Source organism: Megalops cyprinoides, chromosome 12 (genome assembly GCF_013368585.1).
Source record: "Megalops cyprinoides isolate fMegCyp1 chromosome 12, fMegCyp1.pri, whole genome shotgun sequence".
In the NCBI taxonomy this organism is placed as follows: domain Eukaryota; kingdom Metazoa; phylum Chordata; class Actinopteri; order Elopiformes; family Megalopidae; genus Megalops; species Megalops cyprinoides.
The window spans coordinates 30,152,804-30,296,982 of record NC_050594.1 but is presented as its reverse complement, the minus strand read 5'-3'; the positions used below and the strand labels follow the sequence as shown (position 1 = coordinate 30,296,982).

Here is a 144,179-nt window from a genome sequence, read left to right as displayed (position 1 = left end):
GCAATTAAATTTAGTGCTAACAATGTGTAAACATCTCAGCAGATTGGACAGAATAAATAATTCATGTTAAAGGAAGAGTTTTTATCATGTCCCTGGTGCAGTCATTTTCAGACACTAACAGTGGTGTCAGCACAATGCCTACTGTGGCCTCCTGGAGAACACCCACTGGTCAAAAATCATTGCTAAGGGCTTGATTTGAAAGCAAACAAATTCTTGCACGTTCAGAGGAAAAACAACATGAATTTATTCTGCCCCTCCTGTGCACTTCACAAAATAACAGTGATTGTGAATTAGATAAATGTGTATGTTCCTCTGTTTGCAGGCAACCTATGAATAAATGTACTGTATCTGAAAAGAAGCAAAATCTGTTCGGGCTTTTTCAATGGCCTCATTTCTACATATCGGCAGTGCACAGCTTTGAGGCTGCCCTAAAAAAGTGCTCTCTTCCTCTGTGGTTTTGCATCAGTGAACTTGAGCTCGCTCACAGTACTCCAGATGGTGACTCATTTAGACACATCTTCATTCTGAAGTGTGAACAAACACATGATGCATCGCACACTGCAGAAAGCTAAAGCTAAAGCTAAAGGGGGGGGGGGGGGGGAGAGCCGCGGTGTAACACTGTGCAGGGCCACAGAGGGATTGTAACACTTCACATGACCACAGCGTAACAGCGCGCTGGAACAGAAGGGGGTGTAACGCGACACTCAGGGAGGGAAGCGAAATAACACGCCACACAGGGACAGAGGAGGCGTAACGTGGCATGCGAGCACAGGAGGGCATATGCACAGCACTGGCCAAGCGATTTCAAAATGTCAAGCAGAGGCAGTCGACCGGAACAAATGAGCCGTCTGCATTTTTAACAACGGTGGCTTTTCCTTATATGAATTTGAAATGTACTCTTTATTCCTGTATTCTATGTGCAACAGATCTTGTTTTATGAAAAGAAATCCCTTAACATAACGCCTCTCCTTTGATTCTCTTCTGCACTATAGTCTCTAAATCTGAAACTTAACAGTAATCATCACTGTGGCAGGGTGAGCATTAGCTCTAGCAGCTGAATTAATTGGTGGTGGTACCACTTTGATTTAGTCTAAAGCATGATCAGTATGTTGACTGTGTTTTCTGAAGAACTAAAAACATATGCATGTATATGCACATATAAAAAGAGACCTATTCTGGACCTATTCAGCAGAGCCCTATCCAATCAAATTAGGAATTTCTTAAGTTAGCAAATTCATTTTCAACAACCTCTTCAAAATTACATTCCAATATTGTGCATTTTCCTGGAATGCATTCCACTTGGCATCAGAAGGTATGAAAGTTCTCCTGCTGTCTAAATGCAGGAAAATCGTCTGGCTTGATCCCAGCGATCCCTACCCATAAGCTGTGGAGCACTACTCTACTTTTCTTCCCTTGGTTAAGACTAATCTCCACTATAGGCCAATGGGTCTCAGCTCAAGTACTGTTTGCATGTAAGCGTCTGGCAGAAATGGACAAGAAACAAACTGGCAGATTAGAGCCATCAAAGGATTAGTGAGGGAATAATTATCTTTTGCACTTTTAAAAGAAGTTTGGTTATTCTTTGCTTTCCTGGAGCCTCCTGGTTCATGCTGTGTGGCTTTTCATAAACAGGGTGGGCCCCCCTGGCACTAACCCATAATGGCAGCAGCTCATTGGTTGAAATATTCCATTCTCAGCTGTTCTGTAGACTAAGTGTAGTCCCCAGCCTCTCAGAAGGGTGTGTCAATTGACCACAGCTCTTTCCTAATCAATATGCATCATTGACAGAGAGACATAAGTACCAAGTCTTTGGTCATGTGCAGCATCCTCTGCAGTTAGGGCCATCTATGGTGATTTCCAAAGATTTTCAAAATGTTATTTTACCTAGCAAATGAGTCATGTTTTGGGTTTCTGATTGAGAGGGAGAAAACTATTTTGAAGACATTATTCTGCTAGCCTTTTAAAAGAAAAAAAGTGTATTGTGATGATAACCCTCAGCTGTTTAATAGTAGTTATTATGTTGAAAAAACCTTTACCTATACTGCCTCTATGTAATGTGTACACTGCAGTAAACAACCACCTATTTAGACAAGTGTATTCCTGGGTAATCTTGTAAAAGGTTCCATTCCTCTAAAAACACCTCTTTCTGACTCTCTTGTGCGGTTCTGCTATCATCCGACACCAGGGCGTCGTTCTCACCTCCCCTGCACTTTCATGCCCTCTTGCCATTCCACAGAATTCACGCCTGCTAGGCGCCCTGGCGCTGTCACTACGATAATCCCCATTTAATTCCTCTGCTGCCACCAGTGCTGCACAATAAAGTGCCTTGTTACCTGGGTCATCCGGGGACTCCCTGCCTCAGAGGGATGGAGCAGGATTTTCACCTCCTTGGGATTTTTGTTTCAAAGAAAAGGGCAAAGCTCTGCTTAGTCAATCTGGTAACACTTAAAGTGGGTTTTACGAACCATTCAAAATGCCTTTAACAGCTCTAAATTATTATTATGGCCGAGATGGACATTATAACATTATAACAACCATCTTGTTACAGTTGGTATAAGGTTGTGAAGCACTCAAATAGAAAGGAAATATATTATAATATATATTGTTCAGTTCAAGACTATTACAAATGCAATCAACATTTGTTTACTGTAATTGTAATTGCAACATTTAGTTGCAATTACAATTACAGTAAATTAATACAGTATAATAAAGCAGAAATATATGCAATAAACCAAAATTAAATAATTTACATTTTAAATACATTTTTAATTTTTATTTTAAATATATTGATTGAGCTAAAAATAAAAATATTCTCTAAAATATATTCTCATGATGTAATTTTTTGTAAGGGCAAGTAGCTGACGTATCATCACTTCACATGTGCTATAAAAACAAGTTTTAATTACCTGGTTTGTCCCCTCTTATGACTGGTTATGCAAGACATAGATGCATTATGTAACACTTAAGGTGTTATGAATGCTGCATAAACCCTACTATAAGTGAATGCTGCTGTTAATCCTTTATCTCCAGATTTTTTTGCTTTTTAATGTAAAATGAGGCTTCATTCAGTCATCCCTACATAATCCATTGCATGCACATTTTATTGCCATGGATACCTTGATTCCAAAGAACCTGGCACCTGCTCATCTATACCAAGATGTGTTGAGACACAAAGAGAAACATACACGCTAATCCAAAAAAAACCTGACCTTGATGGAAGTACAATGAGAAGAGCAGATGTCCCAGTGGTGACCTTTCATAATTTTTGAAGTCTGAATCGCTGTAAGTCATTAAAATGCCAGCTCATACCCTCCACGCATTTTCTTTTCCCTCAGATGCATCTCTCCAGCCGTCCTTGAGAAGCTTCCACAGCCCTCTCCACCCCGAGGATCAGCGAGCCGCGGTGATTAACATTTCAGCCCGGTGATTCACCCAGACTCACCCACAGAGACAGCTTTCAGGTACAAAAATGTGTTTATGTCTACTCCTGGTCTTGCTATAGCCGACACTGACAATTCTGCCACTGAGGATGGTACCAGCCTACAATCAATCAATGGAAGAGGTCTGTCTCTTCATCTCACAACACCTCACACCAGTAAAAGCTGTGTAGTCTCACCAGAAAATGCCATTTGATGAAAACAAAGACACTTTGGTCCACCTGGGGATGAATAAAATATCAGATCACAGTAGGCCAGCGTCATTTGTTTTGACCTGGTTGCTGACACACTCAAGATATTGCTCAGCTTAGTGGCTGGTGAACAACACACACAATAATAGAGAGGAGCAGTCGTATTTATATTGAGAATGTCTCCTCCTTCAGGCAGAGGCCTTTGGAATTAAAGAGGAAAAGAACGGCCTGTACTTTTCAGTACCGAGAGATGCCAGAGAAGCTGTTCTCCCTCCAACCAAATAAACCAAAACCAAATTTTAAGATCCACTTTGGGTCTTAGTGGAAAAACAGGATTTTGCCGCAGGTTTCTCCAGCACTCAGAGTTCAAGGAGCATGGAGAAGCAAAGGGCCACCATGAAGCACTGGAAACAGTGGATAATATATTCTGTTCAGAATTGTTTGACCACATTTTTTGACAAATTCAGTCCGGCATCACCATTTTTTCTGTTGCACTTATATTTATCAATAGAAAAAGATCTGATATGTACTTCCCTACAGGGGCACAATGTCTCTTAAAATCATTAAAAACCTTCTGCCAGAATGTCAGATTAGATTTTGAGAGGAATCCGTCCCCGGCATTTTCACATGAGTTAGATAGGAATTTGTCCCTGGTCTAAGTGAAGGAAGGCATGAACCCAGGGAGTTCACAGATGTAAGTAGAGCCATCTTCTCCTTTGAATTACGCTGACCTGAGTCACCTGTCACAGCCAGTCAGATCTCACGAGGCAGCAACCAGGCAGAAGACCAGCACGCAAAGGGGAGGTTTGGGGACAGGCGCTCCGCCACGCGGCCAGGTTTCTGCCACGTAGAATGGAGGTCAAGGAGCGTGCTCCGCCGCGAAACACTGTCCTCACACGACGCCTTCCCGTCCCGACGCAAGCGCGGCCATCCAGGGCACGCTTTTCTAGCCGGCCGCTCTCTCCCCACCATCTGCGTCATCATCATCATCGCCGTTAATGAGCGCTCTGTCTGTCCCCGAGACATCTCTGCTCCTCATAATGCCAGCTAATCCATCCATTCCTACCTCAATTATTCATAAACCCCACCCCCCCCCCCCTTCCCTCCACCCCCCACCAAGTTTCTCCGGCCTGTCCCCGAAATGCCGAGTACCCGCGTGCTCTCGTAGCTCCCAGTGCTGTCATGTTAAATCTCATGGCGAGAGGCAGAGGGGCAGGACGGATCCGCAGTGCAGGCTACTCCACCAGAAACGCAGGATGCAGAGAGAGTAAACCTGGAGTAAAAAGCACCATGGTAAACAAGCTAAATCCATTTGAGCATTTCAAGAGATGCCACTGAAGCATTTCCCTAAGTTCGATGTGATGTCCTCTGTCTCCTACATACAAAGCAAACAATTTAATGGTAATATATTCAGATACAGATATGCATGCATTTGGAGATTGTTTCTCTAAAAAAAAGAAACATCAAAATGGACTGATTTTGTTACTGTTGTGAGCGCCGCCATAGTACTTTAAAGGAAAGGGCTGTAATCTGTTTCTTTGTTCTGCAATAGCCTGATTTGAAATGAATGACTTGAAATGAATAACTGGGAAACTGAAATGTTGAATTTCCACCCAAATTTCTGATTCTGGAATGCCTCTTTCTGGGTTTATTATAAATAATATAACTATGAATTCTAATTTAATAAGAAGAATTATAATGTAATAATATAATTGAATAAAATAAATGATAAATAATAAATAAGGAAAATATTTCTTGATCTCACTTCCGTAACACATATGTGCATGGTGTGTGTGCATTTTTCTATGTACATTCTTGCCTCTGCTGTGAATACGCACAACAGCACTTGAGTGAAGTTTACCAGGATGCACTGCAGCGTATAATTTATTTTCAGATTTTCCACCATTTCTGACACGCTAGACACAGTCCATCTTCTCACCTCTCCACACTCTGATGCCCCTGTGTGAGAGAAGCTTCGACCTCAGAAGGCGTGCAGCTGAGCAGAGTGTAAAGGAAATGACACTACAGTCAGGACTAGAGATAAGCGATGGCCACTTACAGGTGAATGGCAGTAGCATAAGTGACACACACACAGGCTTGGTATTGACATGAGAGGGATGGCTGGAGTTGATTGGTGGAGAACGCAACGCCCGTTCCCGGCAATTTGTGCAAGGAGCCAGATAGGATTATGACGAGCTTATCAAGGCCACTGATGTGTTCGATGCGACGTAGTCCGTGCTCAGATTCGCTCCCGTAGTCCGTGAAATAAACTTTCAATTATACGTGAGGGAACGTGAGCTTCGGGGGAAAAGCTCCTGCCATGTATATTTCACCGAGGACAAACATATTCTTGCTTCTTGTGATTTAGGCACAAATCAAGCAACAGGTCTTTGTAGGCTGGGAGTTTTAAACCTTCAACAGGCATTTTTTCAGTATTACAGAAGTCGCAACCGCCAGCAGAGCAGACTGAGCATGGATGGGGGAATTGCTTGTCGAATTCAAGGGAAAATTAGAACGATGATTTTTTGTCAAAACACATTTACCTTCAAGTGCCACTTTATTTGAGTTTATTAGCCATCATTAAAGGACTGAAAGAGGAATGAGCAGTCGGAACTGGGGTGCTACAAATTCCAAAGCTGTTGTGCCCAGAAAATGTTTGTTTTTGTGAAACTTCATATTTTTATTCAAAACATTCTGACAAACCAACCACAAAAAAGTACACATCTCAAACCGATTATTAAAATCTGCCAGAAGTTTAAATGAAGTTACAAATGAGAGAGGCAGAAAAGGGTTCATTTCGACGAGTCAGTTCTTCATCTCAGGTCTTTTTGAGGAGAGTGGTGGAGGGAGCTCAGAAGTGGAAGTTAATCTTCAATTAATATTCAGCTTCAAAGAAGTGAAATCTAGTATTCTCCCCAAGATTAAGTTACCTGTAGGAGATAATGCAGCTGCACTAAGAGGGGCAGGTGTGTCTCGGAGTGTTTACCTTGGATTTGCCCTGAGCCGACCTGTATCCTGATTGGTCGACCTTGGAGGGGATCTTACTGCTGCATTTATGAGGTCTGGGGTGTGAAGCGGCATGCACCTCATGGAAATGAGAGCGAGACCCTTTGTGTGAATCATGCCCACAGCCACAGTGAGCAAACCTGAAAGGACGACAGAAGGGGAACCTTGCGGAGTTATGTAAGCAAACAGATTTCCAGACCGCGTCTGGGTAAAGTTCACATTCATTAATCATCGCAGGATAAATCACATTACAGCCTTGCTGCCTCTCTATCCTAGGGTTGCTATAGAGAGGCGTTGACCTAGTGCTGCCTAAAGGGATCTCCATGACGTTTGCTTGTGCAGCGCAGTCGGTGTGGCGGATCGATTTATATGGCCAAGGTTCATTTCAGAACTTCTACTGCTGCACATGAAATCGTGCCCTTCTGATACGAGCATGCAGTCAACAGCACAGAATCTGGGCAACGGAATAGCTTAAGAGAATATGATAAAATGATGACAGTGCACTGTTAAGAGGCTTAAATCATTTATTTGATCAGCAGACACATTTATCCAAGGTGAGGTATTGACGTTACACTTAATATAATTATACAGCTGGATCATTACTGAAGCAATCGAGGTTATGTACTTTTCTCCAGCTGTGCCTCAAAGCTGAAGAACCAGCAACCGACATGTAAATATTCCCTTACCACCACCCCACATTGCTGCTGGATGATGGTTAACTGTTCAGACGACAGTGATGCAATATGATTAGCATTACTAATACAGCAATCACAGATAATCTCAGATGTATACCAGGGGAAAGCAGCATAAACAATAATAAATAAGTAATAATAATCTTCACATCAAAACCCTTCACCAAGGCCTCACTGGTTAACTACTCAACAGCAAACATTCATGAGAACAACTTGGATTATTCTGTTAGCACTGCTCAGGTTTGACTGTTTTATATTGGATTTTAGTTAAAGTGGTGTGAATAAATCCTTTGAAGCGTAAGGCTTTGTAATTTCTGCCAGGTCTGGTGGCCAGCGGACATCACAGCTTTTCCCTGTCAGTGTAACTGGGCAGCATTGTTGTTTCATTATTGCACAGAGGTGCTGATCATTCCAGCACGCTGCTGTAACATGCATAATACAATGGCGTCGTCTGAAAAAACATGCATATCTCTGCGAATCTATCTGCATCACACGCTGCAAGCCGATAAATATGAGAAGATGCCTTTGAGCCTCTTTAGATTTGATTAGATACATCTCGCGTCGTGTTTCATTTCTCGCACAAAAGCTTCTGAGAGAGCGCTGGAGATCCTCTCCTCTTGGGACACCACTTCAGAAGCACTCCCTCTGTATATATTCTGATCCGGCGATGCCAGCCTCAACACTGCGAGTTCAACTGAGCGGCTCTTATTTTGATCCTTGCATAGGCACGCTCTCTTAAAATGGGATTGCGTTTAATAAACTGGCACCCACATGGAACTGGAGCCCTGTCTGTCACATTCCTGAAAAAGTATCTGGTATCTACAAATATATGTCTGCTATTCAATGGGTATTCATTCACCCACAGAAAACTCAGTCCTGCATGAGTTTTGACTGGCCTGCATGAGTTTTACGGTCAAATTCTGATGTAGTAGCCCTGCCATGGAGATCCTTCTCAGTCTGTGGGAGCGGGGCAGTTATTCAGAGGTGGACAGAATCTGTAATTATTTAATTAGTCTCAGGATTCTTTCTTCCAAGACCAGTAACACAGACCTAAGGCCCCTCTCCCAATGTCCCTCTCAAGACCCCCATTTCCACATTTCCACAAAACCCTCCCCATACTTTCTCCAACACAAGAATTCTGTAGTGAAGAACATACAGCATTCCAGGGCATTGAAGGCCCAAGCGTGCTGTAACTTGAGGTCTCACGGGAAAGTATGTTGTCTACGCTTATTAATTTCTGCTGTGTGTAAAAGAAAGTGCCCTTTTCTTTTTCACTTGTGCTCTGCACCTATAGTACGTTGAAAGATGTCACCACAGACACTACATCTCTGGGCCAGGAGATTGTACGTAGACTCTGCAAAGACAGAGCCCTAATAGGAGCTCTTCAAACAAAATCAATGGCACAAGCAAGTAGCAGTAGTTGTAGCAGTAGTTGTGGCAGGCTTTGCTGTAGTTTTCATGAAAAAAAAAACAAATTATACTGGCGATGCATCCACGCCTTGATTACACATCACAAACAAGCGGAAAATACGCTGGGGTTCTGCCAGCTTGGAGAGGAACAGCCTGGCCATCTTACACCGCTAATGTTTACGGCGCATCCCTCCTGGGACCCTCCGAGTGCTTCCGCTGCCGACGAGCAGCTTGACTTCATCCATATTCAGCTCATCAGAGAGAAGCACGTGCGGGCCGTGTGATTTACGGTCACTGGTCCCGTCTCTGAGGCGAGGTGTTGATCACGGCAGAACAGGCTGCTCCGCTCGGCACGGTCCCCAAGTGCCTGTCCGTTTATCTGAGGCTATCTCTGAATTAACGACCGACAAAGACCCATAACGAAATGAACGGACGATCCGACCATCAAAATAATGGAAAACGAAAAATATAAATGAGTAATGGAAATTATCTCCTTTCCTAAGTTGCGCTGTGGGCAGACCGTATCGGCAAAGCGATCCAGTTAAATATTCCCGCCGACGCTCCGCCCCCCAGCACTGGCTCCCTTTCACCCCTTCATATACAGACGGGAAGCTTTGATCTGGTGCCATCGTAGTATTCCCCCTACTTGGATCCGTTTGATATTAATTTCAAACAGTTGCCTGGAGCCAGGACACTAATCCCAAATGGGCAATAATGTCAGACTCCATCCTCCCGTCTCCTGGTGGGGGAAAATCTTATCTGCGAGCATTGACATGTGCACCATAGTACATACCACATTTATCCAGCTGTACACATGTGCAATGTTACACACCACAGTGTTGCATGTAATTCTATAATGGTGATCTTCACACATGGACCATATCAAAGTGTCTAGCGAACTGCCTCAGTAGAAACATTGTCCGTTGTATTGTCCTTTAAGTAAGCCTTAAAAAAAAAGATGCGAATCACAAAGAATCACAGAGCTGGGGAGGGAGAGGAGTTTTTCTGGGGAGGGAAACACATGCAGGTGGTGGTGGGCGGTGCAGCAGCAGCTGTGTGGTCATTGAAAATCACGGAAGCGTCCCTGGGACCCCGCCCACGGTTACAGACCTCCGACTTTAAGGAGTACAGGGGTTGAGTCTCTTGACCGCCTTTTCCTAGGGTCAGGGAACAATGGTCCATTTCTTCCAATTGGACCTGCATTTTATGTTTTTTTTTTTTTTTTTTTTTAATTTCCTCTAGGAAATGCACTATGCTCCATGTTCAATGCTCTGTGAAAATTTCAATTGTACAAATGCAATCAATCAAATGATTAATTGATTGATTGATTGATTGATTGATTGACTGATACGAAGAAGTTCATAGGAGAAGCCACATGGGCCTCATACATTTCCATCTATGTGAAATAAAAGCAATACCACATCAGTATTGTTATAAAGCTGTCACGCTATTTCAGAATCACGGCAAATTTCTGAGAGCCTTTGGTATTGCCATGGCCCAACGATGGACTCTTCATAACCCCACCCTCAGTCAGGGTGCTTCCTGTGACTGACATACTGACATCATTTCCTGTGATTTTTTTGTCACATGACCCTAACTAGGTAAGTACAGTGTAAGCCTTTATCTACTCAGGCATTAAAAACGCTTACATTGTGCAGCAGGATGAATATTTTAAAATCATGTTGTCGTGGGGGATGTGGAGAGGTGAGAAAGCTTGGATTTCTCCAGCTGTAACTCTCCAAACTGGGACCCAGAGTGGCAGCGTTCTGGAGTGCTTCAAACACGCCCGTGGCACCATCAGTGCCAAGCAAATTGGATAGTGGAATTACAAACACTTCTGTTAAAGCATTTCAGTATCTCAAGCTGGTTATCTGGTTATCTGAATACCTACTAAAAACATTTCACAGCGCACCCTAATTTTCACCCTAAGTGATCTTTTTTATGATCTATTTAAAATGATTGAGTTTTAATAATGATGCATAATTAATAATTAATGAATAAATGAAAGACAAAGAATGATGATAACAGTATTATCATCATCATCTTTATCATCATCATTACAATAAATAAATATAAGAACCACGAATAAGTTAAAATCTACCTTGACAACAAACAAATCATAGTGTAATATGTCAGGCATTGACATTTATTACAGACTTGCTAAAAAATTCCAGTGGCTATGTACACATAGAATGTACTTACCCTACTAACCTTGTGTTGCAGGCTCAGCACATTGAAAATAAGCAGATAATGAAACCATTTAATACAAAAATAATACCTGAACAGGCGCTGTCTAGGGACTGTGATTAATTTCCTCTTCATTGTGTACTGGTAAAATGTGGCATGGCGTTTTGTTTTGTTTTGTTTTTTTTCTAGGAAGTGCTCAGTCAGTAAGCTCATCAGTAAATTGGGATTGCTATCATGTCTAGAGCTGCTTCCTCCAGTCGGAGGCAAAAGGAGAGAATAAGAGGAGGATGAGTTTATGTCTGAGCAGAGAAGATGGTGAAGTCGATCAGCACCAAGTCAGCAGGCTAGAGAACAGAGGCTTTTGAGTTTTAACTCAGAGTGCCTTATTGCACTTACTCAGCCATTAGCTCTATCACAGTCTTCGTCCCCTTTGAACTGTTTCCTTTTAAACACCCAAGGATATTACCACATAGCAAATCAGGGCTGCTTGTGATTGCTGTACATCTGAAGGTCAGCTGGAACATGCTTTTCGGGTACAGCTTCTTGCACTCAGTGGGTCGACTTTTCCTTATTTCACACCTGTGTGCGTTGCTTGACAGATGCGCCAATAGGAGCTGATCTCTTACTTATGTGCAGATGCATTGAAAGGTCACTTTCCTGCAGCCTGCGAAGGCGGGCGCTGTGCGGACACCATGGCGGACGCTGAGCCTCTCCATCAGGCGGATGCGAAACGGCATGGCCGGCCCGGCGCAGCGCGGCGAGCTGGGTGACGGCTAGCATGCTTACAAGAATCCTGAGCGAGGATAACACAGAGGCTGAATCGCCATAAGATATCATTTCACAAACCTCTCGCAGAATAAGGAAAGTTCAGAGGTTATAGGTAAAGATATTTTATAATTAGACTATACATGTTGAGACTGGTGCATGCCCTGTAATGCTACAGCTAGGCCACCCCAGAGATGAACATGCTGTAAATACTTATTCTCACTGAAATATTTATTTTCCCTTTGATGTATCAAAGGTTCAAAAAAAGGAGGAGAGCGTCGAATAAGAAATGAATCATATACTATCACTGTCGATTCTGGCAACTCTCAAAGCGTCTCACAAAAGGGCAATGGGAGGGAGAAATGTGTCAATAACTGACAAACAACTTAAGCATCACCCCCTCTGTTGACAGCCGTCCCCTCCCCCCTTACCTCTCACTCTTGCCTGTCCAGGCCTTCATTAGTCCCCAGATACCAGAACATCTTCTTCCTGTCAATGCTCTACTTCTCTCACAAGATCTATCAAATAAGACACTCAGGGATCCTGTAACTCTTTGTAAACCTTATCCCTGAATGTCTCGGGATTGGAACCCTTGACCTTCGGGTTTCTAGACTAGTCCTCCGTCTGTTATACCATGCACCCTCACACGCTCCAGTCTAGCCAAGATAATGTGTGTATGGTTTTAGAACAGAGGAGGCTTGCAGAGGTGGGTTATGGTGTTCCTGGTGGATGCCAGCACCTGTCTGTTTTTGGTCTGGTTCATTGGCACAGGTGAACGCTGTCCAAGTCAAGTCCTTGGGCTTTTTCATTCTTATACCCTCCCATTTCACTCCAAACTGAACCCTATGGCAGCTAATTGGAACATCGAAGGAGAGATGAATTGTTGACATTCCCTCAGCCCTTTGTACACAAGGGCTAATGCACAGAGAGAGGTGCCAAAGGAGCTCGGAGCCACATGGCAACACCTCCGTGGCCGATCTTTCAAATCCACAAGACAATTTGCCCTTAGCCATTAAAGCGAGCGTCGTGCCATTCCCTGACAGCTCTTAAATGAAGGGGTAAGAAGGATGAACATGCCCACGCCGCAATCCAATGGATGGTGTCTCCCCTCTTCAGGGAGGCTTTTGATTTGTTCTGTCATCAGGGCTGCTGTCAGCGGCAGATGCAGTCCCCATCAGTCACGGCCGTGACATTCATCCTGGAGTCAGCTGGGGTCACGGCGTCGTCACTGTTTTACCAGCCCCCTCATGACGAACGGCAAGAACCACTCATCCCCAGCCTTGAATTGAAATACACAATGCTGATGTCACACAAAGCAAATAAGACCTTGGTATTGGCAATATTTCCAAGGGCTAAGTTGGGAAAAAGCAAAACTACAGTACATAACCTGCTTCATTCAGTTAGCAGACATTCCCTTATGACAGTGCTAAGGATTTCATTGGATTTGCACTGAGGGAGCTCGAGAGTGGCCTCAGAAAAAAGCCACAGAAATCAGAGCCCTTAATATTTATTGTTCACAGCATTACATTGTTTTTTACAACAAAAACAGAAACAGATTTCACTCAAACTGTAGACAAATTATACCAGAATATGTCATTGCTGCGTCATGGCTGTGTCATTGCTGCTGTGCAAGCACATTAACGTAACTCACATGACCTTTACATGAGAATATGCCTGTAACCAGCTATGAGGTCACTGAGGTCCAGACCCCTGTCATTTTTTTAGAGCTAAAAATAAAAATTGAAGTTAAATACAACTGGATAAAAAAAAATCAGCGGTTGAGAACTTCTGCTCCGAGACGAGTTCATGCTTAATGCAGTTTAGAATTATTTAGTGTTCTCTGTGTGAGAGTTGTGAGAGAGGGTGCGAGCGCAGCCCCTTGCATCATCAGCACTTCCACTGACAGCAGCAATTGGAATTTACGCACGTTGGCAGCAGCAGGCGGCTTGTGTGTGAACTGGCAGCATACCATTCGGTAAGACAAAGCAATGATCGCTATGCCATTATCTGTAAGAAATGTTCAAAAACAGTAACCTGGTACAGCATCTGGAGTAAAGGCAATTGTATGAAACATGTTAAATATGCGTACTCTGGCCATGATGAAGGCTAAGGTAGTTCTTTCATATTAGTAGGCTAGCTAACGTTTCACACAACGCCATTGATTAAAAAACAGCTTATGTAGGTGACAGTATCAATAATAGTAGGCCTACAAAATATTTCAAAGCCAAATTTTAAATGAATATAAGTGTTACTCTCAAGCATTTTTCTTTTATTTTTATAGTAAGCTAAGGTTACAAATAACCTTAGCTTAATTATCATGCTTCATACCATAGACCTATGTATTTTGATGCTCTAAATAATGTTCTTCCAATTTGTTATTCATTCAGCAATATGTACCTTACAATTAAAACACAAATAAAATTTGTTTCTTGTAAATAGCAACAGGTCTCTCTCTATGTATGTAATGTTTATATGTGTAATTTTGGCAAAACCTAAAGCCCCCCAGACAACAACATTGACAAAACCTAAACATCAACTTGCCCCCACAACTCCCCCCCCCGGACCTCACTATTTTTCAAACCCTGGTTACGGCCATGCATGATAATTGCAGAATTAGCTGGGTTTCAGTGGCGCTGATCCTGTGTCCACTGATTAACAAACACCTGCTTAATACAATATGTGTGACTTCATCAGAATCACAAACCTCTGCGCATCTCATTCACAGCTGCTGGCCCATTAAACATCAAATAGTCAGAGTTTTTTTTTTTTAATCTCGCAGATTTAAAGAAAAAGAAATCTCCTGTTGAAACTGTTGAAAATCCAGAAGGGGGCCATCGCAGCAGGACTCCCTCCTCCGACTGCCAGGCTCCCAGCAGGGCACTACCAGAGAACCGGAGCTGCCATATGCAGGCTTTGCATCCCCGGTACAGTGCAGCATATGGGGAAAATGCAGAGGCCTTGCATTATTTAGAAGGCCTCCATAAGACACAGAGCACGGATGATGAGTAGTGCTGGAGAGAGACAGCCCCAGAACCTACACAGGAGCGTGCAGCACACAGCCTTGCTGAAACGCGGTTATCATTACCATGACAGCTCTCCGCCACAAAGTGCTAGTCAATATCCAACGAGAGAGCTGCAAGCGATCCATTAAGGGAACAACCTGCCAACCCTTCCCCCATTCCCTAATTTTCCACATGCAATAGACTCTTCCCTCGCATCGCAAACAACCTGCAACTCCTGAGACATGGAAATTGGAGGAAAGAGGGTAAAACACAGGTATTGTGGAAAGGAGAATCACAAAAGCCACATTGCAATACCGAATTCAATTTCAGGGTGCTTCAGGGTGCTGCTGCTAAATTAATTCTTGACATTGTGGAATTCTTGACATTGTGACATTGTGGAATGTTCCAAATGGTCCTGTTTTCATGAGGTAAGACACAGTTACAGTACCTGGCATCGCATTGAAACCGGGGGTATTACCTCACTGCGAAGATACAATGATTTGATTCAGATATCAGATTATATGACTTACTGTGTGTTGTTAGCCTGTCATACAGTAACATGGCCTGATCAGGCTCAATGGTTGTTCATAGTGTTTAAATATGTGAAATCAGTTTTATTACTCAATCATCAAGTATGCCCAATATGGCTGACAAACACATTTTCCTTCAACCAATAACATTGTACTCACTCAATGCTCTCACATGTTGATCAGGCATGGACTGTAGAGGTGAATAAGCTGCTGGTTATGGCTCTGGGACCCTAGGTAGGCCCATAGGGACAGTATGACAAGCCACCACTGTTGTCTCTAGATGTGCATAATTTGATTTTCTTGATAGGATTATTGCAAATCGTACTGGCATTCACTCCAACTAATATTTGCCTCATTTCTCAGACCGACCTCTTGACAATAACTAATAAGTCTCCAGCCATTCATCTTACACGCCTGCAGGTTGCCTGCAAGCTCTTGTTTATCAGAATTATGTTGGAACACTTTAAGTTAAGTTGCAATACCATTGAGAGTCTGAATCAGACACTTACCAAACTACAGATGTGCAGCAGTCTCCAAACACACTCTCACACACACACACACACACAAAACCTTCGATTATCTAAAAACTGTGTACTTAATGAGACTTTAACGTTAGCGGAGCTCCGCTGGGATGTTGACTCAGCGCCTGTGGATGAATTGTAAAACAATGCAGGCACGATATGGTGGGCGGCTGCTTTGTGGCTAACGCAGCGGAGAGGGATCAGCAGCGCATCCTCTGCAGATGCACCATCGAAAGAGCATGCGGGAACACAGAGGAGCCCGCTCCTGCGCCTGCCCAGATGGGCAGCCTCACCTTTTCCTGTGGCGTTCCGGCACCACTGGACTCGGAGTGCTGAATGAGTCATTACTCGCGGTCGGCAGGCCGCAAAACTCTCCGATCGAGATGAATTTGGAGCTCAGAGGAAATGCTCCTCGGTTCTCCGCTGTTCCCATACGTTGGGAGGTGGGATATAAATTTTCGCAGAAGCAGAGGTCAGTGTTTCTCGACAGGGAGATAATGCAGGCTGGTGAGCGGGCTGTCATCTGTGTGATTTACAGTCAGATTACACAGGTGATAGGTCTGTTTTTGGAGAGAGCAGACAGTGATCTCTTCAGTTCACCTGCAGTCTGGATGCAGGGCTATAGTGTTGCATTGACCCTTTCACGGAGGGTGTTGTGTGTATGCCCGGTTGCATAAAGCAAAATTGCTTGTCCTCTCCACAGTGGTGCTGGGGTGCCTCTGTGTGCTGTTCGCCCCTGAGGGCAGGTGATGAGTGGGATCTCTGTCACGTTCCTCTACCGTAATGTGTCTCTGTGAGGTCCAACGCTTTTTTTGCTGCTGAATTAACTGATGCCCAGCGGCTCAAAGAGGACTCACTGTATGTGTGTGTGTGTGTGTGTGTTTCTGCACATGTGCGTGTTCATGAGTAATAATGTTCCCATCGTTCAAAACACAATGCACAGATGTATCTCACACAACATCAGATGTTCGCTGTAGGCCTTTCATCCATTGGCGCGCAGTATATGAAAACATTCTGAGCACCCATAAATAGTGCTCTTTTAATAATACACTTCCAAGAGAGAAAAAGAACAGTCCAATTTTTTTAAACCCTTGTCCAGGACCAAATCGAAGAATCTAGATGAAACCAAGCTGTAAGCTAAAAGGAAAATCGATGGAGCAGACAATTTATAAATATGAATGAGCATCTGTGTTCAGCACAAGTCACGTCATGGGGGTCATATTGTACACAGACCAATTCTTCTCTGGTGCACAAATCACTCTGAACAACACCAAGAGGTTCTCTCTCTTGGCTTCTCTGAAATCCCTAACCCAACATTCATTTCTTTCAAGCACCACAGAAGTAAATTGCTTCACTCACGTGAAATTCCACCAATAAACATCACTGATGCCTTTTATATGTCACATTGAATTACATTATCCATTTACTTAGCAGTCATGCTCGTCCAAGGCAACTTACATCACTTACATTTTCAAATATTTCATCCATTTATGCAGCTGGATATTTGCTGAGGCACTTCAGGGCACATAGCACACTCAGAGTCACAACAGTGCTGCCTCTCTTGGAATTCAAACTGGCAACGCTCTGGCTACAAGACAGGTTTCCTAAGAGCTATTCAATTCTTCCAGCCCTCTCCCATTGGCCCATGTGTCTGTATCCAGGGCAGAAGTATTGATAGGGCCAATGGGTAATTCGAGCAAAGGCAGAGGTGGGAAAAAGGCTCCTCGGGGATTTTAAAGCTCGAGTTAAAGAATGGAAATTCATTGTGATTGCCATCGCCCCTTTCTTGTGCCGACGCTCATTCCCATTCTAAGATTCAGCGGAGGTGTCGCTGTGTCAGCACGGTGCGTCGTCCCGCACTGACATTCCATGCACAGTGTACACAATGCTGCAGCCGAGCCGAGCAGGTCTGCAGGGCTTTTCACGAGAATGAAAGGGCACATAACTTGTTCTCAACGCTACAGATGTCATGCATTTCCAACACAGGATCCCACCATCCTAACCTAGGCGTGTCAGGACATTCAGGTCTCCCGGCAGTCACTCTGAAGTATAATAGATGTTGGGAAGCTAAGTACAGCAATAAAAGTTGCTGGAAACTCACAGCTATTAAACTCTTCATCCCACTCCCATTGCAGCCAAGGTACATGTGGAGTTTATCCTAAGATTGTAGAAGTTGCAGCTTTTAAGATCATGCCATTCAAATGTATTTGGTAATTTCTCGTATTTGATTCATTTCCTGTCTATTTTTCTCTCTCTGTAAAACATAAAAGGGTGCAGATGCAGAGTATCTGTTCTTAACTCTGTTGTACATAGTGAGAATACATGTGTGAGGCACAGAGAGAAAGCATGGGGAACATGCACATTCCCAGGTAAGGCTGGCATTAACCACTCCAGTGTGGAGCAGGTACCATGTTGGACAATGGACATAAAAAAATAACACCAAAAACATATGTATATACTGTAACTGAATGCAGTTCAAAGCTTGAACATAATTTGAAATGTGAAAAAAGAAAAAACATATTTACTAATAATCAGATATGTTGTACATCTAGTACTACTTTTGATTCATCAGACTGCTAAACACCATACTTTTATATAAAAGTATTATCTTTCTAGTCATCTATGTTGGCACATTCTGTTAGCATCTTCTAATTAAGATACATGTAGCCATTGCAGGCTCTGCAGCCTCTGACAGAAACAAGATCTTTACGGTACACTCTGTTCTTACCCTGCAGAGTTCCTTTTCAACAGCTTCGAAAGAGACTTCTAAGAGAGACAGATTAGTCACTTGTGTTACAAGTAAAATGAATAACGTTAGAAGTCTGAGGAAGTGTAATTTTCGTTAAGTGTTGCGGACGGCAATTTTTTAGAGCACTGAAGAGGATTATGCGGTGTTAATTTTTTCTTTTAATTTGACTTTTCATTTTTTTTATACATGTCATTCAAAGATAATGACTTCAGGTGCATATTGTGCTTTTGTTTTTGTTCTTTTTCTTCACTTCACTTTCTTCAGAATGACTTAGGGATACATCGCCGTTGAATGTCCTCGTTGGTTATGATTTTTTATGTATTTTAAAAGTTAGATCTGTCTCTGTCTTCCTTGTCGCCGTCCTCTCTCTGTCTCTCTCAGCGCACCACATTAACAGCTGAGCAGGGGGATAAAAATAACGGGTGATGAGAATGAATGTGCTCGCCATGAATAAAAGACTAGCAAGGAGGGACAGTCCCGGTGGATGCCGGATTCTTCCTAGAGTGGCAGCCTGAAAATGAGCTTTAATTTTTAAAGTGCAATAAGCGTGGGGGGGGTGGGAAGTTGCGCAGTAGTGGGGCGGGGGGGATGATGAGGCCCATGTGCATGGGCAGGACACTGTGTACATCCTGCTAAAATGTACTCCCGCAAGGGCGAACCATGAGCCCTGCAAAATCCGCATCTCCTGCAACTCCACCCTCACGGTGTGCTTTCTTTTCCCTTACTGAAAACTAAGCGAGTTCCACTTTTAGAGAGGAGTAAAGGCCTGTCATGTTTTAAAACAGACACTCGGATGCCTAATTAGCCATGATGAACCGCAGGCCTCGGTTAAGGTTGCGTGAAATCCCGGTGCCTCAGCGGTGCTCCCCAGTGTACTAAGCAGCCTCGCCCCGACAGTCTTGTCTCATAACTTCCTGGAGATTCACAGCCAGCCAAGGTCAGGGCCGATAATCACGTACCGAGTCACAGGTTTGGCAGACCTCCAGAGTTTGGCTATTCATTATGGAGTGGCAAACTTTAGGGAATGATGCAGGGAATCTATGCAATGCTGAAGTGCCTTACAGTATTCTGTGTTTGGGCCTCTCGACTGGGCTAATTACACCCCTCATCCATTGGCAGGCCATAGCATTGCCAGGCAATTTCAAGGTGAACGGGAACTAAAAGGAACCGACATGTCTCTACCGTAGGACTAAAGACAGCAGACCTGGGAGGAGAAAGCACTTCTTACTACGTAAGGAAATTACATCACAGAAATGTCTGTATTCCTAAAAAAAGCAGTCATTTAGTATGGTGTCACAGATATGGAAGGCAGAGAATCGTTTGCCACAATTCACACTTTTGTTAAAAAAAACATTGCTTCTGCATATTAGCGCAGGGATTGCCATAGAGTTGCATGGGAAAATAAGTAGAAATGCCTCCGTACACTCAGTTTTATCTTGTGATGGCTGTCAAAAGGAAAGCAGAGAAAAAACACACAATCCTTTTTTTCTGGCGAGAGTGTGAATGCAGGGTTTGTTTTCTTTTCTTTTGTTTTTCTTATCTTCCTATTAGCAGGAGAAATTCACAGCAATTACACTATGCATTTGTGTCATTGAATTGCATCTCATGCAGAGTACACCCTTTGCTAAGTGCAGCCAGGGTCTCAGTTCTGGTGAAGCAGTACCAGATGGATCATGGTTCTGGTGAAGCAGTACCAGATGGGTCACGGGGCGAGAAAATTCATAGTTTGTTCCCGTTGAGCAGGATAGCAGTATAGTGAAAACACAAAGAGACCTTTCTGTGAATTTTATGGTACGGCATTCTGGTGGAAAAAGGATATTCAACTGCAGACCATTTTACAGACTCAGTCATTTGACCCCCTCACTCTCCATTTGGGAGTATTATGTTTCATACATGATTCTGGTTATTGGCCATTTGTGAAGCTCCCAAAGAAATGCAGGTGCACTCCAGCATGTTTGTCACAGTGCTTATACAGCTTATACTGTGCTTATACGCACTCATATATCTGAAACGTGGTTTCAGTTGCTGGAACGACACTGCAGCAATATTGCGAGACTTTCAGCTGGGGATGGGTGTCATCTTCTGCCATGATCACAAGTCACTCGCTAATACTCAAAACTGACCTTTCTCAAAGCTGGATTTCCTGCTGTAATGGCTAGGAACTGGATGGCTGAGTAAATGTATGCTTTTACTGAAACCGACCATTATAAACCCATTGACCCACGCTCAGCATATTCTCTGATTCCCCTCCACGCAGGCCTCCTTCAGCTTCAAAGCAGAGGGGGGAACAAAAAGACTTCAGTCAAACAATAAAGATATAAGAGTGAGCAAAAAAGGGAGACGATGGCTTAGGTGTGTCTGTCTTCCTCCCACTTCCTGAGAGGGAGGAAAGGCATATTGCCTGCGAGCAAGCAGAACATCTCCAGGCAACAACTTTGTGTCTGTTCAAAGGAAAAGCGCAACAACTAAGAGCAAAGAATCGACGTTTACACGCGAGAGAAAATAAAAAAACACACACACACACTTCCATTTGTCTCCAGGACCCAACTTGTCGATTAATAGTTCATGAGTTTTATCCTGTTAGAGTTGTTGCTCCTCTCCGTGGCATAATTGCACTTTTCAGTGCAGCTCAGCTGCAGAGTTTCACAGCTTCTGTCAGCTGGTTTAATCCATCCTCCATGTTAAAAACGCAAAGACCGACAAAAACAACATCCAGGGCCTTCTAAGCGTGCCTCCAAATAGGAGGAATGGCTGTGTTTAGCCAAATTATGGCCCAGTGCATTCTGGGATGCAGCCTAATGTTGGGATAAGGACCTCAAGAAAATCAGAGGGGAGAGATGGGCTGAGCTGGAAATGGGTGGAATAAAGGTTTTAAGGCAATATGGTGCCACAGCCAATGCATCGCTTTGGTACCCTTACACCACACGGATGGGACAGCTTGCTTTATCAGGGGTGGCTAGAGAGCAGTGGATTGTGAAGACAAAAGCGTGACACTATTTAGCTACAGAAGGAGACAGAATGAAGGCAAGCAAGACTTCTTTGTGGGGCGCTTTCATGCTCCCTGTAATGAGTGAATTTATCAAAGTCAGTTTTGTCTTACTGCACATCCAGGTTAATTGCGTTATTTTTTTTTCTTTTATCCCAGTGAGATGAAAGAGCAGAGAAATGTGATGCATGCACGCACTCTCTCTCTCTCTCTCTCTCTCACACACACACACACGCACACATGCCTGCCTGCACACAAGCATCAACTAGGTTAAAGAAGGTGCAAACATGCCACGCCAGAATTCTCTGCCCCATCCCCCCAACCCCCTGCAAACTGACTCAGGATAATGCCATTTCTTCCAGCTCGTGTGTAGGCCCCCAGAGGCCGTCCCAGCATCACTCGCGGGCGACAGGCATATTGTCGGCCATCTGGTCCTCCCTCAGGACCCTCACGCTGTCTCACGTCGCCCGCCTGCGGGGCTGACCACACGCTAGGCAGTCTCCCCTCCGTCACACTCGCTGTCCTCAACGACCTCCAATCAGCTCTGTCAGGCCGCCCCAACCCCCCCCCCTTTGTTTCAGGCACCTTAATTCTCTCCCTGCCTCCCCCTCGCATTTAAAGTATTTAAGGTGCTATTTCCCATTTTAGAGCCCGCCTGCAGTCTCCTGCAGCGGGAACGGACCACGGAGGGAACAGGGTGTCCATCAATCAAACATCTCGTCCCCGCAGAACCCTCAGCAGGCTTGTGTGCACAAATCCGGTAGAGCAACCGCGGTATTAAAAACAACAGCGGGACTCCTCAACACCAGAGAGAGGGCTTATACGGGTCCACCCAAGCAGAAATGACGAGGCATCCTCGGGTCAGGCTACTCAGTGACTTAATTGCCAATTTGCATATCAAATTTGTACAGTGTGTTGCGCAGTTGCATCCAGTGACAAGTCTGCGGGTGGAGGCAGGAACGGTCGAGATGGGACATTAGTGTAGCACAGCCAGGCGAGATCTCTGCAATTTCAGACTCCGCATTTCCAGCTCAACATGGGAATAGTGTCATGTGCTGCATTACAAATGTTTCCTTTTAAGCCACCCCGCCGAGCTGTCAGTCTTTGCAGCAAAGCGGTGATCAGTCATGTGTAACTGAGCAGCATCCCTGTCTGATGACATGACTGTGGGTTACAAAAAAAAGGTTGTGTCCATTTAAAAGTCATTCCTTTACCGGTTTTAACATAAAGGTCCTTGAATAACAGAAAATGTCCTTGAGATTAAAATGTTATTTCGCATAAATCAGCCATTCCTTATTTCCATCTATTGCATCGCTCTAGTTTCGCATGGCTGTTGTCTGTAGACCACATTTAAAAACTGAACAATCGTGAACAATCCCAGTGGCAATATAGTACCGTTACTTTTCTGTTTTTTCAATGAACCATTCCTTCTTTTATAGTTCATTTTCTGTTTCCTTATCTTTCCATTCATCATTTTTTAACCACAATCACCCATCTAACAACATAAGATTGTATTTAAATAGGATAACTTTACAAACCCATCACAAAGATGCAATTTTTGTAATAAATGCAATACTGAAGACATAAATTCCACTTTGGCATAATATTGAATAGTATTTAATATACTTTCATGGATTAATGATAGTTCTCTCACAGACACAGACTGCAAGGTTTTTTAGGCAGTGGCACCATCTCCAATATCTGCCTAGCCATTTCCCATTTATGTCAAGCTATTAGCCAATTGGAAGTCAAGCAAATCTGTAGCATGTGTGTGAGACAGTGCAGCAAATGTACTGAGAAGTGATCACACAAGTCAACCTTAGTTGCACAGCTAATTAATTTAGTTGCTATATCCAATTATTCCAATTTAGTTGGAATAATACATTTGTGATTCCTTTATAGTGTAGATATTCGTCAACCAATATTCAACCACCCACTCATTTATTGAAATGACTATTGTGTACTAAATTAGCACTGCAAGCCAATCGCTGCTATTATCAAAAGACTGATTCCATTTAAAAAAAAAAAAACAGAAATTCCATTTCCAAAGGTTAATTCCACAATGAGTCTGAGATTCCACAAGAGTGGAAAAGCAGGGGCCCCAGCAACAGCCCACCCCATCCAACCCCCACGGTTACAATTACGAAAAAGTAAAAGCACAGCCTTCGAGGGCCCGCAGAGGCGTGCAAATTCACCACTAGTATAATCAATCCCACAGACAGAGGCTTGCCTGCAGCGTGATAAACATTCTAACCAGACCCTCAGTCACCTGGAATTGAATGCATTCTAAAACATGTTTTTTCCAAGCTGAAAACACATTCAGAATACCTCACCTGTCAGAGCCTGCTTGTGTTATGGGTAGAGATGATGCACTGCCTCTCGGGCCTTGAAATAACTGCTCTCAGCTCGTGGTGAATTCAATACAGACAGGCAAAAACATCTTTCTAATGTGAGGTCAACGCGTTTCATCCTGAGATATTGGCTTTGTGTGTACCGGGACCTGGGGTGAAGTGAAACATCCCCATCAAATCCTGAAATTTTCTTGTCAGGAAAAAAAACTTGCATGTTATCAAGGCTGACATGCTGACTGAGATAAAGGGGGGTTTAATATTTATGCCCCACGTGTCTCTGATCAGCGCCAAGGCTGATGCGAATGCCGATGCTGATGCCGTCCTGTGATCACGTTTACATACGCGTGGAGTTTTGATTTGATTGCCTTGTGTCGTACACACTGCAATGCCAGCCCAGCGCCTCCGCTGGCCGGTAACCAAATTAAACCAGATTTTCCTCTCGCTGCCTGCTCAAGGAGCAGGCAGTGCACTTAAGCTTATGAGGTCTGAAATCGAGCAGTGGCCAGAACACTGGAATTTTACCCTCGTAGCCTTGTGCTGCCCGACGGCCTGCTGAGAGGTTTAATAGAATTGTTCACATTTCATATCTACTTTTAAATCTGATGCACTTAATCGGATGGATTTGAAAGTAGAATTATTCACATTTACTGCAGGTTGCAGGTCTGAGGTAAAAGGACAGCAGTGATCTAAGGGTTTCAGTGGTAGAGACCTGAAGCTCAATGTACACACGCTCCAAAACAGGAAGTCAGACTCTTCATTGCGTTTTATAATCATTTGCGTTTACTATACATTGAGTCATAAATAGATAGACATCTTGATGCCACTGGGTAAAAGAAACACATTAATAAAAAAAATCTGTAACTCAATCCGCATAAATTTCAACAAGTTTGCCTTTCGTTGCAAATGCGTGTCCACCAGCATATGGTCAGTAATATGCTAATTAGCAGTGTCCAAAAGGAAAATGAACAAAAGTGAATCTGAAAGGGGGGGGGGGGGGTTGGGGGTCATGGTTGGCTGTCAGCTCAGACAGTGCCATTTGCCAGTGTTTCCCTTTATTTTCTCTTTCATCAGCAGAGTGAAATAAAGTTGAGCAAAATGGTCGCTGCACATCAAAACCAGACTCTGAAGTGGCCGTGTGCTGCTCCGAACGAGAGCTAACGAGCTCTTTATCCCCAGTTCTGTAGGAGCCCCGGCGTTGGAGGACCGGCCCACTTCCTGTGAGCCTGGCCCGATAATTACCGTCCACTCCGGCTCATAGCGTGGCGCACCCTCTCCAATCAAAGGGCAGGCATTGAAATCAAAGTGGAACATGGATTGTGTAATTACCCTTGACGCACAATAGACTCTCTTTTTTTCCCACAAACCCACACTAATAGTGAGCTTATTAAAACTTAAGAGCATCTGCCATGGCACCGGAAGGCTGCGAGTCCCATATCTGACCCATTCAGACAAAAAAAACTACACTGATTTACACGGCCGATCAGACCAAAGCAATCGTGTGTAAATAAAGGATCTGGTCTCCCGTGGATAGTTATCCTGACACTGTAGACAGACCATCTTTTGCAAGCTCAGACAGGGCCTCATGATGAGTGGGAAGAAGGTCCAAATATGTACCACAGCCATGGCGGCAGGCGTGACCCCAGCACACAATGAGGCAGCAAAGTCCAGCGCGGCCCTACCTTCCTGTAGACAATCATATTGGGGGAGTCCTCTTCTGGGTTGGCTGTCCCCATGGCCCCCTGGTCCTGGGACCCCTGTGCCATGGCTGCTGACTCCTGTCCCTGGGACAGACAGGAAAGAGAGAGAGAGAATCAGACCCAAGACCCATCTCACATGGAAGCACACAGATATTCATGCAGGCATCCCCTAATGGCCTCTCAATGGATCAGCCACTGTTACTTTTTTATGAGCTCTAGTTGTGACACGGTGCCTAGTTGTCAAGTGTCATCAAGCTGTCAGACAAGGCATGAGAAAACATACCTCACACACTGGCCCTGCTAAAAACCACACTCATCGTGGTGGGCCATTTCTTTGGGTGTTTTTAACATGGAAAAATGGAAAAACATGGAAAAACATGGATATGACAATATTAACTGACTGTTTATGTAATCTTTCACTGGGTTTTAGAAAAAAATCTTGTAATTCAACTGCTCTGTGTGTCAAAAATAAAAAAATAATAACAATAATAATATTCCCAATGTGGGTAAAACATTTGGGTTTCACATAAATCCTATTGACTAATGATTTATCAGCAAGCCACTCATAGCACAAGGTAAGGCACCTGCCAATAACTAAATAGCAGCACCTCTTACTTAATGTGTTACACACCAATGCATCGCTCCACAAAGAAACATTTGCAACAATCTGGATAGCACTCGCTCTCCATTTAGCCATATCAGTTGACATTTCAGAATTATGTATTTGTGGACTGCATTTCCACTTTCAAGGGCTGACACCTGTCACAACACTGATAACAAAACCATGGTGGTGTAATGTGCAGGAAGCGAGGTGAATACCAACCAGTTAAATAGGCTGAGAAAAAATGTCAGCGCTGCAAATCAAACTGATCTCCATTCGCTCAAGCATGCAAATGGGAAGCAGGTCCGGGACTAAAGCCTTCCACTGCTCGCACAATGCAGAGAGATTTCTTCCCTCTCAGTTCTTGGACTGAGCCCCTTTCTCCCCTTTGCGCTGGCCAGGGCCTGCTGTGAATTCACTTGTGCCTTGTTAGCAGAAAGAAAAATCTGAGAGCAACAACCAAGGCACCACTGATAAGTAAAGTCCCGCCCTGGGCAGCAGCCAGGAGAGCTCTTATGTTTCAAACCACGCTCTGCTCTGATCCCTGTTCTGATGGCGCATTGGTTTTAAATGACAGTTACATACACTAGCCAAGCAATTCTGATATGGTTCGACCCATACTGTAAAGTCATGTTAGAACACGCGTCAGTAAAATAGGTTTCTAACAAATCCGCAAGGTACCTCCTGAAATTATTTCCATGTATTTTCAAGAGCAAGACAGCTGTGCTGATACTGCAAGAATCAACTGCTAAGTTGCAATATTTCCTTATAAGCCGCCCTTATTTGTTGTGGGAAACTTCTAAACTGCAGCTTAAACTTGATTCATTATCCATTTGTACCAACTGATACTTTTCTGAAGCTTCTGAGGTTATGTACTGTACCTTACACAAGGGTAAAACAGCAGTGCCCCACCAGGGACCCAACAAACACCTGAGTACTGCTTCTCATCCACTATACCACACTGCCATGACATGTGGCAGGGATCATCCATTTATTGGAAAGCTGAATTAAAAGCATATCCGTAAGCACAACAGATTTCACAATGTCTTATTATGATGTACCAGTCTGAGTACACAGCAATCAAAACAGTGAACTGGCTGGTTCTCAAAACAATGGTGACATCACCTTGGGGTTTTTAAGTTATTTTAATGCTAATCTGTATCCTATTCTAATAAATGACAAAATTGTTTTGTAAAAACAAAGGCCTCCATTATTGAACTGTTTCACAAAAGACATAAAACATTCTCCAGCAATGGAGAAAGACCTCCTGCCACAAGGTGGCAGAGTTGTTACGTTGCTCATCACATTCCTGTGAAGTCCAATTGTCCAAAAAATAAGTGTATGAACCAACAAAGATGAGTAAGAAGGAAAAGCAGTTAGTTCACATACAGCCCCAAAGAAGACTTTCTGCAGTTACTGCCTGCCTCATCACCCTCATTTGAGCTATAGTTTCCCTGGGAACACAACCAAGGCTTCACTCCATTGAGATGCTCCTGGTCAATAAAACAACTCCTCAAGCTCAGGTGCACCATTGATCTCTGGATCTCAGCTGCTGGTTGTCACCTGAAGGTGATATTGGTGATATCCACCTGAAGCAGGATTGCTGAAACATGACTAAATTCTGAGCCCCATCTCACCATGTGACAGAGAGAGAGAGGCCTCACTGCACACAAACAGGGAGGTATAAATGGATTGCATGAACAGAGTATGTGTGATGCTAGCTGCATTACATAAATGTTGTGGGGATGTTAGCTGCACTTATGGCTGCTGGAGTCAATAATTGACCCTGACTGCTACCATGCATTCTCCTGCTTCATTTCCATACAGGTCAACCAGCCCTGTTTCTCTGCCAAGCTGTAGTTCAAAGTGGTGCCTTTGAGTGAGGTTCATCCAATTCCTCCAAAGACACAAAACCTCTCTCTCTCTCTCTCTCTCTCTCTCTCTCTCTCTCTCTCCTTGCATGCTACATTAAGACCAGGATTTGCATAACTTATAGTTTCAGGTAGCTCTCTGGTCATGAGGAGAGCAAACAGGAATCTGTTTGACCTGTTTCCAAGGAAATTAACAAGCCGTAGAACTGATTTTGCAGTGCTTAAACTGTAGTTGCATTGCAATACTTTAACTGTAGTTACATTTAGATGGCTGATAAGAAAGTCACCTTTTAAAACCCAATACCACTAAGGCCAATTTCCTTAGCTTGAGGAATACACTACTGCATGAGTGTGTGTATGTGGTTATCCATATAAACCAGGGTGAAATCTTATGGCTAACAGTCTAAAGCTAACAAACAGAACAGCAAAGTGTACACAACTGGGATTCCTTCACAGATATTTTTTTTGTCCTAATGGCTGCAGCCTGTCAAACGCAGTGAGATTAATAGCTACCAAACAGATGGTCTGAAGTAATGCGGGATGTATGAGGCATTATAGACCTGGAGGCATTTATTAAGAGTTAATGATGGGTTTATAACTGCTTTGGTGATGCTGCACAGGCAGAGGCTGTCTCTGAGACTGTGAAAGTGGAGCAAGGCTGGATCCCAGCGGCAGCGCTGCCCATTCTCCGTGCAGGCTTCACCGTCATCCATCACCGCGCGTCTGTCCCCATGCAACGCTACGGGGGAGAGAGTTTGTGTGAATGCGTGTGTGTGTCTGTGCGTGTGCCTGCATGCATTCATGCCGGTGTGTGTGTGTATATGTGTGTGTGTGTGTGTGTGTGTGTGTGTGTGTGTGTCAACACCTCCAGCAGGCACCAGAGGAGATACAGGAAGTCCAGTCTTAAGGTGCTCCTATTCATACAAACTCAGTGGCATGCATGGTCACTGGCTGTTTCATTAGTCTCAGAGCTGCAGCCTGGGTATGCTTATTCCCACACCCAGTACCTGTTATACAGCAATTCTGCAAGTACAGTATCTGTAAGAGCAGGCGCATAAAAAAATGGCACAAAAGTCTTCATGGCATTTATATTCACCTGAGGCACGCTGTGCTGTCAGGACAGAAAAGAATTTTATCCTGGGCGAGTTTGCCAAAGCACGCAAACCTCTCTTTACAGGCTGATATTAAGAATATTGCCAAGTATAGACAGGCTGTCTATCTGTACGAGAGTAGGCTACTATCTAACTGAAACACACGCTTGCAGCACTACGCACAGTTAAAGAATCAGCAATTTTTCTCTGACATCCTCATTAAAACGTCACTTTTGGCTCTGCGCGAAAGCCAACAGCCGGCAGCTTACAGTAAACAGCTAAATCCATCACTTTAACCAAAGTGTCCAGAAGCTTTGAAAAGAGATGAGAACCCATGCAGCGCAGCCAGAAAAATAAGCATGCAATTCAGCACACACACACACACACACATCCTCACTCTCCAACCCAGCTTTGTAATTCAATATTTTTTGACACATCCAAGAACTGCTTAATGAAGCATTCATTACCTTAGCAACAAAAATAACGTCTTGTCCACTCCTCTCTATTTGACTTCCCTTAGCAACAAGCAAAAGGCAGGTTCATGATATAATTGGCTTGAGGAAAAAAAAAAAGAAAGCGAGAGGAAAGCTGTGAAGGCAAGAGAGCCGGAGCAGCGCCTGGGTCTCTGCAGTACTCCTCTTCTCCAGTCCGGCTCGCCCAGGGTGGGTGGGTGGCGTGGAGTGAAGTGGCCGGGTAGGAAGATCCTTGCATGTGCGTGCCTCTGTGTGTGCGTGTGTGTGTGTGTTTTTGTGTGTGCATGCGTGTGAGTGTGTGTCAGGCAGAGAGAGAGAGAGAGAGAGAGAGAGAGAGGTGGTTGGAATATGTCTCCCTCACTGTCTCTGTGCAGCCACAAAGCTCTCTCAGAGAGCCGAGCAGGGGTTTTATATGGGCAGAGAGAGAGGGAGAGAGAGAGATAGAGGGGGAGAGAGAGACACAGAGAGAGAGAGAGAGTAGGAGAGAGCAGGAGAGAGTGGGAGCGAGCAGGAGAGAGAGGGAGAGAGAAATGCCGGGATGCTCTGGGAGAAAGAAAGGAGGGCAGGGGTTTCTGAACATATTACAGCAGCGCCCACTGATGCTGAAAAAAAGAATTTTTTCCTTTTTTTCAGAGGAAATTAAAATGACGACTCAGGCCAAGTTTTAAACGCAAGGAATCAGTACAGAGGGGAAAAAAATGAGGCAAAGAAAAAAGAAACATGATGATGAAAGTCTGTATGATTGCCTGGAGGGAAAATAAAAACAGACAAAATTAAGATGCCGAAAAAAAATCCTGTAATACTCCAACATCGCTGCTCACACGTGGCATGGGTGGACTCAGCCAGAACACGCTGTAAAAATAGAATCAGATCTGTGTGCAGCATTAGCAGGCGGCTCATCAGTAAAAAACATCAGCACTAGTAGTAACAGTACTGACATCAGACCTCCCTGTCTGCTCTTTAATATGCCTACGTGTACAATCACAACACTAAAATGAATACTTCACCAATGTTGTGAACAAATGCAGGAGTTGAACCTCATAAGCAGCATCAAGCTCATTTTGCTCAGATAGTGTAGATGTGCTGTACAGTAATGAAATGTGCTCTCTCTCTCTCTCTCCCTCCCTCAGCTGATAAGGAGTTACTCCAGGATCAGTGAAGCTGAAATGGCAAACCAAAATGGCTGAAGTAATTTGTTATTTTCGTATTACTCTAAAAAAGAGTTCCCAAATCCCTTGGGAAATGTTCAAGCTGGCACGTGCATGCATGCACAGCTACACAGACTTATTCTGAGGTTTTATTCAATATGCTTTTTGCGGCAAAGTAGATCCCACCTACAAATATACAAAGACAAAATTAAGAAGCAAACCAGTGTATAACCGGTGTATCCGCTACAAGTACTCTGTCCTTTCAGCACCCTGGACAGCACACGCTCCGCTTGAGCTTAAGTGTAGTTCTTGTGCATTCCTGTGTAATTCCTGAGAACGGTGTTTGCAGATGCACCCATTTATCAAGTCCAGCAACACTGCACTTCTGAAGCCTGTTTTTTTCCTAGAGGGAACATGAAACTGAGAACTCATGATGCAATGCAAGCTGCAGTCAGGAAACCATATTCATCGGGGGAAAAGTGGTATTGCTGGTAGCAAAACTCTGATAACAGTTAAAGTTAACGTAATAAATGTTACGCTTAGTCACTGTGACACAAAGCTGCGAACACATAACTTTGTAAGCAGTCAATCTCAGGGGAGTGGCTCTCTCGACGCTGGCCACCGCCAACGTGTGACAGCTGTTCTCACGCATCCGGCGGGCACCCAACTGGATATGGCTCCTGTGGTGAGTCTCATTACTGGCCAATGGGGGGCAGCGACGGACCGTCACAGGTGCAGGGTGGGGTGGGGTGAACACGGCAGCCTGTCTGAATCGAGCCACACTACCATTCTGGTGAGGGAAGCCAAACATTAATGTTAAACTTTTAGGAAATCAAATTTAATCAAATTTAATTGAACTTTAGCAGTTGTCCAACATGGAAATAGACAATCCTATGTATGAAATATCAAAAATGACATAAAAATTGTAATGACGTCTGCCTGCTTGCCCAGTTCTAGACGTTGTTATTGTGTATAAACAAAGCTTAACATGGGGGAACTTATCTATTGAACTATTTCAAAAAACTTTTTCAAAAAACACATAGAATTAAATCAGATATACACAAAAGAAAATTTCCAATTGAAATTAAATAAATAAATAAATAAATACATTTGTGTTTAATGTGTTATTTTCAATCGTTTTCACATCCCAGCAGTGGGCCGACACTGACCCATAGGGAATCAGTGCTGTAGAAAATCATAAGGGCTGGTATTAGTGAGTAAGATCTGTGTGCCAAACCTACTGGGTGACCATGCCTCTGTGTTTTCTCCATTGCTCTTCAATCAGGGCACGCTGCCTTGGCAAAATCGATGCCCGTCTTCGCTAGAGTTTGCCTAATTAGCAGCTTTTGAACATTGGACTTCAATCCTTGAAATACCAGGTGGGAGCTTGCCATTTTCATACAGTCATTCTCCTCTCCTTTCTCCTGTGAGCTCAATTTATGTTCAAGTAGAATATGGTGTACTGTGAAATTATCAGATAACAACTGTCAAATATCATCATGAAATCTGAGACAAGGAGAGCATGACTTAGGAGGTGTTTCAGCTGGGAGTAATATGGATTCATTTCATCAAGTTAAGTGTCTTCACTGTCATAAAGATTTAATATATATATATATATATAATATCTATATATTCTTATATTCTTAGTGAACAATATGTCAGTGGATCATAAAACACGAAAGTAAATTATTTACATGGTTGAAGCTATCAAAGGCTGTATGCATTTAGGTAACTGTGCATATTATTTTCATAGATTGTTATATAATATAGTTTCAGAGTTATGGTGCTGTAATTTTAAATTCAGTGTCAGATAAGAAGCACTTCCATATTCAATGTAAGAGGCAATTAGTGCACTTGACAACCTCATAAAAACTTCAGTAAACAATGAAATGTAAAAACAATGGCAGTTGTTCAACGGCCCAAGGTGCAGCCTACAGTCAGTTACCTGTGGCAGTTACCCACACACCTTCCCAAAACTGGACACAGTTACGCCGTATCTTATTAAATATTTCATTTCACGCTCTGTTGTGCTCTTGCTAATTTCAGCCATCTGCAGTCACATAGAACATATGCAATCTATTGATCAGAATGACAGAATCTCATTTCATATAAAAGAATCCTTTCCTTTGAAAGTCAGAGGATAGCTGAGTGCCAGAAGAGATCAAAACGACTGAATTGATTAGCTGAGATCTGATGAACACGATTAATTGATTTCAGCCCTCAGAGAGTAGTCGTTTCATTGATTAAAATTCCACAGAGACACTTGCAAATCAACACAGGGGAAAAAACCCAAGACAAAAGGCAAGAGGCTGCCCATGAAACTGAGGCATGAATTTTCCAGCTCTTAAGAGGCCATGCAAGTCTGGCGATAAAATGTCACTGGTTTAATGCAAGTCACAGTGCCATGTTGCTATTCACAGCCATGTTTTGCTGCAATAGCACTGTTACACCTTAAAGCCCTACTGAAAACCAAACACAAATTTGCTTTGCTCTATGAACTTAAAGGTCTCTTAATTGTGTCTGCACACTATGGGGCCGGGGAGGCGGACCATTTGTCTTTTATTTAACTGTAAAATCACTGTAGTGCACGCCTGACAGTGCTGGCTCAGAGGAAAACAGCTCAGGCAAATCTGAAATGCACCATACCAGCCACTTCCCCAAAGGAAAAAAGAACGGCTTCGTTCTGCCTCCGCTAATCCTCTGAAAAACACACAAATAAGAAAAGCAATGCTGCAGCCTTTTGGAAGTGATTAATGAAAATTGTAATAGGTTTTTCTGGTGTCATCGAAGCCGTTATGCTTTAATAACCGACATTTTAGCAATGGACTGAAAATGTTCATTTTCTTGGGCAAGCTACCAGATCCTCTGCCTGTATAAAAGGTTTTATTTTCTTTAAAAAGTATTTAAACCAAAATATAATCAAATAGAGAAATTTTGATACCCTTGGTAAAATTAATAAAAATCATGACACTGGTACTTATATGTTGCAATAGGTAAATGCTATTAAAACAAACAGCACATCTGTACCATGATGTATTACATGCGACAGGGAGGACAGTGTGGAAATAGAGAAAGCAAAAGCATTTACCAGGTCACTAGATGCCATTAATAACACTTGGACCTCTGCATCCAGCTGAATTTTTGTAATGGACTCTAATATAAAAGCACACTGATATCCCCCTGGGCAGAATAAAGATAAATCCACAGCAAAGGGACTTGTCTGACAAGGTGATTTATCATAAACAAAAGTGTTGCGCTGCAGTCGCTGAAACACATTAGCAGAGGGAGGTTCACGAGAATCCCAGCTCCCCAAACAGATACAAGGCCCCTTTTTTCCCTAAAATAAAACACACTCATTAAACAAAGCTCCCCCCCCACCCCATCATACATCTTCCAGCTCCTTTAAACAAGCCGCCGGCGTTCCGAAAGTGCCTCCGTCCATGATGTCATCAGACGATTCTACCAGGAGCCAATTGGAGAGCAGTGAGAGAGGGCATCCTTCTCTCTTTGGCATTGCAGTGCCCGAGGCAACGCTCACACTCACCCAATGGAGCATGGAGCCCGAGAGCCTGAAGACTGCACAGTCTGAGGGGAGAATTCGTAAGGACAGAGTCTTATTCTGGTTTACTACAAATAGGCCAGGTTTTAACCTTGTCCATTGTGTTTTTGTGACACACGTGATCCAAGCCCAGAAGGCTCCCCGGCTCTTCGTCCAGCCCCCACGGCCCCCTTGTTCGTGATCTCATCTTTTCTCTTGCCCATTAGTCATCTTCATGCATCACTTAGTCATCCCAATTGCTTTTCACTTATCCATTGAAAGCGATGAACTGTTCTCCTTGCAAGCCCTGGAAGACGAGGTAGAGTGGTAGCTTTATAACTAGCAGGGACTGATTGTTTCAGCCAGTGACACCTCCATTTATATTGCATTTTGTAATTTAGCAGAAACTCTTATCTGGAGCAACTAACAAAGAATGAGTATAAAGAGTGTCTAATAAAGCAGTCTGAAAGCTGATACATACAGGACACAGCTGATTCTGTTTTAACGTGCATTAGCCCCTTACACAGCGTTCACTGGTGTGCATGTGCTTTGATACTGTACGCGAGTGGGTATACACTACCTTAAAGCGAGACTGCTACATAACCTACAATAAAACTACACAAGTAAGTGAAGGTGACTTATGATTGGGTAGGGGAGCCAGGGCACAGTTTGAGAAGATGGGTCCTCAGTCTGTGACAGAAGATGGCCAATAACTGTGATGACCTGACCGCTATGGGAATCTCATTCAACCTCACTGAGGCTGGAACAGACAGAGGACACAGCCAGGAGATGTGGTTATGAAAGGGGAGGGACATCCAGGTGTCCTGAAGTTGCAGAGCTGAGTTACCCTGACTTCATAAGGGCTGAGCCTTGATTGCAGCTGTTCTTCTCATTGCCTGATGGACTACTGCCAGCATTTTAAAATGGGTGTGAGCTGTTAGCAGTAGCCAGCAAAGGGAGACCAGGGGGAGTGAGATGTGGCAGTGTTTGGGAGGAATGTAGACCAGCAGAGTGGTGGCATTCTGGGTAAGCTGCAGGGGTCTGATCACACATGTGCGGAGACCAGGACCTCTACTAGGAGCTGAGGTGAGTACATGATGAAGCAGCAAGGAAGCAGTAAATTCTTCTGTTGTTCTGTAGGAAGCATCCGTAGGCCCTGCCAAACATCGCTGTGCGGTCCGTGAAGGTTCATCTGGTGTGCAGTATCTCCCTGATACTCTTAGCAGTCTGGGAGACTGACACCTCCCTCAAGTTTTCTAGGGAGACAGTGAAAATGTCCAGATCAATATTTCACACTGCTGATAGCACTGCCGTATTATTACACAATTTAAAACTGAACAGCCCTTAATCACTCTGGTCACCTCCCATCATTGCCCCTGCATTATATTATACCACTGCCAACTAACTGTGCATCATCTCCTCTGACAGTCGCTCAAATCATTAATTTATCCCCTCTCAGTTGCCATTTGCTTCTCACTGCCAGTAGCCTTCTCAAACAGAATCCTCAGTGCTTGACAGACTGACAGATCCACAATGTATTCCACGTCAAAATCGACACCTCTTTCACTACATTCCTGGCAGGTCTGTTTTCAGCCAACACACACAATGGAGGAACCACTGGGGCACAAAGGTCGAAAGCCATCAAATCTGTCATAATCCTAATAAGGCAGTCCAGGCCTGGGACCATGCACCACCCCTGTTAGATTTTCATACACACTATTTAATATATTATTATATATGAAACCAGAGAAGAATTGACCATTTTGTTATAATAAGTGCTGAGCACACAGCTTTATCCAGTACAATAGCAGTGTATCCCACAACGTCCTCTGGGTTCCACCACAAGGTCCCAGTTCAAATTAAAGCCCCTGCTCCCTTCTAACGCTCCATCATCTACAATATACTTGTGCGTGATGTTGGCTCTCATACGTCTCACATTGACTGGAACCATATCCCCATGCTGCTTGATGGACCTTTATGTGTTCCTCTGTATTATAGCTGTTGCTTTGCTGGATGTCTTCTAATACCTGGGACCAGGAAAAATACCGCCTCCTGCACAAAAGGAGGGCTGTTTCAAGAATCCCTTTCATTTTGAACTGCCTGTTGTGCCCTTAAATTGATACTGGGACAAAAAAAGTTGAGAAGAGAAATCCCCACAACCCCCACCCCCTGAATCCTGAGGCGCTTGACATCTGGCGAATGCACCACCACAGCCTACCGTACATCACTTAGCGGAGAGGCAAATCTAATCAGCTTTAAACAAGACAGGCTTAATATGCGCTAATGCTAAATTATTTAGAGGACCCATTCGCCATGGCTCTTCTGGAGGCGAGATATTAATCCGTCATGAGGTCACCGCGTTTGACACGACATCCTGTCCGGTCACGGGCCGGCCCCTCGTCTCCACATTCGACAACTTATTCATGAGCTCCCATCGCTTCCCGTCAATTTCCCCTCCGTCATTATCCACTAAATGGGTTTGAATCAGGTGTATGTGTGTGTGTGTGTGTGTGTGTGTGTGTGTGTGTGTGTGTGTGTCAGGGGGTTGCTAAACCAGGACTGACTGCCTGTGTTCTATTCTGTTTCACAGCAGCACTGAGCCTCCCTTCCCCATCTGAAGGTGGTGAATTTCAGCGACACCCCAGCTCCTCTGTCCCTTGCATACGCATGTGGGCATGAGATCAGCTGAGATGTGGAAAGTTTACTATGAAGCAGAGAACCAGCTGAGAGAGAGAAGGCCACGGCTCTGTCTGCACAGACATTCATCTGCAGATGGCTCATGTCATTTTCATTAAACAAAGCCATGTTCTTTCCTGTTTTAAAGGGAGATCACATTATACAGAATTATGCACTTGTAATGTAAACACCTTGTTCAGGGGTGGCCCACAGCCCAGGCTATGCTGGAGGATCTGGCAGTCCTGTTGCATTTGAAATTATATTAAATCACTTCGAACATTTTGAATTCCAAATGGAATCCAACATCCTACTACTGCGCTACTGTGATATTATCACAGTCCCAGATCTAGTGGATGTAAATCACAGACAATTCCCCCAAGATGACTCCAGTTTCCTGAATGTTTCCTGGCTTTCATTTACATCAAATGTTTCAATTCCACTGTTTGCTCTTTGCTTTTGTTTCTCTTGACTACCTTTTCCTGGTGTCAGGGAATAATTTTACAGTTTCAACAAAATGGCCTTGTTTTTCCATTTTTGCAATTTCCCCTGAGAAAAATATACTCGGTCCAGTGTTTTGTGACGATACAGCTGTAAAAATATTACTCCCTATAGTCCACCCCTGGCCATCAAATGTGTACAAATAGAACTTCCCCTGGTCTCTTGTTACCCAGTCACACAACAATGGCCCACATCTGAGCCCCTTTTTCACCCCAACAAAACGCGCAGTTGAAGTTTAGAGTGAGTGTCGGCTTAGAGAAATACAATGCAGTCCCATTGCACAAAGTCTGTCAAGCCTAACATGCTGGCTGTCAGGACCGTTGTAAAAACAGAGTGTTGGATGAGATTTTATTCATCGCTTCCCCCTGCAGGACATCAATGGTACATACCCACTTCCACCTGTGGCTCCCTCTGAGTCCTTGTGCTGTTGTGAAATTCGTACAAAGAAGACCGATCCCTACGTGTGACTTTTCTTCATGGATCTGCTGAACAGTGGAAGCAAGGATTAAGACTGCCTCCACCAAATCATACCAGGGGTATAGATGTCCTTGTGTAATTTTATGCTGCAGAGTGTCATGTGACGTAATAAAACATGAGGTACAGTAATGTATGTACAAATCCGCTGAGAGTTATTTACCATGCCACAACCATCATGCCTGACTCTCTGATCAATGCACAGAGCAGAGGAAAAATCCACCCTTCAGAAAGGAAACTCAAGTCTGGACAAAGTACCCACACAGAAAGAGCAAACATGCCCCAAACGCACCAGTTGTGTAGTCCCATTTTCACATGACACTTCCTTCACAGTATCTCTCCATCTCTCCATATATCCTCCCCCACAGTTACATTACCTTCACGAGCCATCAGCGTGATGACGAACATGCACATTAGCTTAACAAGAGTTCATTGGAGCTGAATGAGTTGGAAATAAGAATGAGAATAGCACTCGCATTGTATTTCAGTTAAAAAGAAAGGGATGAATAAATTGAAGGATGCCATGGCATTCCTCAGACAGCAAAGGAATAAGCACTGCAAATTACCATCTGGAGTATAAGAACGTCTTACAAAGCAGCTCACTCTGATAATGTCACTGCTGATAATGATGATGATGATGATGATTATAACCATTACTGTTATTACTGCTATTGTTGTTATTTAATCTTATTGGATATCATTATGAAAGTGAATTTTTTAAAACAGGAGTAAATCAAACTTCACACCAGCAAGTGACAGTTTTTCCATCAAACAGCTACAATGAAACCAGAATTCTGAGAGTGTGGAAGAGACAATTTTGATTATAATGCAGATTGTCTCTCCATACAGTTCCATCAGTAAAAGCCATCAGAATGTTAATGTGATTGAAGCTGCAAAGCACTGTGGGGGTGATGGCAGGTGAGAGGCATTCAAGGCATTTCCTAGGATTTAAGGTGTGTGTGTGTGTGTGTGTGTGTGTGTGTGTGAGTGATTGTGTGTGTGTTTGTGTGTGTGTGTGTGTATGTGTGTGAGTGTGTGTTAGTGAGTGGGCAGGCAGCGGGTGATACAACATTAAGTGTTGAATATGAGAGCATCAAATAATCTATTTTCCGTTTCAACCAAAAAGTACCAAAAAGCATGCATCTGAAACTATTACATTAAAGCAATGCTCCCTCATTACAATATTGGTTCTTAAAATTACAATTCCCCCAAAAACTGCAACCTTGGTTTCTGTCCAAAAAGAGTGCTTAGTGTTTTGTCATTCATCTTCTAAAGCTGGAGTCTAGCATTTTAAAGCTACTGCAGGTGTGCTGCAATTAGTAATGACAAATAGTTCCAGAGGGCCAGGTGCATTCTCGCCCTCTAGAGAGAGACAGCGGATGGCCATTACACATTCCTTCTAGTTTGAACATTTACAGCACTAGGAATATAGAGAAATAAGCATTTGCAAGACCAGTGGTTGATCTCTATGACCAGACACATGGAACAGACCAAAAACCAATGTCTGTGTGTATACATCAGGCAAAGGGATAGAGACTGGAAATCTTTAATTCCTCATTCCCATGACATCAAATGCTCATGTTCACATGAGCACTTTTCAAGCCCTTTGAATGTATCACTTACACCACAGATCTATCACAATAAAGAGACAATTATAAATGTGGGTATTTTTCCATTGATGAAGTAATACAAGAGATAATGACACAAAGTAAACAAGACCCAATTCAAACAAGTCCATTTGTCCCAGTGACTTCTGACAGAACTCAACAGAAAAACACACTCAAGACTGAGCATCGATACAAGTATAAGTGTATTATATCCATGTATGCGTCTCTGGCCAAATCAAGAGATTTACTTCCTGTGTATAAAACAAATGGTACCAATTGAAATGAATGAATGATGATTCAAATCTCCCATCTAAGTACAGATCGACCACTTAGAAAGCAGTACTTGGATCTTGTCGCCACAATAAGTGTGCAACACGGACTCTACGCTGCCTGTGCCGTCTGATGTGTTTATTTTTGCTACAATAAGTGCACGTTCAGCAGAATGCGTTATGGAGTTAGGGGAGTCAGGCCAACAGATTAACTGCCTTGTAATCCACTGAGGCTGCACTGCTGCTGTTTGGGGGGGAAGAGCCACACAGGGTCATTTCAGGAGAGTGAAAAGGAGGGGGAAGTGTATACGCATAGTTTTTGTGGGTGCACACACAGCTGTGTTATTATAGCATGACAGCAAAGGGAGGACAAGGGGACCTGTCTGCCAACATCCAATAAGGTGCCAAAAACTGATCAATATCCTAAAACATATCCGTTGTCCTTTTGAGGTTTGCTGCATGGTGCTGGGTTTGGCCTCCGGTCAGGTGGTGATTGGATACAAGTGTGCACACAGAAGGCCCATAGCCTGGAGTTTCCTTTAGAGGGTGAGGCGAAAACAAGTTTTCAGTTGCTTTGTCTACAAAGAGTAGTGTTCTGAAGAGCTCAAACACGCATCAGCTGCTTCTCTCTCTTTCAGATGCCTCAGCTGCGCATGCCTCTTGGTGTCTTGAGTCTTGAGTATCTCCTAGGCTCTGGGAAATGCCTGGAATGTTCCACATTGCAGAAGTTAAAATTGCAGAAGCAGCACCTTTTACTACCCCACCCCAATATCAGAGTGCTACAACGCGAGTTGTTGCCTCCTTATGCCAAAGGTGACGGTATGGACATTTGAACCTAATTCTGATGAAATCTTGCATATTTTACTTGTGAGCTTTCTTGGAAAGTTCACCAAAGCCCATTGCGTGACACTAAAGAGAGAGCAATGCTACAACACTGACTCTTCTCAGGACTGAAGCTGTCCATCACATCCAATGAAGACAGGCAGATGCATAGAAGAGAACAGACAGGCTGGGTTTCAGACCTTCGCCCCTTACTCAGTGATGAGCTCGGCTCTCAAAAGTGCTCTTTCCCTGTAGCTAGGGTGGCCCTGTTGGTACTGTTGAATATAAAAGCTGACGCGACCATTTTATATTCAACAGGAAAATGCTCGGCAGTCAAAATGCACCTCTGTGGGTCTGTGGGTAGGAATATAAAGGCTGGGCGGCAGCTTTGGCTGAGCATGAAGACACCTTGCAAGGAGAAAGTGAGTGAATTCCCCTGGGCAAAAGCAGGATTCTCAGGGGACAAACAAGCTGGTTGAACCCCCCCCCCCCCCATCACTTCCTCTAGACTTACTGAAGTGAGTCGGAGAGGGCTCAGGCTTAGTAGACAGATGACAGAGAGAGAGACAGAGACTTTCAGCTCTACCCTGGCAACAGAAAAGCAATGGCTGCTGGGATCAAAAAACTTCAATTAACATGGTGCCACCTATTTATCTTCTATGGAAACAGCACTGTTGACATGTTTAAATTATTACAGAATTGAACAAAATTATTACAGAATTGAATTACTTTCAAAAGTATGAAATTGTGAACAATATAAAATGAGGTAAAACATTTTAAGTAATGTTTACACATTCTTGTTTGCAGATATTAACTACACAAACGTCACTAATGGCCTCAGACATGATGCTTGGACAAAGTATAAAAGTGATGCACATATTTTTAATACGTTTCTCAATATCTGTGCAACCGCTAACAACCTCTGCACTTGTACAGGAGCACTTCATATTGGCACACTGCCAACAGTTTTTTTTTTCTTCTGTTTCACACTACAATTCACATGACAAACTACAGCAGAGTGGGCATTGATTAGAGGATAGATGCTATTGCACTGATACCATCCAAGAAATGTATAGCCAGGTGATGAATCACTGGGATGCCTTAGAGTGGTGTGGTGAGGAATCCCTGTCTGACCTCTGATCCCCAACACAACAAAGCCAATTATTTTCTACCACTGCAGGATCCCAGTCACTGTCAGAGAATGACACAGCCAGTTTCAACCACAGGCCATAGGACTTAGCCTGCACTCAAGACGAGCGTTGTGCTGACCGAGCCACTCTGGAACATCTTAGTTTCGAAGTTTGGAAACACTATAAATAGCATTGGAACACTTCTGGGGGGACCCTGATATCTCCCAGTTAGTTTTAATCCATGAGCGGCACTGCTACCAAAACCAACATCGTATTATAATTGAAAATGTTACACTTTAACCTGTGATCATTCATACCAGTATGACATTCTTCATACATTTTCATTCCAAACGAGTAATACATAAGAGTAATGCATGCCCTGGTCTCATTGAACAATACACACTGCTTAATCCAGTGAGGGAGAGTGTGTTAATACAGTGATATCCTGATGATTAAACACTCTGGGACATTAGCCATTTTGTATGTGACTGTAACACTGTTTAAATATTCCACTTGAAAGAATAATTATGGGCTCACTCACAGCACTTAATATGAGGCTGAATCAAGCGCCTTGGTGCAAAAAAAGCTGTTAAGAATTTTACTAAAGTGACACGTGTTTCTTGTCACCATTACTGTAGCACCTACCACTTCAGATGTAGTACGTTTTCCTGTAATGCTGTTTTATCCCTTTTCACACTTTCAAATCACCAGCTGTAGGCTCCCCTCACCTCAGAATCCTTTCCATTCATTGAAACACCATGAATGCAGTCCTCCGATACGCTTGCCTGGGGTTTTTCATGCTGAAAGCCTCATGGTGCACTATGGAATGGCAAACGTCAAACTGAGGGCAGGCACATCACCTGACATCATGAGTAGCTCATAAATGCCATTCAGAGGTGCAGTGACCAGCACCCTGGTCAATATAACCCCACTCCATTCTACCAAAGGCCAATTATGCTGTACCACGACTGACTCTTGGTCATTGTCAACTGATTACATAGGCCAAACATGAACTTGTGATGTCTTAGGGCAGTGTTTCTCAACCCTCTCCTGGAGTACCCCCTGCCCTGCATGTTTTAGATCTCTCCCTGCTCCAACACTGCTGATTCAAATTATCAACTCGTTATGAACTCCTGAAGCTGCTTAATAACAAACTGATCATTTGAATCAGCTGTGTTGGAGCAGGGAGAGATCTAAAACATGCAGGGCAGGGGGTACTCCAGGAGAGGGTTGAGAAACACTGTCTTAGGGTGTGGGGCACAGACAAAACATTTTGATCAACAGTTGTGCAGTTCAGCGCTAAAAAGGTGCACATTGCCAGCAAGATCACATACGTCAGTTAGTAGATGCTCATATTCAGAGCAACTTACAATTTAATCCATTTACACAGCTGGATATTTACTGAGGCAGTTGTGGGTTAAGTACTTTGCAAAAGGGTACAACCGCAGCACCCTTTTGATTACCAGCCCCGCTCCTTACTACAACCCCACACTGCTGCCAACTGAAAATACTGCCTTCCTGAGGCTATCAAGGCCAAGTAAGGAGATGCAGCTGAGAAATTTGGCATTCCACAGAGTGCACATCAACATAGCAGACAGACACGACCATCAGCTCATGCATTGCTGGAAGACAGCATCCACATTTCTGCCAGGTGTACCTTAATATTAAACCACCCATGTATGTCAGCAAATCAATACATTTTCACTCGTTTTCCAGCCAGTTTTCCCATGACATAAATTCTCATAAATACGTTATATTGTTAGGATATATATCATTGCTATAGACCTGCTATATATCTGGACTGAAAACCCATTTGAAGACTGTTGATGCACTCTTGAGCAAATCATTTGACCTCAACCGCCCTCTTGGAAACCTATGCCTATTTGGCATCGCTTTTGATGTTGAAGCAATTTTGATGTTTTTTTTTCTATGACCCAAAAGGCCAGTCGTTGAATGACAATCAAACACCAAGCCTTATCTGAAGAGAGCGTGTCAACCTGCTGCTGGAGGGGCCACAGGAGGAAGACCCAGATTGCATGTTTGCAACGGTGAGATGAGAGGCGTTCAGGCCGACGCAGAGATTACCTCAGATTCAGCAAGCACTCAGACCCTCCTCACGGCTCTCTGCATAAGAGGGAATGTCTCATCCGCGGCTGCCAAGTGCCAATCACCCAACTTTCAAATTTTGTTGGCTCTGCTGGATGCCCTCACTCGATCCGCGGGGATTAAATGGATTTTAAATTCCGAGATGTTCCGCCTAATAGCTGCGAGCGAGGGCCCGCGGCTCCGTCACCTTCTCAATGGAGGAACCGAGAAAGGGCTGCCAGGGGCCTTTTCATCTGACACACCAGCGGCAGAATTGATTAGCGATAGCGACCGCCGGGTCATTGTCCTTGCAGGTCCAACAGCTGCTGATGGTAATTAGAAAAAGTGTCACAGAGGCACCTCCGTCGGGGGGAAGGTGTTGCTATGGAATCGCATCCGGCTGCGTTCAGGGTGGACTTGAGAGCTCGGCCATGCTGCCACCCTGTTCGCCGAGCCCCTCCCCCCTCACCCTGGAGATATGTGGGGCATTCTTTCTGACATCACACATGACCCTGTGACCCCAGACTCACATGGAAGGACTAATGCTATACATATGCAGAGAGAAAAAGAGTGAAAGGCTAAAGTCACACCTACTCCCCAGCTTTATTAAGTCAAATCAAAAAGAGCTTCTGCGGAGGAAAGGAAGTCTTTTCTGTATAGTAACTGGCAGAAGCTTGTCTAAGCCTGCAGGACAGTTATTTTGCTGTGGTTAAAATCTTGGATTTTACTTCCGCCAAGTTTACCATGAGGTGGAAAGTGTCCCCAGGCCTAATGAAATAAAAATGTTAAACAGAAAATATATTTTTCTTGGATTTGTTTTAGCATGAGCCATTTCAGAGGATCATTTTGCACATGCACACTATTGCGACTGTTTTTTCCTCTTAAAAGAAACAGTCTCCATGCATTAAAGTTGCTAAAGGGTTATGAAAATAATTTAAGAACCTTGAAACTGAATCACAAACTGGGCTGACTCATTGGCAGATAAGGTTTAACATTTCCACATTTACAGATCTACACAGGAGCAATAAAAGGTTTAACATTTCCACATTTACAGATCTACATAGGAGCAATGACCATCTAATGCATGTTTATCTCATAGGAGGAAATGTAAAAAGATATGTAGCAGTGTACTCAAGTCTATCTGGAACAAGAAATTATCCCAAAGTGGTAAACGGCAAACAGGATGTTGGAATATTGTAAAAAAAAATATACAGTGGGTTACAGAATCCATTTAAGCAGAGTTCTGTCAGCAGGTGCAGAGGGATATTTTTGTAAAATTCACACCGAAACTGGTAAGCACTCATTTCCAAGAGGGTCATTAACAAATGGAATAGCTTACCTTACCAGAGCTCACAGAGGAAAGCGGCGACCCTTGGTGTGTTCAATACACTCTACACTCTAGACTACTGTCGGAAAATTACAAGTGTAGATGGGCTAACCTGGGTCTAAAGTGTGTGAACATGTCTGGTTTGGTGGTGAATGTGTTAACATTGCAATCAAGACATCTCTGGTGGAGAACATCAGGAGCCTTCGGCAACAGCAGATCTTTGCTGAGCTCCACTGATTACACACTGCAAGGTGCCATTATCTGACCGTTACCTTGGAGAAATTGCCCAAGGACAAAAAGGACTAAAAGTCCTAAAACACGCAGGAAAACAAATGCTGTGTTTGTGTGTGGCCTTGTGGATGAAGAAAGGAGACACCTCGTCAGGATTTCCTAATGGCATATAAATTAATTTATTGGCCTAGTCAGCAACTGCAGGAAAAACACATCTCATCGCAGGTGGCAAGCAAGACCTTGTCAATCACATGTCAAAAAAAATTTCAGCACATCCATTTGTTTTTTTAAATTTTTTTTAAGAAACTTTAATACTGTGATCACTGCAAATTTACTCTCTTTTTAATCTCTACATTATACAAAAGAAAAAAAAATCATAGAATATGTAAACAGTACTTTGTTAATTATATTCTTTTAAATGTGCATATAATTCAAAAGATTTTTCCATAAGACATTTTCACTTGGGAGAAAAATAGAGAAAAATACCAAAAGTAGCATTTTCAAAGGCAACACAGACAGGAGACAAGAGCAGAGATCCAGTCTACAGAGTCCAAGGAGAAGATGGAAGATCAGAAGCCACAACATGGCTAAGATGTCTCTTCCAGGAAAAAGGAAAACGAACTAAAACGGCGCAAGTGGTTCTGCACAAGGTTTTGTTCTCAGAATAATCTTCTCAATAATTAGTACAAAAAACAGACAATGTGCAAAGAAAACAGAAGCAATTAAACATTCACATTTCAAAAGTCATCTTTTCCCATTCGTTGCCTTCGAGAAACAAACCAAAGAAGGAAGGGCTCTCACGAACCAACTGGAACAGCAGGAATATGGTGAAACGGGTGTCAAACAGTTTGTTCTCTAACAGTGAACCAAACTGGGTCTCCCTATGAGATGAAGGTCTTCACTGAATGCACCAACGCCTATAGGGATGGAACAGGCGTTGCGCTCCTGATTCCCCCCACTCCTTCCAAAGGAGAATGTGGGGAAAAAGGAGAAGTCACCGAATGTGAACATTTTTGAGGGCTGTTAGCCAGGGATGTGAGGGAGAATGAGTCCTGGAATGTTTACAGGGCCCAATGATGTGATTTGTCAGGGGAATCAGAAGCCCGTAAGAGGCCTGCAGCTTCCCAACAATTCCTATAATAAAACCAACGATCACCCCTCTTAAAACAACTTGGCCCTTTCTCTCCTGCATAGGATTCATTCAGATTGCCATATGGGAAACTATATCAGTGTGAGTATTTCTGGAGCTGCCGCACACCTTGTGGGGCTTACAGCAGCGCGTTCCCTTTCCAATAAGCTCATCTGTGAAGCACTCTGCAAAACCTCGACTGTTACAGCCAATTGAAAATCAATGGTCAACTGACTACGGTATTTCACCTCTCAACTGGGCAGAAATAATTACATGATTACATGAGGCAGAGAGTTGGATTTGGACCACTGACTTACTGCAAAAAGGGTCTTATTTTGTAAGTAAAGGTCAGGCGGGAGGTGCATATTGGCTTAGCAGAAAAAAATCGCCGATGTCTGTAAGATTGATGGAAGGATGGAGAGCTGTTGAGCTGTATTAATAACCTTCCTTAGCCCACCTGCCTCCTGAATGAACAGCCTCTCCCTCTCTCGCTCGCTCCTCTCCCGCTCTCCTTCCCTCCGCCTCTCCCTGCGGCTGCTCTTCCTCAGCATGGTTGGGTAACGGCCGTTTGATGGACAAGCGGCAGAAGTCCTCTTGCTAACCCAGGCCCAGCCGCCATCTCAGAGGAACAGGGTATTTGACAATGTTGGTTTGACACATATAATGCACTGCTTCTTGTAGAGTACATTTACCGAGGCAGGAGGGGAGGGCTCAGCTTTCAAAAGCACAGTGGCTTTCCTATTCATTTTAGAAAGTCATGATGACTCTTCACTGCTGGCTACATGCCATTTGTATGTCGAACCCCCTTGAACTAAATCTCCCTAATGCGTGACAAACGTACACGTTATTCCCTCTCTATCAGAAAACAGAGTGCCAAGCAAAGGCAAGCCATAAAGATGTATGGCCATCTGAGAGTCATCAGAAACTGGTGAGTATACAGCGGATTCCTTTCATCAGTTGTTATACCTGTTAATATCAATAGGTGGCACTGTAGCTACATTAAATAATGCTCGGGAAAAACTGCAATCTTTTAAGACATCAAAAATATAGCAGATGTATTTATGTGATTAATGAACTATAATGGCTAGCTAAATCATGGAAATGACCACTCTAAATGAACTATACACTATGACTTTAGACATCAGTTATGCAGTGCGCATATAGGACCAGGCTGTTTCTATTATAGAAAGAAATAAATTAATCTGAACTCAAATTTCACAAATCATTTCCCCATAAATTTGAAATGCACATTCCTAAAGATGGCAAGACTCTTCAGTTACAGTATGCTACCCTCTTCAGTACATGGCACCACAAAATGCAGGTGTAAAATTGCTTTATTAGAAGCAGCCAACCGTTGTAATCAAAACTAATGCAACTATGTAAGTGTTTAGCAAAGAACTCCAAGTTTCCCCTTTGAGAAAAATAAAAACTAGAAGCTCTTTCCTATTGCTTTTAAAGAGGTACATTTTAAATACCTACATACACTTGATTAATAACATGTTATGGCACCCCAAACAATGTCATCTGTTTTTTTTTTCCAACCGACAAACTGAAATGAGCTGACTGGAATGTTGTCACGCCACTTGAGAAGCCACGGCCCACGATGCACTCTGGGACAGACGTTGCGTCCGCTAACGCTAGCAGCTGTGGTAGTGTCGCATTGGCGTCGTCACCCCACAGAAGCACAAAGGGTGCTGGGGTTTAAACCCCAAAATCTCTCCCCTATTCAGCCCTCTTTGAGTCACAGAAGCAGATTTGTGCTGGTATCTCATGAATGTGCATCTTTTACCCCCCAAAAAACCAACAAAAAAGAAACAACCCATGTTAAATTGTAAGTCAGATATTTGCCGACCAGTGTAGCATCTTGTATCCCTTAAGAGAATGACATGGACCCCTGGAAAGCAGAGTGGTTGCTTCCCATTCCCCATAGTCTGGAGTGATGGCGAGTCGCAGTGAGGAAACCACTGCTTTCACTTCTGATCCGCGGTCAGGTATTCCCAACATCTGTCTGCACTGACTGAGGGCTTGAGTAGCTTATGGCATCCATAGCAATGTGGTGTTGAAAGTTACGATGGCAGATCACTTCAACTGAAGACGGTATAAGCTGAGTGAAGGAAAGAGCACTGTCCATCTTGCAAGGACAGGGGGAGAATCACAGGCCCAAACACACTGCCAAATGCCAACGCATCGCAACAGAGCTGGCACCGTGTTCACGCTCTTGACAGGATCCATTTCTGAACGGACTAAAGGCGGTTGAGAGGACTGTGCAAGAAGAGAGGAGATCGCCCATACGACAGTCCTTCAGCAACAACAGAAAATTAAAAGGGTTAAAACGGTCAAATCCTCACAAAAAATAAAACTGACTGGCTCCGAAGACTGGCACTCTGGAGCTGACTTCTCCTTGAAAGGGTGGGGGAGGGGGTAGTAACTGGAGGGAGACGGGGGATTGGATAAGCTCTGCAGTGGCCAGGTAAGGCTGGAATGTCTTCAGGCATGCACTGGTCCCTACAGGGCTGTGGGGGAGGGGGGGTCTCTCCCGCTCTGGCTCAGTTCATGTCGATGGTGTTGAAGACCCACTCGGTGAACTTCTTCAGCTTGGCCGAAGCGTTCTGGGACTCCTCCATCAGGCGCTGGTTGTCCTCTCGCAGGTTCTGGATCTGGGCCTGCAGGGTGGCCTTGTCCTCCTTCTCCTGGGAGAGGAAGCAGAAAAAAAATCAGTCAGAAAACTCCACTTCCACAATATCACATTTCAAAGTGTACCCCCTGTGTTAGCAATGTTGGACATGTTCCCCAACCGAGTGTGTGCACGCGCGAGCATATGTGTGTGTGTGTGTGTGTGTGTGTGAGTGTATGTGTGAGTGTATGTGTTTGTGTGGCAGTGAGGGGGGAATATCTGAGCTACTGATCAGTGAAAGTCCTCCATGGGACACTGCTGCTGGCATTCCAGAAAAATCCCAGCATGCTTTGGGATGATGTCTGCCAGCAACAAAAGCACCTTCTTCTACTCAGCCTGCTCCAGCTGCGAGCGGGCACCGTTTCCAGACTGTGAGGATTAAACTGGTGGTCTCCGCTGTTCCCAACAGTGCTAAGATAAGAGTGCCAGGGCTACTGAGGTGAAACGCTGACAGAGGCGAGAGGGAGTGAGGCTTTGGGCCTCGGAGCAGATGTGAGGAGGGGCTGCTGTGACTACAGCGACACATCAGCGGGGAGCGGCCCCCTTCCGCACCTTCTTCAGGTCCTCCTGCAGCAGCCGGACCATGGACTCCAGCTGGCTGACCTTCCCCATTAAGCCTGCAGGGATCTCACTGCGGGAGACACACACACACACAACGGGGATGAGGGCAACTGCTGAGCATGTAAATAATGAAGGCTGCCCTCTTAATAAATAATAAAAGCAGCCCTATGCATAAATAATAAACACTGCCCTCTGAATTATCAGCCATGCAGGCGATGGGAGGCCTTTCTCTATACAGCCCTGAAAGAAATTATTTCATTCCTGAACGAACAACACACACATACTTAACCAATCATGGAGCACTCTCACTTTTTACTGACTTGCACACGTTCTCCGTGTGATTTCTTTGAAATTATGGGCTAATAGCAAAGGGTCAGACAGGGACTGAACCTCAGCAGGAGTCCCAAGTAGGACCTGCAGAGAAAAGGTGGGAGGTGCAAACCTGGGGGAGGGGCGGGGCTGCGGGGCAGCCTGCGGCTCGGCATGCTGGGAGCTGGAGTCCTTCTTCTCCACTCTGTGATTCACGTCTTTAGCAGCGAGAAGGGAGGCTCTCTGGACTGCAGGAAGAAAGACAGAGAGAGTTAGAGAGGGACACAGGGTCACTCAGGTGGTACGTGTGGGTCACAGAAGCCCGCGGCTGAGTAATGACCCCTAGTCTGCGACTGACCCTCGAAGGCCTTGGCGGCGTCCACCAGGTGAGACCAGTCCAGGCCGCTGTCGGCGTCGGCGTCTGGGAGGGGCATGAGACCCGGGTCCTGCAGTGGCTGCCTCTGCCGGTCCTGCAGCTCTGACAGGGAGGTGTCAGAGGCCGAGAGGTCACCTGGAGGGGGCGGCAAGAGGGGGGTGAGTCCCTGAGGCTGTCGGCAATCTCTTTCCTTAATGCAGCATGTCCAAACCAAAGAGACACTGAAAATGAGCTTGCCAGCTGGAAAGAATTTTCTCATAAACACAAAAATGGACACCTCTTATGATGCTGAGCCACTTGCAGAACAGCATATCATATACAGGCCTGACGGAATGTGCGAATAATACAACTGGGCAGCAGTGTGGTCTTGTGGTAAGGGGCAGGGCTAATAACTGAAAGGCTGCTGATTCAACTCCCCGCTGGTACTCAGCTGTTGTAACTTTGGGCAAGGTAATTAACCAACAGTTGCCTCAGTAAATACCCAGCAGTACAAACTGATAAAATCATTTTGTAAATTACTCTGGATAAGAGCATCTGTTAAATGGCATTAATGTAATGAAAATGTAATGTAACTGCTGTGCATTTTTCTCAGTCTGTTACAGGTCAGCAGAGCTGAGCTCTGGGGCTCCACTGCCGTTCCCAGCGGTGGCCAGCCCTGGGCCTCATTAGGGGTTTTTACCATCATTATCTACATGTAATTCATTTGATCCCTGAAACATGCTGACCAGCAAGAGTCAAGGATGCTGACCTTTAACATAGCCCGAAAAGCACACAAGGCTGAAACAAACTGAGGATCACACAAGCTGATGCAGGAGAACTGCAACTGCGGTCATTTGCAGTCCGCCTGCAGAGGGCAGCAGTGGTCTACTGGTAATGACTGTGCTGACAGGCATGATGAATGAGCTTAAGCGTGGAAAAATGCTTTATCTCAAAAAATTTGCTTCACATTCAGAGATGCCCCACCCCCAAACGCCACATATGGTACAATAAGGTGGATATGAACGATATTGCTCTTTAATGCTGTTGCATGTATGTTAAAAGGGATCTTCACATTGCTAGGCACACTTGTCTATCAGTCTTGTTACTGTGCGTTCTCTGTAGCCGGGGATTTGACCCTATGACGTACCGTGCAGCTTGACGCCGAGCATGTAGGAGGGCCGGCGCAGGGGTACGGCGCGGGTGGTGGGCGAGCGCGGCACGGTGGAGCAGCTGAACAGCATGTCGCCGGGCAGGGCCGGCTCCACCCTGAAAGAGGGGTCGCGCTGCCCGCTGTAGATGCTCTCGTCCGACAGGGTGCGGTGCAGCGAGCGGCGGTTCGGGGCGGAGCCGGAGAAGGAGGGCTGGCGGAGCGGGGACAACGCAACGTGAGATCAGACTCGGTGCCTGCGCCACATCGCAAGCTAACGTAACGTCAAAGACTCGAGTCCTCAGGAAAGTCTGCACCCTTCCTGTTTCTAATCAAAACTGTGGGACTTCAGCAGTTTTTTAATGCTTTATGAATCTTCTTGATTACTCATACAGTTCATTTATGATGCAAAAGAAAAGCAATCAAGCCAATCTCTTGAGCAGGGGTACTGTGTCTATTGTAGAAATAATAAATAGATACAGAGCTTTAGTATGTTCAAACCTAGAAGTTTCAATATCATAAACTTACAGTAAATCAAGCAGCAGACTCCTCACCTGTTTCCACACTTAAAAATGACAGTAGCGGCACATTTTAGGAACCAAGACTGATGGCTGAAAGTTACCGCAGTAAGCTGTAGAACACTACTCACTACCGCAGCAGTGTAGCGAGCGGACAGTGATCGGCACCGGGTTCGGAGGAGTGTACCTTGCGCTCGTGGCTGACGGGCGGGGGGCTGTCCAGGGCGATGAGCTTCTTCAGGTCCTCCTCCACCGTGGACTTGGTGAGGCGCTGAGGGGACTGCAGCTCCCTCATCACAGCTCTGAGCTGCGGCTGCCTGCCCTCTAGGCCTTCGCTCTGGTGCCTCCTGCAGGAGAGAGCGTGTCACTTCCTGCTCCACGCTAAAGACAGCATGTCACTTCCTGTTCCACACTAACGACATTCGTCACTTCCTGTTCCACACTAAAGCACAGGCACAGCCCATACACCACAGCACACCTCATGCAACTGACTTTACTAGCAATGCATGCTGGGACCATCCTGCAGAGACAGGTTTTTGAAGTTTCCCAGAAGAGTGAAACTTTGTGCTTGGTCAGAATGTTTGGAAAGACCACTCTGTTGCTTCAGGTGAAAATGCAGTGTTACAGTGCTATATACATGAGTAAAAAACATTAAATAAAGCAAAATGCTTGTAAACGTTTTGTAAATACATAAAATACAAAAATTCATAAATGCTTTTACTGTACATTCCCATGAGGTAACAACCAAATTAATAATGAAGAAGCAAGAAGCAGCAGATCCTGAATCATTGCCATCAATGTTTTCCACATATCTGGTTTGCAGCCACTGATCTAGGTACAGCGTTTGAAGGGAGGAATTCAGCTGCTGTGCTACGTTTGGCCACAGTGTGGAGAAGTTACAAGCCTTCATTCCATCTCTTCTGAAGGGGACCCTTTTAAAACCCAGCAAGCTTTAGAGCTCAGCTGTGATGCATGTTGACGTATCACCCCCCCCCCCGCTTACTTGCGTGCCTCTCCGAAGCCCACAGAGTTGATAGTGCCCCCCGGCTTCCTCCAGCCAATCAGGTACTTGCTGGTGGCGCCCTGGCGGGGGTAGAAGCTCTTGGGCCCCGGCGAGAGGGAAGTCTGGGAGGTGGGCGAGGTGGGCGGGGCCGGCTCGTCTCGGGGCGAGCTGCGGCTGGATCCCAGCACCACCGGGCTGCCGGAGTGCCTGGAGCTCAGCGTGCTAGGAGAGGGAGAGAACAGGCCACCGTCAATGCACAGACCCCAGATCAGCATGCGACTCGCACACACATACAGCTTCTATGCAGAACATGATTCAGTTCACTGAGCCAAGGTCAAAACAGAGAACATGGATCCCAAGCATGGATCCCAGGACCCACGTCAGCATACGCAGCTCAGATCAGTGTAGAGTATAGAGATAAATGAAGGCCACAATAAGCACTGGTCACAGTCTGAAACAGTAAACAGGACAGTGATATTTTTCTGTCCTTTCGGTCGTGTTCTGAAAGTACATACAGAATGCATCTGTTAATGTTGTGGTAAAATCTTGCAAAATGTGACACTGCAAGGGCAATATGCATTGGTGCATCACTGCATATCCTGACGCTATTTATGTGTTTAACAGGCAAGACATAACCAGAATGTAGAAAAATCCTCAGAATGTACGCTTATGTAGCATGTACAACCAATTCTTTATGGCCCTCTTGCATATCGACCCACGTGCTTAGAGAGATAACAACACATTCCACAGTGGCAATGTTCCTTAAAACGGGACACGGTGCACCAGGCCTGCCCCACAGCAGCGCTGTCTGCCTCTGCTCAGCACAGATCACCGCAGACAGCCGCTGAGTGACAGGAAGAGGCACTCGGTACATTGGGATAGACCCCTGTATTTGTCCCCCAGGCTGGGGTCCCCATAGCTGTGAGGCAGGCTACCAGCAGCTCTTAGGACCTGCAAGCCCCAGCAGTGACTCGTGCACCAATCAGCTCCCAGGACATATCGCCCCCCAATCACGCATCCTTTGAAATCACCCTGCTGTAATCACACACCTCCCCGTGTGCATCACACTCCACGACGCAAAGTGCGGCCAGCTTCAGGAGGCAGCCTCCTTACCGTCACACAGAGGCCGGAAGAGCTCTGAAGGTCTCCAGCGATGATGGTGTGTACGTGTGCGTGTACGCGTGGTAGAGTGTTTGGTGTCTCTGAGCTGGAGTGTAGGCCGTGTGTGGTATAGAGAGCTGTGTGAGTGTGTGTATATGTGTGTAGCAGTGAATAAATGCATGCATTTATCCCAGACACTAAAGGGGCATGGAGGATGTCGGAGAGCCTGGCCGGAGAATTGGGCTGATCGTATGACCTCACCAACCAGGGCCTCCCTCTCCTCCCGCAGAGTCAGAAGTAGCCAGCACCTCCCTGTCAGAGTCTTTGATGCGGTGAGTTGCAGAAAGTCTACATTTACTGCAGCTTCTTCGGAGAGACATCAGCATATCAAACACCAGCGGCTTCTCTCAGCTGAGCTCCGCTTCAAGGGAGATGCCCTCCTCTTTTTTCTGAGGGCTTCACACTTCAAATGGAATTATTCTCAAGTTCCCACAGTCCAGGCAGAGACGGTGCTGCTTTCAGGAAGTTTTCAAGCAGTTTTAGGCCAAAGTGCACCTGGGCACTTGCCCTGAGGCATGGCATGTTGTGCAGGAAAAAAAATTAGTTTTCTGTTTTATGTGCACAAGTAACAATGAAGGAAAACTCAAAACTGCAGTACTAGTTCTCAGAGAGTCTGAGAGAATTACTACTATACTGTATATTTTAAAAATATATTTTAAGGAAACAATATGAACTAAGGGTGAGGGATTCGTATCCTGTAGAATTCCATACAGGGTTTATTAGTTTTCTGTTTTATGTAAATACCGCAACAAGGGTCAGAGTTTTTGGTGTGAGGCTAATAATTGGTGAGAAAACTTATTTATAAAAAAATTTCAGTTTTCAGGTACGCTGGATTAAACAGTTTGATGTTTGATAGTAACTTTCAAAATCAAACATCTTATAAAACCTCTCTGTTGGAGTGTGATGCTCCATAGGAAAAAATGTGACTCACAACAGAATATCAAAGCAAAAATAACAAGGGGAAATTGTTAAGGGCGCTGCATCCTTGAACCTTTTTTTCAACCGTTTCATGAGCTTCTTCATTCGACATAAAAGCCTGGCTCTTTTCATGCCATCTTCCTGAGTACTCAGACTAACTCCTGTGGTGCGTGAGTTATTTTAAAACCAGATAAGACGAGGAGAAAACTTCAGATGCAAAGGTAGCGTTGTGAAAGGGGGGGAGGGGGGGGGGGGTCTGCAGCTAATGTTTGCGAGTGCTTCCATCTCCTCTTTTTCCCCCAGGAGAGTGAAGCAGTGACACTGCCGAATGAGAACGCGGCTTCCAGGTCAGAGCAGACCGCCAGCGCTTTTCTCGTCTGCTCCCCCCTGACTGAAGGCTACATTTCCAAACCACGAGGACGAGCAGAATGGACCGCAGTGCGTGTTAACGGCTGTGGAGTTAATGAAAGGTAAGAGTGCTATGGGATGCTGTTCCTACATCACCCTGTGTGTGATGAGTGGAGGTCTTGTGTGAAAGAGCGGCGGCCCAGTACCTGGAGTGGGACGCCACGTCGCTGAGGCTGAAGGAGCTGCCGTCCCGCACCAGGGGGTACGTGGAGGGGCTCTTGGCGGGGCCCTCTGAGCTCGCCAGTGGGACGGGGGACTCCGCGGGCAGGGGGGACCTCTCCGCTCCCGCGCCTCCGCCCCCCTCCTTGGGGCTGGGCCAGGGGGAGGCGGCCTTGTCGCGGGGCCCGGGCGCGCCGGCGGCCAGCAGAGAGCCGGAGCTGCCGTGCGCGGCCCCGTATGAGGCGGCATCGATACCGCTGTCCGCCGACGCCCCCTGCAGGTAGCCGCCGCCGAAGCCGTTGGTCTCCGAGTCGGGCCGCTCGGCCGTGCCGCCCCCGATCTCGTACCACTTCTCGTCGCTGTGCGCGCCGCTGGAGGCGTTGCTCGACAGCGTGTTGCTGCTGGAGTGGCTGGAATAGGGCGCCTCCGTCTGTGAACACGGGAGAGGAAGCAGGCAGCGTGTCATTTCCTGTTTAGCTGACAGCCCCATCCTTTTCCTGTATGCTTTCAAGGCCTCTCTAAAAGCTGGGCGAGGGGAAGGTAGCGAGTAGCTGTCTGCCAAATGAGCTTTCTTTTTTATCCTGGATGTCTGCTGTGTTGTGAGGCTTCTCACCTGGTTGCTCTTGTTGGGGGACAGGTGGATGACCTGCTCCTGCCGCTGGATGCGGGGCACCCCAGAGATGGGCGGGCCAGACTTGGTGACTGACAGCTCTGAAATGCAAAGGGAAGCCAGTCAGAGTCACAGTACACATAACCTGAACTACACTTCCTTCACCGTCTCATTCACACAGCAGACACACTGGGGTACACTCACATATGCTCACAGTGACACATAAACTGAAGAAAATGCGGGCACTGAGAACAGGAGAAAGGCCAGCTTTTCCATCTGCTTCAGCACCGGTTATCAAAAATATACATATTAACCAAAATTCACCTGGCTCTAACGAGCTCTAATCTTTAATCGTTTCTCTTCACAGATATGAATTCCAAGCTGAAGATTTGGGTGCCGCACCCTCTCCCATCTTTTCAAAACCAGTGCCAGTGTCTCTGCACTCCCTGGCGCCCCTCCATAACAACTGTCAAGCTGGGCGATTTCCCAGCCCGTAGCAGCACTGTCTCTCCAGGGTTTTAAAAGGATGTTGGATTTAGCGGGGCGCACCTGTCCCGCGCAGACGGGCGCATGGCGGAGGCCTTGATTAAATGTCCGCGGGAGGCGAATTTACAGCCTACTGGTCACAAATTTCACCACCTGTCGTCTGGCGTACACAGGAGGAATTCCAATCAGGTCAGAATGACCACTGCGACATACAGCACCGACAGAGCCGTACACTGTGTTCTGAGTTCAGAGTCATACAATACAGGTTTAGGACAGTTTGTTTTATTCGCCCCTCTGAAGGCCTCTGAAGAAAGGCAGCAGCCAGCGTACCCGCGGTTTTTACTCCGGGAAAACTGCGGACCACCCACACAGGACAGTGTGACGCTGCAATGTTGTGCAGGATATGTGATAGGGGCAGGTTCCAGCCTAACCAGCAGTGTGGAGTCAGTAGTGTGGTGTTATGGAAAAGGGCTCATAACTGAAAAGTTGCTGGTTCAATTCCCACTAGGGCAATGCTGTTGTACCCTTGGGCATCACATTACATTACATTATTGGCAGTTAGCAGACATTCTTATCCAGTGCAACTTACATTGGTTACTTTTTTTTTTTACCACCCTTTTAAACAGCTGGATATGTACTGAGGTAATTCTGGGTTAAGTACCTTGCCCAAGGGTACGACAAGCAGTGCTCCAGTGGGAAACTGAACCAGCAACCTTTGAGTTACAAGTCCTGATCCTTTCCACTATGTTACACTGCTGCCCTGGGCAAGTTACTTAATCCAAACTCGCCTCGACATCCAGCCGTATGAATGTACAAAACTGTAACCTCTGTTAGTTGCTCTGGATAAAAGCCTCTGCTAAACGACAGCAATGTAATGCAATTTAATGTATCCAGAGAGTCACACAGTCCACCGACTCCAACTAGGCCTCACTTAGGAATCATCTGTCCCACAAATGTTTCAGTTCAACTGAGTAAAACAGAGAAAAAAAAAAAGAACTCAAGACACTACAAAACAAAGACATGCCATTCAGGCTGCCACCATGACACGTGAAAGCTTTGACATCAAATGCACTGTGACACAGTGTTCGGCTGTATGTGTCTTAAAATATCTATCTGAAAATGAAATGATATACCACTTCTTCTATTGTGATGTAACTGGGTCAGACTGAAGAAGTGGTCAAACGGAAGGAACAGAGGAGCAATAGGTGGCCAGCAAAGGACCCAGGCAGGAAAAAAAATAACCCAGAGGGAGCATGATAAAAGGGGGCCTTCCGCTGCACAGGGCCGTCGTGGGCAGACGACCACATAAAAGAGCGGGAAAAGGGAACGCAGACGGGCGGATGTGGTCAGGCCAATGGAAATGGTGGAAAGCAGCGGGGGAAAACACAGCGGAGAATGAGACGGCGTCTTTAAGGCCGGACAGGCGCTCCGCTGCCAGCGGCCGCGCAGCGGCTTTGGAAAGAGCGGCCCGACGAGTGTGGGAAAGCAGTGGGCGGGACAGCGGAAGGGAGAGAAGGGAGCTCTGCGCCTGAAGGGAGAGAAGAGACCAGCACAAACACCTGTCCCCACACCGGCTACACGCAGGAAGAATGGCCTCTCTCTGCATTTACATTTAGTCATTTAGCAGACGCTCTCGTGCAGAGCGACTTACAATAGCGCGTACGAAAGAGCAGAGACAATCCCCAATCCCGTGTCGCAACCAGGAGTAGGAGTCATCACGCCGCATTACACAGCAATCTGCTAAGTGCTACAGTAGGTGTGGCAGGGTGAGTCTGAGCCATTCTGGTGCTGATCTACAAAGACCGAGAGAGTGAAAGAAAAGAGGACCCTTCAGATGGCGCTGTGCCTCTCCGCCGTTGCTCAGGGCGGGAGGCGTGTTCCTGGCGTGTTTGCGTGATGCGCGGCTGAGGTCGCGCCGATGCTCTTGTGACGAGTGATGTAATAATCAGACTCCCGGTGCAATGCCACTCCGTCTGAGCCACCGCGGCGACGCTAACGCTGAGTGACAGGGACCGCCGCTGACGTAGAGGGGCCCCCGCCGAGGCCCTCGGGAGAGGCTGATTTCCAATCAGACCCCTCCGGAGGGGGAGCTCAGAGGCGACCACAGACAGCCCCGGCTGCTCAGCTGAAAACAGGGGCAGCATGCGGCTTCCCTTCGTCTCATAATTATCCCAAACCCGCTTCGTGAGTTTAATTAGCGTTCCAATTTAAAAAGGGATCTCCTGTCTGCAGCTGATTACTTCCTAACTTCAATGCACCTGTGATAGAAAGTCTTAGTGCAGTTCACCAATAATAATTTCAGTTACAATGGAAAAAAAGAGAATTAAATAAGAAAGTGGTCTTGAGATCAAAATGATCTTTGCTCATTTTTTTTAATAATCAAAAATGACTAAATGTAACCAGAGGTAGAAAGACTTGTACACCGCAAACAGGTTTTGTAGTGCTCCAACATTTACACACCACTGTATGAAAAGGACCGTGGGTAGCGTGTAAGACCCCACAGATCACATGCGTTTACAGAGAGGCTTATCTGATTCCAACAGCTGCGTTGCCGTGGTCCTCCTCTGCTTGGCAACCGCTTATCCTTGGAGAGGATTCATGATGTTTACACTGCCTTGGAATGGATGCTTTTAATCTCCGGCAGATTCCAGAGCCTCTTTGAAAAGTACAGCTGTGTTTTCACTCCAATGATCTGGTGTATGCGCCTGAGCGGCAGGGGTTGGGACCTGAACCTTGAACTTGCCGTCCTGCGTGTGTTACTGACTCCCTGTCCAGTCCTGGAGCATCACGTTCCAGCCTCATCTTTCACACATAAGAGCCCAGTGTTGCACAGCCACGCCCCCCTTCGTTTCCACTCCTCTCACCTGCAGAGGATCTGTCGGCCCCGCCCCCAGCCCCGCCTCCTTCCTCCGACCTCGGCCAGCTGGGCGTGGACTTGCCGCTGCCCCCGCCCCCTTCCCCGACGCTCTGCCTGTCAACAGGCAGCGGGGAGTTCCTGCTGGCCCCGAACCTAGAAAAAGAGAAGCGGGCGGGCGCCATGATTCCCTCTCCAGCATTCAGTCACGTTGCTGCATTCACAGGGCATTTGTGTTCTGCCCCCTGTCTTCTTTGCATTCAGATGTTCCCATCTCACTGTAATCCCCTTGCTGAATGTCATTAGAGATTTCATTAGAGAGGCAGATTTAATTAGACAATGTTCCTCCGCTAATAAAAGCTGGATTAATGTATAAATCTATGGAGTAAAGTGTCTCATGAATAGCAATTTTGTTCAAACCACTGTAAACGAACAACTGCCCTGCTGTGTGTGACTGGGGATCCAAGATCACACAATCATAGGCGAGGCAATGGTACATATTTAATGAGACTGTAAATGAAATAGCCTAATAAACTGGGTCGTTCATTTTCAAGATAAATACTCACGTATTCAACGCAATGCATTTAAGTGCGCCACTTTCTAGTGTGTTAAAACTTTTTAAAATAAAAAACCTACTACTAAACTGCATTTTCAAAACAAAAAAAAACTTTTCTAACATTTTGCCCCAAGATTAAAACATTCTCCCCTGAGATGACTTCAAATCCTACTTTCATTTTGAATACCACTGAAGTAAACACTTGCACAAACTATTTGAAAACAGCAGAGGAAAACTGACATACTGTTCACATGGTTCTGTTTGTCAGCAATCAATCAAAACCGCTACTAAAAAACATTATTAAAAGCCCTGCGAAGCATTCAGTGCCTGCACCCTGTAAAAAAAAAAAAAAAAAACCCACGTACAAAAGAAATAAACGCAATAAAAAATAAAACCTTTGACATGTGAACAAGTTGGATTTAAAAAGATTAGAAAAAGCAGGTCACAGAAGTCGCGACCCTGGTGCATTACATCAGCTAAGAGGAAGAGAAGAAAGCATTAGCGGCTGTGTGGATTATCCCTCTGTTCGACCGGGTCTGAGCGGGTCTTACCCCTCCGGCATGGACTTCTGCCGCCAGTGCGCCGAGCCGCCGTCGCTGGAGTAGGAGAGCATGCTGGGAGAGTTGCGGTTGTGCGGCGAGCGGCCCATCACGATGGAGGAGGCCAGGGCGTAGTTGTCCGAGCCCGGGGAGAACCTGAGAGGAGCAGGGAAGAGAGGGCAGGAACAGGAAAAGAGAAAACAGGAAAACCGGTGAGGGGAAAAAAAAGGAGAGGTTGGTGGCCATTTTAAGTGAGACCGTCATCCTCTCAGTTTGTTCCCGTGGTTGTCCCGGAGTACCGCACCTCTTGGGGTCGAGGGGGCGCCCGTCGCTTGACACGCTGCGGGGGATGACAGTGGTCCGCTCGGCGGGCAGTGCCTTGCCGATGCTGCCCCCCAGGCTGACGGCGCGGCTGGGCGTGGCCCCGTGGGCCTGGGAGGAGGCCGACAGGGACTGCTGGGGGCTGGGGGACGGCCGCTGCCACTTGTTGTTGTTGTTGCGGAAGGGGAACTTGTACTCGTAGGAGACACCCTCCGTGTTGGTCTTGTACTCCACCATGGGCAGACGGGCAAACAGCTCCGAACAACCCCTGCGGGGAGAAGGGTCACACACTGATCATTCCCAAGCAGGGAAATACAGGAACAATACAGGAAAAGGGCTCTCCATATAAATGGCTGTGAAACTCCCTCAGTTTTAAAATACATTACTGTCATTTAGCAGACACTCTTATCCAGAGCAACTTACATTGTTTATTTTAATCATTTATACAGCTGGATATTGAGGAAATCGTGGGTGCCTTGTACTTTGCCCAAGTTTCAACAACAGTGCCCCAGCAGGGATTCAAACCAATAAACTTTTGGTTACAAGCTCCTTACCGCTGTGCCACACTTTTAATGCACCTTTCAATCTTTTAATAAGATGGGGACACACAGATACAGTTGGTACGACTGATTAAGTGACGCATCTAAGCAGCAGTGTGGTGTAGAGATAAGGAGCAGCGCTTGTAACTGAAAGGTTGAAGGTTCAATTGCCTGCTGGGGCACTGCTGTTGCACCCTTAACGTACTTAACCCACATTTGCCTCAGTATCTAGCTGTATAAATGTATGAAAAATTGTAACTTCTGTAAGTTGCTCTGGGTAATAATGTAATGGAATGGATCTATAGGCCCAAGTGAGAAATACAGAGTCAGATAAAGGGAGCGCCTGACAACCAGAGCAGGCGCGACGCGGCGTTCAGAACACTGAGCTCGTACCTGCGCGGGGTGGAGTCCTCGTGCGGCGGGATGATCACCACCTTGACGGTGACGGAGGTGCGCAGCAGGTCGATCATCTGCTCGTGGGACAGCGTGGCCACCGCCACCTTGCAGATCTCCACCAGCCGGCTGCCCTGGCGCAGGCCCGCCTGCCAGGCGTAGCCGTACGGCTCCACTTCCGCCACGATGCCCTCGTAGTTGACGTGGAAGCCCAGCTGGCCCAGGCCGTTCCTGCGCAGGGTCATCTCTGTCGTCTCGCAGCCCTTCGTCAGGAGCTGGGGGCGCGGACACGCGAGGTCGAAAATCATGACCATTCGGATAGAGTTTTACCTCAAATAAACCTCTCAAGGTGAGATATATGATTACAGATATGACAGGAACAAATCAGAGATCGGTAAGGTCATGTCCTCAACTAATGAACGTATTTCAATGACAGACAGCCACGTCTAGCAGTAATATACAGATTTTAACAGCCTGTATGAGTGAGCTTTGAATCTACAGGTCAGGAAGGGGATAAAATAAACCTTTTTCCTCATCAGGCCTCCAAAAAGGATCAAAGGTGGTCACGACTGAATCAAAATGCACTGCATTTTTCCATTTTCTACACATGCCAATTTCAGCTGAAATGCTCAAATGCTGAAATTTCAGCAAATTCCGCTGTGTATGGAATGACAGAAGTTACACCTGAATAAATACACAATGCTCAAAGCACACTGAAGGAAGTGATAAGCATTTTAAAGCACTGCAGTCCATGGGCCCGCTGCCCGCTGCAGACAGCAGAGGCATTCCTGATGTGAGGGGCATAAAGAGGAGAGTGGGGAAGAGAGAGGCAGGAAGGTGAGCACTTCAGCTGAGAGTCCCTGAGAGGCGAGGCTGAGAGCCACTCCAGCTGAAAATAAACAGGGGCTGACAGAGCGTGCGGGGCCTGGACGGGGCGGCCGAGGGGGGCGTGGCGTCAGGGGGGAGACGCGTCTGTCCAGGGCGCTGCCGGCTCAACGCCACGAGTGCTCCACCGGGCCCTCGGACACTGAACACCAGGCGCGTTAATCGACAAGCTCCGCCCGGGAGAACGGCTAAATAAACACTTCCACTTTCCTCCCACACTCCGATGAATAAATAAAAAAGGCACAGAAACATACTGGGGAGGGTTGGGGGGTGGGAAGAAACGTTCCTTTAGCTGCCGCAGATGTTTCAGACTCCAGGGACTGAGCTTTGTGTGTTTTACCCTGAGAGGCTCTCCGCGTTTGCTCGCTCACCCGGCAGAGTTTGCCGATTCTGAGGCCTTAAAAGGGTGTTAGAGCAAAAAAAAAAAAAACAACCCGCCTGAGGCGAAGATTTGATATGTACAGGTGGGTGCTGTCAGAGGTAATGCGCGCCGGATGCATCACCCTTCAATTAAACTGTACAAACAGCGAGCGGAGAGTGGGGAAATGCAATTACTAACATCCTGGCTGGGGCTGCCCGGGTAAGGCTCCTCACGGCACATCTGAGGGCCTGTAACGAGGCCGTGCGCTTGACGCCACGCCCTCCTCCGGGCCACCACATCAAGGCCCAGGCAGGAACGCCTGACAGCACATGACGGTTCCCCGTGATTGACAGCGTCCCGAGTAAACAGGCCAGACGCCAAAGATAAAAGCCACACGGTGAGAGGTGGCGGCGGTAAACTGCATTAACAGAGGCACAATGAATCACAACCTTTTGTTGTGTCAACATTCTTCGCGTCTGGCGCTCCCTCATAACTGAAAAGCATGTCAACATCATGTATTCTATGCTGTCACTGACACTGGATATGTTATAAATTGGAGTGTTAATATGTTTACTTTTATTTAAGTAATTAGAGGGTATCTTTATCCAAGGCAGCTCACAACTGAAGGCTTTATATGTGAACACATACTGCTAGATATTTACAGAAGCAACATTACAATGTATCAACACAATGTATTAAACCCAAAGCAGCACAGATTCCCTCTATAGAATGTAGTTATGAACTACTGCGAGTCATTGATTAGTGTATTTAATTATATATGAGTGATGCGGGCTCACCTCCAGGCGCTTGACGACCTCACGGAAGTCCTCGGTGTTGTTGTTGGCAGAGCGGAGCGAGATGCTCTCCCCACGCTCGTAGTAGACCTTCATGGAGGCGGGGCTTCCTAACGTCCAGCCAATCACGTCGCGCACCGAGCAGTTGAAGACCGCGGCCTTGGCCTCCGGGTCGAGCAGCACCAGCAGCTCGTTGGAGACGGCCAGCAGGCCCTCCAGCTCGGCGCCGGCGCCGTGGTCCTCCACGTGCACGGGCCAGGTGATGGCGCCCGGGCTGCGCAGCTCCGCCCCCGCGTACGGCCGGCTCTTCTCCTTGCGCTTGTGCGCCAGCGAGATGAAGGGGAACTTGCCCGACGGGTCGATGGGCGTGCTGGTGACGTGGCGCTCCGCCAGGTCGCGCAGGTACTCCTGCCGCGTGCGCGTCGCCATGGCGCGGAACTTCTCCGACTTGTGCGCCGCGTTCTCCGCGTTGATCACCTTGGCCAGCAGGAAGTCCCGGAAGACCGTGGACTTGGGGAAGGTCACGCCCTTGGGGATGGGGGGCCCGAAGGAGGGGACGTCCCTCGAGCGAGCGACGGCCACACTGGGGAGAGAGGACACAGGGGCGGGCCTTAAACAGCTACACTCACCACACAACAGGGAAAACCCTCCCTCCAGTCTGAACACCGCGTAAGCCTGGTGAAAGCGCTCCAAAAACCGTTTACGGCACTACTTTCCCATACCAATGCCAGCGTTTAGTGTTGTGTTGGCATGGATGGTTTGCGTATCAGCTGTTAAACACGGTTCCAACTGAGCTTTGATTTATCACAGTCAACAGTTCCAAGTTTTTTGTGTGATCAGCTCAACTAAAGCCAACAGACACTGGAAGATTAAAAGGCTGGTGTTCATAAACACTGTAAAATCACGGAGAGCGCCACCTGGTGGCTATTTATCTTGTTCCGGCTCCATTTAGACAACATAAAGGCTCCAAGCTGTCATGCTGGCAATGCCACTTAAACATTCTACCAGATCTCCCATTCTGAAACCGATCAAGACAGAAACAGACCTGCATGTGAAACGATTTGTAAATAATTCTTTTTATTTCCTGTGCTCGTCTGGGGGATTGCTGCAAATCCAGAGTGCGCAAGAAACTGCAAAAACATCATGTCAATCACAACGGGACAAAGCAAGAGGTGCAGACAGCAAAGAATGAGAGCTGCTGCTCTGGGATGTCTGGCAAAAAGCTTCATTTTTTGAGCCTGTTTTCAAATAAACTCAAAGTGGGTCTGCTATAGCTATTACTACATGTAAACAGAAATAATCTTTGAGCCCAAACAAACCCAAAAAACAGCCCTTTGTTTTCGCATTACTGGCGCATCCACAGGGACTGCGGTGGGGGTGGATCCGGAGCTGTTTTAGGTTTAGCTCTCCAGCCTCACGCAGCTTCCCACCTCAGCAGATGCGCCGCCCGAACAGCTCTGAGTCCACGGAGAGAAAGTCGACTTCTCCGCACAACCCCCGCCCCTGCTCTCAACCCCCCCCCTTTTTCCCCTCTTTAATGAATCTCCTGGAATGGACACGTTAAGCTTCCTGTGCCGTCTGGTATGCGAGGAACTCGGGACAGCCGCCGGAGCGAGGCGGGATCCAGCTTGGGGTTTGTTTGGAGAGCGCCCCTGTCCCAGGCTCAGGGCGCGCGCACTGTGGACGGCTCCTTCAAGAGGAGAAAGCCGGAGCAACTAAGGAGGGGGCCCCCCCAGGGGGGGTCCTGACCGCTGAGAGGGGGCTACAGTTACCCGCGCGACTCCGGTAACACTGCTGCTCGGAGGAAAAGAGGAAAAGAGGAAAAGTCCCAGCCTTCCTCAAAGACAGAGAGGGAGAGAGAGAGTGGGGGGGGGGAGAAGGGGAGGTCTGGGAAAGGAAAACAGACACAGCTTTGTCTTAAATGAAGAGTTTCCCCTCGGCTATTGTTCCACCTCAGCTCTTTCACTTCACAGCATAAAGAAGCTTGTAAGCCTCCCTATAGGCAGGGCTCCCCTTGCATGTCATAGTATTCCTCCCATTCTACTGAAATTATTGCTCCACAATGGAGGCACCAGTGTTGAGTTACCATCAATTAGTCAAGAGCCTGACAATGACCAGCAGTTCTGTCTAGGTGCTATTGTTCAACACCTCATTTCCCATAAACACACTGACAGGCTGTTACTGTCAGGATTTTGCTCCTAATCCCAGCACAATGACAGCGAAAACAGTGGAGTAAGCAGCAAAGAGCCAGCACATCACCGTTTCTGCATTTAGTCTGCATTTAGCCAGCTGCTCCTGTGAGCGAGACTTTGGGCCGCATACCAAGCTAAATAAAGCGTTCCTGAAAGCTTGCAAAAGCAGAAACAGTTTGTCATGTTTAATAATCGGCTCAGCGTGACAGATCTAAAGCATCTTATCAGAGGGAGGAGAAATGTGCACTGGTAGAGCCTGAGCCCGTTTGCTTCGGACTGAGAAGGCTGCACTGCATTGCACAAGTATAAACATACATCGCCTAAGCTGATTCAGAGCTCCGGTTGCCAAAACAAACCCGGTGTCAGCCCGCGGAGAGGGTAACGCAACTTGACGTGCCTGGAATCCAGTTGTGTTGGGTGATACGCCCAGGCGACTACCGCGACCCCTGGGGATAACTACCCTTCAGAGAACTCCTGGGGACACTTGCCCCTCCATTTTGTTTGACCTTATGCATCATGCATGAAAAAAAACAGTATTGGACAAAGTGAGAAACAACCACTGCATTATTGCCAAGAGGTCTACCAAACAAGCATCGCTAATTAAACTAAAAATACTCAGCCTGGGGTTACAGGGAAAACCAAGGAGAGACTGTGAAAAAACAACTGATCCAATCACCCAACTAGTGTCCTAACCGTAAAAGAGTAACAGGGATCTCAAATTCAGATTAACAAGAGCACCTCCTCATGCCCACCACAAATGTGCATGTGATTATAGTGCTAACCACAGTCTATAAACCGCAGGGAACTAAGTGTTAACCCAAACAGCTCCAATAAACACTTCTGTTCCTCCTCCACGGCTGTAATCTGAACCCCCGGGGCACGCCCTGGCCGGCTCCCCCGGGACGACCAATCACAGACGCAGCGCGGACGACCCACCTGCTCGGCCGAAGCGTCTACTCTCCAGGGAACGAAACGGTGCACAGGCACAGACAAATGGGCGTGCTGGCCCGAAAATGACGTGGGAGAGCAGACTGTCCCGTGGTTCGAGAGAGGATAAAGAGACGGTACCCTCGCGCACGGAAGCTTGTACGCGGACGGCGAGGTTGAGTCTGATCACCCCAGAGCCTGTAGTCCGTCTCTACTTCGGCTAGCGTGGGACACGCGGTGCTGAGCAGTGCGCTCCAGGCAGCAGAGAGACTCCTCCAGGGAACACACAAAATAGCACTTCGTTAGCGGTTAGCACGTCCATTAGCTCCACAACCACAGACGAGAGAGAGGGACGGGCAGAGATTCTTCAGCGCTGCTCGAAGACTCGGCTCTTCCCACGGACGAGCAGACGAGCCTTCGCTTGCCTCACTCGCTCTCTCTCTCCCCGTCCTTTACGCTCCAGAAACTCGCGAGGAGCCTCCTCTCCCGAGGAAAATCCCGGCTGATGAGTGCGCCCCGCGGCAGGCGGAGGAAATTCGGGACCATTCCGCCCCAACTTCGAGGAGGGGCAGCGATCCCGGTCTCTCCCGGGCGACGTGGGGGACAGCACTGATGACGAGGAGCGCAGAGCGGCGGCAGAAGAGGTCCTGCGCTCCTCCGCTCCGGGGACGGCCCTTCACGCACGCGGCGCTAACAGCTTCGGATGGCTGCGCCGCCCCCGGGGCGAGGGGGAGGGCGGCGCGTGAGAAGACGAGGCCGGGGTGTCGAGTGGCCGCCAATCACGGGTATAGGGCCCGGTTAGACAACAGCTGGGAGCGTGGAGGGGCGGGGGGGTGTAGCTTGAGGAGTCAACAACAATCTCAACGTACGCCCTGTCACCAGAGATGCACGGATACCACCGAGGACACACGCCAGCGCACAAGGGACGGCGGGAGGGAGGGACGCGGGTTAACCCTTTACGGGACGGGCCCGCGTCTCGGCGAGACTCACCTGTAGCAGGTGTTGTCGGAGCAGGGGTTGTGGGCGCGCACGATGACGAAGACGTGCTGGAAGTGGGAACGGATGTTTTTCGGGGAGAAGGGCTGGGCTCCCGGCTCCTGGAAGACGATGGTCACGATGTCGTTCCCGATGTGCCGTTTCCTCAGCAGCTGGACACGGGGAGTCAGAGCGCGGCGCGGTTAGGCCACCAAACCCAGAGCCAAAACTCAAACCCCACATGTGACAACATCTCATGATGTAGCACTAAAGCGCTAAAACTGAGCTAGTAATATCCAGCTGTGAAAATGGTTTATGCTAAAAGGAGAACAAGCAGTTTCAGTCACTGGAAAAGGCTCAGATTTGGTTCAGAAAATTGAATGTGTGATGTTCTCAAAATCATTACTGATTTTATAGGGGAAGGACAATATATATAACTGTATATACTGTGCATATATATATATATATATATATATATATATATAAAAAATAGAAAAAGTGGTTCTCTATACATACATGTATAGACACACACATACATAAATACATACATACGCAACTGGACTGGGATCCACTCCCCCCACCCTCTCTCAACAAGGTGTTCAGCTGTGTGTGGTCACTGCAGGTACAGTGTTGGAGGGGCAGGGGCGGGGTCTTACCTGCTGCTTGTTGTTGGGTGTGTAGGGCAGCATGGTGGACACGTGGAACATGATCTCGTAGTCCTTATAGGTGGTGTACAGGGAGTGGGTGCCCGTGGAATCGGCTGAAAGACAGCGTGCGCTCGGGTTACGCGAGGGTGCCATTGTCCCTCCGCAGCGGCGTTTCCTGCCGCCTGCGTGCTCACGAGACTCCTGTTTCACACGGGCCGGATCATATGACACATCACCCGCAGCCGTGCAGGGCCCTCATTACAGGACCCGCGTCCGCGACGTACAGCGGCTCTGTAATCACTGACGACACATCTCTGTCTGTGTGCTTACATGTCTGCTTATTGCTTTGCGTTTGTGGGTTTTGTAAGTGATGGAATGCCACCCATGATCAATTACATTACATTACATCACACTGATTTAGCAGACACTTACCCAGAGCAACTTCCAGCACAAATTACCACAAACTACCTTTTTTTTTATAAAGATGTCCCTCTGTGCAGCTACTCCATTAACTCAAGGCAAAACAGGTATCACTGACACCACAAGCACCTTTCTTAAGCGTGACAGAAATGGATCTTTCAGCAAAAAATGTAAATTGGGTCTGCCAGGACATAACATTGAGTGTTTCAACACATAAAGATGCAGTCAAGTTCTCTCTTTAGAACAACTACAACACTGAAGATTCACACTGCCATTCATCAACCTTGTTTTTACTTGACAGAATCTCTATGGCCTACAGAGTTATTATTCATCAGTAACTAATTAGTACCACACTACCTGTACTAAGATCAGCCCTAACTGCATCTTTCCCTATGGCACTGTCCTACCTCCATCCTAAGAGTGATCACCACCATGCCCCCAATGTAACCTAATCATCCAGAGTTAAGGATCACTGTTTCTTACTGTCTGTTTCAGTTTAAAAGCATTAAGCAATTTGGAAGATTAAGAGAAGTTCAGGTTGGGAAGAGAGCAAATTGCAAAAATAGACAAATGTGATTATGTGCGTGATTGGGATCGGGAGCCGTTTCCTCGTCTCGTTACGGCCATAAAGGGCGTAGTGGAGCGTGTGTGCCAGCCGCGGTGTGGGTGACTGAGCCTCACATGCTGCAGGGAGAGGAGAGAGAGGGAGGGAGAGGGAGAGAGGGAGAGGGAGAAGAAGAGAAAGGGAGGGAGAGGGACAGAGGGAGAGGGAGAAGAAGAGAGAGGGAGGGAGAGGGACAGAGGGAGAGAGGTGGGGGAGAGTGGAAAGAGGCAGAGAGAGAGGGAGAGAGAAAGAAGTAGAGAGGGAGGGAGAGGGAGCGAAAGAGAGGGAGAAGGAGAGAAGTGGGGGAGGAGTAGGGAGAATGAGAAAGGGGGAGAGAAGTGGAGAGAGAGAGAGAGGGGGAGAGAGGGAGATAAGGAGAGAGGGTGAAAGAGAGAGAGGGAAAGGGGGGGAGGGTAGGGAGGCACTGTGAGAAGGAAACTGAAAAAAGGGAGAGGGAGATGAGAAAATTCCATTCCAAAGGGTGCATCAGGGAGGACGGAGGGAGAGGCCGGTAGTTTGAGTAAAGCTGTTTATAGGATTACAGAGATCCACTGAAAAACTAATGACGATAAACGCCAACCAAACCCGAGGCCAGAATTAGCGCGGGGGGCGGGGGGAGAGAGCGACACACCAAGAAGAGAAGGCGGATTACACGATTTTACGGATAACCACGTTCATCTGATAGTGCCATTCAAGGAAGCGAAAGGGAGCACGCCGGACGGGGAAGGGGGGGGCGGTGGGGGGAAACCAGCGGCTGGGAGATCTGGCCACGTGCGCGAGGTCACACGCCATCAGATCCCTCTCCGCTACAGATCACCCCCCAGCCCCAAACCCCCTGCGCCCGGTGCGAGGCTGGGACGTACTCTTGGTGTCCAGCTGGGCGCGGTACTTGGTGAAGCCCTTGAGGCGCACGCGCTCGCCGAGAAGCTGCAGGAACTCCTCCAGGGCGGGGCCGGCCGCCTCGTTGTTGTACATCTCCTCCTCGCTGCTCTGGCCCGCCTGGCAGTACATCACCCCCACCTTGAGCTGGAAGCTGAGCTGTGGGGGTGAGAGCAGAGACACAGCGGGGCCGTTTAGAGTTTACCCGGGGCCTGGCTGTAGGAGAGCCCAGCAGTGCATGCTGGGAAGCGTTACGGTGCGGCGCACGGCTGGGACGTACCCCCTGCTCATCCAGCTTCATCAGCTGCTCGGTGACCTTGGGCGTGTTGAGGGCGAGTCGCAGGCAGTGGGCGTTGAGCTCAGGCACCAGGTACTCCAAAACTTCCTTGAGAGGCAGCCCGCGTGCCGTGCCGTGCTTAGAGGTGGACGGCACCGCGTCCTCCAGGATGGACCCCCGCAGCGTGGTCAGCTGCAGGGGAGGGGGTGCAGTTAGTACAGGAGAGAAACCCCAAGGATGCAGAGTGACCGTCACAGTCAGACTGCCGAGTGACCGTCACAGTCAGCCCTCAAAATAACCGTCACAGTCAGCTCCCAGATTGAGAGTCACAGTCAGCCTGCAGAGTGACTGGCACAGTCAGACTGCAAAGTGACCATCACAGTCAGCCCTCAAAATAACCGTCACAGTCAGCTCCCAGATTGACAGTCACAGTCAGCCTGTTGAGTGACCGGCACAGTCAGCTCCCAGAGTGACAGTTACAGTCAGTCCTCAGAGTGACAGTCACAGTCAGTCCTCAGAGTGACAGTCACAGTCAGTCCTCAGAGTGACCGTCACAGTCAGCTCCCAGAGTGACCGTCACAGTCAGCTCCCAGAGTGACCGTCACAGTCAGCTCCCAGAGTGACCGTCACAGTCAGCTCCCAGAGTGACCGTCACAGTCAGCCCCCAGAGTGACCGTCACAGTCAGCCCCCAGAGTGACCGTCACAGTCAGCTCCCAGAGTGACCGTCACAGTCAGCACCCAGTTATCTGCATGGAAGTGGACGAGACCGCCCCATCTCGAAGTAAACTGAATGCCACGACACACTACCATGAATTTCAGCACTGTCTCTCAGCCTCACAGCCACTACTGGAAAAGATCGGATCTTTACCTACAGAGAGCGAGGTTTCTCATCCTTCACAACAGCACATCTTCACCGAAAACAAACAGAGCGGAACATGAAAGACTCAGCGTGAAGAGCTTTATCCAATGAGTGGCAACAGAGCGCCCATTGTGCCCCGCACTTACACTGAACTCAGTCACTCCGCTATCATAACCCACTTGACGGGAGAGTAGCCCATCTCTCCAAATCACATTACTGCTGTGGTGAAGGACTTGGACCAGTGGGCGGGGAGGCAGCGTCTGTCCACCCATACCTCCCCCCCCCCCCCCCCCCCCCCACCCCCCACTGCTGGCAGGTGTCTGAAATTTCACCTCTCAGCTACGTATACATGTCTGTCTGTGTGTAGGGCTACGACTGTTGTTATTAAAATGAAAAATTCTGTTTTAGCAAAATGACCATCTCCATTATTTAAATTTCGCACAGCATCTTGGTTTTTGGTTTTTATTTTTCCTACATTAAACTATTTAAGTTATTTATGAAGGAGAACAAAGCAGTTGATTTTCTCGTATACAAACTAAATTAACCAAGTAAATGGAAATAATCCTCTTCATTCCAAATTTCTGGATAAAACTGTCCAGTATTTAATGAACTAATAGTAGATTAGTAGTTAATCAGTAGGCTTTGTGGGAGTACATGTTTTACAGTATTTCATAAAATCTCTCTGTAGGCCCAGGAGTGACTGACATATATTCAGCATAGAATATAAAGAAAAAACACTGATCCTGCCAAGCCTAAATATAAGAAAAACAGGAGAGAGAGTGAAAATGCAAAGCTTCCTGCTGAAAGCCAGGGCTGGGAGTGAGTGCCTGGCAGCCTGCGTGGTGACAGCCCCTGTGAGGGACGGAGAGGTCCAGCGCAGTCTCCCCTGCGCCTCAGAGCCTCTCAGGCAACGCCGCGGTGGGTTCCACAGCTCTGTCCCACAGCAGCCCAGATTCCTGGAGGGCAAATCTGAGCGGATCAGCGGCCCTCTGACGGCTCGCAAGGAGGACACCGTGGCAGGGGGGAACGCAAGCCTGAGTCCCAGGCTGTGACAGCTACCTCTGACACGCCCCCCCGGCTCCCCCCCACGGCTGGCTCACCTCGCTGGTGCGGAAGATGAGCCGGTAGTTGTACTGCTGCCCGTGCTCTTTGTGCTCCTCCAGCTTCTCCCGGCGTAGGCTGACCGCCACCGGGCCCAGCACCTCGTCCACGCCGAAGTAGTTCCAGTGCTCTGAGACGGAGAGGGAGAGAGACGAGGCGAGCCGCTCGGTTAGGGACTACCCGCACTGACCGGGCAGCTGAGCCTGCCAGAGCAGGACTCACACTGACTGGGGAGGGGTGGGAGACGAAACGTATACCGCGCCAGTCTGCGGGGACGGGGAGGAGTATAGAGGATTGGGGGACTGGTGCGGTTCACTGGCGGGGACAGCAAAAGGAGGAGTGACAGTGGCACCATCCCATGCTAATGAGGCCGCACCGGCTCCCCTTTCGCTGCGGATTTTAGCTGCTCTGGGGGCAGCGGGGCACGCCGGGCAGGGTGCAGCTCCGCAGAAGCTTGCAGCCGATTGGCTGTCCGATCCGGCCACAGACCGTTGTCTGCTCTTTCAAGGGTTAAAGGGAGGTGAGAAACATCCCGGGAGGGCTGAAAAACTCCACGGGCTGTTTCCAGCCTGACGCCTGAGGCCGAGGGGTCAGGGAGAGTCCCATTCCCACAGGGAGGAGGGAACTGTCCTCCAGCCTAGCTGACAGCACTCAGATGCACCCTGTATAACACTGCAGAGTCACGTCACGGCCTTTCCAAACGCCTGGGTGGTAAGCTGTGGCACACTAAGTCATTACAACCTTCAACCCCTGGTTTCCTAAGACCAAGCAAGTAAAGTTTAGCACAACCCCCTGCATTTCTAATGACAGCAAATTGGACATGACACAAAAAGTTTAAAACGTGTTCATTGTTGCAAAATGAAGGTTCATTTAGATAAATAGTGAATTGCGGCGATGGTTACAGCTTTGTAACACTATCTTCACACCAAACCCAGTGTTTATAAAACAGCAGCTGTTTGAAGTGCTCTAAGTGCTGTAGAGGGAATACCAAGTAGATGAGTGAAGTGAATGAATTTGCCAATTTGCCAGAGGTACAACTACAATGCAGTTTCATTGAGACTTCTTGTTTGGGTTACTGACTACAACAGTGTCTCATTTTTCAGGAATGCTGGAATTTGTAGGTTTTTTTTTTAGCAACTGCTTACAAGCAAGGAGGTTTATTGATATGAGGTTCACCTCCTTTTAGCAACCAAATTAGCTAGTTAGTAAGCAGCTCTACATTGCTTACTAGGCTCTAAGACCTACCCAGAGATTTTCCTAGGGTCCTCTAGTGAGCACAGACTGTGTGCTTTGTAATATACGCTTATTTTATCATTTGTCTTTGGAGTCCCAAGGTGACACTCCAAGACAATGTCTACAATGCGAAAGTGGCATAAGTGCTGTTGATAGGACCTGATTTTCAAAAAAATTACTCATTACTTGTAATTACTCATTACATTTACAATATTTTCATTTAGCAACTCTTATCCAAAGTGAGTTGCATAGGATACAGGTTTTTACATATTATCCACCGATACAGCTGAATATTTCCTGAGGCAATTTTTTTGGGTTAAGCAACTTAGCCAAGGGTACAGCTGCAGGACCCTAGTGGGGACTTGAACCGGCAAGCCATACCCATTCCACTACACCTCACTGCCACCACACCATCACTCTCGTGATACATGTTCACTCCTCACCCGCTGTGGGAGTGAGGTCCTCACCTCTGAGATAGAAGTACTTCCTGTAGTAGTAGGCCCCGAGGTCGACGTGCTCCACGATGTAGCGCTTGCCCCGCTCGGGGTGCAGGCCCTGGCCGTCCTTGGGGGCCTCCAGCACGGCCACCCCGGCGTTGGTGCAGTGGGTGCTGAGCGAGGATTCCAGGGGGTTCCCGTCAGCGCCCCCCGGCCCCGCCGCCGCGCCCCCGCTGCCGATGCTGCCCAGCTTGGACAGGCTTATCCGGCGCTCGCCCTCGCCGCCGATCTCGTTGCGGAAGCAGGGGCAGCTGAGCACCAGCTCGTTGCTCTTGTCGTCGCCGGCGTCCAGGCCGGGCCCGTCCTTGCCGCTGAGCTCCTCCTGGCTGCCGGAGGGCGAGCCGCGGGTGGCGCTGCGCGTGGAGGAGAGCGAGGACGAGGCGGAGGCGGCGGCGGCGGCCGAGGCTCCCGTGGTGGTGTTCCTCCGCCGCACCGCCGTCTGCCGGCTCTGCGCCGCCTCGTTCAGGTCAAACAGGATGCTCTGCACGTCGTAGTGGGCGAAGCCTTTCTGGCACACCCAGGCCTTGGCCGGCGGGCCCCCGTCCTCCGACCGGCCGTCCTCGGCGTCCGAGCCCGCCCGCGACGACTCGCCCTCCGCCCTGGCGCTACGCAGCTTCCGGAATATGGAGTCCCCTCCCGTCTCCGACTTGGAGCGCCGCTTCAGGGGCTTGTCGCGCTCCTTGGGCCGGCCGGACGGGCTGCTCCGGTGGCCCCCCGCGGGACCGTCGGGCAGGTCGAACCCGGACGCCTTGTGGCTGATGGTGAGCAGGTCCCCCAGCTTCTCCGGGGCGGGGCTGCGCTGGTCCGGCGCCTCCCCCTGGTAACCCTTGAGCATGTCGAAGAAGCTCTCCCCGGAGGCGCCGTGCTTGTCGATGGACGAGGTGCTGCCGTACTCGCGGTGCACGGGGGACCACTTGTACCCGGGGGTGGGCCAGTCCTCGCCCCCGTCGCTGGCGCCCTCCAGCTCGCTGATGGTGATGTCGCTGTTGCTGCGCTGGCGGATGCGGCGCAGGCCTTTGCGGGAGGCGGAGGAGGAGCCCCGCTGGTCGTCGGGGGACAGGAAGCGGCCGTCGCCCCCGGCGCCCGCGCCCACGGCGGCCGCCTGCGTCTTGCTCCTCAGCGTGTTGTGGATGCTGCGGAGCATGGAGGAGTCCTGCGGGCTCATCAGGTGGCCCAGCTTGGTGGGCAGGACGGCCTGAACGCTGCCAGCAGAGACGGCGGGCTCCGCCTCCGCGGCCGCATGCCACACCCCTCCGCCGTCCTTCCTAGGCGGCCAGTCGGCCACGCGGGCCCGCACACCCATCTTGGGCACGCCGGGCGTGCACGCGGGCGGGTGGGCGGCGTCTCCCCGGGCGGGCGGGGCGGCGCCGTTGGGCAGGCGCACGTGGCGGGTATAGAACTCGTCGGTGGCGGGGACCGAGCCCCCCGCGCTCCGCTCCGTCTGCGAGCGCCTCAGGCTCGTCATGCTCGCCGGTGGCCGCGGCGCGCCGTCCAGCCCATGGGCCGCTACACGGCCTCCTCTAGCGGAGAGGGGCGGACACGGCGGCTCCCCGCGGCGGCTCAGGCCTGCATGCTGCTCACTGCCCAGGACCCTGAGGCTGCTCCGCTCTCATCTCACTGAGGCACAGGAGGTCTGCAAGGACAGCAGAAACAAGAGAGAGACAGTTATGATACAGAGAGAAGATGTGAGGGGTCTGCTCCTGAAGACTGAAATTACACCAGAATGGTCTGATCCTGAGGACTGAAATTACACCAGAAATATCTGCTCCTGAGGACTGAAATTACACCAGAATGGTCTGATCCTGAGGACTGAAATTACACCAGAATGGTCTGATCCTGAGGACTGAAATTACACCAGAGAGATCTGTGCCAGAAGACTGCAATTACACAAGAGCAGTCTGTTCCTGAAGACTGAAATTACACCAGAAAGGTCTGCTCCTGAGGAATGAAATTACACCAGAGGGGTCTGCTCAATGAGGACTGAAATAAGACCAGAGGGGTCTGCTCAATGAGGACTGAAATAAGACCAGAGGGGTCTGCTCAATGAGGACTGAAATAAGACCAGAGAGGTCTGCTCCTGAGGACTGACAGAGAGCACTGTAGCGTGCTGTTCATCACTACTGACCCTGCAGGATTTATTTTTAGAGGCCTAAGCCATATCACTGAAGCAAACATGGAAAGATTGCTAATCAGTGCAGCAGGAAAGGCCTTAAATAATGAAACACGATAAAAGCTTGCTTTTACAGGAAATGACACAACATCAAATCCGTGTCAAGTCGACAGAAAAACCTTGTCTCACTTATCCTTCTACTACAAGTGCAATAGTCAGGGAACACGTGGCAGAGCAGCCTACTCTCTAGCAGAGACTGAGAGGAATTTTTTGGAAACCCATTCAAATTAATGTCAATACAGGAAGGAAACAGTTTAGCATGACGCACAGTGGGAAGAATCCTAGGCCTATGGTCTCTGCATGGGGAGAACAGCTCCCACTGTACAGTGTAACCTCATGTGGTCCCTGGCTGGAAAGCCCACCACAGCACCAGAGGCGGCATTTCAGTCACTCCCATGCAGCCTTGCCCTGAACTACACTGGCCCCTGCTCATAGTCTCCACACAGTCACACAGCTCTCCACATGGCCCTGCAACTGTACACAGCCTTTCATACTGCCCCACACCTCCCCATCCTTCTCCACACACCTCCACCCCTTCATACTGCCCTACACCTCTGCATCCCTCTCCACACACTTTCACCCCTCTCTACACCTCTGCATCCCTCTCCACACACCTCCACCCCCCCACTCCTCCTCATCCCTCTCCACACACCTCCACCCCCCCACACCTCCTCATCCCTCTCCACACACCTCCACCCCTCCCCACACCTCTCAATCCCTCTCCACACACCTTCACACACCTTCATACTGCCCTACACCTCTTCATCCTTCTCCACACTTCTCTGCACTACCACACACCTCTTCGGTTATGTCCCCACTCTCAGACAGACATTGTGCAGGGAGCCTCCAACAGGACTGAAACCAAAATCACTGCCCAAAACAACCAACTATCGTCCCCATGGGACAGATCAGCAGCTCCTGGCCAGCACCCCAATTCTAACTGGTGCCGTTTAGTGCCCTTCCCTCGGATACGGTCCTCTTTCACTGCCGAACGCCAGGAAATGCTCAAATTGAATAAATAACCTATTCTCTCCAGCCTCGAGTTAAGAGACCTCTCGTTCCGCTCCGAGTGTGTGGGAGAGGCAAAGGGGTCGCAAAGCATCCAACTCTTTCCCCTCCGAAGTCGCAAATAAAGTTGCGCTTTTTCTACTTTCTACGAGGCTGTGCTGAATTAGATATGACCCATCTCCCTTTCCGTTCCAGCGCTTTCCCAGTGAGTTTCGCTCTCCCGACGACATGCCCGGGGGCTGTTTGTGACGGGTATAAATAGCGCGTTTTGCAGATGCGAGAGAGAGAGCTGAAATCTGAGGGAGACATCGGCCCCCCGCGCACACGCGCACTCCCCTCCCTTTGATCGCGCTAAAAGTCGCCCACATATTCAATTTCAGATAACTCACGCACTTACAAATAAAAAAAAACTGAACGCGAGCAACCGAGGAGCACATGAAAGTATAGCCGCATCAGAGACGGTGCGCATTTAAAAGCTTCTGAGCGTGACATCTCGCTCAAACCCAATTATCTAAACACTGAAAATCTCACTTGATAATAAGGCCAAACTGAAATATTAAAAGTAAATATTTGCGTATTTTGGTTATCAGTTCAGGAGAATACATATGTGAAGACATATATAGGCTCTTATATTCACCATAACGTTTTGGCATGTTGGTTTTTGGCCTTGAAATCCCTCATTTCGGTTCGGTTACCTGGGTGGAACAGCTTGGCAGTGTTATTTTGCACTGCTGTTTGCACTGGGAATCTTTCTAATGTCCCCAAGCAACACACAGCAGGACACCTCCATCAGCACGCTTACCAATAACATACAATTTACTGGATCAAAGTGCTGCTTAAGAAGCGGCTGTCAAAGCTTGTGGGCGAAGGAAGCTCTCCTTGATGTTTCCTTGGCAGGTTCCCTGTCAGTTTTACACACGCGTTCGCAGTCATTAAAATATTTCTCTTCCATGCGACACTAAACCTGTGAGATCACATTATACAGCGCGCTCGCTGACGTTGCCTCATTCCTGCAGACTGCCACGGGTCATGCAGACATCTGTTTTATCGTGACATCCATGCTTTCTGGATTGCAGAAAAAAAAAAACAAGCATCCGAATCAAGTAACCCCATCAAATGTTAATGTGCTTACATCCTGTAAGCCCACATCAAACACAATTATACAACGGGAGTACATAATGTTCGTGATGAGAAACACAAGGTTTACTGTGGGGACAGGAATCAAAGGTGCACCGAGAGCCGACCCGCTAACGGGGCGGGCTGCACGCTACACCACTGACTGTGATGACCGGGGCCGGCGAGGGGAACATGTCACGAAACGCCAGGGATGATGGGACCGGCGTGCCTAGGGGACACCGTATCCTCCAATCAAAGGACAGCAGCTGTGTAGCTCAGAGCCTGGGCATGACAGCCTGTGACCGGGGAGGAACGTGACGGAAACCTCAGCGCGCGGCAAGGGGGCTCCCTAATGACTCCCACAGGTGGCACAGGGAGGGCAGAACCGGACAATCCCACAATCCCTCGCCTGATCCCTGCAACAACCCACAGAGACCTGGGTACTGGCACGCATGCAGCATGTATTGCAGGAGAACAATGCCCCACCACAACTGCTTTCATTCCATCACACTGGATTCTAGGGCTGAAGCGTGAGGCTTTGATCTTCCAGAGGCTTCTCCGCAGGACATCCTGAGTTCTGTATGACTCTGTGCTTACTGAGGAGCTCTCAATCCCATCTGGACTAGTGCCTCTGCAAGGTCAGGCCATGCAGTGATCATGAAAAACACCTTCCGGTCAAAATGAACAGACACTGGCCACTTGCTGTAGTTTCTGTAATTTGTCTTAGTCATTCATTATGTAAAAACAGGCCTAAAAATGTTTCATAGATTCTCCTTGTTAGAAGACAAACAGAACCTTATTTTCTTTTAAATCCTGGCTTTCAAAGAGAAAAAGAACAAGAGCAAGTAAAGAAAAAGTTGCTGTGTTCTCCCGCCAAAGAGAGGCCCAGCGGAGCTATGCGGTCGTCGTGGAGATGGCTGGTCTGGGAGTGGAGTGGGTGAGCCGGGGCAGAGGTGGAGCACTGTTTGAGGCCCACATCAGACACTCCTCTGCTGGTGAGCTTCCCGTCCTCCGTATCCCAGCAACCGACCGCCGAGTCCTTTAAATGTCGAACCGAGGTCACAACTTGAATGGAGACACTCTGCTATCGCAATACCCTGTCCCCCATAAACGGATCAGTAGGCTATTTGAACTACCCAGCATCGTAAAAGGATCCCATTCTGTTTCTGGGCATGACACAACAGCGCTGGGTGAACTGTGGGGGCATTATGGAGCATGACATGGTCACCTTGGAATGTGATGCCCAATGGCCCATTCAGAGCCTTTTATAGATCACAATCCTGATAGACTTCAACAGTCTGACCAAAGTAGCATAAGGGGACTGTTCACAGAGGCCAGAACACATGAGCAACATTCAGCAAAGCCATGGCAGTGCATGCGCTGGCCAGAGGCATCGCACATCGCTTTTCCTGTTTGCACAATGAGGAAGCTTTTGGGCAGTGTGCTGAGAAGCGTCCTGTAAAAGGCCTGGCACCACACGTTACCCTCAACTAAAATGGACTCTGCCATTACTCTGACGACAAGCCTCTAAGGGGATGGAAGAGAGAGCAAAATTATGTCATCAGATTAGGATGAGAACCTGTGTGTGTGTGTGTGTGTGTGTGTGTGTGTGTGTGTGTGTGTGTGTGTGTGTGTGTGTGCGTGCGCGCGTGTGTGTAGTATGCTTGAGCATGAGTGTGTGTGCATGAGCACGTGTTTGTGAGACCGCGTGCATTTCCTCATCCCCGCATCTCTGGGCACCACAGGGAAGTCAGTGTCAACACCAGCAAGAGAGGAAGCCAGGGAGGGCTGCACTGAGATGCTCCAAACGACTCAAGCCGAGATTCCAATTTAATGAACTAACATGGGAGGCGCTGTGCCCATCTCCGTGTCAAAGGTCAACTTCCTGTAACGGGCCGGCCCACTTCCCAGCTGCTGCACGGGCCTGCGGAGAGGGCGACTGTTCGTGCCTCAGCTGGAATATGGGAGGATGACATCATTTCCACCCAGAAGCGGGAACGGGACGTGCGTTCCAATGCGCCTGTCAAAAAGGCAAGTGACATTCTGTTTTAATTATCCTCCTAAGATCGTTTTCCAGGTGCTCCGACACACGAAATTCAGAGTGAGTCATGTGCTTACACAGTTGCCAGGTACCAAACACAACAGTGAGTAACAGGGTAGCCCTGACAGCAGAGTAAGACCTGAGATGAAACAGTCTTATAGAGGTAGAGTGTATCTACATGCTACACTCCACACTGAGAGTGTAACCCCTATAGTCCAAACTTAAAGTACATAGATCTATCCTCTATCCTCCATGCTGAAAGATTTACACTCCCCATATGCCATATAGAATACTCCCTACATTCCATTCAGAAAGTTAATAATCCCTGTACTCCTTCAAATGTATAGACTCCCAATACTCCATATAGTCCGCACTAAAAGTATTGATTACAAAGCTCAAAGCCTACTAAAGCTTTATGAACTGAAATATTTCCGTGATCATCACTGTCCACTGCTATGACTCCAGAGGCTTTTAAGCTGCAAGCCAAACGTGCATGGCAGGGACACGCTCCTGTACGAAGCCGGCCCTGTGGCAGGAGTCCTGCGGGGGGCGGGGTCACGCCCCGCGGGAGCACCAATCGCACGCCCCGCTATTTAGCCAAGGCTGTTTGGTGGCCCTGAACGCAGGCGCTCCCATTTCCCAGTGTCCTGTGCCATGTTCCCAAGCCACGGACAATGGGCCAGGGCCTCTGCTCTACAAGCAGTAATTACTTGTCCTCTGTTGCCGGGATGAGTGGGGCTGGCTAGCGCCGCGGCGCTTACAGAAGAAGCCATGTAAGGGAGTGCAGCCTCGCTCTCTCCCCCCCCTCTCCCCTGCTCTCGGCTGGCACAAAGTCCCCTCTGTCCGAGCCCGCTGGGGGCTCGGCTCTGGAAAGCAAAGCCTCCCCTTGAGAACAGAGGCGCCATTGATAAGAGCCTGGCTCTGAGCATGCGGAGCCTGCTGAAAGGAGTTAATGAACCACTGAGAGAGAGAGAGAGAGAGAGAGAGGGAGAGGGAGAGGGAGAGAGAGAGAGACAGACAGAAGGAGGCAGGAGACAGAACAGGGGAAAGAGGGGCATGGAGACGGGAAAAGGCGCTGAGGAGAGAGGAACAGAGAGAGAGACGAGAGAGGAAAAGAGGGACAGAGGGGAGAGGAAAAGCAGAACAGGAACAGAGACAGAGGGGAGAGAAAAAGAGGAGAGAGAGAGAGAGGTGAAAGACAGAGGGGAGCGGTAGAGTAAAAGTGGAGGAAAAGGAGAAAGAAAAGGGGAGATAAACTTAATGAGCAGAGAGAGGACGGACCAGTACCGTTCCCTCACTAAGCCAATCAGCAGTATATGAAACCTTCATGAAGGTCGATTTCTGGGCTGACAGGGCGTGATTAAATATTTCAATAAAGCCTCAAACAAGCATTCTGTTTGCTGCCATTCCTAATCCTGCATGTAGGTCAGGATGTTGGTCCCATAACAAAACAGCATCCCCTCTGCAGCTCATTACAAAGAATGCATGGATACCAAATGCAGGCAGAAGAGTGCTACACTGCACAAACAGAAGGACACGTGCCTCCTTTGGCTGTCAAGGTCATCTCCAAGGGTAACCACTTCCACCTCCTGCAGAGTGACCCTTGAGCCTAACCCATGTTACCCCACGTCAACGCTGACACCACAGTGTCTGTAGAATGACCTAACCACACGTCTCACGCAAATTGGGCACCGCGGCGCATCAATTGCTTGTCAGGCGATGTGTGCGCGGGTACATACTGTACAGAGCGCTGCACAACATGCCAGTGAACATTCCGGAATAGGATTTTTCATTTCAAGCCCCTTGCAAGGATGCTTGCTGGATGTAAGCTATTCGCCTCTTAAATGTGATTTGATATTTACTTCGCCATTGGATTTAAATTGGCTAAGTAGGCAGGCTACAAAAACTGGAACATCCTGGCCCTGGCCAGAGAGTATTAACCAATAATTACAATCAGCTGAGATCGTGAAATGCCCTACATTCACCATCCACAGGACCCCAGGAGTCAGCAGGCCTCTGCCCTGTGCGAATGGGACAGGCCAGAAAATATTAAACACAAACCAGCCAGGCGATCTGGATCTGCGATGGTCGTGCGAGGTTGCACAATCGGGCACGTCCATCTTCCTCCACTGTCCCGTACCCACCGTGACCTGCTGCCTGCGCGCGATGACGTCACCTCGTGGTGGTGAGCGCCCATGTCATGCGCATTTGGGGTAGCACAAACCAGCCTTCGCTGTCAGGGGTGGCAACAGGGCGCTATCTGATTCATTTAAACCCCTTCCTTGATGTCCTTGCTCCTAAAGAGTCTTATAATTGACCATAATCTCTCTCTGATAAAATCAATACATCAACGCTTGCGTGTCAGATATGAGAGGATGCGCTGAACAATGGAGCCTCTTGAATGCTGAGAGGGTCGCTCTGCTCCATGCAGGAAAGCGCATCGCTCCCAGAGAGAAAACTCGGTCGCTCGTGCCCTGCGTTCAGAGGACAGAGCGGTGGGAAAAGCTCTTTTATCGATGCGCCAGCCTTTCTCCAAGGGAAAGAGCACTTTCAGGTCAGGCAGGTTAGGTACACAGCATCCAAAACACAAACTCAGCTAATGAAGCCCCCACGCAGCCCAGAGGCACCTGACCAGGCCTGCCATTAACCTTCACCCGAGCCACTCCACCACGGCAGTTGAACGCTCAAGCAGAATCCTTAAATAAAACAAACAATATTTTCACATTTAATTTGCCTGATAACCATGGCAGAGTATGATATGCTAAAAACTGCAAGTGCTCTGTATCCCCATTACGCCCGGGGCGGTAAATCTAACCAGGATATTATAAATCGATCCCCCCTCCACTGCGTAAATCACTGGCTGTAAACTGCAGCCTTTCTTTCCATGGGAATCCCACATCTAGTGCCTTAAGAGAAAAGGACAGTCATTGCCCCTGCCGCCGAGACACAGAGGCCTTGTGTGCCCCCCCCCCCCACCTCCCTGGCCCCCAGTGAAACGATAACACTGCGCTTTAAATCACAGATAAAGCTAACTCAATAAAGGGGCGGGAGAGGGAGATCAGAGAGGCGCAGCAAATTCAATCCGGGGCGAGGAGAGGGGGCGGCCCGCGGGAACTGGGGCTCGACAGAGGCCGATTGTTGCGCTCGAGGCCGAGCCGCGAGGATGCCTGGCATTCCAACCCGCGGGAGGAGGTCAGGAGGGCCGTCCCGCCTGCGCCGGGGGGAACGGCTTTCGGCCCAGTCCCAGACTGTGTACAAACACTGCCGCTGTCTTTGACCGGACCCACGAGCCGGACTACAGCGTGGATGTTACTGCTCGAGAGGCTTGTCGTGTCCTGTCCTTCCAAACGAAAGTGGGCTGGAATGAGAACATCTGACGCATGCTGTGTAAAGCATCCGCTGCCGTTTTCACGCATGTTTGTATCAAGGCCTGAGCTGAAGGGGCAAACACAGCCTCCAGATCACACTGTGCATTAGCTAAAAGGTCACTGACGAGGATCCTGCACCCTCAAGGAAATCGGCTCCCTCCTCAAAAAGCAAACAGTATGGAAGACATTCTTTGCTCTGAAACGGCACGCATTCTCCACTCACAACGAAATGCTGCCCTCCAGGCCACGTTTCCACTGCCCTCACACTAACCTCAAGACGAAACGATCCCTGACATGAAGGTGTAATTAGCGAACAGCAACACGACACCGGCTTCCTCTTGGAGCTGATTATTATGTTTACTGTTATTGTACCTGCGTATCCTGACTACTACATAACCCCTTCATAGCCAGGCTCATTCACAAAGCTGTGTCTATGGCCATATGGATGCATGTACAATAACCAACAGAACATGAAGGCACATCTTGAGGGAAAAGAGGTGTTATGAATATATTGGACATAACCTATATATAAATACCATTCACATTTATGTTCAACTGTAAGATGCTCTTATATAAATTGTCCCTGGTGGGATACGTAAAGAATTGCATCAGTTGTGTACGCTTACGCAACTCGCAGACACATGATCACAGACACACATGCAGGCACATGTGTGCTCGCAGAGACACACACCACTCCACACACAGAAGCAGACAGTGACACACACTCAGTCATTGACACAGAGACAGACATGTATTTCACACACACTCACACACACAGACATTCAGACAGTCTGTGGCAGGCAGGTGCTCCAGTGGCTCACTGAGTCATGCGTTCTCTGCTGAAAACTAGCACCTGTGGCAGGTCTGAGAGAAGAGTACTAAAGAGTCATACAGGGATTATGTGCTTTACATAGAGTATAGGGGGTGTACCCTCAGTATTGAGCATATATTTTCAATATGAAATACAACATGTAGATGCACTCTACCTCTCTGTAAGTCTGTTTTATCTCGGGTCCTGCCAAAAGTCCTATCTGGGTGTCCTAAGCTACAACTGCAGTGCATGACCTGCACACTGAGCTATTTAGTGTCTCTGAGGCTGAGACAGGAGTGTGAAAAATGATCTTGGAACTGCTATTCCCCTGTTACAGAAATGGTGCCTCTGGACAAAGGGGAGTCTAGATGTCATCTGTTGCCCTGTATTGAACATCTACCCGTAACATTCAAAATGGCTTCTTTTCCCCATTCAGGCATGTGACAGCACAGGCAGGAATAACTGGTCCAGGTTTATCAGAAAGTTTTAAGTGTGAAATTGAAACGGTGCGGAAAGAGAAGCACGCGGAGCTGGAGCTGGAGCTGGAGCGCGCCCAGGAGACCGAGCGAGACGTAAAAGGACCTTTGGCATTTCCACTTTGGCATTATCTTTCCCTTGGAGTGTGAAATTGAAAAGGCGCTCGGCGCGCCCCGTCCTATCTACCCCGAGGGGGGGGCGGGAAATGCAACGCTGCGCCTAATCTCTTAATGTTGAGGCTAAACGACAGATTAGGTTCCTGCGCTGGTGGCCAATTAGACTAGAGAGACCCAGGAGGTCCGCCGCCTCCCAGAATGCAGTGTGGCCGGAGCTACGGAGAGAAGCGTTCAGTGGAACACAAAGTTTGTTACAAAGACAGAGTCCCCTTATGCCAGGCTGTTGCTGTCTCTGTGTGGCTGACCACTGGAGTCAGTCAATGGGAGTGTCCGACAGGACACGACTAAAGTGCTATCCAGAGAATACAGAAGGACAGACACTGCCCGGAGCAGCAGCTGTAGAGAGACTGAGCAGGTGGGGGGTTAACAGCACAGGACAATGCCACTGAGCCCAGGGGCAAACCGTTTCCTGGACCGTACCGAAACACAAAACCTGCTCATTCAGAAAGGAATTCGGATAAAAGAGCGGCGGAGCTCTGGTAGGCGGCGGACAATGCAAGGGTTAAAACGAGGGCTCCGGGACGCGTTCTCACCTCTGAAACCAGTGCCCCGCCCTCGCCTCTCCGCTCCCTCCTCCTCTCAGCGACCGGGCCCCAGGCGCAGCGTAAACCTGTCATTTGCAGCAAAGCGGGAATCTGACACCTCCTGCCAAAAGCACACAGGCCTCTTGGCAAGCAAGCGACACCTGGATGAAACCTCGCACTCAGGGCTGGGATTTCACCACAGGAGGAAGTGAGGGGGCGGGCAAGCCTAGGCAGTTCCAGGGAGTCTGTGGGTGAAAAGGTCAGGGCTGTCCAACTGCGCTGCCTGCTAAAAAAAGGCGAAAAAAATAATATCCTGTATCACGTATCCAAAAACCTCGATCAAAATTTTTGTCACAGCTTTCCTTCTGATTTTTCTGTTTCATTTTTAGGCCAACGCTGGTCTACCTCATCTCAGTTTCACTGTAATCCACCACAGCTGTGCTTGCCTTAACAGGTTTGAGAGGATATCATTCTGCAGTAAACAGCAGCTCTCACGCTGATGAGAGCGCGTTCGTGAGAGCTGGCTGCTCCTCGCAGCGCATCGCAGCCCAGATCAGGTTAAACTCTCCCCGGTCCTCTGCCTTCCCTGCATGAGAGACACAGCTTAGCCCAACGCGTGCTCTCTTTCCACGGCTCTATAGGAGGAGACACATTTCCACTTGGGCCTCTGCCAAATGAAATTCCTCTCTCGCCACTGCGCCCTCTGCACCTCAGTAGCTTTCTGGAGTGGTTCGGCATTTGAGAGAGGGGCGGCTGGCATAGGCCTCTTTCGCTGGCCTGTCGGAGCTGTCTGCGATACCCCGCTTCGGCCCGCTCTGGGGTTACCCAGCGGTTTGGCGATAAAAAGGCGTATTATTCTTGTGGAAGACCATGTTTACATTGCAGAGGGGGAAACGGCGTGCTGGCTGTGGTTTCTGCGGTCTCCAGCGAGACTCGCGCATGACAGGCCGGGCGGGCCCAGTGAGGAAAGGGACGCAGAGGGAAAACCCACACCGCCCGAGCACCGCCTGTCCCATGATGCTCGGCCACCACTCACGCCACACTCGTCCTCACACGCTGGCGGAGGGGTGGAAACCAAGCGTGGCCATTAAAAGACAGAGAAGGACATTTACAAGCCCAGAACACCACAGTTACTAAAATGACAACATAAGCCTGTATTACACTACAGGCCAAACAAGGAACCGCTAATCCAGTTAAGCAGTAGAGGAGCTAAAACAGGAGAGGCAAGCCAAACTGATGGATTCAGCCCTTCAGGACAAATCAGACTGGAAACAAAGCAAACCTGGTTACTGCCACTTAAGGGCATAGGGGCAAGCACGCCCTGGGGGAGGCCTTTAATTCCTTCAAAGGGGGGTGAATAAATGAGGGCTCGCAGGAGGACTTTAGATGAGGGACACTCTGTGCTGCTAATTGTCTTTCCTCACTGCGATCGTTCTGTTAGCAGGCTGCTGATTCCTCCCCGGAGGGCAGCGCTAACACCAGCCGGACTAATCGCTCGCTTCCACACTAATTATCTCACAGCTATCAGAGCCAGTCAGCATGTGGGGGGGGGGGGGGGGGGGGGGTGAGGGTGAGGAGGGGTGCACTTAGGAAGGACAATGGACCTAGACCGTATCAGTCCGAGATGTACCAAACTCATTCGCCGTGTCTGTCTACCATGGTGTTTCATAACACACATACTGAAAGTTAAACCACTGTTTGCTGGTCATTGTGATGTGACACTGTCTCTCTGCTTGGTTTAAGTGAGCAGGGTGTTCTGGGTAACAGGGGGTGAGGCTGGAGCTTCAGTGAGCAGGGTGTTCTGGGGAACAGGGTATGAGTGTTTGAGCGTGTCCTGATTTTAGGGATGCTGGGACACAGAGAGGAAAGGTGGAAGCCGGCAGCTCGTATCCCTCAAAGGCAAAGAGCCAATCAGCTGAACTCATCACACCCCGAGCAGCCACCACACTCTACACAACACGGCAATAAGGGCTTCAAGAAACAGCAAAACTTTAAACAGCCGGCAACACCATCACATTTAAAGTGCTTTGTGGCAACATCAATTTTTCATGCGCGCAGTTCAGTAGACATGCAGACCGTTAACTTCACTCATAACAGTTTTTCTCCACAGCGAACGTGCTGAGACTGTCAGAAGAAGTACCAGAAAAGCTTGTACAAGCTCCTAATTAACCACTCATCTGAACCCAAAAGTGACATCCTACACCAGAAGTCCCATACTGCAGGTAGCCCGGGGCTACACTCTCCTCCTCTCTTTGAGCATACGATACTCGAGCGCCAGCACAGAGCTTTTCAGCTCCCGAGAACAACGTCCTGCTGAGACCTGGTGGCGTTTCACTCGCACTGCATCCCTCCTGGGCTCTGGCCTAAGTGCACCGGCTTAAATGGGTCACATCAACTGGGTCTAATAAAATCCATACCGTTGATCACAGAGGTAATGAGGGGAGCGTCGTGTGAAATTATTGGGTCAGTGCACTGGTTTGACTCACCGCCCGATAGCTTATTTATAGCGCGCGTTCAGGAGGCGGTAGATGTAGCGAGCGTGACGGGTGTGGAACATTTGCGTTCACGTTGGCCGGCGTTTCGAAACCACCTCGCCCGCGAGCCGCTCTCCCAGAGCTCCTCGTGTCAGTAAGCTTTTACCTTCAAAAAAAAAAAGAAAACACACATCGCAGCAGAAGCAGAAAAAACTGCTGTGACTTCAAAAGGCACGGGAAAGTATTAAGTAGGACAACTGCATCTTCCCTCCAGTTTCTCTGAGAAGCATGCAGACAGCCGCGTACAGATGCACTGCTAACATCACGCCTCTCTAACATACTGATGAATCCTTCCCTGATAAATAACTCAGAGGGATGAGAAAAGCATGCACTTTCTGAAACTAAATTCCAATCCACACCATCAAAACAAAACACCAGCATCTAAAAACATACTCTTGAAGAGACATAGCAATAAAAAAATAACAACGACACAAAATGTTTCACCTTTCGGTTTGCTGTGGGTGGTCTACCGAAATTCTTCTTGATGTGGTGACTGGAAAGAACACACGTGGCCCCAGCTTAATGTCTACATCCGTCTGTATTCGTTTATTAGGGCTTGAAACGAACTTAAGGACATGAACTCACAGCAGAGACAGTATAGTGAAAACAGTGGTGTTCGCTCCCGATGTTGTCCAGTGTGAGCATATTCGCAACATTCTCTCCAAAATCCCCCCTTCTCTGCTTTCTGACCTGTCCGACGAAGAGAGGCTTCTGGGTATTCACATTTGTCTTGTCCTGCGCTCTGTGAAGGTCATCATCTCTCCCACACAAAAAAATAGTATTGTCACAGCGGTCGATGAGATCTGGCGCACGTCTCCAGCTGACGGCAGCGACGATAAAGCTTTACCAAGCTGTACGTTTCACAGCCTTGTGGTTGAGCCGACCGGGGTGATTCATTCCGCCGCGGCTTCGGTAACACTTGGGAAGTTTTTCTCGAGGTTACTGGCAGCGGTCCGGACCATCCCAGGCCGTTGCAGCGTTTTGGTGCGCGGTGTCACCCGCTTCCCTGCTAATGAGCGTGCAGCTAATCTCTTCCTGTTGTCACACGGTGGGAACGCTGTTTTGTCACACGAGCCAGTCGCGCGAGTGCATCCTCGTTTCCTCCCGCGGCCCTGGCAACGGCGGCAGGGCGACAAGAGCGGAGCGCGACCAAAATAGCTGCGATGGCCCGGCCGTGTAATTAACGCAGTGACAGGAGGGCGGAGGAGGAGGCCTGCGCCGTGTCACTCCGGCCCCCTTCAGATGCAGGCCCTGGAGCGGAGCCAAGCATCGGGCTTTTCCACAGCCTGCCATCAAATCTCCTTAAGACGACTGTAATTCTCCGGCCAAACAAGAGGGAGCTCGCTTTCAAACAACTTTTGCAGCTTCGCATGACGATCTCGTCGACCACGACGGAGGGAGGGAGGGAGGGTGTTTGTTTCATTGTCCTTTTTCTATAGGGGAGGGAAACGTGTACAATCGAGGGGGGGAAGAATCAGGGGCAGAGGAAGGCGGTTCAATCATCATTTTTAAACAAATGTTTGTTCATGGATTAGAAGGGGAATTGGAATTTCTTTCCTGACAGGCTGAGAGAGGCGGTTCTGGAATAATGCGTGAGGATGCATGCACTCCTCTGAGATCCTCACTACTGCACCCAGGATGTTTTAGCTTTTTCACCACGCGAAGTGGTTAGCACTCTAAAGAGCTGTGTTTCTCTTATTAAGAGGAAACGGAGCTGGCTTCTGTGGCACAAGGTCACACAGAGAATGACCGCAGGCAGGGTGTTGCAGTGGGGGCCAGGGTTTTTCTCTGCACACCCCACACCCACAGCACCGTGTCATACACCGTCAGCAGGGGGGGAGACTAGAGGGACAATATGTCACTGAAAAATTACTACTTCAATTTCACAAAACATACCTTTTGTGTGGGAAAAGAAAGTCTCAGCTTTCATGAATTCCAGGTTTACAACATCTGGGTATGGCCAAAATATCTAGGAAATGAATCCAAAGAGAGGGAACGGGTAGGAAAAATGTGTGGTATTCAAGCAGGGCAGACCTGGTTACAGTTTAACTGCTCCTACGTTTCTGTATATACAGAAGGTGAACAGGGGAGGGGGGGACAGCTATGAGTCAGACCGAACACAAAATGTCTGAGGGGAAAAAAACACACAAGCACACCGCAAGTATTGCTAAACAACGTAAGGAGACGTGTGAGGCCCAGCCCGTAACTGTCTCCTCTTCCTTCCTGAAGCCCGTTTCCCAGTATGCACTCTGCTTGGGAACGATGGCGCTGAGAGTCAGGACGAACGCTCGCCCTGTTCCTTGCCCCCTACCTTTTTTCGCCGTTTCTGTTTCCTCAAAGCTGTGGAACTCGGGACGGTCGGAACAAACAGAGAAAAAAAGAAAAACACAGAGACACTGAGGCGAGACTGTTTGAGTGTGAGCGTGCGGTCAGAGTTTCCCCCTCCGTGTGATAGAGAGCGTGCGCTTTCTGGCCGGCCTAAGTAAACACAGCTGAGCTCCGTCCGGGAAGCGGCCCGTGACGGCCCCCGCCTCGCGCGGATCAGGCCGCAGCCCGCGCCCCCGGATGGGTAACAGCAGGAACCGGCCAATCATGGGCCAGAGGGGTGCTGCCAGGAGGGCACTCAACTTGACATCTGCTAAATGAATGAGACGGGGTACACAGGAAGCGGGAGCTGCCCCAACCAAACCTACACTACAGTTCAACAACGACTACCAGCAAGGCCACTCACCTCATTGCATTACATTACATCATTGTCATTCAGCAGATTGCTCTTATCCAGAGCAACTAACAAAGGTTACAATTTTACAGCTGGATGTTTACAGAAGCAGCTGTTGGTTAAACACCCAAAGGTACAAAAGCAGTGCCCCTGCAGAGCATTGAACCACGGACCTTTAAGTTCCGAGCCCGGCTCCATGACACCACACCACACTACTGCCCTACCATTTAACAGCATCATTTAACCTACAGTTTAACAATTAAGTAATAACTATTTGCGATCAAGTCCTCTCTTTATAAGGCTTTGTCTCTGGTGGAAAATGAGCGGAGGAGTGCCCCTGATAAGAAATAGGAGCCACAGCTACACTGCGAGACATTTTTATCCCTTCAGGACTGCATCTGTCACCAGCTCACAACAGACAGGACAATGCAGAATACAAATGTGAATTGCCTGCATTGGAATATTAGGAAAGATTTTGACAGATTAAGAGGGGAGTGAAAGGACACACACAACAGCAGAAGTGCTCATAATCAAATCCACTTTGGGCCCAAATAAGAGATTAGGCTTAGCTTTCTGACAGCGGCAGATGGGTGCTTTTGGGACACTCCTCCGTCCTCACAGCATTCACTTTCCTCCTTGAAAGATTCCCGACACACTCCGACTCCACCTCCTCTAATCGAGAGATCAGAAGGTGAAATGACTAAGGTCGCGCTGAAATGAAAAGCTTTTCTTGACCCCATTTATTGTAAAATGACAAGTTTGGCGCAGATGGCCTTCTGCCAAATGGCTTTTGATTTTATCCCACGGTTCAATTTGTGGTTCACGGGCGGGGCGAATTATCCAATCTGGTCCAAAATCAAAATCCGCCGGGCCGGTCAGTGCGCCTCGGGGTGTTCGCACACCAGAGTGTGCCACGTATAAAGCCCTCCCTTATGCCTGGCTCCCTCACCCACGAAGAGACACGTTCAGAGAAGCGTGCAGACCCTGATCCAATGCCGCTGGGGTCTGGTCATATACCGGTTCGGCTCACAGTGAGGGTCAGGGGCTCTCGCTGATCCTGACATGACACACACAGTGGGAGGGTGCAGCAGCAGGCCAGGAACGGAACTCACAACCGAGGGGCTGCGGGCTTGACTCCCAGGAGGGGCACTGCCATTGTGAGAAGTTCTTGGCTTGAGTACTTTTACAATACATTCAACTTTCTAAATGGATGATGTAAAAAAAATAACACTGCATGCAGTGAAATATGCCTAAGAGAAGTCAATCTGCTGAATTGTAATGCAATGTACATTGATTTAAACATCCATGACCAAATTTCACAGCTTTTAAAGAACATTCAGAGCTCTTGTCTGCTTGGCCTGGGCTCTGCTGATTCTGCTCTGAGGCTCGGTTCTGCCTGCCCATGATGGCCGAGCTCCAGCTACAGCAGGGGTAATGAGGACCCTCTCCCCAGACCACCCCGAAGGCTGGAGCCACGCTGACCAGGGCGCTACGCGCTCGTCACCCATTTAACCTGCATGTAAAAACAGTCAGAAAGGGCGCCTTGAAATGACTTAAGAGTGGGTTGTGAGACACGTTAAGTTAAGCCTTTAGGAAAAAACCGTGACAGTTTTTGATGAACAAACCACAAAGTGACAGTGTTCTGTAATCTGCGGTAATTTACAGCAATACTGCAGCACAGCCAGAGAACTCGGAGGCCTGACTCATGAGTCAGTACATAACTGCACTGCACTAAAGCATTATGAAGGGTAGAGCACAGACCAGAGGCCTTTAAGCAATCTTTCCTCCTCAGCTCTGCTCCTGGCACATTCTATGGATTCGCAGTCAGGATGCTGGGTATTTGACAGCTGTTGAAACACTCCGGCCAGGGCAGGCCGGCCAGCTGTCTGGACCCCAGCCCGGTAATGTCGCCTCAGATAGAAGCACAGGGCAGGCAGCAGGACGCACGCTGTCACCACCGCACAGGAGGTGCGATTCACCACTTCCTCCGCGGAGGCCAGGAACAGGAAGCAGCAGGATGTAACGGTGCACATTTTCACGGGGGCCAGGTAACTGTTTGACTCACTCCGGTTCAGCAGTTTCTAAAACAAACATACACGATTAAACAGGGCCTACAATTTTTTAACAATAAAACTGTGACCCTTCAGCAGTAAGTTGCAAGAATCACTGCAACCTAAAACATAAGAATAGGACCTAAAACGAAAGCATGTATATGCACCATGCAAGATAGAGATTCGGACAGGTCTAACTTATGCCTTGTGCTCCAATAACAATGACAATGGACAATGATGATTAAGGGAAAGCATGGCCATCTGACCTGCCCTGATGACCTCCAGGGAGGTGACATTGGCCAGAACGGCTGTGTGGAGCACGCCTGTCACAGGAACTGACTGCACTGTGACTCAGTTCGCTGTCGGTGACAAACCGCAGCATGGCAGGGGAGCTCAGCCCCTCCCTGTGAAAGGGTCAACAGCAAAGCGCCGCGATTAACGAGCCTCGAAGCGGTTTCTCTCCCTTGGCGCGCATCTGGAGAGGTGAACCTTCCTCCGCACCCGTTCCACACAGCGTGCTCCTCACCTGAAACGCCTTCACTGCGCGGTTAACAGATACTATCTGAGTAATAACGCGCTCAGCGCTGGGCCTACAGTGCAGCGAGGCTTTGCAAACAGGGACCTGATACATTTTCATGAATGAAACATCACGCTGCCACGCTCCCGGAGCCCCACTGCGCGCAGACAATCCCAAGCAACGGATTCTTCGCAATTTAGCCGAAAAATGAGAAATAAGCCGATTATATTCACTCCCCGGAGCCGCGGGTAAGCGGCGCGTTATTCTCCTTGATGGCAGTGATTAGCAGGCATTTCCTCTAACGCGCCGCTTAAGATAACCTCTCAGTCTCGGGCGCGTGTTTGGCAGCGCCAGGGCCGCTGCTCTTTCGCAGCTCGCTGCCGGGAGAGCCCCGGCGCGGAAACCGGCAGCAGCAAGGCGGCTCGTTTTGACAGGTGCTGTCAGAGCGGATCTCGTGGGGAGCGAAGGCGGCAGGAGAGCTCAGGTGGCGGCGTGACAACCCAAAAATAAGGAGGCGGAGGTGCGCGGGGTGAACCTCCACTGACCTGTCTCGAGGCTTCAGGAACACACTGTGCAAACCACTCACACTCACAGCTTCCCAGCTACTGACCTCGCACTTACCAACACTACAGACACCCTGTCTGGAGAGAAGCGATGGAGCCCCACTCACTGAATACACAGCCTACCCAGACCTACTGTCTGCGATTCCCCTACGGCAAGGTGCCCATTCAGGCACACATCTGACAGCAGCCGGCGAACTGCAGTACAAAGGGAATGCTTGCGCTGCAGTCAGGCTCCTGATGTAACACGCTGGAGACGGGCTCACCCCCACAATAAACAGGAGCGCGTTGGCTAATTAATGCACAGATCCAGACTCGCCAAATAGTTGCTCTGCTTCTAAGAGACACTAATTGCCTCTCCGCTGAGCAAACGGAGCACACCCCGAAAAAAGAAAAGCTTTTTGATTATTCTAAAACAACTCGGCTGATTAGGCAGGGGGTCTCGACGATTTAGATTTCATTAATGACACGTTTCGGAAAGCAGCCGACTGCTTTGCCTTCGGTTTCCCCTCGCAGAGCGAGATGAAAAGGATTAAACGTTTGCTTTGCTCTCCTTTGATGTCGTCATCATTGTAATGAATATCATTGTCATTATCTATGGCTGGGAAGCCGACAGCAATTGGGAGCCACAAAAAGCCTTGTGGCTTGAGGAGTATTTGCTCAGGGGCATTGTGGGTAAAAAGCAAAGGGTGTTTGGTGGGGGGGGGGGGCTTCTTGTGGCTTGAGGGATTCCAACAGTTTGTCGATAAACTGGGAGTCCACAGATGGCCCGAGGCATGGATTCCCACGCACGCACACACACACACACACACACACACACACACGCACACGCACACACAGGGCCAAGGTTTACAAAGTCAATCTTCTCAGCTTCAAATCCGAGGAGAATTATGTCGCCCCGCTGCCACCCACTGATCCCGACTGCAACGGGAGTAAGCCTCTGAGAAAATGAGGAAACACGCCCTGCGCCCTCGCGGACCCGCCCGCCGCGTGAAACGCGCCACGCAAACACATACAACATACACAAACATACAGCTGCACGCTTGCAATCTCAGTAAGTCAATAACGGCTCTGTTCCGTCACCTGTGTTAGAAAACAGGGATCGCGACAGTAATCCTGCAAACTCTGGGATAAGATCATTAAAAGGGCCTCACTGCCATGCTATCAGCATCGCTTCGCCGTGCGCATCTGATCCTAATGCTGGAGCTGGCAGCTCATTTCTCAGCAGGGGCAGAGGTGCAGAAGGGGAAGACGCTCGGTTTGTAGAAAGGCTGGATGGGCTAATTCCCAGGGTCACATCCACAAGCTCACGGTGTCCTGCTGTACAGCCAATCAGCCATTCTCCCCCTGACACTTTACACCCCCTATAATCTGGACACAGTGATACGACACCCCCCCCCCCCCCCCCCCATCTCCTGCCTGGTCCTGCTCCAGACTCCACCAGGCTGTGGTGTGGTGTGGTTGTGTGATGTGTGGCTCTCCTTACCCATTTGCTAACGCTAATGCTAAAGGTGCGCGCGGAGGGAGAGGACAGCGTGTGCAGTGCGCCGGTAAGCGCAGCCGCGGTGGCGATGCGGCGGGTTGCCCGGGGAAGGAGGCGATAAGCGAGGCGGCGCGCGGCCCGTTCTGATAAATGAGGGCTTCCCGCTCTTTTCTGCCTCAGCAGAAGCGTTGTGGAAAAGGCGGCCCTGGGACTTCAGCGCCGTGACGCTGCAGGTGCTGACTGCAGGAGGAAATGTGAAGAAACGCTGCGATCTCAGGCCACAGAGAAAGAGAGAGAGCGCTCTGCCAAACCTGAGGGCTGGGAGGACTCCGCCGCACAACTTCCTTCCACAGATTAACCTGTCCAATTCATCAACTGAAGCTTTAGTCAACGCATATTTTTTTACTGAACTTGGTCAGGTTTGATGCTCTACATGACAATGCCTGTGGCTGTGGGAATGAGATAAAATAAAATCCCTAAAATAATGCTCTATTCCACAGTTAAAGAATCATTTCCTTCCTTATAGTGAATTTATTCTCAAAACACAAACTACTTCTTCCATTTCTGCTTTTAGCTACTTCTGCTGTTTTCCACACAAGTAAACATGTACAGCCCACTGCAATGTTTTAAACTCATCCAATTATTGAGGCTAAGGCCCCGAAAAGGCAGATTTCTTTCAGTTGATTTGCCCATAAAACATTCACCCTTGGCGTTATTATATTATTCTAAGCGCCAATTTTATGTATCAGATAGCTTAACTAAAAATGGGGGACAAACTCATCGCTAAAGAACACACTAATGGCTCTGTGTGGGACACCACAGCGGTCTCTCCTCAAACCAGCTGAGGTGGACATGCTGGTGTTGCTCACCATGAAAAACAAGTAGCAATAACCCCAAAATAGTCAAATACATCATCTAGAGGGAAGTCATATATCTAAATTATCGCAACACACTTTTTTCCACCAAGCACATTATACAACTATAATTCTTTCTGTGAAAATGATGACTCAACACAAAAGATCTTCATTCACTCACTACTGGGCAGAAAAGTGAGTATCACCAAGGAATTCTCTTGCATCATGCTGAGTATTCTAAGAACACAACTTTAAATTTCTCTGCTTTTTTGCAAACAAACATTTGAATACAGATCCAGATAATCGATTATTGATCTCATGCTCGAATATTAAGATATTCGCAGTCTTTTCCCCAATTTTCAGGAAAAAGACAAATCCATTGAGACGTTACTCACAAAGAGTCCTTGTTCTTGTTATAGTTCGTCCTTCAGTTCCCAGCTCTGGTGGATCTGAAAGAAGAGGAACAGATTCTTCAGATATCAACCCATAAGGCCAAACGAAAAAACAAACTGCTCAAACATTCTGCTGTACTCTGGACATCGGCCAACAACACACATGCAGACACACACACACACACACACACACATTAAAGATTTCACAACTTGGGTGATGCGCCTCATGCCAGATTTCGCCTGCAGCACTTAAGCCTTTCGGCGCATGCCTGACATATGGAGGCGCGGCGTGAGAGCGACTCAGCCGGTGCCGCTGAGGAAGATTAATGTGGCAAAAACCTCCAAAAACAACACGCGCTGAAAGGGAGAGCGAGTGCGAGCTCGCGGAGTGTGTCGGATCCGGGCGCCTCGTCAGGACGGGTCCCGGGGGGGGGCGCGGCGGGACTCCGCCGCGGCGCGTCGCGGCTACATCGCGCATCCGCCGCCTCCGCAAACGCCCACGCATTCCGCCCGTCCGGCCAACTTTCCGGGAGTATCCTCTTCTCCAGAAAACACATACTGTCCCCAGTACACAGACTGGCCATCCAGCCCCTAGTCCCTCACCAGACTGACTGCATAAATTGGAGGAAAGCTGCCCGGACCCCTCAAAACACCTCAGCTCAAGACTGTCACCCCTCCCAAATGCTGTCCAGTGTGATTCTGCTCGTTCAAGGAGGACTGAGATGAATACAATTGAAAGAAAGTGATTAAAACCGTCTTAAACTCACAGAATGCCTCCTACCTTGAGATTCCCATATTTCCCCATATTCATTCACACTATGCCAATATATTCACTGTCATGTCCAACTTTCCAGCAGTATCCTCTCCTCCATAAAGCGGACACTGCCCCATGTGAGAGCGCTATCCGTTATCCCAGACAAAGCCCAACCCGCCGGATATGACAGCTGGACGTACATTTGCCGTGGTCGGAATGTTTAGGGCTGGGAAAAGCCGAGCCTAGCGGGCGCAGCGGGGTCGGTGTCAAATGTCAGCGCGGGACAGACGAACCCCTGTCCCTCGCCCCAGTCCGTGGGCCGCGTCCGAGCAAACCGATTTCCAAATGTAACACATTTCACTTAATGCATTATTAATCCTTAGGAGTGTGACCAGTGAAAACACAGGAGACGGCCTGCTCTAAATACTGAAAGATGGGCCTCGGTAACAGGCGATTTCACACCCAGTTATGTGGGCCTGCATACGCAGCCACTACACATTTAGTTAATACTTTGCAGAGCTACATGCCTGTCCGGCAGGTGCCCTTTTCCAAGCTCACATTCATTTCGCAAATGACCCATTTACAACACCCTGGAGAAACCAACACTGCCTTGCACATCCAGATGCAGTATCTCATATCTCAGCCCTCTCTGGGACACCAGTGTCCCAAGCAGTGCCCTAGCCAGTGGCTGCCCTGTATCACATGAAACCCACATCTTACCAATGATTCTTTTTTCCTGCCAGAAAGATGCCAAAGGTGCCAAAGACATGGGATGTGTTGGTGTACACAGTCAGATGTGAGGAGATATGAGCGTTTGTGGGAACGGCCGGTGTTGATATTGGCTCTTCCGCTCTGTTGTGTGCTTCCTGTGGAGGGCTCCGGCAGGACGGCCGTCCCGAATGAGGAGGGCACACCCCCAGCCGAAAGGCATTCCTCTCCTCCCACATCTCCGCAGAAGAGCTCCGCTTCAGTAAAGACTCCTGCTCCTTCCCATCTGTTCTGTGCAAATACTCTGCCACCGTTCTACAAAGGACTTTGCCGCAATCGCGATTAGGCCAGGCCCGTAATCCGGGCCCGTGGATAAAGACTTAAGGAGAGCGGGGTATCAGGACAGGGCTTTGATGAACGCGCTCGCGGGGCACAACATGTGGTTCGAATTCCGCATCCCGGAGCGTGCAGTGAAATGATTCTGCAAAATGGTAGTCAAAACATTAGTGCCTCTGAGTCATATGAATATTTTAACGGTCCTGTGTTTAATCCAGAAACCTGGTGTGCAGATGTCTGCACAAACGCAAGTCAGTTGTGATCGCCCTGTACCACTCCGTACAGCAGCAGTGACTGCCACCTGCGATCTGCCACGCACTGCTTGCATCCACCGCGTGTGGCTTTAACAGGAATTATGTTTATCATGGTCCAACAATGGCAAAAAGTCACATCCAGCATCGATTTACACTGAGCACTCCACCCTAATCCCATCCACCGATGGGCCATCCAGCTCTCAGCTCTCCAGCAGACTGAGTACACTGATCCGGGGAAAGCCATCCAGACCCCCCCGCCCCTAAATGTGACAGTTCACCACTGCCACCCCCCTAACACTGTCCGGTTCACCTCTGTCTGTTAAGGCAGATCAGAAATGAATATGATGGAAAGTAAGATGTTAAAACTGGTTTGAACAGGATTGCTCCTACCTCAAGATTCCCATCTATCACAATACACACTCGCTCTTCACCTGTGCCAATATGTACACCCTCATAGGCAAAATGTGAACACCATATGAGTTCCTTCACCTGAATGTTACTGTAAGAGTGCTTCCAACTAGGCTTCCAACACAAGTTTCCTCCCCAATGTCAAGACCACTGAGTTCAGTACTAATCAGAAATCTATATATATATTGGACGGGAAGGACATTTAAGTAATATGCTAAGCGGTCTATCATCCTGTCTATCATTGCTGCAAGCAACACAAAATCCTGAAAAACACAGAAAAGTAACTTCCAATACTCTTCCATAACACCGATCGCCGACAGCCAGATATTCTGTGTGATCATTCTTTTATTACAGGAGGGCTTTTCGAAAACAAAGCTCATCCCACAATTACACAGACACGCTCCGCTCCGCGGAGATGCTTTACGCTCAAAGAGAATATGATTTACTGGTTGTTCAAAGCATTAAACCGTCTGCGGGCCGAGGAGTCCGACTGTCTGGGACAAACTACGCGAATGTCATATTTCAGCAGGCGGCTCCCTCTCTTCCAAGTCTCTTTGGCATGTGTACCCCTGTTTCTTCTGCACGCCGAGCACCACAGCTGGAGGATCAAATTCAAGGGCACAGACAGGTCTGGGGTGGGTGTCCTCGTCATAACCCTAATCGGAGGAGGGAAGCGATATTCGCCCGCGACGGCGGCACCGTTCTCCCCTTTCTGGTAACAGGAAATGCGCTGGCGTGCCCTCCAGTCTGCTCTGGGTCAGCGACGGGAGAAGGAGCCTACAGGAAGAGATTTATTTCTGTTCCAGGGAGCGAGCTGGACTCAAAAACACAGGAGGAAAGCTCAGATTGCAGACAAGCCGTGAAGTTAACACCGCATAATGGGTCTCAGTCACGTCCCACCCTCAATGCTCAATGTTAAAAAGGAGAGTGCGGTATTTCCCATCCACTTCTCATTTCAGTCTGGGATCACAGGATCATCGATAAGCAGAAAATGACAACCGTCTTCACAGCATATTAAAACCTGAGCCAAGAATACACACTATTAGCAGAAACAGCGCTAAATATTGAAAGCGTACTGCGGTAAGGTGTCACAATTGCTGGGATGACAAAGAGAGCTTCCTTGTCTCATTCCCCCGCTGGCTGTGGCCGACGCCTCACCCCGGCTCGCCGCGCGGTTGCTGTCGACTCAGCAAGGTGCGTAACGCTCTGTGGATACGCCTCAGAGCTGATTAATTACAGGGGGTTTTCGAGAGCAGACGCAGCAGTTTGCAGACCCAGATGTTTTCCCAGCCGGTTCCAGCCGACGGTTTCTCGCCCCTCGGCTCCCACCCCCGAGCTCGCGCTCGTTAGCACTGAAGGTTTACGTGACCGTTAGCACCTGCTCCACCCGCCAAAACTGCCCTGTTACAGAAGACCTAGGACCATGACATCTGACTGTCAGGATTCAGCTTTGCACGGTGCGGTGCTTTCTATCAGAATTGGTTTTCGTTGGCTCAACATCCAACAAAATGATGCTTTGGTCTGCCATATGCTTATTCAAGACGTTCAGTCACTCGTGCCTTCAAACTGCTATTAGTCAGCCATGCGTTGAAAGTGTTGCCATACCTGAACTGAACTAACGAGCTTGTTCCCTGTAATCAAAGCACGTGAGTAAATTTCACAAGATTTCCAACTTTTACCTGTGATAACCCTGAATTTTCAGCAGTGTGGGATTCAGCCTTTAGATCAGTATCAGTGACATCAGCTCGGACCCCACGCAATAAGTCAAAGCACTGTACTATCCAATACTTTGGGAACAAAAAAAGAAAAAGACTTTGCACTTTATAAACACAGATACTGGGGTCTCATTATTCTGTCTGGGTTTCCAAGGAGACATGCAGTCACTATATTGTACATCAGATGCCTGGGAACTCTGTATGCTGGGAACTATTATATCTGACACAGGCAGTAAAACTGTGGCCCAGGCGGCCAGGAATAAATCATTCAATACACAGGAAAGCAGCCAGAGAGAAAAAGCCTGGAAAAGCACCCCCAGTCATTTGTTAGCTTGATTCATTCCCTCCACCTGGGAAACGCTGGGAATTTTCCCCATGCAGACAACTGCATAAATAAGCACATAAAGAAAGTCTAAAAGAGCTTTGTTTGAGCAATTCTTTTTAATTGGACATCTGTAAATCAGCAGACGGCTTCGGCCTAAATTTGAAGCAGTAAACAACTCTGCCACTCTGAGGTGTAGCATTGCGCCTTATTTCTGGGACGGTACATGGGTGCTGGGGGGTGAAGAGGGATTTCCCAAAAGGCCGTGCAGCTCATGACACCGAGCATGCATCTCTCTGCCGACGCCCGCCGCGGGCCTCGCCCGGGGAGGGGTCAAAGGTTCGGCAGGAAAGTCCCAGAAACGTCACGGTCCTTTCCTCTGGAGTCTGCTTCATAGGGGAGGGGTAGAAAAGAGGCACACAGATGGGAGAAATGGAAGGCCGTCTTGCTAAAGCGTGCCTTTACATAGCTGCCGCTGAAGGCCTGGAGCAGGAGGGCCAGGGCTGCTGGGTACCCCCCCTGCCCTGTCCCACCCTGACCCCGCAGATCCCCGGTAATAAACGCACTTCATCAGCACTGCCATGAATGCTTAACGCAGCACAGGATGCTGGGAGTGCGTAGCCTCATAAAAGCTGCCCTCTGACCCCGGGGGGGGGGCTGCTCCCCCTGTCCACCGCTTCTCCTCTCCCCTGCCCCTTTTTCCCAGGCGCAGTGGTGAGCAGCAGGCGCGGCCGGTGCAGGGCTCTCCACCCCCGTCTCTAAATCACAGAGGCCCCGTGTATGCGAGAGGGCTTCTTCAGCAGGCGGGACGGAGGCCCGAAACGCACCTCTCTTCTGAGGTCCGCGAGGCGCCGGGCCAAGGGAGGGTTCTTTGCGCGCGGCAAGACACCCGGTAGGGGTGCGGGAGGAGGAGGGGAGAGCAGGAAGGGGCTTGCGGAACCTCCACCACACAGACCCACGGCACCCCCGGTCCGGTAAGCCTGGCCTCAGAACACAAGGAGCAGTTCGCGTTCCTCCCACCCACCCCCACAGGGGTCGAGGAGGCAACTGGGGGCGAGCTGCCCCGCCACGCTCCGAGCCCCTGGCCAGGAGCGCACGCTGTGGAAATTTATTACGTGCCTCGGCTCCAGAGAGGAAGTGGAATCTTGGAGCAGGCCGCGCAGGAGAAAAATTCCTGCTGGCACGGATGCAGGGGAGCAAAAACAAACACAACGAGCATAATCCTTTCAAGAACGCCGTTAATACTCCCCATCTTTCAGCGTGAGCCTCTCCACACGGCGGCTCGGGCAGGGTGGGGTTTCTCAGCCTCTTGTTTTTCCGATCCAGTCAGAAACGATCCCGGTTTTAATCACTCAAGAAAGGAATTGATACGGTCAGTGTGGTTTCGCAAACCGCACAGGACATGCACGTCATTTAAGATTTGATATAGTGCTGCACAAGTGTGAGGGCTACAGGGATCATTTATTTATTTATGTATTTATTTATTTGTTTCATACTTTTATCTGTCCTGAAGGTCAAACGGCAAACAGAACTTTACTGCACTCAAAGTGAATAGCTAATACAGTATATATAAAGCTAAACTACAGAGTTGACTGAATTTGAGTATCTATGGGTATCTGTGGGTCTCACTGGACAAAGGCAGAATGGTCCATGTCTAAATGCTGTGAGGAAAGCCCTGCTGAGGCTCTCACTGTTCTCAGGCGAGTGACAGTGACCAGCTACAAGTCCTGTGACACTGATGGATGGGAGGCCTCACCCAGTACGAGGCAGACAATGAGAGCCTTCAACACGAGTCCCAGGACCGGCGTTCCCTGGGAGGCCTTCGCCCCCTGTGGCCTCACTCCAAAGGAGAGGTCGCGGAGGCACAGGGCCTCTCAAGCCGACACCTGGGCTTTTCCCCCCCGAAAAACAAAGCCAGTCACAGGGAGAGAGTGTTACCCTCCTCTCCACTACCCTGCTCTAATCCGTGGTTTCACCATAAACAGCCCGCATCCAAGAAAGAGACATCAATCCTCACATATCAGCGGGTCCCGCCTTCGAAGGGTTGGGATTAACTCCGCTGAAGTGCTAAACCACCCCTATGTAGTAACAGAATCACCATGGATGTTCATGAAAAGAAAGCACACAGAGAGAACAGGCTGAAAAACAACAACACAGTGCCTGTCTAAGTGAACAATTGCAGGGGCTAGCCTTGAGAGGTAGAAGAATTTCTCTTCAGAGATCTTCAGATAACTCGGACTCGGAATGTGCTCTTGGACAGAGAAGCTGTAGGTGTGTCTCTAAATATCCACTTAGACACAAGGGCAAACCATGCTCCTCTTTCGCGCGCCATCCTTAACTCCACAAGGGGGCTGTGGGATTTTCAACACTGAGTCTGGTTAAATATAGTATGCCTTAACAAAGACACGCTCGATACATTAAAATAAAGGCGCACTGAAGCCTGTCTAATCGTTTTACAAACCGCCGCCGGCGTCGGTTCTGGACCGAAATAGTCCTGCCTCACTACCTGTCAAAGCGAGGCCCCGCGCCTCCCATTACAGCATGCTGTGTTCAGCTCCGGAGGAAATTACAATCTGAATACATTCATCAGAGGAGATCAACACAGCAATTACAGCAGACACTGGCCACTGCTGTGACGCATCACATGGCTGTCAACGCCGGGGAAAAAAATGCTCCCGGTGTCAGCGGTGCCGCGACTCTTAAAGCGCTAGCCGCTGGCCTGCCTCAGTTCACAGAGGAAGCATCTGAAATCATTTAGCGCTGTGCGTTCATCTGTGGGACGAGGACAGGAGACATCACTGAGGCCCACCTTGGAGGGCTGTTATTATAGAGTAAGGCTTTGCTGAGCAACTCCATCACGCTCCTGCTCCTGTTCTTTTGCGCTCCTGCCCATGGCAATGATCTGGATTCACAGAGCACAGGAGTAAAGTTTGATCTCGTTGCCTCTCGTCCACAGCACGTGCTGCCAAAACCCTCTGAAAGAGCCAACAGATTAGGGCAGGTGGCATCTCTAAGTCAAACAGTCAATGTCACAGTGTGGGGAATTCGGTTAAACAATCAGATATGAATGGAACGCTGCTGCCGTTACCCCGCAGGAAAAGAGACTGGTCGAACCAACCCTGCGGCTCACAAGCAAGGTCCAGCGCATAAGCCGTTTATGTCATTTTCGCAAAGGAATCCAAACGCACTGGTTACGGACACGCAGTCGATGAAACAGAGCTCCCGCTCTTCACTCGCAACAACTGATTCCTATGCCCCACATCTGGCTGCAATTTCCAGCAGGAGCCAAGACGCTACCAGCACGCATTCATTGGACTCACAAGGGGAGAGCGGGCACTGCCGAAGTAGCGTCTCCCCCCCAACCCGTGCCCCTTTAAGTGGGGCGAAAGAGCATTCTCGTTCCGTCCCGCGCACGGGAACGTCCCGTCAGCGGGCATCGGCCCTGTCCCAGCACCGAGCGTGCCCAGACAGCACCTTCCGGATGCCTGCTGTGTGGGGGCGAAGCCGCTCGCCCGGGACCCGCATCTCAGCATGCTCGCAGCTTTCTTCTCCTTTTCACTTTTTTTCCCCACGGTTGTTGTTTTCCTGCAACTATCTGTTTTCCCCGATCGCTGCCAAGTAAGCTCTATTTACACAGCCTGTCTAGCCGGGGAGAAAAAGCGAGGCTTTATCACACCCTGTCTGGTGTCACCGTGGGCTTGCGGAGCATCTCTGCTCCTCCATCTACCCTGGCTCAAGGTTATCGCAGGACACTTATAGCCTGATGGCAATATGTTCTCCCGAGCGGCGGAGCAAACTACCAACCTGCAAGAGCCATCAGCGCGACAGAGCACAGAGGCGGCAAACACTTCACACCCGACCACATCTGTTGATGCTGCGGCTGAAGGAACATTCTGCCCTTCAAAGGATATCTGGCAGCCGAGCGAGATATACTGCAGCATTCATTTCAAAACAATGTTCGGTTATTATGTTGTCACTTACATGCAGTCAGTGTCAACAGTCACAGCCTTGAGAACAAGCCGGAATGTCAGTTAAGAATGAAAGTACGCACTGTGTAAGACAATGGGAAAGATAATCAAATGCCAGCTCCGTGCAACAAATTCTTTCGCAACTGCAGATCATATCTCAGTTCAGATGCAAGTCACTCCACTCCCAAGGGGGAGGAGAGGGAAAACACAGAGAGACTCATTGAGGCCATAAACTGCACTTTTTGGAATTTTTTTGGGGTTTTTTTGGAATAATTTGAATGACTCAAAACCTGAGAAGCCCCCATTGAAAATGGAGATACACAGAGAAAATGGACTAAAGAACAAGGGCGATTAACACACATTCAGAGCAAAAGCACACCTACGAAAAACTACAGACACCGGCAGCTGTTTCACATGGTTTTGACAACGGGTTACTTCCCTGACATATGGAATTATGAACACCGAACCCCAATTTTTAAGTGAAGATAATTTGTGTGAGTAGTGAACTGGTGTAATCAGTGTACAGAAGTAGTAAATACAGAATCACTGTAATGTGTGGAATCTAAGTGAGATAGGGCTGCAGCACTGTTCAACATTTGTGAATTGGACAGAGTGTTGGAACAATCTTAGGTCCCTGGTTTCACTCTACAAGATAAAGAAGTAAAATTGCTGCTCTGCACAGATGATCTGGTTCTGTTGTCACTCGCAGAAAAGGGATTACAGCAGATCATGTCAGTGCTGTCAGACCTTGGCCTTGACGGCAAATACAAAAATACAAATACAAAAACATCAATATCTTATGGAAACAGATACAATTTTGCAATAGTAACATACAAGAACACTGTGCACATTATAATTATTTAGGTCTGAAAATTCAAGTTACCCAGGAAATTTCAATTTAGCAGTAAATTAATCCAGCATTCGGGAAATTGTATGCCACAAAGACAAAACTTTTCATCAAAATCCCAATCTAAATTCGTCTATGAATATTTGAATGCTTACTTACCAAAAGTCGTATATGGGACTGAAATGTGTGGTCTGCTTGTAAAGCGAGATTTTGCTCAATGGGACAAAACCCGAATCTTAACCATGCCTGCAGAGTTTTGAAAAATATTCTGAAAGTACAGAGCAAACTCCAAACAATGAATGCAGGGTAGAATTAGGGCAACATAATTTTTTGTAAAAATCCAAAGGGCCAATTAATATAAGACACATTTTAAAAATAGCAAGCTGCACTCCCATACCATTACAAAGCAGTGCAATACCGAGAGCTGAGGCCAGAAAAGAGCCCCTTCACTCAGCTGGTCCTGAAGCTCAGCTCACAAACCTCTCTCAACACCACTCTGACATAGGACCACCACCATTCCAAACATTATTACAGCCAAGCAAATCATAAAACAGAAAACGCACACACACACACACACACACGCGCGCGCAGACACACACACACAGACACACACACACAGACACTCACACACAGACACTCACACACAGACACACACACACACGCGCGCAGACACACACGCGCAGACACACACGCGCAGACACACACGCGCAGACACACACGCGCAGACACACACGCGCAGACACACACGCGCAGACACACACACACAGACACACACACACACACACACACAGACACAAGACACACACAGACACACACACACACACACACGCAGACACACACACACACAGACACACACACAGACACACACACACACACGCGCAGACACACACGCGCAGACACACACGCGCAGACACACACGCGCAGACACACACACACAGACACACACACACAAGACACACACACACACACGTACGTGCACACACGCACACACGCAGACACACACACACAGTAGCAGCACAAAGCAAAATGGAGAACTTTCTGGCCCCAAAAATAGAATACACTGGGCCAGACTGACAACAGGGAAATATTTTCAACAAAGAAAATGATCAGTGTCCAGACTCTGTAAGTACAGTCTGTAAGTACACAGGCAGACATGGTTCTTCAAAGACAGGCTGTACTCACACTGCCAAGTGTGAGTGGCTGAGATGAGACTGCATTTCCTAACCGTACACAAAAAATACACTCAAATATGTATTTTATCTTTTTCCTAAAATACAATTTGCTAACTATTCAACATCACCCGTATCCAATAACTTCAATCCAATAACAATCACCCCAATTTACAGAAAAGAACAAACAATGTTCTTTACTTGTGGCACAATATGTCACTGCCTACAACGGGCTGAGAGACAGCATATGACACAGGCGACCATAAATCTTTCATTTTCATTTTAGAAACATGTTCAGACATAGTACATAGGCCTACTACACAGACATGCATTCACTGTCCCCTGTTAAAAAGAGACAGGGAAGGGGAGAGAAGGAGACAGAGAGAGGCAAAGGGAGAGAGAGAGAAGAAGGAACAGGGGAAGAGAGAGAGAGAGAGAGAGAGGAGACTCCTCCGTGACCTCGCAGGCTCAGCCAGCGCCGAGACTGGCTCCCCCACACACCCATGGTCACATTCCAGAGGGCAGCCACACACCCGGCACGGCCCTGCAGACCGCCTCCACAGAGAGAGCAATCTCCGGCCATCTTCCCACCCGCCACAGGTCAGCTGACCCACACTCGCCTGCTCTGACCCCGCATACATGTCTGCTCATGTCTCGCGGCGTCGCTCTCTAATAATTAGACAGACTAGCCAGCGGAACCGTGTGGTTTTCCGGTGTGCACGTTCAACAGCTATCCCAACAGAGGCCCAAGAATAGGTACTATTGGTACTATTGCTGGACGCGCTCTAAGAGTCTTGCACAAGCACATTTGGTTCAAAAATCCCAAAAGCTGGATCACAACTGAAGAGAGGAAAAAACCTGAGTATTACTTCTGAACAGTTATTGTTGGAGGGTCCTTATCTCTAATATTTGGAGGCAAAACAAAATGACTGCAGACATAGCCAACATTGCGAAACTGCATAAACTCCAAAATACTTCTGAATGCAACATATAGCTTCTGCCATTCTGACGAAGTAATTCAGGCTTATAGAGAACCACAGGGAATTTCTGCTTCACAAATTTATGTTCATAGGGGTGGCCCAGGGGTCACTGAAACAATGCTGAATCCAAAATTCTAGAAAAATTAAGATGTTGCATATGGTTCTCAGAGTGCTCTCAAAGGAAGCGTGTTATTTAGCATTCTGTAATTCAAGGACACACCCACCCCCGCTCACGCCCCTTCCCCTCCTCAAGAGTATGAGGATAATCGCTCACGGTAGAGTGCTATCGCAGGTGCTCTTCCTGCTTGGCCGCTCTCCGCCACACGCTGCATGAGGAGCAGGAAATGCTAGAGGGTGAGCTTCTCTCTGGAAGGGTATGTCAATACCGCCATACCTCTTAATAAAGTCCCAGGCCAGACAGTAATCCTCCCGCTTCACGCAGATACAGCAGCCCGCTGCACCTGCCGCCTCATACTCCGCTCCGCTCCGCGCTCACGCATTTCCTGCCCGTAACAGCTCCCACATGTGTGCCACGCAGACAGGGCTGCTGCAGAAGCCCGGACACCTGGTCGAGGACCCAAAACGCCTGGCCACAACCCCTCCCGCACGGCCGGAGGTTCCTCCGACGCAGCACGGAGTTTTTGCGCTTTATCAGCATCGGTTAAGCCTTCGTTTAACTGGACAGAATCGAGCCTTAACCTTAGCTGTGTGCATGCACGAATCTTACTCCCATAAAAGCTCACTTTCCAGAAGCAATCCCATCTTGGTACATTCTGTCCCCAGGACTCTGGCCAATCTCTACAGATCAAAATTAGCTTTGGAAAAGCGGGAATGCTGCAGGACTGTAGAAAACAAGCAGCAGCAGGAAGGCCTTCTGTGCAGACCACCAGCACTTCAGCCAGAGATAAAGTTTTATGTTGACTCAAATCTGCTTCATGCCTGACCATTAAATTGTTTTTACCAGTATCAAATAAACATGTATAAAAGTGACATCTGCAACAGAGATAAGCCGCTCAGTTGGTAAAACATCTGAGATAACTAGGAACCATACAACTCAACAGAGGAGGCTGCAAAAATGCTGATGCCTTCCAATATAGCCTTTCAATGAATATGTAGCAAACCATTAGGACAAGATAGCTAAATACTATAAATAGATAAAAACAAAATGAGTTCATGTGTTCTCAGTTTGAACATGTGAGTTCCCCATTAAACAAACAACTATCATAATCAATTAATTGATTAATCAAACAATGCTTAAATCCACAGAATTTCTTTCAATAATGCACACTATGAAAAATACTATGTGTGAATGCTCTTCTGAGATGAATAATCTAACTAATAAGCAAAAACACCTTCTCTACCTAGACTGTTCAGTTTACTGTGACTCACCAGTAGTATGACTGGGTAAAAGAAATTATAGTATAGTATACAATAAACTATATACTGTAACTATAGCATAGAACCACCCCCTAAGATGTCTGCTACATGATGACATACAATTCAAAAGAATTTACTCTGTAAAGTACTTATGATGCAAATCTTAATTACCAGTATCCTCAAAGAAATCTCAACCGGCAAAGAAATCACGCATGGACTGGTAATGTTTTCATACAATTTGTGGCATAAACATGATTTGTTTTTAGCGACTCGTTGTTGGAGAGATCATCAGAGGACTGAGTAGGAATCGGGGTATGAAAATGTGCTTCTGCTCCTCCTTTAATCAACAGCAGCATAAACTAGTCCCGCGCTCCCTGTAGAATTGTTCTCAGTAGGCTATGAAAACGTTCCAGGCAGCTACTTCATTAAAATACAAGACTTTAATTAAAAGCAGTTCTGCACACATCACTCCAAGAGAAATGTATTCAAAGGAGAGGCAGCATCTTTAATTGCAAACAGCAGAGCGTGATGACATCCAGCGCGGACAGCACCGGATCTGAGCGTGCTTCTGCAGAGAGCTTGGCGTTGCGGACAGTGCGGTGTGGTTTTCCTGCCTTCTGGTGCCCACCAGTAGTCATTAAAGCAGGCCTGAGCACCAGTGCCCTCCATAAACATTTAACTGCCTCGACTGGCCTCCATCTCAGCGAGGGCGTAATGGCTTCCCACAGCTGCTGCAGTGACTCACCTTGTTTCACGCCACCGGGAGCAGCGTGGGAACACATGCCGATGCGAGCAGGTTGCAGCTCGGCGCGGAGCGTGACTGGGTCAAAAGGGGCGGAGGGAGGACTCAGGTGGCAGTCATCTTTGGCCCAAAGTCACACACAGCTGTTTGGCCCCGAGCGAAGCAGGTACAGACTGGAATGACTCAGGGTGCTCAGCGGAGTAACCCCCTCGAGGCAGTGAGGGCACCACGGGGAACTTCAAACTGTGGCAGAGAGCTCAGAGAAACGCACATGGAGACTGCCGAGTGAACCCAGCCACATGCACTTGCGTAACCCTGACCCAGAAGCAGTGTCACCCGGACACCACAGCTCACTGATTCACTAACCAAAAAGCTAAATAAATAAACCTGAACTGAATTCAACTGGAGGAAAAAAAAATTCAATGACAAAAGATTTTAATTGGTTACACTGCTTACTCGTCAGTATTAAAACTGCAATGTCCAGCAGCACAAACAACAGCCTGTACTGATCTCCAAAATATGAACACTGACAGGAATGAAGAAATGAGTTTGGTGTCAGAAATGGTTCATGGAAACGACTGAGAACGTTTCATTTTAAATTAAAAACTCCAAAGGTTAAAATGTTTAACAGAATTCAACAGACAGGTAAGAGCATCTTGATGTACAACAAGTCCCTTCCAAATGCTCTTAAACAGACAAAAGTACCAAGTACCAGATAAAACAGTCCAAGTACCAGATATCGCATACTGTTCTGCAAGGTATTGCCCCCCCAGTTAAGATAAACTCCTAAAAGCTTCTAAGCACTTTCTTACTGGCAGCCAACAATGGTCCTTTGCCATACAGAAATATGGGAGCCAATTTCGCCAGCCCTGCTTCAAACAGTCTTACTAAATATGCTTTGTGACAGAGTCTCTAGACACCTCAGGGGCTGAAACAAGAAGACATTTTCATGAGCTACTACTCGTTGCAGAGGTTGCTTTAAATTAGGCTGACTGTCATTCAGAGTTGGTGTGAAAAGCAATTCTGGGGGAGTCCTTAAGGCACAAAGAGGAAAAGTGGAATCGTCAGCTCTCCAGCGCAGAGCATTCTGGCGGGGAAACACATGCTTCCTCTACAATGAGACTTTTCTTCTCTAGACCTTACTGATGGGTGAGGCATTTCCCATGATGACTCACATCTGTTCATTTTTTAAATCACAAAGAAGGTGAATACACAGTCCTGAAAAATGATGCTATATCTGGCTGAAAAGCCTTTCATCAGTTAACCTCATCTACTTTTTCTGTTGGCCAAGAGGAAATCCACATCAATTACAGAGGCCCATTTCTTGCAGTCCTTACCAAAGAAGTGAGGGGAAACGGCTGACTAGCCACAGAGCTGTGACTCAAACGTACACAGACTTGCAGCCTCGCCTGATCAAATAATCATTAAGCCGGCAAAGTAAACGTTTACTTAGCATTTCTGTAAAATGGGAGGTGTCTGAGGGTGGCGGTGGGGGAGGGGAGGACGGGCCAGCAACTTTCATTGTTCCCCTGTTAGCGTGGCTTTGCTCCCCGCCGCCGAGCTGAAAGAGGTGACCTCAGCGCCATTGTCTGCGAGGATCTCTCTAGCTCATTCCATCAGCTGGCACTCGCCCGTCAGCCCCGCCCCACGCAAAGCCCCCGCATTCCAAAGGTTGACCAGGAAATGATATCAGCGCAGCGGCGATGTAAAGTTCTGCCAGCTTTGCTTCTCTCGTCCCTTCCAGGGGAATGGTTAAATTGTGGTGCATGGTGCGGGGGGGGCAAACTTTTGATTTGATTCAACAAGTTGACTCAGTCTAGCCATGGTGCTGTTGATCCATTCATTCACTCTTTTCGTCCATAGCCTCTGTCAAAAGTGACCTATACTGCAAATGTCTGGACCACATGAGCACAAAAGATGAGACACCTTGTCCAGATACCGTAGTACACACCCCTGATCTACACGGCTCAAATCAGCGAAAAACAGCCTTCTGGTACCGAGTTCAGAGGTCTGCATTTCCCAAAATAATGAATCTGTCCTGTTTTGAAAGCAAGGCCTTTCACTGGTCACACTCACAGAGTCAACAAACAGACCGTCTGTTTGTTCAGCTTGTTCTGCCAGAGAGTCCCAGCTTGGCCAGGGGGACAGCCATGTTCTACAGCGCCCTGTCAAGGCCACCCATTACCCAACACTACCATCCAATTCACAACGGTGTGAGCTGGATGATCTTTTGTGGTGCTGCTGGACAGGTTTGAGGGTACAAGTTTCAGGCAATTTGCTTTTTTTTTTCTTTCTCCTGATACTGAACAAGAAGAACTCCAACAGCCTGAGTGCGGCCATAAGGCGAAAGCAATTTGCTGGCACTGGCAAACGGTAAGTAAAATACAGTATATTAGCAAGTGGCGACACTGGGAAGATACTTCCCTGCAAAATGTTATTAAAGCTGAAAGGTCTCCAATCAGAAAGTGCTCTGCGGCGATGCCAACACCCAGGCATAACCGCTACAGTTGGCGGTAAGGTTAAGACCGCAATTAGGATCCATACCCAGGAAGCGTCTGAGAATGGCCCCTGAGGTGCCAGGCTTAATCAGGGTACCTTATCCCTACACGGCACAAGACCTCACCATTAAATTGGCCTATAACATGCATCGATACCCTCTCTATAGGCCTGTGCTGCTTCCGTTCAGCCAACCGTGGGGGGAAAAAACGTCAATGTAATTTAGCTCTGCTTGGAAAAATGCATTGATAACAGCCTCTGACATGTCCACTTCCCTCTGGCAGAATGAGACACAGATACAGATACAGATACGCCGGAGGATTCCACTAAATTCATTTCAACCTGGGGTGACAGAGACATTCTGTGACTGTGAAAAAGGTCGCCAGCACTGACAGAAAAATACAGATAAAAAATGGGGCTGACATAATCCATTACACGGAGAGAAACCAACCCAGCACAATGAGGCAAAAAGTATTGTGCAATGTCAACAGAGCTAGTCACCTACACTGCCAGGTGATGCAAAGCCTCTCCCTTCTAGCCCCAGTCATTAGCTCTACATCAGAGGTCTTCTGACTAGGAGGGCGGCGTGAGAGAATTACCTAACAGGGCCCAGCAAGCGAATCACGGCCTGGTTACATCACAATATATTTTTACATAAGAATACAACACTAGCTGCATCATTATATGGAAACTCCAACAGTTTCACAGGAAATATCTCATACTGAATACAAAAGTCCCGAAAGAGTCATCTCCTTAACTTATTCCTTCTCTGGTAAGCAGGGTCTTGTCTAACTGCAACCCTCAGACAGACCACATGTAGACATAATACCACAGTATGGCCACTGTAGTTTGTTGCTCAACAGGAAAAAAAGGATTCTTCAGACTCAGGGCCCCAAAATCTGACACCCAGATCCATAAATTGCAAAGGTGGCAAGGCAAGTTGCACTAGTATAGCATCATATTAACTGTGCAATTGCGGAGGGGAACGTTTCAAACAAACTTGCCAGCAAACACAGCCGGCTTGCCTTCTCCTCTGCTGGGTTAATAAGAAAGGTTTGAGACTGGATTAATTTTACTTCTCGTCTGCTTGATGAGCAGCATATGCTGCTACATTATGTCATTTCTGATATGGAGATGGCTCACGGCACTTAGGCTAGATCACACAGACAGGTCCAGAGAACTAAAACCAAGATGTAGGAGGCTAGACACTTTCATTTTATACAAATGATCTGCAGTAATATGTCACAAACAGATTCAAATTACACAATGTGCAGGTGAGAGTTGAAACTTCTCATTTTAGCAAATCTCAGTGAAGAGAGGGGACAGGGACTGTTCTGATCGCTTGAAAGGAAGGTGCGAATTGGATCCTCGTAAACTTTGCTGGCACACTTCTGCCAACTCGCACCGTGGTGTGGCGTACCAGTGAAAATGCAAAGGTCTCCACTGTCGGGCTTTCGCCACATTCCAGACCAACTGACTAAAACACTTCTCACATCAGCAGCCCTCACTGACTTCAACACGCAACCATGAAGACTGAAGAATGAGAGCTATTCCTCAAAAATTTACACCACCAGAAACGAACCCAACACAAAGGAACGCTGTCTGTTGCAACAACATTGGACGGGCCAAAAGGATGTTCATACATCAAGTAAGACAACCACAACATAGCAATTAAACTTTTACGGACAACAAACGATGAACTGCAGAAGGCATTTCGTGACAGACGTGTAAACGCAGCATGCGGATAAACCTGCCTCGCCCTCCACTTGCTGCCCATGCACTTTGCTTGCTGCCCTGGGCCGCGCTAGCTTCCCCGTGCTATCTGCTTACTGTTCCGCCTTACACTTGCTGCCCCTATGCTCCACTTGCTGCCCCACGCCCTGCTTGCTGCCCCTACGCTCCGCTTGCCACCCCGTGCTCCACTTCCTTCCTCAGCCAGCTGCACTTGGCCTCGGTGGCTCCCACAAGCCCGCGCACGGGTGACAGCCAAAACAGAGCCTGCACTTATCCACTTCTGCCCGCAGGGGAATGATTCTCAAATGTGATTCAGACAAACCGATAGCATGAAAGGCCCTCCATTACCATTCATCTCGTGTATCCATTCAGGCTCGAGCCGCCGTTTGGCAACCTGTCAACTTAAAAGCATCGTTTTACATTAAACAGGCGGTTTAGGCGTAATTGATTGAGCCGCGTAATGTGACACACACCAAGAGGCTGCAAGTCAGAGAATTCTTAGCATTCTTAAGAATTCTTAAGACCGAGACAGCGTTTGACTTTTAGGCGAAAGGCGACATGGACACACACGATTATGATATAATACACGTAGTAGACTCTTAACATTTCAGTTGGTGAAGACGTATGTCTTTGGCCAAGGGAAGAGGGCCAGACCATCTTGAGGAGAAAGAGAGAGAGAGGGGCAGGGTGATGCAGTGCTCACTCTTTTGTCATCTCTGTCCACTCTGGTCACTGCGCGTCTCCCTTATTCATTTCCTCTGAGGCTCCCACGCACAGCCGAACCTGGTCTCACCTACTCACTGCCCTTGTGTTCCTCCAGCTCCACAGTACTGCAAACACTCACACAGGGATGGTAGTGTGGACCTTCTATAGTCCTCCCATTCAAGCTTACGTGTCTCCCCCGACATTCAGGTTTTACACTGACACGCCCACCTCTCTGCTTAACACCCGCTCAAGGGAAGAGGAGAAGACTCCAAAAAGGATGTTCTGAACCACAATACTTACAGACAGACAGCTTGTTTAATAAGCTCTGGTGATGCCACTTCTGAGCAGCGTGACTGAACGTGTTGCTCAACCCATCACTCCCATCTGAGAGTATATTTGCATATGAGTGTGTATCAGAGTATACTTTGAGTACACTGTGACCTTCACCATGGACTAGAATGATTTATAGAAAGAAATCATGTGCTGAAAGGAAGAGGAGTCTTCCAGGGATCCAGAACTCAGTGGGGCGCTGGTGTGGTCCACATCGAAAGACACATGGCTTAAAATGTCTTAATACACGGCTGTGAGGTCTGCAGGCTTAGGCTCAGTCTTAACCAGAACACCTGACTATGGCAGCTCGCTTTCAGTGGCCCTCCATCTGCTCAGTGCAGCCGATACTTCCCCTGCTGTCATCCAGAATAGCACCACAAACATTAAGATTCAACAGGGTTCTCAACAGTGAGTATTTTCCTACAGGGCAATATGATTTCTGAACCGGACGGAAGCACAGTTCACCAACAGACAGACGCATCTGAACAGGGCAGGAGGGGGAAAGAAAAACAGGCATAGGTGTGTCATTTTCCAGTCAACAGATCAGTCACACTGCACCATAACAACCTGAGTCAGCACTGACTACTTAACTCTAAGCCACAGAGGGATTGTCAGAATATTAAAATCCCCTCGAGCGAAGGACAGGGCACGACTGCAGTGTGCTTGAGCGCAGTCAATAGGATCCAGACGATCTGTTAGAAACATCATTCCACAGTACTTCCATTACGTGTGAGCAAGCGGATAAACAAAGTCACACTCTGTGATTGATGGAACGGGAGCTGCAGCGCTCACAGCCAGGCTAAAACGCGAGAGCAAAATCACAATGCGCAACGCAGCTGACATCATTAGGAAAGAATATTTCGGGCTGCTACCACGCTGAGAGGGCTGCACTCAGATTTCTCCAGAAGCTTTTCTCCTCCTCTCCCCAATAGTTGCATAAATGTGAGGCCACAGCTTGCTCTAACATTTCACCAAAAGCGGCAGCGGAGGCAGGTCTGTAATTAACCGCCTCTCGGTTTCGAAGGTGTTTTTTTTTTTTTATTCTGATGGTGCAAAAACCCACATCTTCAAGACTTCAAAATCATCTCGCCAGCAACGGTGACACGATGTTGACAGAAGCCGGAAATTGATTTAATTTCTTTGAGGGATGTTTTTTTCCATGCGTGGACTGTGGACAGGATCTGCCGGTGAGCACAGCCAGATGGAAAAGGACCCGCAGTTCACCCTTCCAATGCTGCAGGTGCATTATGGTTTGCCTCTAACAAACTCCCGGGTCTTTTTTGTCATTCCTCACACGATGAACAGCAGCGCCAGGTCAGAGCGCTTGACACAAATCATTAAGTTGAGGCTCTGTGACGGCCCGACAGGAGCAATATCTTCCCTTACCAAAACAGCCACCTTTTTCAGGCTCCCTCTGGCAAACAAGGAACTGAAGTAAAAGTCAGTTTTGTTAAAGTACTAAACCTGTTCAGTTCATTTCCCCACACTCAAATGGCACTGTAATAGCACCCTGAGAGGACTGCCAGAGCCAGTTAGAAAAAGATGGTTCCCAGACAGTCCTGCCTTTTAGATCACATTTACTTGAGGCGGTGTGAATTTCTGAAGCAAATATTGTCTGTCTCCTGCTGTCTGTCCAGCACAATGGTTCAGGAACTGAGCTTGGAATCTGACACAGGTTCAAATCCTAGAACTTCTTGAATCGCTTTGGCAATGCATCTCAAGGTTTCTTCCACAAGCACTTTTAATCAGATATCAAAAGTAATGTCCCAAAGAAAAGCAGTGTCCTTGGAGTTTCAGTTCATCCCCTCATATAGTAGTGTAATGTCTGATTTTCATATTATGGACTATTGCCATCAGGCAGGGAAGGAGAGGCTGAAGAGTGTGGAGTGTCCCAGGAGGCACAGTTCCATCCACTGTGTGAAAACTGAGGCTCCTGCTGGATCAGACCTTGCCACACACATATCCCAATTCAAGATTTAATACCCGCTCTGAAGCTGCTGTCAGGTCAGCGTTTGCCATGAACGATCTCAAACTGCGCCCCACGCCATTGTCATCCGTACCACCAGCCGATGTGTCAGTCATGCTCCTCCCGAGCCTTGCGCCGGTCCTAACGTTCAGTGCCAAGCCACATTTGGCAAGAAGCACAGTAATCCTGGGTTTTGGTCAGATACCCTTTGTTACCCTCAAAACCACTTTGTGTTATTAATACCCAGAGTTCTTAGCACTGTCTTGTAATTTTGGACATGACTACCCACCATTAGAGATGTAACCCACCCGTCACTCGTAATCACATCACAGATAACTTCATTTCAATCGAAGCTGGAGCTTTTGTGCAGAGAAACTAAAATGGCTTTTTAAAACGATTACTGCTTGCTCTTGGATCAGGAGAAGGCTCACATCTTAAGCAACAGACACAATTTTAGATCATATCTGAGATCTACAAACAGAGAAGGCCACAGAGATTAAAAAAAAAATTAATGCAGTTTTCACTACTGACTTTTGGCGTTTCAATCTGCTTGCACATTTATATACTTAAGCAAATAGCAGAAGCAAACAGAGTATCTCTCCACAGTAGAGAAACGCATGCTTAACTGCATAACATACTGCCTTGTCTTTAAGTTTTTGAAAAGACAATTAAACACACTGAAGCAAACTAACTGTTGAGAAAGTAAACGAGACAATGAGTTGTAACACGCTGCGTTCTCACAGCACATTCAATCAGCAAGCTTTTTCACATCGACTCTGTCTGTTTGACTTGGCAACCGCAATCACGGCACCGCAATACAACACAAGACGACAAAAATAAAAGACCAGGTCCCACAGCAGCCGCGCACAATGTCCAATTTCCTTTTATTTAGAGTCCAGCTCGGCGGAGTTTCCATTATGTGGGCTCGCTTTTCGCTCCCTGTTGTTTTCGGCTGCCATTATTTGTGCGGGAAACTCGCTGGCCATGTTACTGCTGGCAGACTTGAGTGGTTTATCCAAAACGGAACAAAAGGAGGAGCTATGGGTGCGGGGTACAGGTTCCAGAGTGCTATAGGGAGCATACAAGGACGGTAATTGCTTTGCAAGTGGAATTTGCGCCCTTGTGCGGCCCCCAGTTAGACAATTTCCTTAAACCCACCTCACAGAAATCCCCCCCCCAGAAGCTATTTTCATCTGCGGAGGTGAGCTAACATTCCAAGATAAAATCTGCGGAGAGCAAACAAACACACGCCACTGCTGTTTCACGGGCGGCGCGAACAAAGGATTGTGGGAATGTGAAATACACTGTGTTTGAAAAGCTGGAAACCGAACACTTGGATGCTAAGTGAAAGCGCAGCGCAGTTGAAAATCCTGTTTCTAAGTGTTCCCAGCTTAACGTGTGTTGGTTCCTTATTGCTTTGCCAAATCCTGCCTGTCCTACTTATGCTTTCTGCTTTATTTAATACTGCATATTACCTGGTCAGCAAAGCACTTCAATGCAGCCCTTAAACAACAAATAACTGCAACCCAGAGTTTTTTTTGGCTTATCCATCGCCATCTCCACAGTTTATTTGCTTTAAAATATTGCTGTGTATTCGCAAAAGTCTTCTTTTCAAAGGCATCACTTAGTTTAAAACTTTGAGAAAGTGATTCACCTTGCTTCCTCTGAATTCTGGAATGCTTAACAAATGCACGGTTTGACGGACACTTGTTTCTCTCTGAACTGTCGCTTCTTTTTCCATCTTCCTCCCCCTACACACACCACCTCAACTTACTACTCAATACTGGAATGGCTCTGACAAATCTCATCCCTGAAATTCTTAAATGGTGCGGTGTCTCCTTTAAAAATACATCCAAGTCCAACAAGATAGAGGGCTAATTGCACTCATGAAATTTTGGTATGCACCTCATTCCTACTGTCATTCATAATCCCAGCAGTATTTTTGTGGGTCCCCAAATCGGATATGCCTCAATTTATGACTTCCCCTAAACCTGCTCTTGTTTGGTTTCATACTCGGGGACAGCTGTGGGATGACTACTGGCTAAAGAAGCTGAGCAGCTGAGAATGCCACCTTTAGTACAGAAAAATAGCCTCAATGAAGCTGACTGCAAGGAATATCAGTGCAATAGTTCAGACATGGAAATGGACAGTTGTAAGTTTGATTCCCAGTTCAGGTACTGCCCTTGAACTCGAACCTGATTTATTTCAGTAAATATTTAGTGGTATAACTGGATAATATAAAAGGAAATTAAGCTATTCGAGTGGCTTTGGCTAAGGGAATTGGCTAAATAAATATAAATCTTATGGTAATACATAATGTATACAGTGTGACCATCTCGAGAGTATGCCAGAACGTAGGGGATACCCTACCTACAGCCTTTATAATTTCCAGCACGGAAAGATCCCTGACAGCTCTGCGCCTGGACCAACAAGCAGCATCAAACAACAGCGGCCAGTATGACAGAGAGGGGACAACGACAGAGCATCACCGTCACATTATGGTTATTTTGCTGAGTGTCCCTGCTCTATCCATCCCTTGCTTTTTCCCCCTGTCTCCACTCTTCTATAAAGGGGCGGTCACTAACTCTTCTATTAAGCCCGCGTAGCAAACACTTGCCTAAAGCGTTTGGAGTTATGAGCCTCGGATTTTCAATAAAGAAAAAATGGTAACGGTTTCAGGAAAACGCATAATGCAACGCGACAGTTGATCTGAATGCAGTCTGTCAGTGAAAGTAAAAGTGATATTACTATATCCCCCTTGTATATACACTATTCTCCCTTTCAAGTTTCAACGTAGAGCTACATATATGGATGATGTTTAGGTAGAAAACTACAGATCACTTTGTATGTAACACACCATGTACACTTGACTAGCTAGCCAACCCAGGTGCAGCTAACTGTCTAAGTTAAGAACATACAAATTAGCATCTTACATTACACTTGGTTAACGCAGGCTGGTTAGAGCCTTACTGGATCCTAAGTATAAAACGTTAATTATACTCGATATTAGTATTTACAACACAGTTACGACGTTTGTTTAGGGCGCAGTGAATTGCACACAAAGTAAGAGGGTCGGGCAGCTAGCTAGTTAAACAACACGTGTCCTTTTATTTGTCGTCTTTGCATCGTACCAAGCAACCCCCAGATCTCCCGGGAGGTCTTCGTTTAATTGTTCGTGTAAGGTGACTTGCTGGCTAGCTAAGATTATCACAACAAGCGACTAGATCGTAAATCTAAACCAACGTTAGATCATTCTGCAAATCAGCCACGCCGTGCATCTTCGACTTGTCTTTCAAGTGTTGTGCATCTGCAGCAGACTAGTTAACGATAACCACAATTTGTGCTGCAGCCTCGCTCGAACAATAGTGAGCAAAACGTTAACTGCTCATTTCTATTACAGCAAGCTAGCGAGTACATTTACCCGCTTTCATAACTAAATGTGATTTGAGCTTGTCAAAATATGGATGCACGATATTTATGGATATTGCCGCTGAGTCTAACGTTAACTATCGAGATAGCAAAACATTACCACCGTTTGCTTCCCATGCAGTATAAAATAAGAGGAAATCCAACACTTGCAAAGATGCTTCTCATAGTACCAAGCTTGCTAGATGGATACGTATCACTAGCTAGTTGAACAAAGAATCTCATCCATCTACCTACCTATACAGTGAACGTTGGCTAACAGAGAGAAACTAGCAACCGCTAGTTGAGAATTTATCTGATGTTATATCATAAAACGACATGATCAAAGCCGTCGCTTTATAAATCAACATTTATAACATTTAAGGTATTGTAAGACTGGTAATGTGAATGGCTCGTTTTCACTAGTTTCAGGTCACAAGAGCCAAACCACAATCATCTTTCACAAGTCGCAACTTTCCTCGTAGTTCATGTTAGCTGGTAAGTCAGGTGAGCGACCCTCTCGTCTCTTTCCTTTGTAACGTTAGCTTTCTTTCACTCCACTTCTTTGCCGAGAAAACCAATCTGTCGGGGTTAACTGGCAAACGTTTGACAAATCTAAGATGTGAAGTACGGTAAGGAATAAAATAAACGACTGACTAGATGATTTACCTAACTAACTTGCCTCAACATCAACCATCTGAAAACAGCTAAGTGACAGTTTAGCTATCGCTCACAGCAGTACATCTGAGCTAAAAGGCACCGCGCTTCCAACTCACCTTTTCTCGTCCCTCTTCAATCTTTTTTCTGTCATCAACAAAATCCAACCCGCCTCTCCTTTTTCTTAATTCACACGAATCATCCAGTCCGGTAAAATCAAAGGAGTGGTAACCCGTCTTCTTAACGCAGCTAGTTAGCTAAAATCCCAAAATATTTCCTCCCTCCCGAAATCCAGTTAGTCCCGATATAGTGTCGCTACAGGAGTCCGGGTGTTTCGTTAGTAGTTGGAACTCCCAAGTTTCGTGCAAAGTTGCAGCTCCGCCCAGCTACGCAGCTGCTGGAGGGATGAGGTCACCGTTACCTTTCCCTCCCTCCCCCTCGCCCAATCTCGCGAGAAGTTTTCAATGAAATAAATGAAAATTGAGCAGCGGGTGAAATGTGCGTTGCCATGACAACGGACAACGCGTAGTTTGCCTGCAACCAGTGGCTTTGTTTGATTGTTTGTTTTTTGCTATCACTGCTCGAGAGCTAGGAACAAAGGACAAACAGGATCACTGGCTGAGACGTTTTCTTTATTTTGGCAACCTGTGATCACTTTTGCGGTGTTCATCCTTTCAAGAACAAGAGACACGGGGAATTATAAAGATAGCTTAGCTGGTTAGTTACTGGAGCTAAGTTGCATGAGTTGTAAGCTTCTGGAAACGCCACTAGAACTGGAAAGATAGCTATACGGTTACCTGAGTAGTGGTAGTTGGGGAATAAAGCACCGTTATACTTATACACTGCGCTGTCCACAAATCGATCCAGCGATTGGGGAAATCAGTTAATACGTTGTAATAATATAATAACAGAAATGTGAATATTAATGGATGCAGTTATTACCATGCTTAATTCCGTTCCATTTCCTCCCTAGTACTTCTGCATCAAAATAGATGATTGATTGGTCGTATAGTGACAGCTAGTAGATCAGTTTGCATCTAAGCTAGAGCTGCTGTTACCCCCCATCTTACCCTAAACATTCTACAAATATATTGAGTGCAACTTGGGGAAAAGGACTGTTTTGTGAGTGGCTGTGGGTATTGGTGTTGGATATATCACTTCTTGAGGTTTTAAAATTATTGATGTTTTCCAGCTTCATCCCAACTTCACTAATAAAGTCAGATATTCATAGCAAATACATGAAAATTCAAGGTTTGTTCAGAGATGTAATAAAGTGCTGCACAAAAGAGACTGCTGCTGAGAGGTGTAAGTAGTCTGTGAAGGGCAGTTCTACAGATGCCGTTTTAGGATAGATAATACAGCTCAGAGTCAGTGGAATGCTTTTGTGTCTATAGGAAGCTTTCACTGTCATGGAGTTCCCTAGGGGGCTTGTGTCTTGTAAATTACATTATGGCATTAGCACTCAGCCACTGCCCTGGCCTTTGTCAGCACTGACTGACTGCATGGATATAAATGCATTGTTTTGCCATATGTTTTGACCATGCAGCAGAATGTTCTTCCAAAGTCAATGAGCACAATATGATTAAAAAACCTTTTTTTTTTGTTTTTTTTTTTTTTGGAGAGATGAGATGGTTTACCCTCCGAAGGCTGGGTGTTGGAATGTTGGCCAGACTTGTGACCTGCTCAATTTATTAAGCATACAGTACCACCACATCAAGATACCTCCTGCCAAGAGGCATAGCACTGGAACAAACTATCCTCACTGTGGTTTTCTGAGAGTTATTAACTGTAGTGTTGATTTTTTTTATTTTCTGTTTTATTTATTTATTTTTTTTACGAGGAACTTTTACTTATGAAATTTATGATTGTCTGCACATGAAAGACAAATAGATGGAAATCATTTGGCCCACTAGTGCAATAAAAAATGGCCCAAATGCAAAGCTTGTTGAGGAGCCTGGGTTTAAACAGTTCTCTCATTTATAGAGCACAAAGTAGTGGTTTATGAAATCTTATAAGCCTGTTCACCATGACAATTTTTAGTGCAAAAACAGACTACATACAGTCAGGATACCATTGCAAGTTTAGGAGGAAAAAATCAAAAATTTTCTTCTACGTTCATTTCACATGGTGAGCACACAATCACACAGCTCAAATAAAATGTGGGGAAAGTGTCTTACTCCCTCTACAGTTGCTTCCGAGTTACTGCACCTGTACCTCATATTGAGCTGAGGAATTCTTCAGTAGGCCAAGGAGGTCCAGGAGAGCCTTTCTCCACTTTGCCTCCTTGGCTGTCTACTGTGGTAGATATTGTGAGTTTTGTAATTTCCTTGCCTGTGTTTCAGCAAATACACAGATGTTGAATGGCACTATCCCTTTGTAAAATAACAAAATTTTGATTTAAAAATAAAAAAATAATATTAATGATTTTATTATTTACTATATTACATTCTGTACTATATCTTCTCATGAATAGTTCTTCAGGGTACTGGCCTTTAATCTAAGTATGTAATGATCTGATATATAAATACTACACTACATTAAGTAAATTACCTTGACCAATCATTTTTTTGTTTCTTTTTTTAAGGTTGTTGTGCTTTTAAATATGATGTTTTCAATATTTATGTAATCCAAATACTTTGGGACTACCAATACAGAACAGCTTGTAACTAACTTTGGTAAAATGCATCACACGATGTGTCATGAAATGTACCCTGTCCAGAATTAAAACGTTAATTTCACATGTCTACAAAAACATTTATCCACACAACTGTACTGCTTAAACAAGCAGATGCAATTCACAGAGAGGAGGATGAAAGATATGATATATCTTTATATGAATTCCCATGGAGAGATGCAATAGAAATTTCTGTTTCTGAGTGACTTGTTGTTAAGGATTCCAAATTGCTATGCAAAAAAATGCTATGCAAATAAGGGACATGAGGGTAGTTAGTGAGCTTATCACAGTAATAATATGAGATGTTCATTGCAGATGTTATTATTCTTTTCTTTACTTTTATACTGTGTCAGGCTTGCAAATGGAAAATCTGAAAATAGCTGTTCCACTATTGCATTCCATCTGGCTAGCAGTCCCCATCTCTCTCTCTCTATCATATTTTCCCCTTATTCATTTTTCTCATTTGCTTGCACCATCTGTCTTTTCGTTCCTCTCCCCTCCTCCACTGCCCAGATCACCTTGTGATAGCGCCCCAGGATTACACAGAGAAGGGTCAGGTAGGGGCCCTCGCCATAGTCACAGGGAGAGAGAACAAAAAACAACAACTGGACAAAAAGAACAGAGATGAAGTGCATGTCCACATATCTGTGTGTTTTCCTTCAGGAACCTGGTTCATTAAGTAATGAAGGGAAATTGAACTTGCAAACATTTTCTCTCTGTGAATATTAATCAACATAGCACTCCTCATTTGCAATGTTTAATTAATCATAATATTGTGCCTGTGAGAATCCCAAAAAAGCTTCCCTTATCAAGCGGTGAAATTTGACAGAAATAGTTTTAAGAGATTTCCTTGAAAATGCAAATGTCTGGCCTATTTGTTTGAACTGTTTAAGTACGGAAATGTTCTATTTTTGATGCCCGCAGTTAAGAGAACCTATGGGGGTTATACAATAGGTTCCATTTTGCTGTGTCATGTGAGGCATATTTCTTTTTCATAATTGTGTTTATTATTTGTTAGGATATAAATCATACTTTCATGCTTGACATGTAGTGCACATCTCTCTAAATAAGGGTATTTGCTAAGCAACATAATGTACGTAAATGCAATAAACGTAAATGTAAGTGCATATCATCATCGCTGTATGTTGTCATTTTCAATACCACCATGACAACTAAGCCTTTCATATATTTAGCTCACAATATATATCCTCAGAGATACTGAAAATCTGATCCGTTTTTGGAACAGGTACTCACAAATTTAAAATAAGTGTCAAGGTAACTTGTAGGTTCATCGTGTAGAAATTCATTGACATTTTATGAATGCATCCCATCTTTCAACATGACCCAAAACTGGCAAGCCACAAACAACCTTTCATGCAATGAAGGCATTTAAGCATTATACAAACAGCCAGGAAGAAAAAACCTCAAACCTTATATAAAGTGTTAATGCACGTCCCAGAGATCCCCTCTCCTTGCCTTGTCAAACTTCCATCTGTTCAGATATCTCTGCAACTGCAACATCCTTGCGAAGGCTGGCAAGCGTGGCAATCAGTGGCCTAGATTTTCATGAGGGCTGGAGGAGGCATAGTTCTGTTCTAGTTCATCTGGTGCCAAGACTGTAACAAACCCTTTTGCTTTGTCAATCACACTTTCTCATTGTGTGTCAAATCAAAGGAGGAGGAGGGTTGATTAACGTCCATGTAATGATAAAAGCAAGCACTGTAAAACAACACGCACATATTTGATCTGTACTGCCCATGGCAAGAGCTGCCCCAGGGTGCGAAGGTTAAAACAGCATTGGCCAGGAATTTGCAGACTGTGTGCCAGAGCACACTGGTGTGATAGTGTTTCTGTAGTGCAGTATGGTTTCACTTTCCAGTAACAGTTGAGCACATGTCATTGTTCACCAATTAACCCCATTATTTTATCAATTTTTTTTCAAAAGTTTTTTATCAAATACCTCTGTAATTTAATGCGTTTACAGTTTACCAGCTGTGCTGAAAGCTGAAACAGCCTAGAAGAGAGTTGGAGACCCACATTTAGACAAGTGCTGTTTCACTAATGATTAACCAAATAAACATACTATCAACTTACATGCAGATATTCTCTGTATGAATTAATAACATTAAAACTGCAAATGAGCCTGCAACATGTGACTGTGTGTCGCTCCAGGACAGACTTGACTCAGACAGATATGTCCTGGTCAGCTGCTAGATTTATGATTAATTTGAAACATCACCAAATTTGTAAAATGTCAGGCTTGTTTTATCCTTTCTGCTGGAAGCCAATACATAATTCATGTAGTTTCATGTAGTTTATCCTTTCTAGAATGATATGGCTCCCTTTTAAGATAATATTTCTTGAGTGAGTCTGAACGTGCTCTACCCCCTGCCCACCTCTTGGGACACATTGCTGACTCATTAGCGTGGTGCAACGTTGGGCTACTTCACTGTCAAAGGCAGACCTGTCTGTGCCAATGAATTATTCAATAATTATTGTGCCACATCAAATAATGCTGACAGAATCTATCAATATCAGCCAGCTCTGTGCTTCACAGTCAATTCAGCCATGTTTAGTTAATCACAGTTCATGTTTAAGAAGGCTGTTGCATTGTGGGATCTAAAATAACAGGCTTTCTCAGCCTGTTATGGTCAGACTACAAAAACAGCCCAAGTGACCTCTACAGTGAGTATAGATCAGCGTGTCTCTCTGTGATGATGTAAGTGAGTCTTCCCCGATTTCCCTAATATTACTGAGGATCCAAAGTACTCTTTTCCTGAATGATGGCCTTTTGCAATCATAGTCATTGAGAGATTGACCCACAATTCCCTGTTTAATGGCTGATCATGGTGATGAGCTCACGATTTCTGCCTGTATGGCTACTTCACTGTGTTCTTGTTGGATCAACAAAGACTCAAAGTACCTGCTGTATGTCTGTCAACACATTTTTCTCAAACTCATGGTGGGGTGTGTCTACCAGTGAGCGTTGTGTCAGTCATAGCAAGTCCTTCTGTTCTTCAGTGTGTTAGTCTTTGTGTCATTTAGAAAGTGTGTCAGCTTGTCCTCCTGTCACTCAATCAGATGGTGTGTTTCATTATTTCGCAGAGTGTGTAAGTGAGTCAGTGAATGAGTACCTATGAGTCAGTTTCATGCAGGCAGCTTGTGGTGTACACAGTGTCAGTGACCTCCTCCTGAAGCCGTACCACTGTGTTCAGGTCCCCGTCTCCTATACATCACAGCTGTTGGAAAGGAACCCTACTCACAGGCTAGGCACACCCAGAGACATTGGGGCACCCCCTGCCTTTGATACCATTGCCTGGCTGGTCTTTAAAAGGAAAGAGATGGATCTCATCATCAAGCCTAAAATGGTATGAGCTGCTGGTTCACAGGTTCGTGGAATTAGAGTATCAGTGGAGCAGTGTGTCACTGAAGTGTTTGAGAGGCTTCACAACCTGAGACCATGTGGTCATGTGATTTTACAGTTTTTAGTCCTAATAGTTTTGTCAAGAGGCTTCTCTTTACACTACACAAAGACATATTTAGTTATAAGTGTTGTTTGTTTAAAAACAAAATGTGAAGGTACTTGAAAAGGGTGTAATGTGTAAACATTACACCCTTTTATAAATTTTATCATAAATAAAAACTGCACAAAATTTCATGATATTATAAGTATTCTCAAAAGGCTTAGCAAAGACCAGCAGATTTAAACATGATGTGTACAAAATATGATCAGGGGTCATTCATCGTCTTATAGATTAAAAAGATTAATCAACAATAAATAAATATGTAACACTACTTGTATCTCCTAGTCATTAACAGATGCTATTATAGTGCCACAATTTTTTTGTTGTTCATTACTATTAGTTATTCGGTTAGTTGTACTCCCCAAAGCGAATTTCTCAGGGAGAAACCTACCTATGAATCTGCCTGTGTAGCCAGTAGATATGGGTCGCTGTTAGTGACAGTGTGGATATGGTAACTTTGTTATGTACACAACAACAAGTCCAGTTTAAATGCAGGAAACTGACATGTCACTGCTCAGAAGCATAATGTTTCAGTGAGCAGTCTGTTGTCACACATTTTTCTTTAGGATGTACGAGCATTGCTTTGGTACCAAACAAATGCAATGATGACGGAAGACCGTGCAATCTCATGCAACTTGCAGATGATTTCCTGTGGTGCTCTGCTCCTGCCCTGGCTGTTTCAGATGGGTTTATAAATAGCGATACATTTAGAGGTTTAGATGAGACAGGCTAAGACAGAAGAGCACCTTTGCTGGCCAAAGCCGTGGGCTGCTGCGTTGCTCATGTTAGCGTACTCACTGCATTCTAGCTCATTTATCTATATGTTACATTTATCAGCCCTTTGCAGATATGCACATCGGTGCTATGGACACAGTGTATTTCAGTAACAGGAGGCTCATCTATCGTCACTTAAATCTGTGTGGTGCAGGAAGAAGGTGGTTTGTTTTAAATGTTCCGGAGCTGGACTTTAAACTAGTTGAACGATGGTCCTCAAGGGAAGATGCTGACATTGGGTTCAGAGAACTGGTGTCAGGGGGTTGGGGTTTTGAGAATGCCATCAGCAAGCAATTTTATGTGCCTTATGTGCTGAGCCAGACCTTCACTCCAAAAAACTTGTTCATGATAGCTGTGATTTTCACACTGGCTGTCCCAAAATCACTTAACACGTGATGCTGCTGGGGAGGGTCCATGGGTTGGTCAATAATATCTGATGAGTTTATACCCTGGTGAGGTGGAAACTGACAACACAAATCAACAAAAAAGAAATCAAACCAAGTCAGGCCATTGTGTAGCAGGGGGAAAGTCACAGCGGCTACAGCAGAGGTATTTCAGAAATGCCATTGACTGTGATGGAACACGCATTTCTTAACCCGGGGGAAAATTGCCTGTTGGTGAGGAAGCATGACAATTTAAAACGAAATAGATACATTCATCAGGTAGATAAAAAAACACAAGTGAAACTGTCCCTGAAACCCAGGGAAATCTGTTATAGCCATGATGTCGCAATTATGTAGCAATCCTCCCGCTGACAGCTGGGAGAAACGGAGCCCGGTATTACAGAAAATAACGCTGCTGCGAAGGCCCCTATTTCTCACTCGGGGATGCTCACCTACCGTACAAACAAACAGCATGACTCACTCAAGTGTGACAGCACAGTGGAGAGGTGGGAGGAGAGGAGAATGACATCACCATCTTCAGTGGAATAGGGAAAGCTGGAGGTCTCAGCCCACTCACACAGCACGCACAGCAATAGAAAATGTCTTTTCTTGGCTTTCCTGAAGTAATTTTTTTCGGCCAAGTAATTTTTTTTTGCCAGTTTGGCTAAGGTGTGGTGGAGAAAGTCCTCTCATTGTAGCCATTCTTTCTAAGTGACAGTTCAGCACAGCTACACATGTTACATAGCTGGTGTGGGAGTGCCTCCAGCTCCTGGCACACTGTGATAGCAAAGGGAACACTAATCCACAGCTCCTCCCCCCTGCATGTTTTAATGTGATTGAGGAGTCCATTGGAGGTAGGAGATTAGTGAGGAGGCCCTCTCTCCCATTTTCTCTGTCTCTCTCCCTGAATTCTAAATATTCTGGATTGCCTACTTCTGTCATGTTTTTTACAGATCTTTTGATGAAGTAGTTTGTTGCACTATATATATTATTTCTTGTGCAAACAGCTCTGGATGAAGGTGAGGATGCTATTAACCCCAGAGGGACTGTCACTATGTGGTAATCACACATGAGAATCTCCTGTGCCGTCTTCGGCCCGCTCTCATTTCCTGCTCCGTGGCGGAGCGTTACAGGGGATGGATGAGAGGGCTCTCCTTGGCAAAGCGAGGCAGGCAGGAGGTATTTAATTAAGGCCGGTGCTCAGGGAAACAGCGGGATCCGCAGAGTGAAGCCAGGGAAATCTTTCCCTCGTGATACTCAGTCTGACTGTTAAACCCCCCCCCCCCCCCCCCAAATCCCCCACCGGTGCTGCTGTCATCACAACCCAAATAAAGCAAAGAGTTCTGGGAAAAAAAAAAGAGGCCCAGACAATGACGATGTCTCTTGATCACTGGCTGTGAGACAGCCGCTCCTGGGTCGCTCTCATTCACAGCTGCCCCAGAGACGCAGACCTGCTAATATCACTCCTCTGTGACTCACCGTCTGCAACAGGACTGAAATGGCAACGTCTCGCTTGCAGATTGAATCTGACTGGCACAGAGAGCACCAGCTCTCTCCTGTCTCTGCCTCGCCGGTAGGTCAGTTGAGGCAGCACTAACGTGAAAACAAGCAGAAGCAGTAGGACACACTGAGAAATGACAAGGTGACAGATGTCCAATGTCATTTTCAATTGTCACACTCTTAGGTAATACGAGGTGATGTAGGCCTGTGCCACAGGCAGCTACAGGAAAGGGCTGCGCAATGAAAAACAGGGCCAGTTTTAATCATTTTTAGTCCAATTTTTTGTCCTTTTTGGAATAAGAGGCCAACTTTAGCATCAGATCGCAACAGTCCTCTAGTCATGACTTTAATGTGATTGATTATAAATAACTGATTACATGCAGCTTCATCACTAACCATCACTTCTATCTTACTGAGCTAACACAAAAACATTTCACCCATAACCACATCTACTCCACCTGCCATAAGATAACCTTGAACCTCCTGAAATAATCAGAGAAATTACAACAAAAAAAAAAATTACATAATTTTGTCATGAAGTGTATTCATTTAAATATTGATCTCCCATAAGAAGCTGATTTCTCTTTGCTTAATTACCTTTGTAACCTCTGCACACTTCACCTGAAATTTTGAATCATTACATAAAAGACTGGGATTACCAACCCCCTTATAACCAACATGTTTTTAATGTAGCCCAAACCCTGTCATCAATTATTTGACATATAGAACATAATGCTACCATGTGAGATGTAATGAAATGAAAGGGAATTAATTGCAGATGGGAAATTTTATTGACATTTACACACTTGTTAACATAGGCTAAAGACAACTTAAAGCTAAGTTTGTAGCCTGACCAAGTGCCACAACATTCGCTGCTATAGATTTGGATTCTAGTGATACAGATTAGTAATTCCACTATGTTCAAATAAAGCTCTTTTCTACAATCAGAAGAAAATTCTTTTACAAAGGGGTTAACGGCATGCCAATCATTAAAGTTGCTGACATGAGCATAGTTAGCAGTTTGTCCTTCCTGTTGTGAAACTGTGGAACAGGTAGACGGAGAAGAGAAAATTGAAATCTAACTTTGCAAGCAGCACCACCTGCTGGACAGAAGGGGTACACAGGAAAGGACAGAGGTGAGATCATCTACAAATTATTTGGCAACAGCCTTTCAATGTATTCAGTGTCCAGCTGAGACAAACTAACTTTGAGAAATGAGGCTCTTAATTTAACTGATTAATAGCTGCTCTGCTTGGACAAAAATTACACAAATGGCTACAAAACCGTAATGTACAATTATTGCATTACCTAGGTGTCTTAGCTACCATATTTGCACTATATGCAATATAGTTGCCATTTCGGTGAATGTCTATAGATACAAATTTTACAAAATATTAAAACTAGAACTTGTGTATCAAACATCGTGTAATCAAACAGTTTCTGAAATTGTGACCATAAAAATTTTTCATCAAATCCATCTTGTTTAACATTTTTTTTTCCATTTTCTCCCCAATGTGGAATGGCCAATTCCTGAATTCTGGAATGTCCAATTTCTTATCATCGATGTTCGGTACTGTCAATCCGGGAGAGCGTGGAGAAGGACGTGCCCTCCTCCGAGACACGTGATGTCAGCCGCTGCTTCTTTGCACACTGCGGTCCACAAGCTAAGATACCACAGAGATGAGTCGGAGGAAGACATTGGCAAGTGGACCACAGGCGCCCGATCGACCAGCAGGGTCGCTGTTGCTAATGGAACCGAAGCCACTGCCCGCGTACCCACCCTATCCCCGGCGGAACGAAACCAGCTAATAAATGTGTTCCGGTCTCTGTCGGCTAGTGACACGGTCGGGTTTGAAGGAGTGCTTTCAACGACTTAGCCACTCGGGAGTTCCCATCTGGTTTAATTCATACTGCATTTAGATGGATTTCAAAGACACTAGAATGTGCGCCAATATGCTCACAATGTGGTGGTAACTTGACATGACCCTCAAACAAATATGCCCTTCAACTTTTCCCCGTCATATCACTTTTGTTTAATACTGAGGAAAGGTAGCATGGACCCAAGAGCCTTAGAATAACACTAGGCCTACCATACCGTATCATGTGGAAGAAATATGTCAGAAATAATAATGGTGTAAAAGCTGGTCCCCCATCACAAACACAAGCCAAAGTTTGGGTGATTAATTTTTAATTAAAATGATGATACATGAAGAAATAGCATGATCCACAACTACTGAATATTTACAAGACCTCAGGTATTATTCCCTTGGCTTTTTAGAATAATACCTTCATGTAGTAAAAACTCAAATGTATGGAAAATGCCACCATTCAACTGTAGGCTACTTCACAACATCCAGTCTCGTTCTACCTGACGTTTTGCTGTAAAACTAAGCGAGATGATTACCGAACATGCTGCTTAATATCCTGCTAATTTAGTTCTTTGTTAATTTCAACAGACGTTGGATGTCGGGCTCAATATCGATGGTTTGGAAATTTTTGCTGTACCGTTTAAAAGGTTCCCCTTCTGGCGCAATAAGAAACTTCTCAAAGTTCCACGATATGTCTGTCCTGTTGATGGGGCTCCAGATGAGAAATTTGGGATCTTGGATGAGGGTGGTCGAGTCGTCGTCGGGATAGGGTAATTTATGTTTAAGATAGGCGAAGACAGGGTGGGTGTTTGATCCGTTTACGTCACATTTTTCAAACATCGTGAAGTTGGGCTGGAATCCCTCTCCGGGACGCACATGTTTCAGCGAGTTAAGGATTTCCCCATTAGTGCAGTTTTCCTGTAAAATAAACAGCTGGATTCAGCAAGCTATGTACATGACTGCAGTAATAAAGATATCGTGCTTTTTATATTTGACACAAGGAGTTGTGCCGTACCAAATAAATCGATGGCCAAGACTACAAATTTATTTGATTTGAGAAGACATTCCATTTCCATATCCATTTCACACTGTATAATATAATGTTATTTTTTCTGATTACTAAAACGCATGGCTAGTTGTTAACATCCCAGTTTGTTGACGCCTGCCGACAGGATTTTAGGCATTAGCAGCACTTTAAAAATCAAACCACAGATGCAGTGCATCCAGCAACATTTCATAATTCCCTGTTTGGCACCTCGCCAGACTAACCTGGTAGCCGAACTGATTGCAGGGGAAGCCGAGGACAACCAGCCGGTGAGGATATCTGCTCTGCAGCTGGTTGAGCTGACTGAAGTCCCTCGTGGTGGTCCCTCAAAGCGACGCCACGTTTTCTATTAACACCACCCGCCCTCTGAAGACGTTGAAGTCCACCGACTCCCCCTCCAGCGTGGTCGCACGCAGATCGTAGAAGGTTTTTGCTATGTGAGTCATGCTGTCCGCTCTTATTGACCACGACAGAATGGATCTGTGCCCCACAGCACCTGCTATAACCACTCGGTTAGGGCGAACAGTCACTTGACTTGGGATAATAAAGCCGCCGAGCTACGTATCGAATAACCTTACAGAAAACTGATACCCCACGGTTACTGATACTTCCAACAGCGTCGATAAAACGCGCTAGGAGGATTCAAGTTTCAGTTTGTCATATACAAGGCCTCCTTAATCAAACATATTGTTACATCTACATCGTCAGCTATGTATACTTTCATAAACATTCACTATCTGCTCTATATCTACACAATTTGTATAAATGGAAGGATAATAAGGCAACACAGACAGTAATTTTCACTGCCAGCCAAAAAACATGTTCTGAAGCAGTGTTTGCCACCTGTGCCCTGCCACCTGTAAGCAGATCCCTTGGCCCGGCCCCTTAGAATGATGTGTCTGCTCACCCACAAAAGAAGGTGTGAGAAATGAATAAGAGAACAATGCATGCTTGTGTTATCCCTCTTTCACTGGCCAGACACTCTCTCTCCCCCTGTCTTTTTTTGACACTCAATAGTGCTTGTTACATGCTTACCTTATGTTCACACAGTTGAAATGAGGCTTGGCTGGTCAGTCCTTAGTTTGTGCAGTAAGGCTACAGTAGACACTGCTGTTGATTGCATTTATGTAAATTTGCCAGTAAGACATTTAATGGGATGTTATTATTATTATTATTATTTTAAATATTTATATGTGTCTTTAAAAGGGTTGTATTTGTTGATATATCAATGACAAAACAATCATGGAAACCTTTATTTGGCAAAGCATTGTTAGAATAGAAATTTGATTTTTGCATTTATGCTTTTTGAAATGTAAAAAATCTAAATCCAATCGATGCATATACAATTAAGCAAATGGTTTCTTATGGGTTGAATGGTTGCACCTCTTAAACTTTGTTCAAAGTGAAAAGCATACCCTGGTGGACAGTTGTGCATGTTGTGGATAAACTAACTTTTTCATATTTGAACATGCTAAAAATATGATGATAATCACAACCCAGTGCATACACCAGATACCCGTACAGCAAATCAAATTTACATTAAATTTACAACACTGAATGTCAAGTATGACATGTCAAATATGTTAATCTAGTAGTGATGGATTCTGTGATGGATTGGATTTACATCTGAAAAATATCAGCTGAAATCAAATTGACTGACAGCCTTTTTTTGAATGCCAATGTGTAGGATGATGTCATGCAGTGACAGTTTTGTTTCGGCCCCTTTTCTTTCAGGACACAGAGATGCGGGAGGAGGAAGTTGGGCAGTGGTTGTGATACGCGCAGCAAGGGCAACATGGTAATTCCAGGACTCGTATTAGTTTCTGGGCCATGAAACATTCATCATGTCATTACCTGCCTTTCTCGGTCAGTGATTAAAAATACATAGCAGATTAATCTTACTCACTGGGCCCAGGCTTAACTCCTAACTTTCCTTCACTGAGTCTCCAGCGAAACTTCTAAAACTGGCCGAGATATAAATGGCAACATGTTGTGTATGTACAACTTAAAGGTAAAAGGTGGTGAAATGATTATATATATTGCAATGGTTTCCATTCCTGGTGCTAGAGATCTATCACATATCCTCAATTTTAATCCAGCCAAACTCATGTAATTGTTTTTGACAGCGCATGTAATTAAACCGTGATCTATATTTGACACCTCTATGACGATTGTCTTTTACGTTCTTTGTAAATATAGCCAAAAGAATGTGGACACCTGACCATCACACCTGTATGAGCTTAATGGGAATCTCATCCCAAAACCTAGACACTTCCACTTGACAATAATAGCACTTACAGTTGCCCGGACAGATCTAACAGTAGAGATATTGTATCTCAATGGGACCTTCCTGGTTAAATAAAGGATAAATAAATAAAAAAACAGTGCCACGTTTAAAGTCACCGAGCTCTCTAGTACTACCCATTGTACTTCCAAGGTTTGTCTATGGAGATTGGCTATCAGCACATGGCTATGTGCTTGATTTTATGAACCTGTTAACAATCGGTGTGGCTGAAACACCTGAACTCAATAATTAGCAGGGCTGACCACATACTTTTGGCCATATAGTGTAGATTTGGTGTTGAAAGGAGTTCACAATGTATTTGTAATTTTCCATTGGTCAAGAGAGATACAAATTAGTACTTAAATGAAAAATGAGTTCACTTGAATTAATTGTTAAAGGTCCTGACATAACTGATTAAACAAAGGTTCACTTAGGCAAACACCCCAGATTTCTGACATGCATTTCAAAAACAAAAATTAAGTAATACTTTTACGTTAATCTTTTTATTAACACAAACACACATCTGACCACACATTTCTTGAACATAAGATCTGCAACATATAACTGTCTGCAAATTCAGATAAGCATTCAACAAAATGCTTATTCACTCACTGCTGAAGAGAAGCCTGAATGAAGACCATCTGACTGGCAGCTCAGGTAGTTGTTGAATCTCCGTGGTCTGCAGAGCTGACGTCACACAGAGTCAGAGTGAGTGCAAACTATTAGAGAGGGCAGGGATGATGTCAACAATGTACGGTTTGGAATGACCGTGAATCTCAGTGTCCTATGGCATGCTCATGTGACATTTCCAGGTGTATAGTCTTTTCTTCTGATCGGCTTTCACTGTTTCACTTTCTGCTTTTCCAAAACCTCATATTTACCACTGTTAGACAACACAAACATGGTAATAATTGTATTCATGTCAGCATGCTAATGCCTAGGGGTAGAAACCCCCAGGCCACACTCTTTTTATTCTTTAATTTTATTTACATTTTTAAATGTTTGACTGGAATTAATAAAATGTTTGCCTATTTCTCTATTGCTATATATAATGATATATAAATATATAGTAAGGATTGAGAACCACTGTTACCATGACCTATGGTGACCACAATTAAGTAGCGCAGCTCTCCCAGTGACATCATTCGTTTACAGCACTCAGCCACGCTGACCTCTCTCACATTACCTCCAAAACACATTTATAGTAAAACAGTCATAAATAAATGTCTTGACTCTATTTATTTTTCAACATCAAAATCAAACTCTGACTTTCAAACAAATCATAACCCTGAAACACACAAACTTCCACAAAGACCAACATAAAATTCAAGTAGTATTCTCAAACAAAGTACTGTTTTTTTCTTTTGAAATCAGACAAGCAAAAACAACAGATACATTTTGTTTCTACGGCATAATCCAGTTTTCCATTCAATACAACATACCCCCAAGACAGTTTATAGTGCAGGCACAACAAAAGGTACTGCCACCTCAGTGGTGCATGATAAGTTTAACAAAAAAGTAGTTGATCTGTCAGTCCAATGGCAGAGAAGAATCATTGTTGATCATGGTAGATTGTAACAAACAACTGACAATGTTACAGACAGGTTAAAAGGAGACCGTCATTTACAGCACAAACTTGTGTCACATTTCAGTACTGCTCTCGTGTAAACTGGCTGATTAAATGAAGCCAGAATTATCCAGTTTTTTTTTTTTTTTATAGCAATTTTTAAATTTTAAGAAATTTTTATAGCAGTTGCTATGCACAATTCATTTCTCCCCTTGGTCAAAAAGGAAATAAATTCCATGAAAAGACCTTACCCTGCACATGTGATCTTGTTTGAGGAATCCCCTTTTGAAACGTAACTGGCTCATTGCGAAAAAAAAGTGTGATTGTAGGTGTGTTTGACATTAACACGTTAAACCTGAAAATTAATTTCCCACCTTCAGTATTACAGTCATCGTTATAAATGTGAACAAGTCACACATATGATCAATCTGTAAGCACTTTTCTTAGACTTGTTCAGCGAAGGTCAGCGTCACCAGAAGGGCCTTCCCCAAATGTGCAGATAAACCTGAAAGTCAGACACCAGGCATGTGGAACCTTTACTCCCGTGTTAATTTATCAGGCAGCGTTACGAACACAATCAACCACTTACAGCCAAATATACTCAAACTCCACAGTTTTGTAGTAAAAAAAAGTGATAATTTTTATTCCAAAGAATTAGTGTTCCTGTAGCCATAGATATTCAACAAATGATGTAAGTTTCTGCAATTTGAGAATACTGTAATATTTAGTAATTATAAGGATTACAATAGATAGATTCCTCTCTTGTGTCTGGGTCATTTTATCCCTGGGAAAATCCTGCAGAACTGCTGTCAGAAAAGGGAATGGCCCTGCGGTGTCTTACTTCAGACAGAGGAGCCATCTTTGCAGTCTTAGTTTTCAGCCTCTCAATAATTCATAAGCGCTCTATGCCCTGCGCGCTCTGCGGTTTCCTCTTACACTGACGCACCTCGGATGAACGGTTCACCTGCACTCTGATCCCGCCGGGGAGGTGCACGGAGCCAGAGAATAGCTAAGCAGGCTGGTCGAGTGCCGGCAGACCCACTAAACCCATTTAAGCTCAGCCTGACACTTATAGACATTCGACAAGTAAACGCCGACTTCCTTTACACTTAGCAACAGGGGAAATAACTGACCACATAAAATATAAATTCTCCATGATTGTGTAATCACAAATTATAGTTGCATTTTATCTATTAATTTTTTTGAGTGCCGCCCACAGATGAGATCACATGAGGGTGAACCTCCGTATCATGCGCTTGAGAAAAACACTTCAAGATGAAATGTCCAGACAAAAGCCAACGAGTTAGCCTAGCCTGACAGTCCACAGAAACATAGCACAAGAGAACACAAAGAGGTGAAAGAGAAGGCTTGGTTGCTGAAACAAAGCGAGGTTAATTGGTTAAACAAAGTAGGGATCTAAAGTCAACTTAAATTCACCTAAGTGCTTTGAAAACCCATAGGAATGCTTAATGGGGTGCAATCATAAATAGAAATACAAATTTGTTGAAATAGTGAAAAAGCATTCCACTGCAACTCTCAGCTTTGTGCAATGTAATGGCATTTCTCAAATGCTGAGGGGGATACTGAACTTGAATCAGCTTTTCACACAGAATGTTTGGGGAGATCATTGGGAAGCGTTGATCCTGAATCAGTGCCCTGGGGTGTAATCTGCACAGAGGAAGATGCAGAATGCAGATAGCCCTAGTATCAAACAGATCAGGTAGATACAGGAGAGCCATTACAGAGCTACTGCTCTCTGGTGGCAGCATCTGCAAACAGCATGAAAAACCTGATGGACAGCATGACATCCAACATTTCTGTAGTTGCTAACAAAGGGAAGATATATATAATAATAACAACAATAATATAGGCATTGTTTTAAAGGGACCAAAATGGACCAAATCCAAAATATAATCTAACAGCGGTAAAAATTATCAAACCAAAGAATGATCAGACATAAAAAAAAACAATGTATGTTCAAGAGCAGCTGCAGCAGGTAAATTACCCAGCTAACACACAGCAGTCTTACAACATTGCTACAACATCATGAGAATGTTTTTGCTGCATAGCAACACTGTAAAAATGTCATAGCTTAGCTGGGACCCAGGGCTGGAAGTGCGCCTCGCCTCTAACACCAGCAGGCCTTCTGGGAGTTTGGGCCGGTGTCGCACTGAGCCTCCTCGTCCTCCAGGTCGGCGATGTTGAGCTCCTCGTTGATGGATGTCCGCAGACCGTCCAGCTCCTTCCTGTTGGCCTGCAGGACCAGTTCTGTCAGCCGGGTGAATGACTGCACCAGGCGCGCATAGGGAAGCAGACACAAGGGAGACATCCATCATCAGTCACTGTCAGCTCCAAGAGCTGAATTATGCTGAAATACACACGAACGCTCAGCGCCGGCACTCAGCCTCTGACAAGAGTATCAGCAAAAGCGGATTTAAAAAAAAAAAAAAACACTCTCTCTTGGAAAAGACAGAGGATCGAAAACGCCATAAGGAGTGAAGTCCCATGTGGCGAAGGAGACCCTGTTTTCTTTTTACAAAGATCTGCTTGTGAAATCCTAGGAAAATATTCTGTCAGAGAGGAGAAACTGACTCACCTCCTTAATGTTGGTATTGGTACAGGCACTTGTCTCAAAGAAGTCCATTCCATATGTCTTAGCGAGCTGCAAAAAGCATCAACAGAAAAGATGGCAATGAATTTAACTGGAAAAGACGCTAGTTTCTCCTGCCATGTTTTGCTCCCGGAATGCAAACGGACTACACTGATGAGCCAAAGTATTATGACCACCTGCCTAATATGCTGTTGGTCCTCCATGGGCCGGCAAACCAGCCGACCCGTGGAGGCATGGACTCTAAAAGACCCCTGAAGGTGTCCTGTGGCATCTGGCACCAAAACATTAGCAGCAGATCCTTCAAGTCCTGTAAGTTGCGAGGTGGAGCCTCCATGGATCTGACTTGTCGGTCCAGCACATCCCACAGATTGAGATCTGGAGAATTTGGAGGCCAGGGCAACACCTTGAACACTTCATGTTCCTCAAAACATTCTTGAACAATGTGTGCAGTGTGGCAGAGGACATTATCGTGCTGGAAAAGGCCACTGCCATTAGGGAATACCATTGCCATGAAGGGGTGTACCTGGTCTGCAACGATGTTTAGGTAGGTGGCACGTGTCAAATTGACGTCTACATGAATGGCTGGACCCAGGGTTTCCCAGCAGAACATTGCCCAGAGCATCACACTCCCTCCCCCGGCTTGTTGTCTTAAATCAGTGCCATCAGTTCCCCAGGTAAATGGCGCACATGTACACGGCCATCCACGTGATCTAAAAGAAAATGGGACTCATCGGGCCTGGCGACCTTCTTCCACTGCTCCCAGGTCCATTTCCAATGCTCACGCGCCCATTGTAGGTGCTCTCGATGGTGGACAGGGGTCATCATGGGCACTCTGACTGGTCTGCAGCTATGCAGCCCCATACGCAGCAGGGTGCAATGCACTGTGTGTTGTGACACATTCCTCCAGTAACCATCATTAAACTTTTCTGTGACTTGTGCCACAGTAGACCTTCTGTTGGTTTGGATCAGACGGGATAGACTTCATTTCCCTCGCGCATCGATGAGCCTTGGGCGCCCAACACCCTGTCGCCGGTTTGTGGTTTGACCCTCCTCGGACCACTGTCGGTAGGTACTCACCACTGCTGACCGGAAGCACCACACAAGCCTTGCCATTTCAGAGATGCTCTGACCCAGTTGTCTGGCCATAACAATTTGGCCCTTGTCAAAGTCGCTCAGGTCGTTGACTACGAGAACTGATCGTTTGCTTACCATCTAATCTACCGAGACCTTGACATGTGCCCTTGTTTGGAGATGATCAACGTTATGGAGTTCACCTGTGAGTGGTCATAATGTTTTGGCTCATCAGTGTAATTAACAAAGCTAACATTAATCTCAAACGCACTTTAACACTCTTCCTCTCATTTATAAAGGGTTGTGACATTTTATGATTAAGTTGGTAATGATGGTGTGCTGTAGTTAGTGTGGACGTACTTTGGTACTCTAATGTCTTAGAGCAGGTAAATATGTCATATGAAATACCGCTTTACCCGCTACATCTACACAGGCCTTGATTACTCGCCAACCAAATGTAGGGTTGTGTGTGTCGTGTGGGTAATTACAGGTGAATACTGTTTTTCTCACCTTGTCCCCCTGTGTTCTGGCCACCTGTCTCTTGTGCTCCTCGTCCGATTTGTTCCCCACAAGGATCTTCTGCACCTTATCTGGAGCGTACTGAAACAGAGACACCCAGAGGGATGATAAGGCTACAGCAGCTCTCAAGGAGCAGTTTTCAAGACGACCCTGTCATCTGATCGCCGATTATCACGAAGGATCAAAGAGTGCCTCTCTGCTGCTGTGGGCCGCATTTTTCCAGCCCTGTTCCTGTAACTGCCATTTTCAGTCACTGTCAGTAACCGTGTGCTTACCTCATCCACGTCGCTGGCCCACTTGACGATGTGCTGGAATGACCGCTCACTGGTGATGTCATACACCAGGAAGATCCCCTGGCGGGAGACAGAAGGGAAAGCGAAATTAGGCTCCACTCCCAGCACTTCAAACACCGCATGCTACAGACACACCTGAATGCAAGCAGTGTCAGGTAAAGGTTAGAGGACTGAACTCTGGATTCAAACACCTGGTGGGTGAGCACTATTGCACCATTCATAACAAATTTCACCTCTCTTGCTCTTGCGTGTCCAAATGCTTTCCAGAGATGTTACAGTGCTGGCAATATGACTGGACCACACTGTCCACAGGGGAGTCAAACAGACAGTAAGCAGAGTCTAATAAAGTGTGTAAAGAACTCACTTGTGCTCGTCTGTAGTACTGCTTGGTGATAGTCTGGTATCGTTCCTGGCCTGCTGTATCCCTGGCAGAGATGAACATATAGCAAAAGTTTACTCATTTTCAATGCTACATTATGTCTGCTCAATTTCTGGGTGAGATCGCCTTGCTGCCTACACAGGCCTGAGTGATAAATATAACAAGCTCCAAATGTGGGCTTCAGTGCCGGATTTAGACCGATTAGTACCTGTGGAATGACTGCCACAGGTCCCCCAGCACAGATCACTTTACCTGATATTTATGTTGGACCTACAAATGGGTAAAGGAACTTCACACAACCACTACCAACATCAAAGTATAGCACAATAAGTATACATTTTACTCAAAAGATAATTCGTGAATTTTCAGTTAGATCTAAAATCATTATTTCTTAATTCACTCACCATATCTGTATTCGGACTTTGATGCCATCTATTTCTAAAGTCTTCATTTTGAAATCAACTCCTGCAAGAAGAGAAAAATTCCACCATAATCATCACCAGGAAAAGAAAGGTAAATCCTTGAAAGAAACTTTCTAAAGAGAACACACAATTCCCAGTCAGCCTTTGCCCAATTTCATAAATAATCAACTCTGCCATATATGCATATCCTTCTTTTTATACCCTCATATCCTCCTGCTGTTATAGGGAACCATTTTATTTCATGAAATGCTATCCGATTCAAAAAGATGCATTTCAGCATTTATGCCTATTGTTCTAGTCTTAAGCACCAAATCCCCTCATTTAAGCTGTGCAGGAAAGGGTTACAGGCAAGATGGCTGCCATACTCTCACGCTCTAATTTAACAGTTTCCATGGAAACAGTTGCCTTCTATGAGTTGTGAAGACGACCTGGTGTGCTACAGCCTTGGAGATGTATATCTTCTGGCCCACCATGACTTCAACTGTTTGATTTCAGTACCAAAGCCATTTATCAATCTGTCTTTCAGCAGAAGGTTTGAAGCATATCACAAAAGTGTGCTTCGGTGAGCTGGGGTTATTCTTCCAGATTGGAAGCAGGACTGTGCACATCAGAGTAGTGAAGGGCAAGGTACCTGTGAAAAAATACTGTAGGATTAAATAACTAATACAACTGTGTGGTGAACAAGCTATCTGCAGAGAAGGGAATACTCCTTTGGTCTGCCCCTCACCCCCATGCTGCTGTAGGATTACACACCCATGGCCTGCTTAACTCAGGGAGCAGGCGGTTGTACGAAGCTACACACTAAAGTCAGTCACTTACATTTGATGTTTTCTTTACTCCATGAATAGGAGGCACCTCTCACCCAACAAGACTAGCACCAATGAGATTACGCTTCAACAGAACTTCCTCTGCCTTTAAAATATATGTTTCCAAC

General features: G+C 46.8%; 4 protein-coding genes and 1 long non-coding RNA gene across 6 annotated transcripts in view; all 5 read right to left on the bottom strand.

Moving 5' to 3' along the window:
* Positions 1–29,863, bottom strand: part of rgs6 (regulator of G protein signaling 6) — a 90,119-nt gene extending 60,256 nt beyond the window's left edge. For both annotated transcript variants that reach the window (XM_036541859.1, XM_036541860.1), the window contains exons 1-2: positions 29,555–29,863; positions 25,507–25,608 (exon numbers count right to left, since the gene is read on the bottom strand). In XM_036541859.1, coding sequence (XP_036397752.1) covers positions 25,507–25,590 — 84 coding nt within the window. In that variant the 5' untranslated portion in view covers positions 25,591–25,608; positions 29,555–29,863. The remainder of the gene's footprint in view (positions 1–25,506; positions 25,609–29,554) is intronic.
* Positions 29,864–45,796: 15,933 nt separating this feature from the next.
* On the bottom strand, positions 45,797–76,188 carry LOC118786591 (signal-induced proliferation-associated 1-like protein 1). The gene is made up of 20 exons (XM_036541744.1): positions 74,628–76,188; positions 72,927–73,057; positions 70,970–71,158; positions 70,674–70,848; positions 68,796–68,899; positions 68,155–68,312; positions 64,049–64,628; positions 62,006–62,280; positions 61,057–61,341; positions 60,765–60,908; positions 59,668–59,813; positions 56,321–56,418; positions 55,695–56,137; positions 53,062–53,283; positions 52,246–52,405; positions 51,541–51,754; positions 50,397–50,549; positions 50,172–50,286; positions 49,721–49,799; positions 45,797–49,184 (listed from the first exon to the last, which is right to left on the bottom strand). The coding sequence occupies exons 1-20, from the start codon at positions 76,120–76,122 to the stop codon at positions 49,041–49,043; spliced, it is 5,310 nt and encodes a 1,769-aa protein (XP_036397637.1). The 5' UTR covers positions 76,123–76,188; the 3' UTR covers positions 45,797–49,040.
* Positions 76,189–76,216: 28 nt separating this feature from the next.
* LOC118786592 lies at positions 76,217–122,662 on the bottom strand. The gene is made up of 3 exons (XR_005005352.1): positions 122,451–122,662; positions 97,462–97,515; positions 76,217–76,290 (listed from the first exon to the last, which is right to left on the bottom strand). It is a non-coding gene; the product is annotated as an uncharacterized LOC118786592 (long non-coding RNA).
* Positions 122,663–133,365: 10,703 nt separating this feature from the next.
* Positions 133,366–134,553, bottom strand: gpx2 (glutathione peroxidase 2). Its single transcript, XM_036542242.1, has 2 exons — positions 134,324–134,553; positions 133,366–133,972 (listed from the first exon to the last, which is right to left on the bottom strand). The coding sequence occupies exons 1-2, from the start codon at positions 134,543–134,545 to the stop codon at positions 133,619–133,621; spliced, it is 576 nt and encodes a 191-aa protein (XP_036398135.1). The 5' UTR covers positions 134,546–134,553; the 3' UTR covers positions 133,366–133,618.
* Positions 134,554–137,774: 3,221 nt separating this feature from the next.
* Positions 137,775–144,179, bottom strand: part of rab15 (RAB15, member RAS oncogene family) — a 14,468-nt gene continuing 8,063 nt past the window's right edge. The window contains exons 2-7 of the mRNA XM_036542241.1: positions 143,228–143,288; positions 142,809–142,869; positions 142,427–142,504; positions 142,143–142,232; positions 140,547–140,612; positions 137,775–140,237 (exon numbers count right to left, since the gene is read on the bottom strand). Of these exons, the coding sequence (XP_036398134.1) occupies positions 140,079–140,237; positions 140,547–140,612; positions 142,143–142,232; positions 142,427–142,504; positions 142,809–142,869; positions 143,228–143,288 (515 nt within the window). The 3' untranslated portion in view covers positions 137,775–140,078. The remainder of the gene's footprint in view (positions 140,238–140,546; positions 140,613–142,142; positions 142,233–142,426; positions 142,505–142,808; positions 142,870–143,227; positions 143,289–144,179) is intronic.

Excerpts from the sequence above, each read along its gene's own strand:
- LOC118786591 (XM_036541744.1), bottom strand. The coding sequence starts at position 76,122 with ATGACGAGCCTGAGGCGCTCGCAGACGGAGCGGAGCGCGGGGGGCTCG. Across the intron at positions 64,629-68,154 it reads TCCGACAACACCTGCTACAG|TGTGGCCGTCGCTCGCTCGA; the intron begins GTGAGTCTCGCC and ends CTCTCTCCCCAG. Across the intron at positions 61,342-62,005 it reads GAGGACTCCACCCCGCGCAG|GGGTTGTTCGGAGCTGTTTG; the intron begins GTACGAGCTCAG and ends TTCTCCCCGCAG.